At 42.4% G+C, this 144179-nt stretch overlaps 4 protein-coding genes and 2 pseudogenes across 6 annotated transcripts in view; 2 read left to right on the forward strand and 4 right to left on the reverse strand.

Annotated features, from left to right (window-relative positions):
• Positions 1-7572: 7572 nt before the first annotated feature.
• OBP2B (odorant binding protein 2B) lies at positions 7573-52931 on the forward strand (the record flags this gene model as incomplete). The annotated part of the gene is made up of 6 exons (XM_080927371.1): positions 7573-7665; positions 8119-8249; positions 8484-8554; positions 9878-9988; positions 10647-10748; positions 52915-52931. The coding sequence occupies 6 exons, from the start codon at positions 7573-7575 to the stop codon at positions 52929-52931; spliced, it is 525 nt and encodes a 174-aa protein (XP_080783497.1).
• Positions 52932-53496: 565 nt separating this feature from the next.
• LOC308428797 (uncharacterized protein) lies at positions 53497-57049 on the reverse strand (the record flags this gene model as incomplete). Its single annotated transcript, XM_080927372.1, has 6 exons — positions 53497-53525; positions 53640-53744; positions 55533-55640; positions 55726-55799; positions 56113-56246; positions 56888-57049. The coding sequence occupies 6 exons, from the start codon at positions 57047-57049 to the stop codon at positions 53497-53499; spliced, it is 612 nt and encodes a 203-aa protein (XP_080783498.1).
• A 21780-nt stretch (positions 57050-78829) lies between these two features.
• Positions 78830-91198, reverse strand: LOC308428798 (uncharacterized protein; the record flags this gene model as incomplete). Its single annotated transcript, XM_080927373.1, has 7 exons — positions 78830-78936; positions 82288-82389; positions 84570-84680; positions 84765-84838; positions 85333-85466; positions 86561-86686; positions 90893-91198. The coding sequence occupies 7 exons, from the start codon at positions 91196-91198 to the stop codon at positions 78830-78832; spliced, it is 960 nt and encodes a 319-aa protein (XP_080783499.1).
• A 7-nt stretch (positions 91199-91205) lies between these two features.
• Positions 91206-92604, reverse strand: LOC308428620 (adenylyl cyclase-associated protein 1-like; annotated as a pseudogene). The gene has a single exon. The product of its transcript is annotated as an adenylyl cyclase-associated protein 1-like (transcript).
• A 39532-nt stretch (positions 92605-132136) lies between these two features.
• Positions 132137-137260, reverse strand: LOC308428799 (histo-blood group ABO system transferase-like; the record flags this gene model as incomplete). Its single annotated transcript, XM_080927374.1, has 5 exons — positions 132137-132824; positions 134883-135017; positions 135505-135540; positions 137000-137053; positions 137118-137260. The coding sequence occupies 5 exons, from the start codon at positions 137258-137260 to the stop codon at positions 132137-132139; spliced, it is 1056 nt and encodes a 351-aa protein (XP_080783500.1).
• A 6172-nt stretch (positions 137261-143432) lies between these two features.
• LOC308428800 (torsin-1A-interacting protein 2-like) overlaps positions 143433-144179 on the forward strand; it is a 5782-nt pseudogene continuing 5035 nt past the window's right edge. The window contains exon 1 of the transcript in view: positions 143433-143454. The product of the transcript in view is annotated as a torsin-1A-interacting protein 2-like (transcript). The remainder of the gene's footprint in view (positions 143455-144179) is intronic.

Raw genomic sequence — 144179 nt, forward strand, 5'->3', positions numbered from 1 at the left:
CATTTTATGGTAGACATAGGGCACAAGACAATTTCTAAGAACTGTGCATTTCACCTCTTTCACACAGAGTTTCTTGGGCATGTTGCGTTCAGGTGTTCCTGTCCACTTAATGGTTCTTATGTTAGGTGTTCTTAGGAGACATGAGCACACATGATTTGTTCTATGTGGTCTATCATTGATATTCTTATGTGCAGTTAAATTAAAGTCCAGCTGGAACAGCGAATGCCTCTATCTAGCTTAAATGAATGACATTGGGTTTCTGTAAAGATATGACTGAGAGGTCTCATTCATAATAGAGAAAAATTCTCATTAGCTTTATGGCTGAAGTGCCTGTTCAGATGATACTCTTAATTATTATGTTATAGATTTAGGGGACCATAGGCAGCCTTGGCAAAATGGAATGAAATGCAAGCTTACACTTGCAGTATAAGCTTGAAGTTTAATTAAATCTCCACCTTCTTCTGGCTTTGAAAATGGAATATTATTGTTAGAAGACTACAAAATAGAGCCAAACTATCCACACATATAAATAAACATACCACATATTGTGGGGCAATTGGCAGGTGATGAAGAGAACCCTGGTTCTCGGTTGAGATAAGTGAAGCCCCAGGAATGTTAAGTGAGAAGGTAGGCACTTCCTAGTTTCCCGAGGAACCAGGCTCTTTCAGTAAACCCATATCACAAAGTGGCATCAGTCACACAAAGTGGCATCAGCCATGCCCCAAGTCCCTCCTCTGCAGGTGAGGTAGACTCAGTCACACCCTCCTCTGTAGATGAAGACAAGACCACACTCAGGACAGAAGCAGGACCTTTCCCAAATATGTAGACAAGGTTTTCCCAAGCCCTCAGGCCAAGCCAATAGGAAGCACCTGTTGTCAAACTCTGAACCATTCCAAAAACTGTATGTATGTGGGGCGTGGCCGGGGGTGCTCAAGAGTAAAGGTGTACAAGAATCATTCCACTGTCTGAGAGCTTCTGTCATAAGATCTGTTAGCATGCTGTTTGGGAAATGATTTCCTCTCCCTAAGCTTCTTGCACCCCGAGCTGGAGCCCCCTGCTGGCTTGGTTCAGCCTGACTCAGTGCCTCATGGCAGCAGTGAAAATGGCGACATGCTGGACCCAGCAGTGGAAGAGGCAGAATCAGTTCCCCCTTTCCTGTCTGGGGCTTCCCCTCTCCACCTAAACCCTCATGTCCAGCTGGACCCAGCAGTGGAGATGGCAGAAACCACTCCCATTTCTGACCAGGGATCTGTGTGTGGCTTCTGGCACCCAACCCAGGCCAAAGATTCATAACATATGCTCTGTGTGCTAACTTTTAAATTTTGGGAAATAAGTATAAAATAAATATCATATCATCACTGTGTCAACACACTCCCCGTCTCCCCATTTCTCTCACAGTGAGCATAAAGTCCTTAGAGTGGCCTAAAGTTTATTTCTGTTTCCTCTACCCTTTCTCTACCTAGCCTATGGAATCTTTGTCTTGCTCCCCTCCCCTCCAGTGTGTTCCTGGCCCAGCCAGTCTACCTTTGGCTCTTCCAATCTCTACTAATGTTCCTCCCACTTTATTCCTCTTCTACTTATTATTTTATGGCTCATTTCCTTTACTTCCTTCAATTATATTTCAATGTTCACATTGTATAGCTGACTTGGGCGAGTCTATTAAATTTCCCAACCTTTTGTCTTCATAGTTGCTCTCCACCTTGTACCATTTGAGGTTTCCTCAGGACATGTGCCAGGTTTGTAATAATATATAATTAAGTATTCAGGAATGGAAGACACAGTAGACTGAGGAGAGAGAGTTAATACAATGAACAAGAACACAAGGGTAAGGAGAGCTAGAGCCACTAACAGATGGTTACAGGTCAGTGAAGGAACACATTTTGTGGTGATTTTTCTCACACTTTGCTACTTCCAACATGGTAAATGAGTGTTAGGTCTTAGACAAGTTACATGTTGATTTTGGTTTTGTTTTTAAATTGATTGAATTCTTCCACTGTGACAATTACACCATCTCTGCATAGGGTCTTTTTTCTTCCTATACATATTTGCCCTTGATTCTCTTTTCCACCCTCATTGATCTAGGTGAAAATTACAACACAGTTCTTCGCTCATCATGAGAAACAGGCATTGACTTCTGCCGGAATGACAAAAATCTGACCCAATCAATGCTGGGAAAAAAGGGGGTTTATTTTGTCTTACAGCTTCCAGGTCACAATCAATGGCAGAAGAAAACCAAAGCTGGAACTCAAGGTATAACCCTGAAGTTGAGAATTGGAGCAGAAGCCATGTAATTAGAAATGCTGTTCACTGGCTTGTTCTCTGCACAGCTTTCTTTAGAATACTACCCAGGACCAACGATTGAGGGGTGGTACTTCCAAAAGTGATTTGTGCTCTTCCACATCATCTGTTAATCAGCAACATGCCTGCCTCACAGATTTTGTTACAGGCCAGTCTGATGGAGGAAATTCCTCAATTGATATTTCTTTATCTCCAAGAAATCTAAGTTTGTGTCAAGCTTACTTAAAAACAAACCAACACAACGGACAACTCATCAACTTAGTTCACAATCATATCACATTCATTTCTCATTTGTTTCTAATCTGTGAGGTTGACATTAATTCTAAATTATAGCACCAAAATAAGTTTAAATCCCAGAGTATCCAAAATTCTAACATTAAAATAATTAAATAATTAAATGAATTTTAAAACTCTAATGTCTCCTTCAAAGTTCAAATATTCTCAACTGTTAGTTCTAATAAAAACAAACAATCAAGCAAACAAACAAAAAGACCCCCAAAGGAGGAAGAATGGGCACCCTTTGTGCCCTTGGCTCTAAAGGGCTTAGATATATAGGGGTATTTCTCTGTCTCTGCCCTCTACAGAACAAATACCTCATTTTATAGGCTCAGGCTACTCTCCTTCTCATACCTACTTCTATTTCTCAGGAGTGATTATATATTGTACTGGTGTCTTCAAGGTCTTGGTGTCTTCATTATAACTGAAACTACACTGCCACCAGTGGCTTCTGGCCTCTATTCAGGTGTTCCAGACTTGTTACATAATGGCAAGGCTCAGATTCTCTCCATGACTTCTTCACCTCTTCATAACCAGACATATGTTGGGAGAAATGGCTCAGTGGTTAAGGACAGTTAATGTTCTTGTGGAGGACTGGCAATTGATTCCCAATTAAACAATGGCTTTCCCAGACCAAAGTTTCAGTGCCACCACATTCCACCCCAAGACACAGTGTTAGCTCTGTTACAGAAATTCCCTTCTCCTGGAAACAAACAAAGTCTTGGTTCCTTTTCTGTTTCTCTGATAAAATATGAAGACCATGGAAAATGTAAAAATGGAGGGTACATTTGGGATTTATAGTCTCAGGGGGATAAGTATCCTGATGGACTCTCATCATCATGGCAAGGAGGTTGACAGCAGTTCACCATGGTGGCAGAAAGGGCTTAAAAGGCACATCACAAACCATGGCAGAAGGCATAGCTAGCAAAATCTAAATGCATTGTGACTTTTGAAATTAAAAGGGAAAGGAGAGAAGTATTGAATAGAAATATGTAGCAGTGGGAAATGGGGACTGGAGATAACCACTAGAAAGTCCCAGAACCTGGAGAAGTGAGAGGCTTCACTGACCCAATGGGGATGACATTAGCTAAAATACCCAACAGCAAAGAGATAAAACCTGAAGAAATCACCTCCAGCAGATAGACATGGCCCCCAGGTGAGGAATGGGACCATCCACTCATCACAGAATCTTCAACCCAGAATTGCTCCTTTCTAAAGGAAATGCAGAGAGAAAAAATGGAGCAGAGACTGAAGGGAAGGCCATCCAGAGACTTCCTGACCTAGGATCCATTCCATCTGCAGACACTAAACACCAACATTATTGTTAATGCCAGGAAGCGTTTGCTGATGGGAACCTAGTATGGCTGTTCACTGAGAGGTCCTACTAGCACCTAACTAATATTGAAAATACAGCCAATCATCAGACTGAGTACAGAGACCACAATGAAAGAGTTAGGGGACGGACTAAAGGTGATGTAGGACATTGCAATCCAATAGGAAGAACAATTTGAACTAACCAGATCACCCAGAGATCCCAGGAAATAAACTACCAAGCAAAGAGTATGCATGGAGGGTTCCATTGTTCCAGATACATAGGTAGCAGAAAATGGCCTTATCTGGCACCAGTGGGGGGAGACCCTTGGTCCTATGGAGGCTTGATGCTACAGCATAGGGGGATACTAAAGCTGTGAGGAAGGATTGGGTGAGTGGGTGGTGGAACACTCTCATAAAGGCAAAATGAAGGGGGGGGGAGGAGAATGAGATGAGGAATCTGTAGAGGAGAACCAAGAAGGAGGCTATCATTTGAAATGTAAATGAATAAAAGTATTAATAAAAAAACTTTAAAAAACCAAATTCTGTTCTGCTGTGACATTTTTCCATCTGCAAGACCATACTACTTATACATAAATAAATACAGCCACAAATTTGTGGCCAAGTGCCCAAGCATCTGAGCCCATGAGGGTCATTGTTGCTCAAACTTCCATATACAATTAAAAATAAATCCCAGTAAAATAAAGAGATGATGATGCAAAGATCATGAAAACCATGTCATCCAGAACATGAACACCGTGGGAGAGTGACCCAGTCTGCCTCAGAGAGAAATCAAGGAGAGGCAGAACATGAAAGATACATGTGCATACATGTCATTCCCTCGCAGATAGACAGACAGACAGACAGACAGACAGAGAGTTACAGGAGGAATTCAGAAACAGAATTGAGTTTTTTTGTCATTATTAGTTAAAAAAAAATAGTGACTGAGACTATTGCAGTTGAATGTTGACTAAAACTCAGTTTACATCTGGTTTCTCATTGAACTCTTGATCGTCCTGCCTCTAGATAATGGGATTAAGGACTACAGCAAGATGCCAGGTTTCTCTTATCCTATTAGTGACTTCCTTTATTACCTGGGTGTTCTAACACAGGACACATATGGGCCTGAACACATGGTGCTATTAAAACATAGAGGAGAAGCAAACATTAATTGGCACAGAAACGCACAAATCAGTGTGTCTGGCCCTGACTTCCAAAACCACAAAGAACCAATAAGGTTGCTCATTAGCATCTTCAAAGATCCTCCATTTCTTTTACTGACTACCATTCTTCAGATTGACTTTTTCTGAAACTGAACATCCAGTGTTGTCTATATAGAGCCTAAAAACAGCGTGGCCTACAGGTAAACAGTCTCTGGTTCCCATGATGCAGTCCATTTTTCCAAGAATTACTGATATTCATCTAAGGACTGCTCCTCATTTATTTGCAATGTACCTCAGTTCCAGATAACACCTCTTCTGGCCTGGTGCTATTGACCTATCTATCAATACCTTCTTATTTATAAATGCCACATAACATGTTCCTTACACTCAGGAACCTAGGACTTAGAAGCACCTGAGAGGTTGCCATGATGAGATTTACATTCAAGGGCAGTGAAGGATGTTACCAGAGTGGTGAGACAGGGAGCTGTAGAGCTGAGGGACTCTAAGAACCACCATTAGAATGAAATTGAGTTACTCTGAGAAATGCCTTAGGCCATGGAACACTGTGGACAGGACATTCTTCCACCTTACCATCTCTTTATATTAGCTACTCTTTCCTGACCCCCGCCAGTATTGTATTTTTTTTTTTATTTCTGAGAACGTCTACTATTTGAGGTCTCCACATCATGCCCTGCCTCAGTCACATGGAACTGACTACAAGCTCTTCCTCACCATGGATGCTTTTATCACTTTTCCTTTTGGGTCTCTGAATATGCTTGGCAGAAATCAGCTCACTGAGACACAGAGAAAGACAGATGGGTGATAGGAATAGAGTCTTGTCATCAGACTGTACATGAGATTCATGATTTGTCAATAACTTATGGCTATTCTTTACCATTGTTTGCTTGTTTGTTTGTTTTTGGTTAGGATGGAATTACATATATGTTGTAAATGCTTTTATCATTGATCCACACATTGGCAAAAATGTTGATTTCAATCAACTAAGCAACAAACAGAAAAATCTTTATCATTCCAAACATGGAAACTCCACCTTCTCCTTATTCTTTGCTTCTAAAGAGCACAGGCTCTGCCTTTTCGCCTTTTGAGATGATAGACTTCCTGCTCAGGAGCACCTTGCATGCTGATGTCAAAACCTAGGTCATATGAGCTTCTCAACAAGAGCCATGGCTTGTCAAATAGTGATCATTAATTTTGTTTATAGATATGAGATATTCATACCTGGTCCACAAAGGCACAAAGACACCATTGTAGGTTTAGCATCTGTCTCTAGAGCCTGGGATAGTTATGTCTCAGATCAGAAAATTGAGGCCAAGAAATGCAAATTGAGCAGGAAGGAGGCAGAATTCCTGTTGGGGAGGAAGCTGGCCTGAGTCAGAAATTCAGCTCATTCATGAAGTCTATATGCAAAATGGACTTGGCCTCCTTGTGTCCATCTTGCTTTTTTTATCCAAAAAGTATAAGACTTTTGATCACCTGTTGGGCTGTCAGTTTTCAGACATATGTAGGGGTAAACTTAGGTCATACAGTACAGAAAAGAGCTCAATTATGCATGATATCCTGGGGCTCTACCAGTTCCTAAAGGTGAAAGTTCCTCAGATGCCCAACACAGCAAAGGCTTCAATGTACTTTGACAAATTGATATCCCTGAGCTCACAGAGATGTAACAGTCTTAGATATCTTTTAGTGAACACATATTTATGACCCCCTGAGTGGTAACTATAGCTTTTCCAATATCAGGAAAAAAACTGTAACAGTTGGGAATTAAGGTCCTTCTCCTAGAGAATTCAGAATGTAACAGAGAAGGTATATTTTGGGTAGAGCCAAAAGAGTGAGCTACCTGAGAGTAACAAGTGTCCTAAGAGAGCACTGACAGCCCTGAGTGCATAGTGCAGCAGTGCGTGTGACTTTGGGCTTGAGTGTGGCTTGTAGCCTCTTAGAGGTGCTACTTCAGTTGACCCCAAACCATTTCTCAGTGACCCTACACATGTCTATTTTGGGCCTTCCAAGCAGGACCAACAGTGAGTTAGGTTTCCAAAACAGAATCTGGGCTCTGGAAATCAGAAGGACCATGCATGGTGGAGAATCCAATCCCTTCCTGAGCAGCAGTGAAGGCATCAATGGAAGCTATGACTGTGTTAAGCATGAGAGAAGAGCTGGTGATGGCAAGTAAGTAAAGTCAGCTCTCCCTTTCTAGCCCAGAATGCAGACTGTGTTCCCATCCCAAACCTAAGTCATCCAATCTCTTTGGGCTCCTTCATGAGTTGCACACTTAGATGGTGACAATATTGCAGATCTTTTGTCTCCAGGTGGCAGTGAATGAACAAGATGTCCTAAAAGCAACAATATTCACCCCTATTACAAATGTGGATTTGGCTATGACAAATGGCCAAGAGGGGTGTGGCCAGTATCATTTTTGGCCATAAAGGGCATCCTCTGAGGAGCCAACACAGTGTCATTGTCTCATGCTGGCTGCCTTCTTTGTCTGAGAGCACACAGCCTGAACATGAAGAGCCTACCCCTGACTGTCACACTGTTCAGCCTAGTGGCAATTCTACAGACCCAAGATAACCTTCTTTCCATCTCAGAAGAAGAGAAAGTAAGGCATGGAGGTGTGGGGAACAGGTGTATATGGAAGGTTTGAGGGATAGACTGAGTCTGAGTACCAGAGGTAGTACTCATGAGGGTTTCGGCCCTCTGAGTCTGAGCAGATAATGCTGTTCTCTAGCACACAGGGCATCCTGGCCCACAGACTTGGACAAAGGAAGAGTCACAACCAGAACCATAAAAGCGTCACTTGACAGGACCTCTGTGTGTTCCCGAAATCCTAAATGTTTTCAGCCTTTGGAGGCAGTCAAATCCCATTTAAACTGTTTTTACCATATGTAATTCTAACCTAATAACAAGGGGCTATTAGTGTGGCACAGTGGAACCTCAACAGCTCAGGGAAGCATCTTATGCCCAGGGATATGTGTACAAGCTGTACATTTGTAGGCAATCTAAGTAATACCTGGGGCTGGAAAGTGTAGGCTCAGGACTCTGTCGGCTCCAGCTTTCAGGTGTCTGGTTCATAAAGGCCACAGTGAGTCAACGGAGAGAGGCAAAGGTGAAAACTCTGGTTGCATTCCCTATCAGATTGACATGCCCAGAAGAAGGAACCTTGGAGCTCAGCCACACTATCATGTGAGTATCCCATATGCATCTTTTCATTTTTCTCGCCTCTTCTGTGTGTTTTGGATATTGATGACAGAAAAAAAACCTATTCCTTTGAAGGGCAATAGTCTTAGAATGCCGAAACTTAAGAGGGGTTACCATAGGGTTTCAGAAGTCATTGTGCTAAGGCTGAGAAACCAGATAGCCAGAGTGAAACACAGATTTGTTTAGAAAGAGACTACAAATTGGTTTTCTTTTTTCCAGATCTGAGGGAGAGTGCCTTAAGATAGGAATTCATATGCAGAGAACAGAGGAGCCTGGTCAATACAGTTCCTGTGAGTCTGTGTCTCATTGTATCCTCATTTTCTGTCATAAACTACTTTTTTTAACAACTTTATTTTACAAAACAAAGATAAATGTACAGATTTTAAGCATTTTTTGCATAAAATTATACAATACATTTTTGTCAGTACTTTTTTTCAGGTTTTAAAATAACTTTTACATAAAACTATACGAATATATTTTTTAGTCAGTACTTGATTTTTTTTTAAAGGTTTGATAGTATGCATTGAAAACTTAATAGTTACAATGAGCATAAAGTACATGTAAAACAAAATGTAACATGGAAATAGTCAAAGGTTTCTTGTTGTGTAAAGATTTTTTTTGTTGTTTTGTTTTCTTTATTTCTTGGACTTCATACAGTCTGTGAGTTGTTTCTGGGGGAGTGCGAGCCTCTGGGGTTAGCATCCCACTATCAATGACTGCATATTATGTCTGTTCTTTTGTGACTGGGTTATCTCATTCAGGATGATATTCTCTAGATGCAGCCATTTTCTTAAGAATTTTGTTAAGTCATTGTTTTAATCAACACTGCTTAAGGGAAAATGGGTTTTATTTAGGTCCCAGTTCAAGGCACAGTCCATAGTGGTGGAGCATTCCAAGAAGCTGGAGTAGGAAACATCTTATATATTACACAATTAGTCAAAAGAGATTAATAAATATATTCATGCTATTCTCAGATGGTTTTTACAATTTTACAAAGTCTAAGATCTGCTGCCCAAACAATGTTCCCACCCCCCCAATTAAGTTGACTCTTCCACAATAAATTAACATAATTAATATCATACCCATTGTCATAGCCAGCTGAATATTTCCTATGTGATTCGAGATTATGTGGAATTCTTAGCCAACATGGAACCCCTAGATGCATGTGACTATAAGCTGCAAAGCAAGATTCTTGGTTGTAGTGCCCCTAGCTTGCTTACTTTTAGGAAAGCCTACTACCAGTTAATTCCCAGGTGTTTTCAGGAATCACAGTCAAGTTCACAGAAGAGACCATACTTCCCTCTAGATATTACTGCCCACTGTCCAATAGGAATTCTGAAGCTTAAAATTTAGAAAGCAAGCAGGAGTAACTGCTAGGGGGCTTGTCAGCCACAGCCTTTATCTTCCCTGACACCTATGGTCATGTCTACAAAGCTGGGGATGACAGCTTTCCATGAGGAACCTCTGTTTTGTGATGATGCTATGGGAACTCTTGGAGCTAGCTATATGGTTGCTCATGGGTTATTGTTGAAATCTTGTAGATAGTTCCTTAGTGTGGTATGAATGTTATTTTTTATAAAGACAGTACAGATCTATTTCTATTTAACCTTCAGTTTTGGGCCGTTATCTCTTCTACATCTATGAACTTCCAGTGAAGGACCATCACATCATATACACTGAAAGCTATCCGTTTCAGAAAAAATCCCAGCTGGCACACCTCATAGGTAAGGAACATCAGAGAGCCAACCTCCTGCCCACAGGCTTTATGACTATTAGCTATTTGAATGCCCAGCAACCACATCCAGGCACTGGGAAGTCTAAAGCCTCTGCTGTGTCCTTTAGCAGTTGTGAATCAAGCATCATGTATTCAGTATAAATCCTTTGAAATTATAAGCCATGTTATGTGCAGAATTTCCAGTGACATGATCAGATGTTGCCTTAAGCACTGAGCAATAGGACAGAATTTTTTTATTGACTTATTCCACATCACGTCTTAAAAGTCTCAGGTTTCATAGTGGACGTTCATATTGAAAGGCTGTGTCCTAAACAGAAACCTTTTATGGGAAATTTCCCCCTCCTTCCAGGAATAGGAGACAGACTAATTATCTTGAAACACGGTTTCCCGTTGGTTAGACTGTGACATTTCTTGGGTACTTAGGATATCACTTATATGTTTGGTCATAGTGTGTGGCCCTATATGTCAGCTAAATCCACTTCCTGTTGACAAGCTCCCCCACCATACATTTTGCACCTCCACATTCACTCTAAAGTCTCCTTCCTTCTTGTTTCCATATGCCTCTGGTTGAAAACTCTACTTCTGTGACAGTGGATTTTAACAGGGATGTGTAGTCATACTCTTTCTGCCTATCTTTCTGCTCACAGGAAAAACTCCAAAAGAAAACTTGGAGGCCCATGAAGTATTTAAAAAATTCATAGAGCACAATGGATTTCCCCAAGAAAACATCATTGTGCCTGTGCAGAGGGGTAAGAGGAAACTCCGTCTGGCTCATCTTCATGACCCTTAATTTCCCCCCATGATACAGGGATTCTTGTGTAACCATGTGTCTTCTTTTAGAAACAGTCCCCCTTTAGTGATCTTAATCATTGGGCCATCCAAGCTTCAGGTGTGATCTGTAGCTTCCTCCAAGACACTCTCTTATATTTGATATTTTTTCTTGCTTTTACAGAACGGTGTATTCCCTTACATGACAGTGGTAAGTAACCCTCTGAAGAAACACTGAAAGGACTCAGATTCCTCTGTTCCATGGTGAAAGTTTCTATCTGTTTTTTTAATAAATGGAACAACTTTATTTTAAAAAAAACATAGATAAATGTACAGATTTTAAGCATTTTTGCATAAAAGTATATGAATACATTTTTGTCAGTACTTGATTTTTTTTAAAGGTTTGATAGTATGAATTAAAATGTTACTAGTTACAATGGGCATAAAGTACATGTAAAACAAGATGTAACCTGGAAATAGTCAACATTTTCTTGGTGGGTAAAGATTAATCATAATGGTTTTTCATTATCTTTTTTTTTTTTTTTTTTTTGGCCTTTGATTTTCTTGAACTTCACACAGTCTGTGAGTTGTTTCTGGGGTGATCAGAGCTTTCTGGGGTTAGTATCCCATTATCAGTGACAGCATATTATGTCTGTTCTTTTGTGACTGGGTTATCTCACTCAGGATGATATTCTCTAGATGCATCCATTTTCTTAAGAATTTCATAAAGTCGTTGTTTCTGATGGCTGAGTAGTAGTCCATTGTGTAAAGATACCACAATTTTTAAAAAAAATTTAACTTCCACTTTATTTGCCCAAATGACCAATCCCATAAATGATGAAACAGACAAAATCAAAATGTAAAACTGAGAAGGAAAGGTACATGGAGCCAACTGGCCGTCTCTATTCTTAGCAGAAAATAATAATAAACTTATTTTCAGAAAAAGATAAAAATAGAAGATCTCTAGACTTAATTTTATCCAATATCCACCCTTCCCCACACACTCCCCCAAATACAGGATTTCTCTAGCCCTGGCTGTCTTGGACCTTGCTCTGTGGACCAGACTGACTTCATATTCACAGAGATCCACTTCCTTCTGCTTCCCAGGTATTGGGGTTAAAGGCACACACTACCACCACCTGGCAAGTTTGCCAATATTTTTAATGTGTGGGCCACATTTTTAAATTAAATAATTTTTTACTTATTCATTTTACAACCCGCTCACTGTCCCCTTCCTGGTCACCCTCTCCCACAATACTTCCCCCATATCCCCTTTTCTTCTCCTCTGAACAGGTTGGGCCCCCTCTTGGTTATACCCCTAACCCTGGCACTTCAAGTCTCTGAGGCTAGGCACTTCCTCTCCCCCTGAGGCCAGACAAGGCAGCCCATCTAGAAAAACATATCCTACATTGGTAACGGCTTTTGAAATTAACCCCCCCCACTCCAGTTGTTCAGGACCTTTTGTTTTTTTCCCTTCAAATATGTATGTGTAGTGCAAGTGGATGGATGTACTGGTATATGCATTCTTTTTTTAACCAGGATATAATAACCTTTAATGAATGAATATTGCAAAGAAGAAACAAATAAATGGAAATGAAATTATAACTAATGAATCAAAAATACACATTTCTACATGTGACCAAAATTATTATAGGTTTACTAATTCAACTTTTGTTTTGTTTTGTTTTGTTTTCTTTTTTTCTTGGACTTCACACAGTCTGTGAGTTGTTTCTGGGGCAGTGCGAACCTCTGGGGTTAGCATCCCACTATCAGTGACTGCATATTATGTCTGTTCTTTTGGGACTGGGTTATCTCACTCAGGATGATATTCTCTAGATGCAACCATTTTCTTAAGAATTTGGTTAAGTCATTGTTTCTGGTGACTGAGTAGTATTCCATTGTGTAAATGTACCACAATTTTTGTATCCATTCATCTACTGAAGGACATCTGGGTTCTTTCCAGCTTCTGGCTATTATAAATAGGGCTGCTATGAACATTCTGGTACATGTGTCTTTGTTGTATGTTGGAGCTTCTCTGGGGTATATGCCCAGAAGTGGAATAACTTGGTCTTCAGGTAGTACTATGTCCAATTTTCTGAGGAATTGCCACACTGATTTCCAGAGTGGATGTACCAGTTTTTAATCCCACCAACAGTGGAAAAGTGTTCCTCTTTCTCCCCATCCTCGCCAGCATCTGCTGTCATCTGAATTTTTGATCTTAACCATTCTGGTTGGTGTGAGATGGAATCTCAGGGTTGTTTTGATTTGCATTTCCCTGATGACTAATGATGTCTAGCACTTCCTTAGATGCTTCTCAGCCATTCGATATTCCTCAATTGAGAAATTTTTGTTTAGCTCTGTATCCCATTTTTTAATAGGGTTTTTTGATTCTCTGGTGTCTGACTTCTTGAGTTCTTTGTATACGTTGGATATTAGGCCTCTATCAGATGTGGGGTTGGTAAAGATCTTTTCCCAATCTGTTGGTTGCCGTTTTGTTTTCTTGACTGTGTCCTTAGCCTTACAGAAACTTTGCAATCTCATTAAGTCCCATTTGTTAATATTGGACCTTAGAGCACAAGCCATTAGTGTTCTGTTCAGGAAATTTTCTCCTGTGCCTATGTGTTCAAAGGTTTTCCCTACTTTCTCTTCTAATAATTTCAGTGTACCTGGTTTAATGCGGAAATCTTTGATCCACTTGCACTTGAGCTTTGTACAAGGAGATAAGAAAGGGTCTATTTTCATTCTTCTGCATGCTGAGTGCAAGTTGGACCAACACCATTTGTTGAATAGGCTGTCCTTTTTCCATTGAATGTTTACAGTTCCTTTGTCAAAAATCAAGTGACCATATATATGAGGGCTCATTTCTGGATCTTCCATTCTATTCCGTTGATCCACGTGCCTATCTCTGTACCAGTACCATGCAGTTTTTAGCACAGTTGCCTTGTAATATAGCTTGAGGTCAGGGATGGTGATTCCTCCAGATGTTTTTTTTTTGTTGTTAGGATGGATTTTGCTATTCTAAGTCTTTTGTTATTCCAGATGAAATTGCACATTGATCTTTCCAACTCAATGAAGAACTGGGTTGGAATTTTGATGGGGATTGCATTGAATCTGTAGATTGCTTTTGGTAAGATGGCCATTTTTAAAATGTTGATCCTTCCAATTCATGAGCATGGGAGGTCTTTCCATCTTCTGAGATCTTCCTCGATTTCCTTTTTTAGAGATTTGAAGTTCTTATCATACAGGTCCTTCACTTGTTTAGTTAGATTTACACCAAGGTATTTCATATTGTTAGTGACTATTGTGAAGGGTATCTTTTCCCTAATTTCTTTCTCTGCATGTTTTTCCTTTGAGTAGAGAAAGGCTACTGATTTGTTTGAGTTAATTTTATATCCAGCCACTTTGCTGAAGTTGTTTATTATCTGTAGAAGTTCTCTGGTGGAATTTTTGGGGTCACTGAAGTATACTATTATGTCATCTGCAAACAGTGATGTTTTTATTTCTTCCTTTCCAATTTGTATCCCTTTTATTTCCTTTTGCTGTCTAATTGCTCCAGCCAGGACTTCCAGTACTATGTTGAAAGGTAGGCGGAGAGTGGGCAGCCTTGTCTAGTCCCTGATTTTAGTGGGATTGCTTCAAGTTTCTCACCATTAAGTTTGATGTTGGCTATTGGTTTGCTGTATATTGCTTTTATTATGTTTAGGTATGGGCCTTGGATTCCTGTTCTTTCCAAGACTTTTAACATGAAGGGGTGTTGATTTTTGTCAATGCTTTCTCAGCATCTAGTGAAATGACCATGTGGTTTTTTCTTTGAGTTTGTTTATATGGTGAATTACATTGATGGATTTCCATATATTAAACCATCCCTGCATCCCAGGGATGAAGCCTACTTGATCATGATGAATGATCGTTTTGATGTGTTCTTGGATTTGATTTGCAAGAATTTTGCTGAGTATTTTTGCATCAATGTTCATATTGATTGATTGGGAGATTGGTCTGAAGTTCTCTTTCCTTGTAGGGTCTTTGTGTGGTTTATGAATGAGGGTTATTATGGCCTGGAAAAATGAGTTAGGTAGTGTTCTATCTGACTATATTTTGTGGACTATTTTGGAGAGTATAGCTATTAGGTCGTCAATAAATGTCTGATAAAATTCTGCACTGAACCAATCTGGATTTGGTCTTTTTTTGGTTGGGAGCCTTTTGATGACTCCTTCTATTTCTTTAGATGTTATGGGATTATTTAGATGGTTTACCTGTTCCTGGTTTAACTTTGGTATCTGGTATCTGTCTAAGAATTCATCCATTTCCCCCAGATTTTCCAGCTTTGTTGAGTATAGGCTTTTGTAGTAGGATCTGACGATTTCTTTAATTTCCTCAATTTCAGTTATTATGTCTCCTGTTTCCTTTCTGATTTTGTTAATTTGGATACTCTCTCTTTGCCCTGTAGTTAGTCTGGCTAAGGGTTTATCAATATTGTTAATTTTCTCAAAGAATCACCTCTTGGTTTATCTGTTTTTAGCCCATCTCCCAACACCCTGCTCATGAGTAAATGTGCTTAGCCAGGCAGCAGTGACCACTCCAGGAGGTGTCCTCAAACATAATTGCCTGAATACTTAGGAATTCTGTCATTCATTTTCATTGAGTTCTTTTTATACAGTGATCTAATTTCATGCCTTCGTCACCCACAAAACTGATTAGGGATCTAGAAGTTCAAGGAAGTTAGGTTAGTTCTGTGGCCCATGTATTCTCAGAATGGAATACCCAACCGCTCAGTGAAAGGAAGATCCTTAATAGATGTGTATCTTCTAAGTCGCTACTCTCTGAAAGCTATTGCCATAGTACAGGAAGGGGTCTCTCAATTGTACGTTTTTCTCGTTCACAGACCACCAGGACCACAACTGATGAAACAGCTTTGACAATAGGGCAGGGTCATGACCTCAGTAGACTACTATTCTCCCGAAACAACACTTCATTGAGCTGCATTTTCCAACCTGAGTAACAGACTTTCCTTAAATTGTACTATCCCCTAGACTGCCTAACCTTCTAATTTACCTTTCAGCCTTTTCTCTGATGCCCATCTGAATTCAATAAAAAAATTTAACAGATTTTTCTGGTTTCAGCTTGTATGTAGCAGGACTTTTTAGTTCAAGGTTAAGGAGATATTGGAATTGGCAGATATGAGACACCTAGGAACTTGGCCACAGTAGTTCTTTAGAGCTATGTGATATATTGGAAGTTCAAGTGATGTTCAGCCAATGCCAAATAGTTCCATAAAATGTCTGGCTCTGAATGAGGAGAGTTTGTGTAGCCATTCAGTTGAGTAAAGACTGGACAATGGCATCAGGCTGCAAATGCATTCAGGTTCCAACAACTATATTGCTGCTTTCCGGAACTTCATGGAAACCTAGCTTTGAATCACCTAGGAGCAGTGGCAGGCGCAGAGTGGGGGAAACTGCCAGATCTTCCTTATCATGCTCCATAAAGGCAGACCTAAATACAGTACCCAGAGTATTTTTACACACCCTGGTTTCTCTGTAATTGGTCAGTATCTGAGGTTTACATTGAAACTGTCCAGGTACATGCTGGGAGCTCAGTGATGGAGGGCTGGCTCAGTACTTTGAATAGTCAAGATAGACCTATAAAGGGTCTATCTCAGTAGAACATGGATTCCTCAGTAGAACATCAAATTTTCCTGAGAAGCTTCAATGGTTCTCATGAAACTGTTAGCAATATCCCCTTCAGCCCCACTCCCACCCTTACCTTTTGCCCTTTCCTTGCCTCTGACCACTGGACCTGGTCACCTGGAAATGAAATCAACCCCTCAGGTATCCACTGGAGCCTGAGGCAGCAGAGGAAGTTGCAGAGGAACGATAGCCAGAAAATTTAGAGAACTGATGGGCACTGTGTGTGTCTCTAGTACAAAAGACCCAAGTGTTTTGCAGAATGGTCAAAGACCTCCATGTAAGAATGTAGGAAACAAGTGAAAATAGTTTACTGACCTTAGGATAAAAAGTTAATTTCATAGTATCAAAGTACAGAGTGAAAACTTTCACATGCTACATAGATATGACTCCACTGCAGTAGATATTACATTTTTAAAGTTAGTGTTTATGTTTGTTAGAACAATGCACACATTTAATCTAAGCATTTAGGAAAAGAGTCAGGAAGACCTCTGTTAGTTTGAGACTAGTCTGGCCTACAAGGGGAGTTCTAGGGAGACTGTGTCCCAAAACACACAACTCAAAATATGACATTTGTCCAATACAGGTGATTTTTCACTGGTTACTTGTTTCGATGAATTTCGATGCATATTTCCATTCCACACAGTTTAGTCTGTTTTACATGCATAGTTTTGTCACCCAAATCTTTCTCTGATTCATAATTCATAAGCATATCATCCCCTCATTCTGACCTACAGAAGTGCCTCCTGAGTATCCCCTGGAGCCTGTGATGTGCCGTGTGCCCTTCCTGGAGACAATATCACTGTCCTGCAATTCTATCCATGATGGAATATTTCAAACCAAAAGAGACAGATGCACAGCACTCAGCCAAGTGCTATAGCTGTTACATTATTCCCGCCGTCGTCTCTGAAACTCACTAAGCCCTGGTAGGAGGGGAAGAGAAGACACATTCTGTCTTGTATATAGGAACAGTTACATATTCTAAACAATTTGGTCCCCAATGGAGGAGTTGAAAGGGCTGAAGGAACTGAAGAGGGTTGCAACCCCATAGGCAGAACAACAATATCAACCAACCAGACACCCCAGAAACTAAACCACCAACTAAAGAGTACACATAAAGAGTACACATATGTGGCCCTAGCTGCATATATAGCAGACTTTGCCTGGCATTAATGAATGGGAGGAGAGGCCCTTGGTCCTGTGAAGACTTGATGCCCCAGTACATGGAAATTCCAAGGCAAGGAGGTGGGAGTGGGTGGATGGATGTGGGGCACCCTCATAGAAGCAGGGGAGGGGATGGGATGGGGGTTTCTAGAGAAAAGAGGATAACATTTGAAATGTAAATAAATAAAACATAAATAAAAAAGAAAAGAAACTAAATAGATAAGATGGAAAAATGTTGCCCAACCTATTAGTAATGAATGAAGCACAAGTTGTATATAATAAAGCAGGGCATCAGGTAATAATTCTCTGCGGTCTGCATTCACAACACATACGTAGCACATAAGGGGATCTCTCTGCAGTGTTCCTCCAGCCTGATTTCTCCAGGTTTTTAGTTACAGTGTTCATGTCTTAATTATCGACTGCTAACACGTGACCAGGACCACTGGCTAAAGCCTTTATGGTCTATGGGACATCCGTGGTCTTCTCCCCACAGACTTGTAGGAAGCAAAACTGTGATACTTGGATAACATTTTTAAACTTTTTATTGGTTACTTTATTTATTTACATTTCAAGTGTTATTTGTTTCCCTGTTTTCCCCTTTGTGAGCCCCCTATTCGATACCCCCTGTTTCTATGAGTGTGCTCACCCACAGCCTCACTGCCCTAGCATCCCCCTACACTGGGGCATCAAACCTTCACAGGACCAAGAGCTTCCACTACCACTTTTAGCTCCTAAGATTCTGTTTTCCCGACCAATTCAAGGTGTTATTTAAACATTTGTGTGGTGTGGGAGGCAAGTTTGTCAATTGTGTGTGTGTGTGTGTGTGTGTGTGTGTGTGTGTGTGTTTCTTGAGTCAGTTCCTCTCATTGAACCTGGAATATAGAGTTCACTAAACTAGCTGTGCAACAAACCCAAAGGATCTCTGAGTTGGACTTGGGGCCATTTTTGGGACCCAGCTGCTGAGTGGCTGGGTACCAACTATGAGATTGATGAGAATAAGAAAGGTCTTCAGTGTCCTTGTGGGTGTAATGCAGCGGGGAAGAGAGGGCACAGGTGCCAGGGTGTTAAAGGAATTAGGCACATGCAGTTCTTAGGGAGCTGGGGCTGCAAAACACTTCAGTGTATAAAACATTGCTTTGTGGAAAGAGAATGTTGGTTGTTTGGATCTGGGAGTTCAGGGAAAGAATGGGCTCTCTTTCTGTTATCCATGGGACCTGGCCATGGACAGGTAGAAACACAGGATCCCTGGTTATCATTCTGGCTCTAGATTCTCAGGCAGAACTTGCAACTCTGATAACATTGTTCCCATAATGGGTTTTCTCAGAATGAATGAAGGCACATCCAGTTCTGTCCTACAGAAATTATTACCTTATGTCAGAACTACTGCCCTTCCTCTTCCCAGGCTCTGAAAGAAGTTGTGAGTCAAGGTAGTGGCTGAAATTTCCAGCAGTCTGGACCTTTCATTTATCCCCATATTTATGCCATACAACAGGTCCAACGAAAACAGTGCAATCAGCCCACAGCATGGATGGAGCCTTTGTGTGGTTGAGATGGAAGGTTCTGGCAGCCAGTATAGGATAGGTGTTTTTCAGAGGCCAGGTACACAGAGGATCTACGATAATCACACGGCTGTTCTTGCTCACTGTAAGCTTGACACTGATCTTTCTGGGACAGGCAAGCTTCATTAATCATGTTGCGTGTGCCAGACAAGGTAAGATCCCTGGAGGACTGAAGGTGGGAACCAGATTTTCAGAATCATGATGCTGGACTGGGTGAGAGCCTGGGTTTGTTGATGAACTTTACTGAATTACCTCTTGTTATGTACTAGTGTTTTGACCTCTAACATGGGATTTCTTGCTCTCTGCTAGGTTGATGCTACCCAAACACAGAAAGATATCTTATGGAGACACTTGTCTGGCCATTCTGTGACACAGAGATACCTTGCCTCACTCTGTTAGCTATGGATTCCCAAAGACCTCCTTTTAACTTCACAGAAATCACACCTTATGATTTTTGTGGCTCAGGGATTTCACTACTAGAGTTAAGTCATTGTGAGAACAATGATGACTCCAATTCTTAGTGGGTAGTAGTCCCTGAAGTGTAAGGAAGTGGGGTCTGGACATCAGGATTAAGGGACACCCAGGTAGGGTAGATATGGTCATCAGTGACCCATAATCAGTGGGTAGGGTGATATTGGCCACACATAAATGGTCATTCCTGACCTCTGCTACATCTGTACCCAGCCTTAAACTATAGGTGACTATTTCTTTCAAGTCATTTGTGAAGGTTCATGGCTTTATCTATTCCTAGGTAAGATTCTCCCATAAGATTCTTGCCTTAACTTGTCTAAGACATCAGTCCAATAATTCAAAGGGTTCTGGCCATGACAAAGGCCACCAGTGACCTTCTGAGAGGAATCTCAAACTTTTTCTGCCTCTGTTACAACTCTGGATATAGCCTGAAACCCCTTTGCCTGACTCTCTTTCCCTCATGCCTTCATCAGCAGTGGCTTACCCAATGTAGCATTTGGAAAACTGCTACATAATCTCTTATACAAAAAACATTCTCCTCTTGAAAGCAAGTCTGAAAAGTTCCCTTCTTCCCTTTACCTTGGCCAACACCAGAATTAGCTACTTGAAGTTTAGGATGAACAACTTGTCTGCTTACCTGCCTTCACTCTGTCTGCTTGACTCTTGAATTGATGGTCTTCTCACCCTTACCTCACGCATTTTCTCAACTTCAGCTACATGGTGGATGTAATTATAAAGTCTTCTTTTCTTGCCTGGGTAATAAGTCCAGTAACTTTTGTAGCTACAGGAACTCTGAGATTAGCATAGGAGATACAGATTCCTATGCAATGCCTTCTGTACTGTACACCTTGGGGGATGACAGGAACTTAAAAGCACACAGCTGGTTGTCCTTTGAGAAACCAATGTGGACACTGATAATTTCCGTTTAGGGGAATCACTGGTTCTTTAGGATTTCAGTGGGTTCTGAGGTCAGTGAGTTGCCTGGGGGGAACTCATGAGAATATTCATCTTGTAGAGGTCCTTGAAGAAACCTTGGAACCAAGGGCATAACCTGGCCTCCTCATGGAGAATAGTCTGGAGTGTGCTTGTTGAAAGACTGTCCTGAACTCAGAACAGGAGTTGGGCGCCAGATTTGCAGCTGTCTTTATCTGTAACTTCCATGATAGTGTGACATGGAGAACAAAGGACAAGAACAAAGTGTGGCAATCCTGTGGCTGACATATGTATTGGGGGAAGAGCTGAGCTCGCTTCAATTTTTTAATACTAGAAATGGAAGCAGGTAAGGACCAGGCATATGTGAAGGTGGGAACCATGCTTTTGCCCTGTGTCCATGAAACCCATTTGTTGTATTGTGCTCAAGATGGCCTTCAATGAACCAACGTTAAGTAGCTGTCATACCCTGCTACTTACCTCCCTGGAAGTACTTATATTTACATTGTTCTATTTCTTTTGTTCCGGAGTCTGTTGGAGAAAACATGACATGCTCCTTTAAAAACATGGATGTGGCGCTATAGGTATAGTCTTCTTGGAGGGTTTCACTTACTTCAATGAAAAGCCAGTGGGAGACGGCAATGCTCACAGGGTCCTGCCTCACCTGAGTTTGCTGGTGTTGGCACAGCATTTGGGACACTGTGCACAGACTCGATTCTTACTTCCTGCTCCCCCACTTTTAGACTTGAATGGGAATTTTTACTGTGATTTGTGGTTATTTGTGTGAGGGATTTGATATTCCTTTTATCTTTGTCCTTCATATAACCACTTGTAATATCTAAGATTCACATCTAAGCCTAATTCTTCCATCTTCACGCCCTTCCTTCTCTCTCTCTCTTGGTGAAGTCCTGATCTGTGCATGTATGTAGTTGGGATCTTTTGACACTGTGTGACTACTGGGGATCTGTGGTATTATCACTGTAGCAGAACCAGGGTCCCCCCATCCAGTTGTATGAGGCCAGGGCCCTGTTCAACACCCTGTTGTTCACAGGATACTTTCATTTGCATACATAATTGTAATGTCTTGAAGTCCACATCTCATCGCCAATGTAGAAGGAGAAGGGGTGACAGATAAATGAAGGGAGACTCAGTTTTTAGCTCTGGCCAGTGCTGGTTAGGACAAAACTTGGAATTTCTCTAGGTCTTTCATTCAAACGGGTTATAGCCTATATAAGATTAGACAAACAGGTGTCGGCTTTGTGGCCAAAATGTCCAACCCCAGCATTAATATGCAAATCAAGCCAATCTGAGCATGCCTGTTACACAGCACGTCTCTAGAGCCCTTGCTTGTCATGAAGCAAAAGGAGTGTCAGATTCAGAGACTCTTAATACAGTAATATAGACAGAATTACCACTTGTCTCTGAACACTGTATGAACATACACAGTTACACATACACATGTACACACACACATGCAAAAAGGTAGGCTGCCATACATGCATGAATACACACACACACACACACACACACACACACACACACACACATTTTTATGTACTCAGGAACACTGAAGAAGATTCTTCATTAAACATGTATAGATTTAGCTGAGAAATAGAACAGTACCATCCTGGGGAAGATATTCTCCTCACCTACCTTAACAAACTGTTTTTATTCTCAAATAGAGTGATAAAGACTCTGACACTCCTGCTCCCTTACCTTTAGATTTTAGCTGGGATTTGTTGCTGTGATTCACGACTGTTTGTGTGAGATTCGATATTCTGCTCAGCCTCAACTTTCAGATAACACTTGTGATTTCTAAGGCCCAATTCTAACCCCAATCCTGAACCAATATACTGAGTGTATGTGACACCAAATTATTCTCTGCTACCTGAACACCTGGTCTTCACCTGTTACCAACACTAACACCTGAGACATTTTTATTACTGACCCCTACAGCTTTCACTACACGTCAAAACAATTCCAGCATTACAAAAATGAACTTTCAATTCTGGACTTCAATGCTCCAAATGCAAGGTCACCCACATTCATAAAGGAAGCTTTACTAAACCACAAAGCACATGTTACACCTCACACAATAATAGTGAAAGACTTCACTACCCCACTCTCAGTAATTGACAGATCATGGAAACAGAAACTAAATAGAGACACAGTGAAACTAACAGAAGTTTTTAACCAAATGGATTTAACAGACATCTATAGAACATTTCATCCTAAAACAAAAGAATATGCCTTCTTCTCAGCACCTCATGGTATTTTCTGAAAACTGACCATAAAATTGGTAACAAAACAGGCCTCAACAGATACAAGAATATTAAAATAATACCATGCATCCTATCAGGCCACCACACACTAAGGCTGGTCTCCAATAACAACAAAACATCAGAAAGCTTACATACACATGGAAGCTGAACACACTCTACTCAATGATAATTTCATCTAAGAATAAAAACTGAAAGTTCTACAACAAAAAGATGAAAATATTAAGAGTAGATGGCAGCAAATAATCAAAATCTGGGCTGAAATCAACCAAGTAGAAACAAAAAGAACTATACAAAAAGCTTTCTTTGAGAAAATCAACAAATAGATAAACACTTAGCCAGACTAACCAGAGAGCACAGACAGAGTATATAAATTAACAAAATCAGAAATGAAAAGGGAAACATAACAACAGAGAGTAAATTAAAAAATCATCAGATCCTACTACAAAACCCTATAGTCAACAAAACTGGAAAATCTAGATGGAATGGACAATTTTCTAGACAGATATCAGGTAACAAAGTTAAATCAGGATCAGATAAAGCATCAAAACAGTCCCATAAACCCTAAAGAAATTGAAGCAGTCGTTAAAAGTCTCCAAATCAAAAAAAGCAAGGAACAGACAGTTTTAGTGCAGAATTCTGTCAGACCTTCATAGAAGACTTAATACGAATACTTCTTATACTATTCCATAAAATAGAAACAGAAGAAACAATACCTAATTCATTGTTTGAAGCAACAATTATGCTCATACCTAAACCAAACAAAGACCTTACAAAGAAAGAGAACTTCAACTAATTTTTCTCATTAATATTAATGCAAAAATACTCAAAAAATTCTGGCAAACTGAATGCAAGAACACATCAAGATCATCATTCACCATGATCAATTTGGCTTCATCCCAGGGATGCAGGTATAGTTCAATATATGAAAATCCATTAACATAATTTACCACGTAAACAAACTAAAAAAAAAAAACATAATCATCTCATTAAATGCTGAGAAAGCATTTGACAAAATTCAAATAAAATTGAATAATAAAAGTCATGACACAAGCCTTGAAAAGATCATAAATACAAGGCCCATACATAAACATAGTAAAATCTATATACATCAAACTAGTAGCCAACATCGAACTAAATGGTGAGAAGCTTGAACCAATCCCACTATAGTCAGGGACTAGAAAAGGCTGCCCACTCTCTCCCTACCTATTCAATACAGTACTTGATGCTTTAGCCAGGGCAATCAGAGAACAAAACTAGGTCAAAGGGATACAAAATGGAGAGGAAGGAGTCAAAATATCGCTATTTGCAGATGATATGATAGTATACTTAAGTGGTCCCAAAATTTTCACCAGAGAACTCCTAAACCTGATAAACAACTCTAGCAATGTGGCTGCATGTAAAATTAACTCAATCAAATCAGTAGCTCTCCTTTATTCAAAAGATAATCAGACTGAGAAATAAATTAAGGAATTCAAAATAAAATACCTTGGTGTGACTCTATCCAAGAAAGTGAAAGATCTATATGACAAAAATTTCAAGTATCATTCACATCTACGAAATCAGGAATATGGATGTCAGGAAAGATAAAAGTTATTCCAGACTGATCTTAGCAGCTGAAAACTGTGCCAAGTAAGATTTCACCAAGGGAATGTCAACATGTAGTTTGGGGCACTGCTCCAATACATTCATAAAAGCCTGCATAAAGTTGTCACTTGTGGCTATCCCTTCCTGTTTGAGTAAACTGATCAAAGAGCTTTCTTTTTCTTTATCTTCATCATTTCTATCAAGTGACAGGATGATCAATTTGCTTAACATTTCAGGAAAAAAGTGTTTTGGAGCTCTCATTTCTCTCACACCACTGACAGCGTAGTTGGCATTTTTACTGTTCCGATATTCAGTCACAACGGCTCCGGTCAGTTTAAGTAGTTCTTCCTTTGATAGTGGTAGCTTTTTGCTAGTTTTGGTGGGCTTTTTCTGGATAAGTGGTGGATTAATTTTGAGACCAAGTTGAGGTGTCTGTCCCAGAGGTGGCATTTGAGTGTGTTGTGACTGTGCACTGGTGCTCTGGCAACCCTACAGTGTCCTGCAGAAGGAAACAAATCCTGGCTGGTAATTTCTTACTTAACATTAAGAAACACATCCTGGCAAAGTACTGCCCCATTAAGGTCTTGGCTTGTTCATGGTCTAATCGAGGTCTCACTGTCCTCATTATCTGACAGAGGCACTCCAAATCCTCTCCCATATCTTTGAGTTGGACTCTCATCTTCTTTTTCAAAAGTGTTTTGATGCACTTATGAAGGATAGATTCATGAATAAGATCAAGCTTGCCAAGTTCTCCAATGAATTTGATGTTCCCCATCTTGATCTTAGCAATGTCTCTTTGTTCCTCAGGGAGGAGGGGATTTTTACACTTATCATAGACATCAACATTTCTGGTTCAGTTTTCAAATTCATCTTCCAATTTGGAAATCAAGAGGCATCTGAATGCTGTGCTTTGCTTCTGTCCTGTTTGACCCTCTGCTGCTGGGCCATCAAAGTTTGGTGCATCTTCTGTTGGTCGCAGACATAGCTGAGCATATGGTGAGCTATACTTTGGCTCTTCTAGGGCTTTGTCCACAATCAGCAGTATGACTCCTCTAAGGATTAGTTTGGACTCTACACCTACATTGAGGAGTTCAAGTCATAGCTTGTCAAACTTTTCAGGAGTAAGTTTACTTTGTATGCCTTTTACTTTCCTGAAGATTGCATCATGTCAGATGAGCCCACACTTGTCTAACTAGCCCCAAGTCTCCATTAGATATCCCATGGATGGTGAGGCCTGAACATGTGTGTATATCTGGGCCCAAAATGCAGTTCCAGAGCTGGCAAGATTCTACTTTTCAACCATATTCATGTTACAGATGGGCTACAACTACATTGTCTGGTCCAGTAGAAGCACAATGTGAATGTCTCCAATGGTAAACTACACATAGGATTCTTGGAACACACACACAAAGTCCTGTCAACTGGGATTTTCTGGTTTTCTGAAAAAATTGCCTGGTCCAACTGTGAACTAGCAGGCTCCAATGTGCCAGGAAACAGCAATCTTTGCTCAGAATCAGACTGAAACCCTCATGAGTGCAAGCTCTGGTCCTTGGGCATTGACCGTCAGTCAAGACTTCCAAGTACACATAATCACCACCCCTTCCTACCACACTTTCTTTTCTTCTAAGAGGAGTTGGCTCTTCATATTAAGGCTATGTGCTCTCAGAAAAGTCGAGTCACTGACATGGCACAAAGAGGCTGTACCTTAAGAGGATGACCTTGATGACCACAAATGTCATTGGCAACACCCCTCCTGGGAATCTGTTATGGTGAAATTCACATTCTTTATAAGAGTAAATGTTGCTTTTGGAACGTATTGGTCATTTACTGTTACCTCCAGACAGAAGATCTGCCATGTGTGTACCAATCAATGGTAGTACTCATGGAAGATCCCAGAGAGGATGTTTGTGTGTATAAGAACACATTCTTAAATCTGGGCCAGTAACGTAGGGTTTATTTCACTCCTTTACCATAACTATTCCTGACCTAATGTTTTAGACAGCCATGGCTGCCCAAGCCACATTTTCTGAATGGTCATTTATTGGCTCCTCTCAAACAGGAAAGAACTTGGCTTCTCCACCATTCCACTCACAGTCCTGCTGTTTTCCAGAGCCCATATATTGTGCTGGCATTCTACTTCACTGATGTTCTTGCCTGGCAGGACCACAGCAGCTGTGGGTACAATCATTGTGTGATCATTTCAGATCATCTGAAATCACACCTCTAAGCCCACATTACCTGAACTGCATTCTCTTAGAGCACTTTCTACTCTCAAGTGTCTCTCTTCTTCACCTTTATGCAAAACTTACCTTCTCTGTTACATTATAATCTCCTGAGAGTTAGAGTTTTGGCATCTGTGTGTCACTTTTTTCCCCTGAAGCCAGAAAAGCTGTAGCTACAAGTTAGAGAGTCATGATTATGGATTCTCTAAAAAATATGTCAGAGTGTTCCACCTGTGTGAGCTCAGGGACATCAACTTTGACCAAAGATTTTGGAGCCTCTGCTGTTTTGAGCATCTGAGAACCAGCTGAAAGGACTAGTGGAGCCCCTCACCCTCTGCATAATTGAGTTTCCTTACACACCTTATTGTGGAGAGCATTTTGGTGCCACTGGACAGTTGACAGAGGGGATTTTTAACATTCACCAAGACAATTAAAAGCTGGTCAAGGCAGGAATCTGATTCTGGCTTTTTACTCAGGAAACTGGCCCAGATTAAGAATATTTACTATTGAAGCTCAAGGCAATACACTTACTTTAAAGCTCAGGGCAGAATATTTACATTTGTAGCTCAGAGCAGGCTCAGCGGATATAGGTGTGGCAGTCTCTTTGTCTCTTGGGACCCCCTTGCTCCTGATCATCCCACTTAACCTCCAGAAGGATGTTAACAAGATCTTTGATCATTAACTTACTTGTTCCCTGACTCAAAAGTGATGTTATCTTTCTGCATGTAATTGAAGTGGTTTAAAAAGAGGACTGAAGGCTTTACTTCAGCCCCAAAATGGGTCGAAGTCATGTTACAATATTAACTAACCATCTCTTTTTTCTTTTAATCCTCACTCCTGCCCTGGGGAACCTGTTGCTTGACCCAACTGGTTTCAGATGCCTTATAGTCTAAGTTACCCTCTCTTATGTCTGAAAACCAACAGACCACCAAAGTGACCCCAAATCTAATTGCCTTTAAATAAAAATGGCAAGAGCAGAACAAGGAGGCCTTGGCCCCCTGCGTTCAGACTTTACAGATAAGCTTCCCTGGCTGATTCAGGACAGCTCCCTCACCAAGAAAATCTCTGCCTTCTTCCTCCCTATTCTGTACTGCTTGACCCTCAGTGTCCTGAAGTGGGAGCCAGCTGGCAGAGAATCTGGAAACAGGTGCCAGTCCTGCAATGGCATCTTTATCCCTACAGGAACCCAGGTTTAAGAACTCTACATATCTACAAGCAATATTGGTGAAAACTCTTAAAGTTTCTTAAAGATTCCCATATGTTCACAGCTCCTGGTCTCACCACTTCTGGTGGCATCCTTTACTACCGTTGAATGTGAACCTCAGCATGGTCGCCTTTTAAATTCTACTTAATCCTAGGTGCCTCACTGCAACTACAATTTTGCATGTCATTTATATAGAGAGAGATCACAATAGCTTAAACAAGAATATCAGGCTGAAAACTATGCAGGCTGGAGTGAGTTGAAAATCAATAACTCTGGAATATCAACTAAATATTGGTGAGTAGATATTGTTTCTCAATAGACTACCTTGATTTTGAGGCAAGAAGTGAATTATTCTGGACCCTCCATTCCAGAATAAAGAGGATCTGAATCACAAGTGGTCAGTACAAAAAGCGGAGGACCCTTAAAGATGCTGATGACCAACACTTTTGGTTCCCTTGTGCTTTTCAATTGGAGGTTCAGGCTCATTGGTTCGTGTATTTACGCCTCCAGTGCTGACCGCTGCTTCTTTTGTATACAACATACTATAGTGAGGCCAAGATGTGCCCTGTGCTAGAATGCTCAGTTAATATAGCAATTATTAATAGGAAAACTGAAGCCTGGTGCAGTGGCCTCACCTTAATTTCATCATTTGTGAAATATTGATAGGAAGATCAAGAATTCAATGAGATCCTACTATGCAAACTGAGTTTAGCTAAATTATACTGTCTCCATTTATTTTGAAGAATAATGAAAACAGTTGTGAAACTGTTCTTTCTTCACAGCTCCTTTTTCTCTTTCACTGTGTCTCTCTCTGTTTCTTTCTCTGTCTCACTCTGTCTCTTTGTCTCTCTCTCTCTCTCTCTCTCTGTTTCTCCTTCTCCACCCCGTCTCTGTCTCTGTCTATCTGACTCCCTGTCTCTATCTCTCTGTCTCTGTCTACCTCTGTCTCACTGTCTCTCCTTACCTCCTCTCTCTGTGTGTATGTGTGTCCCCTCATTTCTCTCTCCCCCTTTTTTAATTTCAGGGATACTGAGTCAGGTGACGAATGGAAAGTTTTTCATGTTCACTGCATTTTAATTTCCTTGGTTTCTTGGATTGTTTTCATTGTATATGGAGATTTGAGTGACAATGGCCCTCATAGGCTCAGGTGTTTTGGATACTTAGCTCCCAGATTGTAGACCTTTTGTGTAGGTGTAAGAGTTATGGACTTTTTCATGGAAGTATGTCACTGAGGAGCAGACTTTTTATTTTAAGACACATGGAATTTTAAATTTTCTAGAAGTTTTCTGTTGTGGTTCGAGACATGAGCTTTCAGCCATTTTTTTTTTAAATTTTGGTGGGCTACTTTAAAAACTTGCCACGATTGTGGGAGACCATCAGGGCCCTTATTCCTCTGAAACTGTAAGTCCAAAGGAGCCCCTTTCTTCTTTGGGTCTTGGTGTTTTATCACAGAAGTAGAATAGCAATTAATGTAGAACCTAGTGCCATGCAATGAAAATTTCTGTGACACACTTGATCATGTGTTTTGATTGGCATTGGAAGTTTGGTCTAGAAAATCCATTGGCTAATCAGAGCTACAGGCTTCTGTGATAGATGGGAAGGAAAGAATTCTGAGAACATAGCAGATAATAAAGGACTGTCTTGCAAAGATTCAGAGGGAAGAAAACACCTATGCCGTTTTGTGAACATGCAAACCTCAGCATGGTTACCTTTTAGATGCTGCTGAATCTTAGGTGCCTCACTGCAGACTACAGTTTACATGGCATTTATAGATAGGGTGGTCATAATAGCTTAATCAAGAACATCAGGCCAAAGATCCAAAACTCAGAAGACAGCAGGTGCTGGCGAGGTTGTTGGAACCAGCTAGGTTTAATGATCCCATTCCAAAATGGTTTTCTCCACTGATTTCCTGTAAACCTCTATCTCTAGTTCTCCTTACAGGTTGTGTTGTTAATTGTATAAACTCTGGTTTCTCAGTCTACTGGGTGTTGAATTCCTCTAATTATACTATTACAAGAGTGGCACATGGATGGGGAAGCTTCACATGGAACAAGGTCAAGAGCAAGTAGCCAGAGAACATGTTTATAGATTCAATGGAATTGCTCAAATTAGCTGCACAAAGGGGGCATTCAAACATAATTGAAGGAAGTGAAGAAAATGAGCCATAAAAATAAAGTAGAAAAGAACTACAGGTCATAGAAACATTCAGTAGGTTCTAGAAGGACCAGAGGAAGCCTGACTGAGCCAAGAACATACAGGGGGAAAGGGACAAAGTCTTTATATTTGCTTTGAGTAAAATGTGAAGTTGAAGAATGCATTGACACCATAAAGATATGACATTAAAAGTTTTATTTTACACTTATTTTCCAAAATTTAAAATTTAGTACACAGAGAAATGTGTGTCTTTGTGATATATTTATTTATGTATGTGGGTTGTTTTGTTCTAGTTTGTAGTCTTCTGATAATATTCCTCCATATTTCCATTCCCCAAACACAAAATGAGGTTAAGAGGTTATTCAACCTGATGTTTAGACCAGGTCAGGGGCCTCCAAGCCTGGAGAGGGTTGAAATGGGAATCTGGGATGGCTTTTTAAGACTGATGTTCTCTGGATATTCTAGCTTTCTAACTATACTGAAATACTGGTGAAACTTTCTAAAAGGTCCTAAAAGCTTTTTTACTTTTTCTGGGGTAAAAAGCTGCTGTCTTAGTCTACTAACAACCTATAGCCTAACAGCAGAAGATGAAGTGATGTGGCATTTGTTCTATCTCATCAGAAACTGCTCCTCTGACTTTCAGCCTTCTTGTAGAAGTCACAGAAATAAAAAGAAACACTGTGAAAACTGATTATAGCACCTAAAAAGTTGTAAAAAGTTTGTTATGAAAAGAAAACAACAAAGAAAAGAAAGGAAACAAAATGAATGAAAAGGGGAAATAAGGGAAATTCTTTCTTTTCTTCATCTAAGAAGTGTTCTGTCCAAAAAACATCATCCCCTGAGCTCAGTTCTGACTCTTCTCTTTGTCCTCAGCCCCTGAGCTCAGTTCTGACTCTTCACTTATACACATTTCATAACACATGTTTATCACAAGTTTACATAAATTAAAATCATAAATCAAGTATGAAGTTTATAACAGTGAATGTTCACATGCATATTCATTAGGAGTAATTATCTGGCTAAACATTCACCACCTGTCAGAGATCTACATGTTCACTGATAGTTATAAATAACATGACTAAGTTATTAGTGAAGTTTTGTATACACAAACACAGCCAATATTTTATATTCTGTCCTAGAATCTATAATAATTTTTTTCCTTTTTGATGACCTTTGGATAATAGTTTTACAAATTCTTGGAATGTGCTCTGAGCAGTACAAAGTCTGGTTACTATATAGAAGCAACATACTTCTGACTCATGGGAGACTGATAGAATTCTCATTGCAGTTTTGACTATCAGAAAAAGATCTAATATCAGTTCCACTATAGAAAAGATTAATAAATACTGATATAATTTTAGAAATTCCTATAGGATCATCATAAAGAATTGAGAAGTCATCTATTTTTCTATATAGTATCACTAAAAGACAATACATTTACATAGATGTGTAGAGATCTGTCCAAAAGGGTGAACAAACACTTAGTGATTGTCATATATGTTTAATAATAAAAGTAAAGGAATATTAATAGCAGTAATTTTTCCTAAGATGATTTTCTACTGGACCTACTGTAGTTCCATCATAGATTTCAATCTATGGTGATCATCTCAGAAAGATCACTTGCTAGTTATTAGCTTAACCTATGATGGTTCCTGAAAGTCCTTCCATTCCTCTCTGAATATTATATATGACCTTCTACTCAAGCTGCCTATGTTTTCTGGCTCCATGGCACACTATAGAATATTGAGTGTCAACTGTAATAGGGATTCCAGGCATCCAGAAAAGAGTAATTCTTCTCTTTTCCTGGGTGAGACTTCTCAATGATGAGTCAACTTTGGGGCTACTTATTTTATTCAGAAACTGGTTCCCATGTCAGGAATATAAGATGAGGTATATGAACTCACTTTTCACACTACACCTCTTAGGGAAAGGTGGCCTGGCCTTCAGTAACCTTCTCCAAAGTCTGACCTCAAGGTACCCTAAGTTTTGTCTTCAAATGTTCCTGCTTGCTAGAAATTTGGTAAGGTGATCCAGGCAGGAGATGTTTGCATTTTGTATGTGAATAATGTGCCCAGTAAATGAATACTGATGCAAAAAAAAAGAAGAGATATTTTCTCTGCAACTTTATGGGAATAAGGTCTTCCCCTCCTTATGTCTGAGTTTTATGATGCTGAAATTTTTTCTCCCCATTCTTGTATTTTAGTTGTGGGCTCAGATCCTCTCTGCCCTTAGAAGACTTAGAAACCAGTAGAAATACTTCTTAGAGACACTGAAAAATTCTTTATCTTTCTCATTGTTTTATTCTTCATATATTCTGCCCTCCACATGATAAGAGCAGAGGAAAAACAAACAAATAAAACAAGGCCAGAACACTAGATAGACTTGGTAGTAGAAATCAACATAAACAAATTATGCCTACTTTACTGTGACCTATAAACTCAATGTTTTCTCCCTCTGTAGTAAGTAGAGAGGCAGGAGTGCTGTCCATTGTACACACACCCAGTTTGACTGATACTTTGCTTCATGACATTGTTTCCTGGGATGCCCCTCTATGAAGACCCATGAATGCAAAAAATACCTTTTCCCTCCTCTAAGATCATTCTCAATTCTTATCATCTGCCTTCACCTAATCACAACAAAACTGGGACACACTATACTATCACACATGTGCCAAGAAAAAGGGACTAGATTTATTGAATGGGTGCATGAGGGGATAGGAATGGGCACTGGGGTCTTGGAAAAAGGAAGAAGTTCTGCATTCAAGTTCAGAAGGTGGCAGTTGGCAGCCTCTGTTTGATGAGTTCTCTCCATGCACCAAGATTCTCATGTCACTCACAAGACTCTATTTGCAGAAACAAAAGAAGACAGACTGAACTAAAGAGTGTGTCTGTGGACATGTCTTACAGAAAAAAAGGAAATGAGAAACAATTCAATATCTACCATCACAAGCAGGATTGAGGATATCTGTTTTGTTCAGGCCTGTGTTTATCACAAATTGTTCATACAGCTTCAGAGATTGTGGATTTACAACCAGAGAACGACCTGTAGGATACATAGAGTGACAGTGTGTAGGACTTCAAGATCCCAGTCCAAGTAGCAGAGTAAAATGAAGTCTTAGGAAGTGAGAGATTTTGCTACAGGCCACCGAGGTACCTCTTAGATTTCCTAGGAACTAAGAAAAATAAGTCCAGGGATAATGTGGCCCCAACTCAAAGTTTGTATAAGAGTCCAGCCAGGTGAGAAGAGTCAGGAAGTAATTATGTTTTATTTGATTTGGGACAAGTGTCTCCTCAGCAGATGGGTCTGGAGTAGGGGTGGAAGTCTCAGGGGGGTTGCTCACTGAGTCTTCTGAGAAGAAGGATCTCACCTATAAAGACATGAGAAGTGGGGGGCACATGCAGAATTCAATGTACAGGTAGAATCAGGATACAACCTACACTCTTTCCTAAAGGAAAATGCTGAGTTTTGCAGCTTGCTTATCATAAGGAGGGAGAGTTCCACAAGTGACTGGCCCTATCCGTGTGCATATTTTAGTCTAGAACACTTCAACCATGCCCACACCTGTGAACATAGTCCTGAGTTGCTCACTCCTACCCCAAATATTTATATTGACAGATAATCCCACTTGTCTTTACATACTACGGGGCCAACAGTAATATTTTATGCAGAAGATGAAAGTCAGAAAGAAAAAGCAAGACATAAAACCTTACAGTACCAAGAACTTGGAGTGTTGGTCTTGAAGATAGGAACAGAGACGTTTTTCTCCATATGTCCAAGCTCTGTTCTGTAACACCTGAGTGACCCTGTTTACATGACATGGCTGCAGAGTCTTCATTGAGGAGAAATGAGAAACGTAGTGGGTAGGACAGTTTGCATGGAGTGTATAAGGGAAGTAGAACTGTTGAGAGCAGAGTGGCTGCAGAACATCTAAAGAGGTGTGAAGTACAGTTAGAGCTGTGGGGCTAAATGTAGAACACAGGTTTCCAGTGCTAGAGGACTGGGAAAGGTGGGGGTCATGACTCCTCCTGGAACTAGTGACACACCATCTCTACCTTCTTGTCTAAAGCAAGCCTGTGGTCATGAGGACAGATTGGGACAATGACCCATGGCAACTGCTTTTCCTAGGATGTGATGAACAATCTGTCCTCCAGAAGTACACACATGCCTATTTTTATTTTAGTTGTTTGGTTTTCTCAATAAACTTCAAATTTTCTGAAGGAAGAAGAAAGGATAATTGTTGAGTTTGTTTTTCTCAGTCCTCCAGCAGTGTGAGAACCTATAAATTGACTTTCTGTGCAACTGTTTTACTTTCCCATCTCTTTTAAATTGGAACAAGGCTGTGAGTTCATAACCTCAGACCTGAGTGTTAAGAGAGGATCCTGTGATGTGCAATAGAATGTTCAGTAGGACTCTGGGCTCCACATGTCAGCACTCAACACCTGCTATCCAGAAAACTTCACAATCTTGGATGAAATCAGTGATACCTAAAGCAAGGGAGTCCCACTAGATTTTTTTTTTTTGGAGAAACAATGGCAGGAAAAAGTTTCAAGGCTATGTGTGTAAAAACTAAACACAGACCTGGGCATCAGTAAACTTGGACATCAGGAGTGCTCATGTGATGACTGAGGAGAAGAACAGATAAGAGCTTGGAAATCATTCTCTGTCAAATCCCCAGAGTTCCAGGATTTGTCACCAGGTGGAAAGTACACTATGAATGATAGAAAGAAGGAACATACTCTGGACCCATTGATTCACAACATCATGAGAAATTCTCATAAACTCACACACCCATGAGCATCGTCATTATATACTTTGGATGTTTAAAGTTATCTTTGTAGTATGCCAGGGCAAAATCTTCTGTGATCAGAAAATAGATGACAATGTAGTGCTTTGACCCTGTGGAAACAGGATACATATATGTTCACTGGGTTCCTTAGAAGTCTCTAAGGAAAAGCAGAGTTATAGATGTGGGAACTTACATGCTTTAAACAAGCCAGGGTATTTTGAGAAGTCATCTACATGTTGTTTGAACAAAATACATCCAATGGGTTTCCTACAATAGAGTTGAAAAGTGATTCACATTAGTGTAGCTTCCTGTTTTTTCCCAGCATACATCATGTTCCAGACCACTGCATCAAAAGAGACATTTTTTTCCAACATATGTAGGTCTGGAACCAGCCTTAGGACTTAGCTGGCCATAACCATGTATGATCCGTGTGTGCCCCAAGTCAGACCCAGAGAAGCATAAAACACAATGGTGCAGAAACAATGAGTAGTCCACTCCTTTTTCCAGGACATTGTCATACATGGAACACACTAGACCACTTGAACAATACTTTGCACACACATATACCCTCAATCACCAAATATGTCTTCAATGACACCTCTTAAATGACAGAATCTTGGACTTCCATAAGCCCCTTCTTGATTTTTTACTATCAAGAAGCCAGCATAAATGCACTTATGTTCAGCTAACTGTACCCGGGAGCATCATTTCTATGGTTAGGAAAGACACATGATGGATTTCATGTTGCAATGGAGATTCTATCTGAGATCAAAAAGCACGTGTGAGAAGAATAGGGTGAAGACAATTCTGCCAAAAGCAGATATGTCTGCCAAAATATGCACACTTACATGATCTTCATCCTGATCTCCAACTTCCCAATAGCATTAATAACAAATTTGAAAGGTGGCAGTGGGCTGGACTTCTTCTTTGAAGGAATAGGCATGTTTCCAGCCCAATGAGTTATATACCACTTTCCTAGAAGCTAGAAAAGAAATCATACTTAAGCCAAGATTCAGGGTCAAGAAATTATTTCTAGGCTAGAGACAAAGTGGTATCAGAGGCTGGGTAGGGCTTGTGTAGTATTTCAATGCAGGCAGAAGGCTGCTGAGGTACTGGAAGGAGAGCAGGAGGCTGAATCATAATTGGATCCTCTCTACCATTCCTAGACAAAGCCAGGCAAGCTAGAATAGGAATTTGTAGAGAAATGAAGTTCCTAAAAGAATCTCTACCTTTTGCCCTTTTAGAGGTCCTAAACAAGGAACTGAGAGTCGCCCAGAAAATGAGCTATGATGTGGTGAGGACAGAGCTCAGAGTGGCACACTCATGACTAGAAGATTGCACCAAGCACCCACAGACTGTGGGATCATTAATAGTCACAATCACCTTACTCACCCATCAATGGACACTGCATTCCAGTCCCTGGTTCACACAACAGTCAGAAATATTCATGCAAGAACCTAACTCGTTAATGTTTAAAAAAACAAACTATGAGTACTCAATTAAGTCTCTGTCACTACCTTGACAAAATGACCTCACAGATATTAGCACACAGGCTTTACATCACCTCAGCACCTACCTCTTCTTGGTCCTGATTTCTGGGATCCACAAAATCTTGACTGCCTCCTATGTATTAGGACCCAGGACCAAGATGAGAGTTGTGGTGACTGGCTTTTCTGATTTTGAGAAAGGCAAGTAGGATGAAGAAATGGCATTTTATATGTAAAGGACAAGGTAGAATTAGGTCACAGGTCCTGGTTAGCCAAGATCATGAGAAGCAGCTACCCAGCTTGTTGATTGCAGAAAGGATGTGAGGTCTCTGAGTAGTGTGCAATTTTGAAAGACACCCCAATGAGCTAGAGTTGTAACTTCATTGGTGGACACATGTTGCCAAACACCAGCCCTGTATCTCACTTGATACAGAAGCTCTTTGGTTTCCAGGGAAAACACATAAACAGATGGAAAAGACACGGTCAAGCACCTCTATTCATCAGTGCTAGTATGGAAGCATGGCTGGACCTCTCATACCCCTTGCATCTTCTCAATAAGACATGCCATAAGTTGCTAACTTTTGGGAAGAAAACCCTTCCTGACCTTTCCTCCCAGTAATGATCAGCCCTTTCAAAGCATCAATGTTGTATGTGGGCACATTCCCTTACATGGTACTTTCATTGGAAACAACTTCTAGAAATACTCAAATTTCTGGGTTAAAAAGGAGGGTCTCAAAGTTACAGAACGACAGCAGAAGCACTTGTTACTATGGCAGAGTGTGTGACAGATAAATCTGTAAGACAGGGATGGTGGCCTCTCTGTTGTGGGGAGATGAAAGATGATGGTAGAAGCCATAGGCCGGCAGGTAACATGAGGAATGCCACATAATTAAACATGTACATACCATCAGTGACCTCAGACACTCACTAAGTCCAAGGTCATGACCCAAAGGCCCCAGATTTCGCTCTTGGCATTTACCGGTCTCTCACCTTCTCAGTAGTAGCAGGAAACGTGCCATCCTTGTGGATATCAGCATAGACCATTAAATCTATTTTATCTGATGATGCTACAGGGAGGAGAGTCAGGGCCGCAGTCAGCACGAGCAGATTCATGATCACCGTAGCCTGTGCCCTCCTTCCCTCCCTGCAGTATTGTATATTCTGCACAGGCCAATACCCAGAGTCGTCATCACAATGATCACAATGTCCATGTGTGGAATGACTGTACTGTTTTGTTTGGACCTCATAGACATGTGGTGCAGATTTCCGTAATTTGTCAGCTGGCTGAATTAAACTCATTCGGAGGCAGCCTTGTCAGGAAATAGAATGTTATCAAAGTTGGAAGCACTACTTCAGACTCCAGAGCGTGTGGATAATAAGGGCTCATGAGTTCCAACCTTTTTCAGGTCCAGGTTTCCACCCAAACAAATCACAATACTTTCTCTCTCCTCCTAGAACTTCTAGCTCCAAGAAACCCCACTAGTTCATCTCCATGCAGCAGTTTTGGATGCAAGACCCTGCCCCAACTGTGCACTCCCCAGAGATCTCAGCTTTTGTTTGTCTTTACCACACTCTGTCTCTAGGGTACTGTTTTCCCTGCATGCTCAGAAGAACTCTAATATGTTCCTAACTCTGACTTTCCTCCCTGGAGCTCCCATTCCACACAGCAGCCGGGCTTATGGAAAGTCACCAAATTACGCTTCACCTTTTCTCAGAGATGGTCATTGCTCTTAATTCTGACTCAAGACAGAGTGAAATATCCCAGGGTCCTGAGTCTATACTACAGCACATTGTGAACTCACTACCTAGTTTCTGTATATATGTGGAGATGTGTGTCTGTGTGCTCATTACAAGTATGATGTGTGTCAGGAGCTGTTTGTGGTTCTCTGATGCAGAGTGGAAAAAAGAGAGAGAAGGTCTGCCTGCCAGTCTTAGGCAAGGTGTGTCAGAGCAGATTGTCTGGCCTGCTGTTAAGGGGCTCATGAGGCTCAAGAATAAGGACTGGAGATTCTATCAGCCTTGGTGAAAGAAACAGATGTTTGGGGGATGGAGACATGTATCTTGTATAAATTTTAGCAAAATTGTTTCTTGCTTCCCATGGTAATGTAATATAAAAAGGCTATGAGAAATACACCTGTTGCTGAAGTGATATAGACCTCTAGCCCCCTATACCTGTCTCTTGCATCTTTTTCTACCTTTCCTATAATCATCCTCACTCAAAAGACTTTTCAAATATGTACTGGCCAGACAGGCATGAATGTGTGCATGTGTTCCTGTGTAGTTGAGAGGGCGCATTTAAGAGGCTGGAAATCCATTTGTGTCTATATTGGAATTTTGTTTTCTCTGCCTCTTTGCATGTGAGTGCAGGTTATGTGCCTGGGTATGTGTCTCTATCTTTCTGTGTGCACATATACATGTATCAGTGTTCACATGTGACTGTGTCTGTGCCTAACATATGTCTATGTGTGAACTCATGGCACTGGGGGAGTATATTTCATAGATGTGTCTGTTTATTCAACTATTTTTCTACTTGTGCATCTGTATCTCTTGTGCATGTGTATTCATGTGGCAGGGACTGTGATAATCAAAGTTTGTGTCTTTATATATCTCTCCTTGAGAATGTGTGTATGGGTGTAGAAACTTCCCGGATGTTGTAAGGAAATCTGAAATAATTCTCACAGACTAGCTACTTGAACAATTGACCACTAGCTGGAAACACTGTGCTTTGAAAACTAGAACCCGTGGCACTGTGCAGCTCCACTAACGTGAAAACATTGTTTCACTCATAAAATCCATGCTGTTTAACAGAGCCGATAAGTTAGTAGTGCTTGAGATGAGACCAGAATCATAAGCAGAGTCTCCTGGAAGTATGACCTCAGGATCAGCACACAGAAGCCACAGTCAAGGGGACAAAGTCTGCACCTCATGCTTTCATTTGAATATGGTAATGTGCAAGAGTTTCCCACATGATACAGACTTTACATGATTTTACCACATTTATTCTTTACATTTTAATAAGAGGGTTTACCTGTACTATGTTTGTGCACCATGCAAGCACTTGCTGCTAAAAGAGATCAGGAGAGAAATTGAGGTTTCCTGGAAATGAAAATAGACATTGTTTTAAACAACCATGTGGATTTTGGGAATGAATCTTACCCTTTTCAAATGCATCTTAAACACAAATAAGTGTTCTTAAACACGAAGCCCGTTTTTCCATTGCCAAGGTGGTCCTGGTTTTGAAGGTATGAAGAAAACGTGGAGAGAATCTGAGGTTTGGGATCATATGGCTGGACTGGAGCCCCTCAAGAGAAACCAAAGGTTACTGGTAGGGGTGTGGTCTCAGTTGGTATGGAGACACTAGGAATTTAAAAACATAAGTACCATATGTAATCACTGTCAAAAGAGCAGCAGATATAAGACAGATGCTACCCTGAGCCTAGAAAGTGAGATCCTTGTTCTGTAGACGTCAGAGGCAGAAGTAGCATTATCTGTCCAGGCCTTTAAGAACCCATAGAATTATAAGTGCATCCCAGACAAAAAGCACTTTTGGACTGTTGAGGTTTGAGTGGTTCAATTTAGTTGTAACTGTGCCTCATTTTCCCATTTTGGAACCATTTTGCTAATTGATTATTTCTTCATGAAGGCTTTTTGCCCATTTAATGGGACCATGTGTGTGTTCTTGTGGAAAAGATTTTAAATCCAAAAATAGAGTGATTGGTGATCCTGCCCAGATTAGAATTTTGGGCCTATCTCTCCAGGCTAGACCTTGTTGTAGCTCAGAATATTGACAGAGAGCTAAAACTATGGGAAACACTTTTCCCCTGGTAGCATAAACTAAAACTTCAAGCTCTAAGAAAGCTGACTACTGGGTTTGAGGCTTCTAGATTACTATCACCTTGAATTTTCTACGCCCTACATCTAAAATATGTAGTGTCTTCACAATGATAATCTCGCCGTTAAGATCTGGAAATACACAAGTGCAATGATAGGGCCCACTGACCCTCAACTCAAAAGGAAGGAACCAATACGTGGTGCTCGTTCTTTATTTGATAGCATAAGGTGTCTGGAGCAAGTAGTTTGTCACTGTTGTAGGGTAAGGATCTGTGTATGTTTTCTTCCTGGCTAGGACTTTGTGGAAGTCTTGGGCTCTTTCTTTCTTTTCTCCCCACCCCCTCTGTCTCTCTGTCTCTCTCTCTCTGTCCCTCTTTCTTTCTCAGTCTCTCTTCCCAGTCCCCCTCATCCCCCTCTCCCCTCCCCTCCCTCCCCCTGTCCCCTTCCCTCTCCCTCTCTCTCTCCCTCCCCTTCTCTCTCCCTCCCCTTCTCTCTCCCTCCCCCTCCCTCCCCCCTCTCTCTCTCCTTCTCCTTCCTTCCTGCTTCCTTTCTTGTATCTCCTATCTTAAGCTGTCTGTGTAAGATACTTCAACAAGGAAGCATTATGACTGCACTTTCTCCCTTCACTTTGCCATCTCTATGCTCTGGCTAGAGTTGTTGTCACTCTGTCCCGGATCCAGTTTCAAACAAGTGTTATGCTATGATACTTTTAATTAAAGCTTATTGGGATATAGAAACCTTGTTGAATGATCAGGAGTGATGGGCCGTGAAATGTTTTATTAGATTTACATTCTAGGTGACCCAGCATATGCTTAGGGGTGACTAACATTAGCCATTGACTGGTGAAGTTCTGAGACCACTAGGCCCGTGGTGTTTAAAATCATTCTCTTTGAGGGCTGGGTGCTCATGCCAAGTTCCTTATGACCACCCATTGGGCATTTAGAATTTTAATATGAACAGCTGTCTGGGTTTCTTTCTGTCTCATTGCTGATCAGGTAGTATTGTCCATACTTTTGCTCACCAGAGGTCGCAAACTTTTTACACGGATGTGTTTTCAGTACATACAATGAGATTTTCCTTTTTCCAGGATGAATCTGAGGTTAAGTAACCTTCATAGGATGCAAGTAAGTCACTAAGGTAGACTTCACTGTCTCCAATGGCCTCCTCTATTGTACCAGTTGTTTCCCAGATAGATAACAGCACAGTCTTGGTCAGACAGGTTTAATTCTTCTCCACTAGAGGACGTGCTCCTCACTCAGACTCCTGTGCCAGCCTGAGACAATCCGAAAGCTAACTCCTTACAGTTGCTGACCTATGATTTTCTGCATATTCATATGCAGAAGAATAACCCCATTTGGATTCTGTGAATTGTGTGAATTTAACAGTTCTTGGAGGCCAGAGAGCAGTTGGGTTCCCTAGATTTGAGAGCATATGTGGTTGTAAGCCATTATGTGGGTGCTGTGAGTTAAATCCAGGTCCTCTGCAAGAACAGCAGTATCCTCAAGTTTGAGACATGATGGATTACTTCTTCAGCTCTAGCCTGTGATTCTGTCCTATTGTTGATATTGTTTACATATGTGTAAACATGTGTACACACGTGCTCACACAGCCCTTCTTGCTTTCCTTTTATGTCTGGTCCATCCTTGCTCTGCATATGTGCAGAGACTTGTGAACAGCTTGCTGCAGAGGGAACATTTCCTCTTGAAGCACATGTTTTGATAGTCATGGAATAGGCTCCAACTTTGGTTTCTTTTCACAATGTTATTAGCCTGCTCTGGTGTTTTTATGCATGCCTGCAACTGAAACACAAGGCTATCTGTCTCCAGTGGTCCCCTCCCTCCCTCCCTCCCTCCTCCCTCCCTCCCTGCTGAGCACGTCAGCCAGCTGAACCACGCCACGCTTGTAGTCGGACTCTGTTCCTACTGCACTCAGCCTCTCACATGTACTCGACACTTCTGACGTGAAACTCTGCACATCTCAGTAAAGCTCACTTCCTTCAGAGGGGAAATCTTCAAAACATACCCTGTCCTATCATTTTCTGTGCAATAAATATTCTTTATCAAATTCCAAAAGTGATGAAGCTTTTTTAAGTTCCACTGCAGAACTGGCCACAGTGAATGACCAGGAAGTGACTGGTCAGTCCTTGCCAAAATCCCTGAGTATCCTGCGTATTCACGTGATTCACAAAAATTCACATAGGCTTATTCTTCTGAGTATGAATAAGAAAACCACAGGTCAGCAATTGTAAGGAGTTAGCTTTCAGATTGTTTCATGCTGGCACACAATTTTGAGTGAAGAGTACGGCCTCCATTGGAGAAGAATGTGTATAATGGCAGCTGCCTGAGCCATAGCTCCGCTGAGTGACCCTTAGGCACCTGTGAAAGCAGAACCAATGCTTCTGTAGCTCGGAGGATAATTTAGTCAGTGTTATTTTTCTGTGAAGAGACAACATGACCACATGAACTCCTGTAAAAGAAACACATAGTTGGGGCCATCTTACAATTTCACAGGTTTGATACATAGTCTTAATGATGGTGAGAATGGAAGCATGCAGACAGACATGGTTCAGGGAAGTGCCTGTGAGTTCTATGTTTATATGTGCAGGCAGCCAGGAGACAGGGATACACTGGACATGGACTAGGCTTTTGAGACTTCGAAGTCCATCCACAGTGCCACACTTCCTCTAAACAAGGCCAACCCTCTTTCAAACAGTGCCAATATTTTGTAACAAAATACTCAAATATATGAGCCTAGGGGAGTCATTCTCTTTCAAACCACAATGGAGGATAAATGCTAAGGCTAAGAAGAACTTAAGATGCACATGCCCATACGGAGATAGAGAGCTGAGTTTGGTTTGAGGTGTCAGTTCTCTTCTCTTCCTCTTACTCATCCTCATCCTCATCTTCCTATTTAGGAGACCCGAAGTAATAGTCAGACCTTGAAGACTTCATCACTGGGAGATTATCAGACACAACACAAGGTGCCTGCTCAGGTGTTCTGTGTAGAGAGAGGATGAAGGATCTGGGAGTCCAGAACACTTCATTATTCCCTTGGAGTTCAATGTCCTAGGGTCAAACTGCCTTTCAGGGAACAGGGAGCTCACATACCATGACGGCCTACAGGTCTTGGGGTAATTTTGACATGAAGTGAATATTCAGGTAACCAGACCTAAAGGCCAAAGTATTACCTGAAACCATAGGATACAGGACAAGGTGTCTCTCAGGATCCACTTCAACCATAACAGAGAGGAGCATTTTCCAAGTGTCAAAATTATAGCATTTGGTGGCCGCAGACGTGGTGGTTTTTGGACAAAGCTTGACTCTATAAGTCTCATGACCATGAAGATACTTGAAATGTGGAGTTGGCAGCCTGTAAGTCTGTTCTCGTTGTTCCATGTGCGGCAGCTGAGATGCCAGCATCCTCCAAAGGAAAATGGAGTCTCTGTGGAGTAAATAGACTACTGAGTGGACCCTAGAGTTTTGGGGACAACAGTGCCACTAGGAAAACTTGTTTATTTGAGATGCCATAGAGAAGTGTCTGTGCTGTGTTGATAGAAACCAGGCTTATGTAGTCATTTCCCATGATGACAATACTCTGATATTTCCCGAACACCCTAACTGAGACTTACTGAAAGAGCCAGGTATGTGTGCATATGAGACTCACTTCTCTACATCTCTAGGATGACACCTGTGAGAAACTGAACAGGACAAGTGTCAGAAGACCAGAAAGTGGCTTCAGGCAACATTAGAATAACAAGCCAGCTGGGATTTCTGCAGTTCTGAGTTTAGGATCACAGCTAGCAGAACCAGCCACCTGAGATATCAGGGGGAGGGGGGAATGTCAAGAGAACTACCAGCAGAACCTCATAGAAAGTAAAGGTAAGGATGCTAGAAAATTCTACTCTTTAACAACACAGAAAGACAGGCTACAAAGCTGAGTTAAGTGTAGTTTCAGAGATCACTGTGTGGCTGGCTCTCTTCTGCCTCTGCACTTTATACCAAGGCCACAAGTATGTTGCTTTTACCTGACCTTTAATACTCCCCAGGACTCTGTCCATTCAAAAGAGCCTCTCTCTACCTCATGAGTTACACTATCCTTATACAGGCACCTTTGTTCCAGAAGCTTCCATGTGCCCTTCTCCAATTCCCACAGTATCCCATGAGATATCTCAGCATTACTTTGTGTGCAGTGATGCTCTTTCTGTGGTATCAGTGAGTACTACCTTTCTCCCACTGCTTTCCATCAACCTTTCCTCTCTGCAATCCACAAATAATGGTTCAGGTAAGGGCTGTGAACCTGTGATGGGCTTCTTTTCAGTACATACATTCCATGGTTGACGTATCCTGGCCCTCATGAACCTCATTCAGTGGCCAACCATAGGCTTACCTGAGTCATTATACTAAATTCTCCTACTTCCACAGATTTGGGGAGAGAGCAAAAGGAGGGTAGGTCTGCAATTTCTAAGAAGATAACTGTCCCCACGAAAAGGCTGGTAGTATATAAAGAATATCACGGTTTGATGGAAGTTCCGTGGACATGTTTGGTACATTTTTCCCTTTATTCTTATCTGGACATGGGTGCAACACGCTTACATTTATTCCCTTCATTTCTGGAGTTCTTGTGCCTGACACTCCTGGTTCTGTTGCTCCCGGGCCCTGGTTGCCAAATTAATAGACAGTAAAGACCTTGTCTGACATGGTGCCCTTTCAAAATCACAGAGCACACCCTCCACCCTCCTTCATTGCCTTCATTCCAGGGCATCCATCCAACAGTCGGCAGCAGAACATGAAGGACACACTGAGACCCTTGTTTCTTGCACTGAATTATGTTTGTGTACCAACATCTGCTCGCCTTTGATTATACTCACACTTCTCTATACTCACTAGTCATCATGCATGCTACTAAACTGTCCCTCTCTCCAGCTGCCCTGGCTGCAAAAACTAAGCTCTGTCACCCTTTGTACCATGATACATCCTCTGCAAGGACCCACAATTCCTAATTATCAAGGCCAGGACTCTATGCCTGAGCACATTTGAATATTTCAAAACCAGGAGCCATTTGATCAAACATTAAACATAGAGGAAATAGGTACCACCTTTACTGAAATCTAATGATTTGGGGCATGTGGAAGTAAGGCATTCATTTCTTCTCTTGCCACCTGGGATTCTATTGACAGGAGAGAATGAATGTAAGGGTCTCAGAGCACATTTCCTATGCAGACTCTGCGGCACTTCCTCCGTGCACTAGGATTCCCTAGACAATGCACAGGAATCTATTTACAAACAGCGATCAAGACCGTGTCAGGGAAAGGTATGTGTAGTGTCACCTTCTTATAGAAAACTCATTAACTGAAAGATGTAAAATCTGAAACCCAGGGCTGGTGATGTCTGTTCTTTTCAGTTGCATGTATTCTACAAAATCTTCAAAATTCAATATTACTGTTGGCCATGGGAATATGTTTTGACCTGCAGGTCACATAGGGTATGGAACAATGGAGAAGAAAAGAATCTTACTATAGATAGTTCACTTACAAATCATTCTGGGACTTTTCTGAGACATGAGATTTCACAGGAAGAACATCTCCAGCTGAATATTCCTTAGCATGAGACAAATCGTGTAAAAGCAGTGAAGATGAAATTATGTTTACCTCATGTTTGTGACAAAGGTTTGTTGAGCACATGGGTCTTTCAGGAGGCTGGTAGGGCCCAATGCACTCAACAAATGCTAGTCAGTAAAAGGTTCTCAATATTCATCACTGGAGGACAAAAGTCATATGCAGAAAATCATCCACCACTCCAAAAGAAGCCCTTGCAAAGCACATGCTTTGCCAATAGGTACCCTAAACTACCCATCTGCTTTACGTCTTAGGTAGAAATTTTGAATTTGACAGTATCTTGAGGGGAGGAGTCAGATCTAACAGAGACTGGCCATCTCGGTCATAATGCTGCAAACACCTGACAGCAAAGTCCGGTGTTCCAACATTTTCCTCAGAATATCAAAAGCATCTCAAAAACACATCATGACTCAGCACTATCTGTTCCACAGATTTCTATACAGCATGAAAATATTTTAATTAGGAAAGTAACCTAGAAATGTCAAGAGCTTCTGGGTAGCACCATTATCTCTAGAACCCTTGACTAAGACCAGAGGATAAGCCAGTACACAGCAGGAGATGTTTGTTGAGAGTCTAGATGTCTATCCTGAAAGATATCCTAAGCCATTTTTGGAATTTTATGAGCACATAGAATACTGTATATTGATGTGTTGTTGGGTTGACCTAGAAACATGGAGGCAGCACAGCAAACTCCAGAGGTATTGAGAACACACAGTGCAGACTGCCTTGTGGCTCTTAGTGTTTGGTGATGGGGTTAGAACCACCTAACAATGGTAACTTTGGGTTCAAGTAATGTCCTTATTACCTCAGGATTCGGAACTCCCCTGTGAAAACAGAGACAGAAAAGGGCAATTGATCAAGACACTTTTTCTTTCCCAGGATGTGAATCAAAAAGGTCTGTCAGTAAATAAAAATGTACCGAAATTGTGTGTTGTGTGTGTGTGCACATGCACGTGCATTTGATGGGGATGTCTGTTTATAACCATGGTGGCCAAAGCAGGATGCCAATCATCTTTCTTTAGAGGTTTCCGCATTATTGCCTTAAGATACAACCTCTCGATCCCTGGTCTTAGAGCACAAGCCATTGATGTTCTGTTCAGGAAACTTTCTCTTTTGCCTATGTGTCCAAAGGTTTTCCCTACTTTCTCTTCTAATAGTTTCAGTGTACCTAGTTTAATGTGGAGATATTTGATCCACTTGCACTTGAACTTTGTACAAAAAGATAAGAAACGGTCTATTTTCATTCTTCTGCAGGCTGAGTGCCAGTTGAGCCAACACCATTTGTTGAAGAGGCTGTCCTTTTTCCATCGAATGGTTTCAGCTCCATGGTAAAAATTCAAGTGACCATATGTATAAGGGTTCATTTCTGGATCGTCTATTCTGTTCCACTGATCAACCTGCCTGTCTCTGTACCAGTACCATGTGGTTTTTAACACACTTGCCTTGTAATTTAGCTTGACGTCAGGGATGGTGATGCCCGCAGATATTTTCTTGTTGTTGAGGATGGATTTCGATATTCTAGGTTTTTGTTATTCTAGATGAATTTGCAAATTGCAAATCAAAACAACCCTTAGATTCCACCTCACACCTGTCAGAATGGATAAGATCAAAAACGCAGATGACAGCAGATGCTGGCAAGGATGCGGAGAAAGAGGAACACCCGTCCACTGTTGGTGGGGTTGTAAACTGGTACAACCACTTTGGAAATCAGTCTGGTGATTCCTCAGAAAATTGGACGTAGTCCTACCTGAAGACCCAGTTGTTTCTCTTCTGGGCATTTACCCCAGAGATGCTCCAGCATACAATAAGGACACATGCACCACAGTGTTCATAGCAGCCCTATTTATAATAGCCAGAAGCTGGAAAGAACCTAGATGTCCTTCAGTAGATGAATGGATACAAAAATTGTGGTATATTTACACAATGGAGTACTACTCAGATGTCAGAAAATATGACTTTATGAAATTCCTAGGAAAATGGATGCATCTAGAGGATATCATCCTGAGTGACATAACCCAGTCATAGAAGAACAGACATAATATGGAGCCACTGATAATTGGATACTAGCCCCACAAAGCTCTGAATAACCAAGAAACAACTCACAGGCCATATGAAGCTCAAGAAAAACAAAGGCCAAAAAGTGAAAGCCTCAGTCCTTCTGAGGAAAAAAAATAGGTGTATAGCAGTCTCTCAGAGTGTGGTACTCCTGGACCTTAAATCATTAATAATCCAAGAGATAAGAATATAGCCTTGTGGCAATTTTTGTTATTCAAAAATCATTATGTTTAATCTATACACACCAAGAAAACTCTGACTGTTTCCATGTTATGTTCTGTTCTACATGTACTTTATGCTTATGGTAAGTAGTAGATTTCAATGCATACTATCAAACTTCTAAAGGAATTAAGTACTGACAAAAATATATTCATATAGTGTTATGCCAAAATGCCTTTAAAAATCTGTACATGTATCTCTCTTCCTTTAAAATAAATTTGAAAGAGAAAAAGAAAATGAAAAAGACAAGTCCAACCACTGTTTTTGTTCTTTCATGATTCCTGCCTTTTGTACTCTATTCCCCACCCCTCCCTCTGTAGCATTAGCTACTTCATACAGTGTGCGAATGCTAAAGTCAGTCTGTCTTTCTGTCTTTTTCTTTCATTCCCCCATCTCTTTATCCCCCCATCCTCCCCAAAAGAGAATTCAGCCTCATTCACATACATGAGCATAGCTACAGTATATATCTGTCAAAGAAAGAAAGAAAGAAAGAAAGAAAGAAAGAAAGAAAGAAAGAAAGAAAGAAAGAAAGAAAGACTCCAAGAAAGACTGACACCACATTTGTTTACAAAAGCTAAAAACCTGTTCTGCCAGCACAGCTGGAGGCACAAACTGATAGCAGATTTTGTGTGACTATCGTGACTATCGACAATGACACTGACTAAAGCCAGACTGCATCAGAAACACCAGACGTCACCCGGATGGAACCTCTCATTACAGATTCAAAGAAAGAGCACTTAACACTGAGATATGCAACATGCTGTCACCTGACACTTTTCAAATGATTTGTCCAGTGACATTGGCACAGCACGGATTCCTATTTCTGTCCCAAGGTTAGGTTAGCTGTCTTTTCTCCTTTAGCAGAGTGAGGTGATTCATCCTTCCAAACACATTTGGTCCTAAGTCACTGGTCAGGCCAATTCTGACACCTGTCCAGAGGCACCACTAAGAAAGCCAGGTGAAATTCTGTTCTGTCTTCATACGCTTCCTGTCTGCTTCCCCGTCCCTCTTCCTCTCAGCAAATCCTGAAGAGATTCAGAAATATCTGACCCCACATGCCATAAAGAAAAGAGGAAGAACTGAGGATTTTCATACAAGTGTGAGAAAGATGATTAGGATTCAAGAAAGGAACTCATTTCCTGTCCTGTAGAAATGATGATCCAGTGGTAGTGCTCTGGGCTTCATAGAGCAATGATCATTTGTGACCGAAAGACCAGAGAGGTGGGTAGTACAGGGTGAAGTAGTACAGGTGGGTCTGGGATTTCCATACAGTAGGGCAAGCAGTGGAAGAAAAGCCAGTTTCCAAGATGCTGACAGTGACCCATTCCATGAGTGAGAGAAAAGAAATGACATCAGGACAGAAGTATGGCAAGGTTAGACAAGAGTGCTCTCTGCCTTTGGTTTTGCCCACACTTTGGCAGCTGACCATAGTAAGACATGGAATCCAACTTTCTAAAATATCCCACAGCTGAGGGACACTGGAATTATGGCATCTCTGGGCATGGTTAAAATATTCTACAAAGAAACTCATGAGAAAATGGAGTCATTTTCACCATTGAGGTGTGATGGAAGTGCTAAGGAGGAGCAGACCACTTCCTGACCAGCACACTGGGGTATACAGGCAAAGGAGTATTATCTCCAGAAATGGCCTACAAACAACAGATCTTGGGATAGGAGTTTCCTAATGTCCCCAAAATGGTATCTGTAAACAAAATGGGGGCATGGTACTGTAGGTAGAGAAAGTTCCAGAAGTATAGTACACACCTGTGTAGAAAGTAGATTCTCTCCTACCAAGGACATGTACCAAAAGACCTCCTGAATTCCATCCAACTCCTATATCAGGGTGTCCTCAAGAGTTTTCTGAACAGGGTTACATGAGTTAATTGCCTCCTGGAGAGCAGGCTTCTATTAAAGAAAGAAAACCAGGATTCAGAAGACCCAGTGAATACAATCAGGATCCCAAGGCTCTTCCAACAACCATCATATCCCGAAAAAATGAGAGGCACCCAACTGCCCTGGAACGAATTGCTGTCTGCCATGCATAGAATAGCAGGGACTGGCACAGAAGCTCTCTTCTTACACCTCTACTTAGGGATGAAGGTTGAAACCTCTGATTCTTTCAAAATTCTTAAAACTCTAAAGAGCTTCCTGGTTATCAGACTATGGTTTTGGTTTCTCTGCCTGCAGCTGAGACCATAGATAAACAGGAGGGTAAGGGGCAGAGATGGGAAACTGTTATAACTTACTTCCTAGCCTAAAGGTCTGAAAAGCTTCTTGGCTGGTTAATGGGAAGGACAACTTTCATGTGTGTGTGTGTGTGTGTGTGTGTGTGTGTGTGTGTGTGTGTGTGTGTGCATGAGCCTGTGACATATGTGTGTGATTTGTAGGAAAGACCAGCTAAGCAAAAGGAACTAGTGAATACCAACTCCAGGTATTAGAAGTAGATGAGCTGGGCTACACAGGGACACTCTCTTCAGCATAACTGAACCTCCCTCAAGGCATGATTGGCATGTCAGCAATGACCCCAACCTGTAGGAGCCAATCTCCCTGGGCTCCAGGCTCTAATCCACTCCTACCCACTCCCACCTCAATGCCGAGCATTCCCATACACTGCAGGAACAATCCTTCACAGGACCAAGGGCTTCTCCTCCTATTGATGCCAGACAATGTCATCCTCTGCTACATATGCAGCTGGAGCCATGGGTTCCTCCATGTGTACTCTTTGGTTGGTGGTTTAGTCACTGGCACTTTTCTTGTGAGTAAAATGAAAGGGAGGATGTTGTCTTTTTTTAAGGCACACCTCAGTATCTTGGACTAAGAAAGAAAAAGTGATACAAAAATAAAGTCGTTGGGAAGATAATGAGTCAGAGAATTTTCAAAGGGCTGGAACATCTACCTTCCACTCCAGGTTTCAGTTTCTCCCTCCCTCTTTCACGAGTCCTCAGTATTTCTCCAGGTGAGATGGGTGTTCTATCTGGAGTGAACACATGTGAGTACAATTTTGTTCCATCCAGATATTCCATTGTTCTGTCATCTGGATGTTAACCCAGCTTTGGGGTACAGCTGGAACAAGGCAGTCATTCTTGTGTTCCTGAGCAGCAACTTAATCCAACCCCAACCATAGCCATAGTTTGCTCACACACTCTGGGGCCAGGCATAGAGGTCTGATTTACCCAGAACAAGAGACATGTTGCTCTGCAGCTCCCCAACATAGTCCACACACATGGAGCCCAATTAACCAGCTTCAAACCTAGTCTCACTCACTCCCATCTCACCCTCTGTCCCACAAACAAACCACCCTTTTGGCTCAGCCTCCAAAGAGGCATTGGGTTGTGGTCCAAAAGAAGCCCCACATTTCACCAAGTTCACTACAGGTCTGGTGACTAAAGAACATTCCTCCTCATAACACATCCTGATCCTGGAAACACATCCAGTGTGTTTCACAGCAAAGAATTCAACCTGTTAACCTTTCATCTTATTCCTAATAAAAATCTCTTCAATATATATGAATCTTCTTCATTTTCCAGGGTGGATTAAAGTTCTTTATTCCTCCTCTGCTTCTTGTGAATTGGATCCATTGTACCAGGGCCTCCATGCTATGATTTTTGTTATCTCAGTAGAGCAAAGCTAGCATGGATATCCAGGGTACCAGTTAAGGACTATACCCATTCTCTTAATTCCTAAAGAAACAAAAGAGTAGTAGTCTCATTCCACATATATGGCTCAAATGGCAGTTGGGCCTTTCAGGCACAGAGCCCATGTAGATGAGTCTCTTGGAGTCTCACAGTCTTTAGATAATTCTGTCATACCAAGTATCCAGAGGAATTGGCTAATAACCTGGTTCTTTTACAATAGAGGAGGTTGCAGAGCTCTTGGACAGGTCTGTTGTGGAGCACTATTTCTTTAGCATAACACACACAACAATTGCGGCACCTGTGGCTACTCAAGAAACTATTGAAATCAGTTCTGTCCAGGGATACTCACAAAAGGAGAAAGCATCATCATCAGACCATCTCTTGAATTTTTACCCACTCCTTCATGCAGAGCTACTAACCTCCTTCACTGGTCTTAGTTCAGGAGGTATCTTAGAATATATGAATTACTGTGGATTAAGTAAAGAAGAAACTCTATACCTCTGTGGCAAAGTTTGCATCAACCTATGATGAGATGTTTTAGTGATGTGCTGGTATGGGGTTACCCATATGCTGCAAGCAAGCATGGTAATCATTGGTTCAATAAATTGGGTTTTGATGACATTATATGCTCACCTGTCACTGTGATCTATCATGTGCATATAAAAGTTTGTTTGTATCTCAATAGGAAATGTTCGCACAAGACACAATAAAGTCCCAGAGACACTTACTCGCATTTGACTCAAGGCACCCTGTGAGAGATATCTGGAGAGGAAACAGAGTTATAAGAGATTTCTCATTTCTGTGACTCCTATCTTAAAGTCTGGATCCTGAACATGTTCATCTTTGAAGGGGTTGAGTCCTCTGGGTTTTTATCTTCTGTTTTCTCATCCAGAAAACATTTATTCTGTGGTTGATAATTTGGCCTTGGACTGCATAGGGAGACAGAGATAAGCAGTACTTTCTCTGTACAAAAACCATGTGATGCTAGTGTAGCTGTAAGTAATTTAATCCATGGATAGAATTCTCATTCACTTGAGATATTCCCTAAAAGTCTCTTGATGCCATGAGTTTAAAGATGGTCCAAAGAGGGTTGGATTACAATTGTTTGTGAATGACATCAGCACAATAGATTGTTGCACTCAAAAAAAGTGAAACATTGGGTAATTAGAACTTTAGTGGAGATGAGGAGAAGAAATTTCCCCTCTGTTTAGGCTTGGACACAGGTTTACATTTTTGGTTTTATGTCTTCTGGTCTTTTTTCCCCTGCAGGATATGACTTTAGGTAAGCTAATTCTCAGATAGTAAAGGCATCAGTAGCAAGGCCAACCTTCCACATGAATAGAGGCAACAGTCACTATTTACAGCCCTATCCATCAGCAGAGTCCCCATCCATCAGCAGAGGCAGAACCTAAGAGTGGTACTAAGAACTCAGGTTTTTGCCCTGACACACATGCATTCCTGTAATCCTGATCAGCCTTTTATCCCCTCACTGGTTACCATGCACATTTCTATCCCTGTCCCTCTCTCTACCTGCCCGCTACTTAGCCCAGTGACTTCATGTACCTTGGCATACTATCTGGAGACCTGTGAAGGTGAAATCCTTTCTTCCTGACAATAAAGGTCAGGTCTGGGCATGTGCTTAGCAGAGAACTGGAGTCAAATGAATCATTCTTGACACATAGAGCCTGGATCTATTTGCCACCTTTATTGAAAACAAAAGAGTAAGGAGGGGTAGGTGTGGGTAGGAGACCCTGTCCTCTCATGGCACCAGGAAATCTGACTGCTGCTGCAGATGGAGAAAGTTCTCAGTGCCAGGTTCATGCATAGTCACTGCAGGAATTCATCTCTGCACTAGGACTTTTTGTCGAGTTCACAGGAATCTATATGTAGACCCAGAGAAAAGCAATTAGATTGTAGGGTATTGACATGGCCACTGGCTTGTAGAAAATCATGAATAGAAGGGGAGGTAAATTAGGAAAAAGCTTTTTAAATACCGTCATAAGGAGGGTTGATGATGCTTGTTTTGTTCAGGGCTATTTCGTTCACAAGTTCTTCAAAATCCATGAGTAATGTTGAGTCTGCAGTATAGTTACGACGACCTGCAGGCCAGGTGAGGATGGCAAAAATTAAGTGGAAATTACTCTCTCAGTGTTCACTCACATGCTCCTTGGAGAACTTCTGTGACATAGGCAGATTCAAGCAACAGATGGGGTGCTTTCACAAAAAGCTCCCTGAGAAGGATGCAGGCCACTTCTTCCTGTTAGATGGACACCATCCTACAAGAAGGCCCTCTGTAATAAAACTTATGCCTCCAAAATACACATTAAAGAAGATTGCTTGTATCATCCTTTACCCAGAATATTTTATATAACCACAGTAGGTAAGCAGCTAGAGATACTAAGTTTTGGAGAGCCCATGGCCCCTGGAGTCCTTGAACACAATGCGAAGTTAAGGCCAATAGTGTTTCTGCTTATGTTTCCATGTCTAGGTTGAGACACCTTCCGAACCCTTGTTAAAATCTTATGCATGTACAGCCTAAATAGGATAATGAGGTTGAGGGCAGGAGAAGGAAATGAACATACACAGGAATGTTAATCAGAGCAGGAGGAGAGCCCAGAAGACCTTGATAGGAAAGATCCTGGGGGAAAGTAATGTGAAATTTTTTTGGCAGTGTTTTGGAGTTTATGAAAACCTTCAGGGATCAAGAAGAGGATAAGGTCTCAGAGGGTGTTAGTGGCAGATGAAGAACCGATATTCATCTCATTTGATACTTTAGAGTTGTCTACATTCCATAGGTATGGCAGTGTCCAGAATGTGGAGAGAGAGACCTTGGGAATTTGAACCAGAAGAGCTATTTTTCCAGTAATGTGACTGATGACTGGTCTGTCTGTCAGTTCAGTCTCTACATGCTTAGGTTTTGGTCTTAGGGGTCTCTCTCTCTCTCTCTCTCTCTCTCTCTCTCTCTCTCTCTCTCTCTCTCTCTCTCTCTCTCTGTGTGTGTGTGTGTGTGTGTGTGTGTGTGTGTGAGAGAGAGAGAGAGAGAGAGAGAGAGAGAGAGAGAGAAACTATAAATGTCCATACACTGTTTAGAAGATGATAGTAGGATTCTACACATTACCTTTTTGGGAAAGAGTTTCAAATTTAATCTGAAGCATGTTTTTGGCTGTGCTAGCTGGTGAGGAAGAGTTCTGGGGATGTGTTTGGGTAGCAGGCATGCTCAGCAGGGCCAAGCGTTGCATGTTGCTGTTGTGTAATATGTCAGGTATATGAGTTTTAATGTAAATAGCAGAGAAAGTACTGCTAGCCTCATAGCCAACACTGCTATTTCTAGTCCATCCAAGTAAAAGAGAAGGAAATTTCAAGTTTTAACTCCCAAGCACTCACCAAAACTAAAACCCAAGTCTTCCTTAACTTATTGGTCTCTGCCTTTTTTTAAAAAACTGGTGACGAGCTGTGGACTTCAGGATCTCAGAACATATGGCCATAGAGAAGAATCTTGTAAACAACAGGGTACTGAATGAGGCTCTGGTGTCATGGCATTAATCACTGGAATCCAGTCCTCCTATCATGATGAATGCACTGGTCTCCAGTGGACAAGCAATATACCCAATGACAAAGGACCCTGCCTACATTTTTACTCAGTGCACAGGCATACCAAAGTCTGACTGAGAGTGAAGAACGGGCATTCAGAATGGGTGGATGTGCTTGGATGAAGGTTTTAGACAACAGTAGTGGTCATATAAATTTTAAGGCTAACAAGTATCGCCAAGAGCCGGAAACCATAGCAATAACTCACAGGCAAGGAGAAGGAAGTAGCAAGCAGCTCTGTACCAGTGCCCCAGGAAGTCATACCAACATCAACATAGATGAGCTATGGAAGGACGTACCCATGAGCATTGCCATCTTCTGGGGAACACCATTGGTTATACTGTTTAAGTAGGCTACGCCAAAGTTTTCCCCTCCAAGGAACTTTATGCCCACATAGTGCCACATCCCTGCAGACAAAGAACAAGACTTGTAGCTGTAATGTATTCCTCAGAAGAGTCTGTAAAATGAAGTGATATAAATGTAAGCACTTACATGCAGTGAAGAAGCAAGGAAAGTCCTTTGCTTCATTCAAGGCCATCTTGAACTCAACACACCCAATGGGTTTCCTGGACATAGAGCAGAAGTGTGATGCTTTTCTTCATACCTGCCCCATCTCAATCCACTGCTCAGTGCGCAACAGTCAGGTGAGCTCAGCCCTTCACCACACGATGTGTATGTGTATATGTATTATAAAAGCTAGCCACAGTCCCAGGCTTCCCACAAACCATGTGTTCCCCTATTGTTGTTCTCCATGCCACACTAGTATGGAAACATAAGTACAGATAGGTGCAGAGCTGATGAAGCAAAAAAAAAAAAAAAAAAAAAAAAAAAAAAAAAAAAAAAGGAGGAGGGGCAAAAAGACTGAGGGCAGGTACTCACGAGATATTCATCCTGAACTCCAAGTAGCCAATTTTGTTTTTGGCAAAGACAAAGGGTGGCAGTGGGCTTCTCAGTTTTGCTTCTGGAAGAGGAAGATTTCCCGCCCAACGAATTATGTACCAATGCCCTAAAAGCTAGATGGGAGAAATCAACACTGATGAGGACATGAAGGGGCGGGTGTCAGGCAAAAGGTTTTGAAGGTGAAGTGGAGGCAGATGAGAAGTTTGGGAAATATCCCAGTGTGTGCTAAACGGTCCTGTCCAGACTCTCTGGATGGATCACTGGCAGGTTGTTTTAGAGAGGTAAGGCAGAGATCTCCTGAGAGATGCTATTCCTGAGAGCGCATATGGCCATATGCCCAAACAAACCACTCAAAAGAAACAGAAAATGTCACCTATTATATAAGGCTGAGGGGAAGAATAGAAAAAGGTCTACTTGGCCATAGCCACCCTAGCTGTGCATTCCCTGCTCCTAGCATCCTCTCACTGCATCTTTCCACTGTCAAGGACTACTCATTAAGGAGGGAGTCATTAATGCTCTCCCCACATTAGTGGCAGTTGGTCTCTATGTGGCAGAATGACCAGACAGACGCTTCATTGCTCATTATCTGCCTTGCAGAAAAAAAATGAAAGAAAATATCATATTGGATGGCAGATCTTGGAAAATAATAAGAGGTAGCCTACCAGTGTCCATCAACAAACCGAGAGTATCATCAAGTTCAGAATCATGATTCTAAAATCCTGGTTCACACATTTAGTCCATGCAAAGATCTCACCTTGTCTGTTTGGGCACACTTGTCCTGATTAATAAAGCATCCTGCAGAGTGCACAGTGAGGCCTATGGTCAGCAGGAACAGCATCATGGTCGCCAAGGTGCCTCTGTCTACCTGCCCTCTGTGAAGCACATTTATTTTATAACAGATGCCAGACACTCCCATCACACCTGCACAAGGCTCCACACATACTGTGCACTGGCTGCACTGTTTTATTTGGACCTCTTTGTGACTTAGACACAATAATAAATGAGAAGCCAAGAATGTGGGGTTCAAACAGTGCCCTGCCTCCTAACCTCACTTGAAGCTTGGGCAGAGGTGAATTAACAGTGCTGATATGGGCTGAGACTGTCTGCAGGACACACCCTGATCTGCCATCACTCACCCAAAGGAAGCCTGTTAGGGAGGTGGATGTGTTATCAGAACCAGAAATTCTGCTGGAGAACCCAGAGCCAGAAGGTAAACCAGGGCTCTTGTCTGCCCACCTTCCCAAGGTCAGGCAACATTCCCACCGTGGAAGAGCACTCACATGCCTCTGCATTTTCTCAGAACTCCCATATTCAAATATAGTCACAATACCCTTTCCTCTCCACATTGTAATACTGGACAAACCGTGTTCTCCAGCCAAAGCAACCTGAGATCTGAGCTGCACCCTGTTTCTCCAGCCCCTTTACTCCTATGCCCTCTCTTCTGTGCTGCATTAGACTATGAAGGACTCTGAAGACTGCCTTCCATCCACAACCTTATTGTTGTCTCCTAGCCTCCCAGCATCTGGGCTTCAACAATGTTCCAAATCCAATTCACCTTTTCTTAAGTAGACTGCCTTTCCTTTCTCCACACTCCAAGAGAAATTCGGAGTCAGACCATGGACTGAAGACTCTTGGGGGTCCCCACTTTTTCCTTCTCCCTTCTTTTTCACTCCACAGAAAATCATGTCTGGCTTTTTGGAGATGTGTTCCAGTAAGTATGTATATGTTCACATCTGCATGTGATGTTGAGCAGCTATATGTAAGAGTGCGCAAGTCTATTTCTCTCTCTATGGTCAAGTGTATGCCTATTTTTTAGTGTCAGTGTCTGTGCCTGTGCCTGTGTTGGTGGAGTATACACATTGTTTTTATGTATGTCTATTTCTCTGTGTGAACATATTAGTGTGTGTGCATGCATATCTTTAACTGTATCATGTGTGTGTGTATGTACATCTCTGTTTCTGTGTGTGTGTGTGTGTGTGTGTGTTCATGTGAGAGGGAATTTGAGTGAAAACCATGTGTATCTGTGTGTATATTTCTGTGTTTATGTTCATTTTACCTTGGGTTTCTCTCAGGCTCTTGTATCTGAACACTTCTGCAATTGATAGAAAAACTGTGCCTCCAAGTCTCAGGAGAAGGCAAAAGATGCTGGTAGAATGTACTGCTGAGTCAACAACACAAAAAAAGAGATAAAAGAATATAAATAAAGAAGTCAAAGCATCAGTATTTGATGTTGTCATTAAAGACTCCTGTGGGAAACTCTAAGAATGAATAAACATTTTCACAAAAGTATTAGATTTCAACATAGAGGTAAAAAAGAATAACTTGAATACAAGAGATAAAAGAGAGAATCTCGGGTGCAGAAGATACCATAGAAAACATTGACATAACACTCAAAGAAAATGCAAAATGCAAAAAGCTCCTAACCCAAAACATCTAGGAAATCTAGGACACAATGAGAAGATCAAATCTGAGGATAAAAGGTATAGATGAGAGTAAAGATTCCCAAATTAAAGAACCAGTAAATATCTTCAACAAAATTGTACAAGAAGACATTCCTAACTGAAAGATGCCCATAAACATACAAGAAGCCTACAGAAATGTACATCAATCCATTCTTATCTCCTTGTACAATTCTCAGGTACAAGTGGATCAAGGACCTTCACATAAAACCAGATACACTGAAACTAGTAGAAGAAAAAGTAGGCCAGAGCCTGAGAAATACAGGGTCGGATGCTCTCAGTGAACTACTGGAAAGAGAATTGAGTCTCCAGTGGAGGAATTAGAAAAAGGACTGAAGGAGCTGAAGGGGTTTACAACCCCATAGGAAGAACAACAATATCAACCAGAACACCCCCCAGAACTCTTACAGACTAAACCACCTACCAAAGAATACACACGGAGGGACCCATGGTTCCAGAAACATATGTAGCAGAAGATGATATTTTCTATTTCCATCCATTTGCCTAATAATTTCATGATGTCATGTTTTTAATAGCTAATTAGTCCTCCATTGTGTAAATATACATTTTCTGTATCCATTCTTCTGTTGAAGGACATCTGTGTTCTTTCCAGTGGTTACTATAAACAAGGCCACTATGAATATAGTAGAACATGTGTCTCTGTTATATGTTGAAGCATCTTTTGTGTATATGCCCAGGACTAGTATAGCTGGGTCCTATGTCCAATTTTCTGAGGAACCATCAGACTGATTTCCAGAGTGGTTGTACCAGCTTACAATCCCACGAAGAGTACAGGAGTGTTCCTCTTTCACCACATCCTCTCCAGAATCTGTTGTCACCTGAGTTTTTGATCTTAGCCATTCTGAGATGTGTGATGTGAAATCTCGGGGTTCTTTTGATTTGCACATCCCTGATGACTAAGGATGTTTCTTTAGGTGCTTTTCGGCCACTCGATGTTCCTTAGTTGAGAATTTGTTGTTTAGCTCTGTACCCCATTTTTAACAGGGTTATTTGATTCTCTGAAGTCTAATTTCTTGAGTTCTTTGTATATATTGGATATTAGCCTTTATAGAATGTAAAATGGTCTTTTCCCAATCTGTTGGTTACCATTTTATCCTATTGACAATGTCCTTTGCCTTGTAGAAGCTTTACAATTTGATGAGGTCCCATTTGTCTATTGTTGATCTTGAGCATAAACCATTGGTATTCTGTTCAGGAAATTTTCTCCTGTTCCCAAGGGTTAGAGGCTGTTCCCCCACTTTTTCTTCTATTAATTTCAGGGTATCTGGTTCGATATGGAGGTCATTGGTCTACTTGGACTTAAGCTTTGTATCTAAACCACACAAAGACCCAACAAATAAAGAGAACTTCAGACCAATTTTCTTTTATAAACACTGATGCAAAAATACTCAATAAAATTCTTGCAAGTCACATTTAAGAACATAGTACAACAATCATCCATCGTGATCAAATAGCCTTCATCCAAGGGATATGAGGATGGTCCAATATATGGAAATTCATCAACATAATTTACTATATAAACAAAATAAACACAAAAACCCACATGATCATCTCACTAGATGCTGAGAAAGCATTTGACAAAATTCAACACCCCTTATGGCAAAAGTATTGGAAAGAACAGAAATTCAAGGCCCATACCTAAACATAGTAAAAATTAATATACAGCAAACCAGTACTCAACATAAAACTAAATGAAGAAAAACTTTAAGCAATCCCACTAAAATCACTGACTAGACAAAGATTCCTACTTTCTCCTTACCTTTTCAATATAGTACTTGAAGACCTATCTAGTGCAATTCAACAACAAACAGAGGTCAAAGGGTTACCAATTTGAAAGGAAGCAATCAAAATATCACTATTTGCCTTCCTCTAGTCAAAGGATAAATGGGCTGAGAAAGAAGTTAGGGAAATGGGAAATAACACCCTTCAAAATAGTCACAAATAATATAAAATATCTTGAGGCGACTCTTACCAAACAAGTAAAAGATTTACACAACAAGAACTTCAAGTCTCTGAAAAAAATTGAAGACCTCAGAAGATTGAAAGATCTCACAAGCTTATCTTGCCAAAAGCAATCTACAGATTCAATGCAATCCTAATCAAAATTCCAACCCAATTCTTCATAGAGTTAGAAAAGGCAATTCTCAAATTCATTTTGGAATAACAACGACAACAACAAAAACCAGAAAAGGAAAACCTATACTCAACAATAAAAGAACATCTGGGGGAATCACCAATCCTGACCTCAAGCTGTACTACAGAGCGATAGTCATAAAAACTGCATTATATTGGTACAGAGATAGACAGAACAATGGAATAGAAGTGAAGACCCAGAAATGAACCTACAGACCTGTGGTCACTTGATCATTGACAAAGAAGCTAAAACCATGCAGTGGAAAAAACCAGCATTTTTAACAATTGGTGCTGGTCCAACTGGCAGTCAACATGTACAATACAAATTGATTCGTTCTTATCTCCCTGTACAAAGCTCAAGTTCAAGTGGATCAAGGACTGACACATAAACCCAGATACACTGAAGCTAATAGAAAAGAAAGTGAGGGAAAGCTTCAAACCCATGGCTTTTCTGAACAGAAGACCAATGGCTTACACTCGAGATCAACAATAAACAAATGGGACTTCAATTTGTTTATTGAAAAGCTTCTGTAAAGCAAAGGAAATAGTTAATAGGATAAAATGGCTAGCAACTGATTGGGGAAAGATATTTACCAATCCTACATCCAATAGAGGGCTCACATCCAATATATACAAAGAATTCAAGAAGTTAGATCCCAGAGAAAAAAAATAACCCGATTTTAAAATTGACAAATGGAACTTAATGAGATTGCAAAGTTTCTGTAAGGCTAAGGACACTGCCAAGAAAACAAAATAGCAGCCAACATATTGGGGAAAGATCTTTACCAACCCCACATCTGACAGAGGCCTAATATCCAAGGTGTACAAAGAATTCAAGAACTTAGACACCAGAGAACCAAACAACTCTATTAAAAATGGGGTACAGAGCTAAACAAAAAGTTCTCAATTGAGAAATACCGAATGGCTGAGAAGCATCTAAGGAAGTGCTGGACATCTTTAGCCATCAGGGAAATGCAAATCAAAACAACCCTGAGATTCCACCTCACACCAACCAGAATGGCTAAGATCAAAAATGGCAGATGCTGGCAAGGATGCAGAGAAAGAGGAATACTTCTACACTGTTGATGGGGTTGTAAACTGGTACAGCCACTCTGGAAATCAGTCTAGCGATTCCTCAGAAAATTGGACATAGTACTACCTGAAGACCCAGTTATTCCACTTATGGGCATATACTCCAGAGAAACTCCAACATACAACAAAGACACATGCACCATAATGTTCACAGAAGCCCTATTTATAATAGCCAGAAGCTGAAAAAAACCCAGATGTCCTTCAGTAGATGAATGAATACAAAAATTGTGGTATATTTACACAATGGAGTACTACTCAGCTATCAGAAACAATGACTTTATGAAATTCTTAAGAAAATGGATGCATCTAGAGAATATCATCCTGAGTGAGGTAACCCAGTCACAAAAGGACAGACATAATATGCAGTCACTGATATTTGGATACTAACCCCAGCAAGCTTTGAACACCCCAGAAACAACTCATAGACTATGTGAAGTTCAAGAAAATCAAAGGCCAAAAAAAAAAAAAAAAGAAAAAAGAAAGAAAGAAAGAAAGAAAGAAAGAAAGAAAGAAAATGAACATCCATTATGCTTAATCTTTACACGCCAAGAAAATTTTGACTATTTCCAGGTTACATCTTGTTTTACATGTACTTTATGCTCATTGTAACTAGTAAAATTTTAATGCATATTATCAAAGCTTTAAAAAAAAACAAGTACTGACAAAAACTTATCCATATACTTTTATGCAAAAATGATTAAAATTTGTACGTTTATCTTTGTTTTTTAAAATAAAGTTGTTCAATTATAAATAAATAAAGAAAGAACTTAAAAAAGAGCTACAGGTCCAGTGAAGGGGAGAGGAGAGGTGGCAAGTGGTTGGAGGTTCCCCTTGGGCTAGCAGTCGGCTCAGGACAACTTGTATAGTTCAGGACTCTCTGGTCTGACAAAAGTGGGAGGAAAGGTGGCAGGAGAACAGAGACTCCACTGGAATAGCAGGCTGATCAGGACAGCATGGCTTGGTGGAGAGCTCCTATTGACATCTTAATGCACATTATTTTTTATATTTTTTTAATTACAAAAGACTTACAGCTTTGCTTTTAGCTCTCTGAGCAACAGGACTTTGCCTGCTTCTTTGAATAGCAGAGGATTTCAGCATCCATGCAATTATGCAGCATCTTCAAAGCAGCATGGAGCAGCATGTGGGAAGATTCCAGGCTGGTGTTTGAGCCCACCACGTGGTGTGTTGTTTGACTCAGTTTTGGAGGCATAGTTCATAGCTTATGCTATGAACATGGAATCATATGCACCAAATAAGCATGTACTTTAACCCTCGTCCCAAACCCTGTGCATATTATTGTGATAAACCTTTTACCAAGTGATCATGTATTTAGAAAGATGTATTCTGAAGACAAAGAGAAGGGTCAGAATTGAGCTGAGGAGAACCTTTTAGACAAATCTGAACAGAACTTTTTGGAACAGAACTGAGCATAATTTTTTAGTCAGAATGCAAGAGAACTTTTTAGACAGAAGTGAACCAAGAACTTAAAAGTAAAGGCAGAGCATTGGGCATTGAGGGTAAGAGAATTATTGTACCATCAGAGGAGGGGAGAACAAGATTAGAAGGAGAATGCAGAGGGAAAGAGAAAAAAAAGAAGCTACAGAGAGAGGAGAGGGGGCAGGCAGGCTTCTCCTTCCATGAGACAAAACGGGTCTTTTTAAATAACAAGACAGGGTTAGTCTTATTAAAAGGAATAAAGCTTTCTTTCTTATAAACTTGAATTTAATTCATTCAGCATTAAAAGGGTAGAAGAAGCATTTTCTTTCTCTATGCAATAAAGATTGAAACTCATTTCCCCCCCAGAATGAGTGAGTTCTTTTGCTCCAAATGCATGTGTAAGTGTGGATGTTTGTAAAGGGTATGTAATTGTGAAAATGTTTGCTAGCTGGATCCAACTGGCTTGAACAGAAGTGTTTAAATATGCATGTGAATACGTATATGAATTTATGTGAGTTTATGCATATTTGCTTATGTCAAAGTTTTCCTTCTGTGAGTGTTATTTTCTTCTCCTGGTTCAATAGAAGTTTATTGCCCTGAACTTCCCCCTACCCTGACAAGCAAGAGGCAAAGGTGCTCTCCCCATCATGCACCCAACTGCCCCTCTGTCCCAGTTGACTGAATTCTATCAAGTTCTGCAATTATGCTCATAGACACCTTTTAAGTTAAAATGATGAATTCTACCATAAGGAGATGAAGAAAAGGGAGATTGCAGGCATCCCTGGGAGGAAAAGTAGTAAAACAGGAAGTTGAGGTCTTCTGCTCATAGATGCTCTCAGAAATCACAAGGACAATTGAATGTGATTGGCTCTGGGTAAATCTTAGAAAGGTGTTTGGACATAAGAGAAAATTTTTCCTGGCCCATGTTACTTCCATGTTCTAAAGCATATTTCTTTATGCCTCCCCTTTCTTTCTGGTTGCAGTTCCTGCAGGGATCCCAAGCTCTGTAACTCTTCATTGCTTTGGGTCATGTCCCTCACTTCTCTTGACTTATAACCTCAGCTTGGTGACATCTTTTCTATTCTTCTAATTCTTAGGTACCTCACTACAAAAGGCAAAGCCTGAACTTTACCCATCATTACAGCATAAGACTTAAAAAAAAACTTTTTATTGATTCTTCGTGAATTTCACATCATGCATCCCAGTCCTGCTCATCTCCTTGTCCCTTCAGATCTGCTTTTTGCCCTTTTAACCTCATCAAAATAAATAAACACACAAGTGAACAAGAAAAAAAGAAAAAGGCCTTTAAAATTCTCATCTTGGAAGCTGCACTAGGTCACAGTGTGTCTCATTATATAACTTTCTATCCACACATCTTTAGCAGACAGACATTTGATAGCACCAAAAACGATACCAGGCAGGAGGCATGTGAGGTGCATCTTAGTTAAGTTTGTATATCTGTGATAAAACACCATGTCCAACATGGAGAGGAAAGTGTTTCGAGTTCATAATCCATCATCCAGGGCAGGAGATGATGCTTAAGCCATGTAGGAATGCTGCCTACTGGCTTCCTCCTATGGCTTGCTCTGTCAGTTTTCTTACTACACCCATGATGGCCAGCCCAGCATGGCAATACCTATAGTGAGCTAGACACTCCCACATCAATAAGCAGTTAAGAAAAATATACCACAGGCTTCTCTACAGGTCAAACTTGTGATTCTTTTTTTTTCTGTTGAAATTTTATCTTCCCAAATACTTCTGACCGGTGTCAAGTTGACGTCAAGATAACTCAGAAAAAAAGATGTATCTAAAACTCCTGGGGACTTGTCTGATATGAGTATCGGTAGCACCTGGAAGATCAGCAGCAATGTGTGTGCTAGAGATTGTCTCCCTAAACAGTATTTCTTTATTTATTTTATATGTGTAAGTCTTTTTCCTACGTGTATGTATGTGCCCCATGTGGTTACCAGCTAGAAGAAGGGTTTAGAAGAAAGCATCAGATTCCCCTGGAAGTCAGCTACACTTGTAAGTTGCCATGTGCATACTGTGAATGGAACCCAGGTCTTCTATAGGAGCAATAAATGCTCTTAATGGATATGCAATCTCTCCAGTATCTCTTTAAATACTGTACTTAGTCATAGAATAAACTTAGTTTGAGGCATAGGTGGGTCAGTATAAGAGATAGCTCCTGGATTTAGTGGTGGATGGCCAGGCCCCTTGGTACTCTTGCAGTTTTTGAAGAGTATATCTATCACAGACCGTAGCTCCCACTTCTGATACCCGAATTCCTTTTCTGTTTCTGGCAACACATTCTTGTGGAGAACAGATTGCTATGAATTACTACAGCTGATTAAGAAAGTTCCTGATTGCATGAACATGGAGTTTGGTAGTACACAATCCCAACACTTGGAAGGTAGAGGCGGGAGGATCAGGAATTCAGTTCCAGCCTCAGATTCATACTGAGTTTTAGGCTAGCCTCAGTTACATTAAATTCTGTCTTTTAAAAAATAAGCCATCATTTTAACAATTGAAGTAGAAAAATTCAGCGTCATTTCAACCAACCATGGCTGAAAAGTCATTTCATGAGATTCAGGGTAAGAACTGTCAGAAAATTCTTTCTTATGCACATGAAGTGCCTCTACAAATAATCTGCAACCCTTGTTATTTCTACCATGGAATACTAAACTCTCTAAAGAACTAAACAAGTGAAGAGATCCCCTGTATACAATACAATTCAGGAAGTTCCAACTTTAGATTTAGGATTACAAGGTGAATTTTCTATGTGGGGAATCATATGATTGTGGAAGGATCCAATGAGTCTAAAAACAAAATGAGAACTGACATGTGTCTTGCCCAAGGTAACATTTTCCTGACACCAATGTTCAACCAGCCATCTGGAAGGTGAGTTAGAGACACTACTTGAGGGTTTAGTTGTATTGTTAAGCGTCTGTTGTGTTAACTAACCCTGTTAAGTCTACTGTGGGCTCCTGTCTCCTGATTCTTTAATTGTGTATTATTACAAGTGTAGCATGTGCCAAGAGGAAGCTCTAAATGGAACAAGCAACAATAGGCACAACTTGGTTGAGGATTAAATGAAATTGTCAGAATCACTTGCACAAGGGGGACATTTAAACACATAATTGAAGGTGGCGACAGGAAAGATTCATGAGTAACTGATGTGGAAGAGTAATCCAAATGGATGGAACATTAAGTGGGACCTGGAAGGAACAGAGGGAGCTTAGCTGTGCCAGGAACAGACTGGAGGACAGAGAGGGTGGAGCTGATGGCAGAGGAGGGAGAGGAAGATTGCCAAAGACCAGGATATAGTAAGAGGAGAGCAACAAGTAGAGCAGCTGTGACACTTCCACTTTTACCATGAGTGACATGGAGAGAAGAGGAGGACGTTGCCATCGGTAAGACACACCTCAGTGTCTTCTACAGAAATTAAAACAAAAACACAGTAGATTAAAAGATAACAAGACTCAGAGAAGATTCCAAGGGCAGCAACCTTCTGAGTATTCTTATCTAGATTCCACTGCAATATTCTTTCTCTCCCTTCCTCAAGATTTCAGGATTTTCTCAAGAGAGATGGGTGCTTTCTCTGGACTAAACCCCTGTCAGTGCTGCTTTCTCCCTTTCAGATGTCACATGGCTCTGTCACCTCTACAAACACACAAGCAGCTGCCAGTGGTCCTTGGCACTATTCTCCATGTCCTGCAGGCTTCAATTCGAATTTCAAAGAGCTCTTGGAATCTCCTCAGCCAGGTGTCCGAGACCAGCTTGGACTCTCAAGAGTTCCACCCGGAACCGGAGTGAGGATTGAAAGAAAAAGACAAGTTAGTTAAAGCTGCAATATGACTTCGGCCGGACTAGAGGGCGAAGCCCCATGGCCGAAGCAAAGTATGGCTTTATTTGTCCATTTTTAAACCGTTTTAATTACATGCAAAAATGGTAACAACAGTTCTGAGACACGGATCAAACGAGTTAACAATTAAAGATCTTACTGGGGCTCAGGGGAAATGCTCAGAGATAAAAATGGATACTGCTGTGCCTGCACTCCGAAATCTACCCTGCCCTGAGCTGCATTTTTAAGGATGCTGCCTGGAGCTACAAATACAAATGTACTTCCTTACGCCACATTCTAAAAGGTCCTACCCCAAACTTCAGAGGTAGATGTACTTCCTTATAGCCTTATTCTTAGAGCCTTCCTAGAGCTACAGATGTAGATGTGCTTCCTTATAGCCCTTACAAGGCGTAGCACAGAAGCCAGATTCCTGCCTTGGTTAGCCCCAAAATGTCCTGGGATAATATTAATATTACTCCGCCATCAACTGTTCAGAGGTGCCAAAACCGCTCTCCACAGCCAGGCTGCCTGCCTGGGTGCTTAGACGTAAATGTCTGCACTTAGAAGGGGCAAAGAGAACTGAGGACCTGTTCAACTTGTGTGGTCATACTTTAACCCCTGCATGGATCTTGGTGCCCTGTGGACAGGCTGTTAGAGCAGATGTTTGGAGTCTACCACTAGAAATGCACCTCATAACAACAATCATCCTTGTTTACTGTTTTTGTTTTTTTACAATTCCCACAGAAATCTTTATTGATCACATTACATGTGTGTAAATCACACTGCATTAGTCAATAGTGTCTGCTACTAGAGAAGTTCTGTTGTTCAGGTATGAATGGTGAAGTTGATGGAATATAATTATGTAAACATAAAATGTTGACCCAGTTTTGGGGGCATGACTGAAGGAGGCCAGTCATTCCTCTGTGTTTATGAGCAGTTATTGAGGCCAACTCAACCACAGATATGATGCTACTCTTACACTCTGAGGCCAGACACACAGCTCTGATCATACAAGAATAAGAGACACTGTGATCTGGAGCACCACCATTTAGTCAACACACACAGAGCCTGATGAACAAGCTATATATCCATTAGCCCTTAGATCCAGCTCACTTCTACTCTGTCCCAGACATCTTGTGATCCAGCCGCCCAAACTGCAATGGGACTGCAATACATGAGGAGTCTCACATTTCCCTGAGGTCCCTGTGGGGCTGAACCCCAAAGAGCTTTCATTCTTATAATAAAGCCTGATTCAGGAAAGACCTCTAGTGAGTGTCCAAAGCAGAGAACTCGGCCTCTTGATTTATCGGCTAATTCTCATGGAAATCTCACTATACATGAATGTTGTTCCTGCATCCAGGCTCAGATAGAACTTTTCTAAGTACAAAGCCTGCTCCCCTCTGTTAGGGGATGTTTTGAGTGTGATCCACCATGTCAGTGTTTATGTTTTCTCAGTAGAGAAGGGCAAGGGTGCCCTCAAAATGTAGTCTAATGCGTAGAGACATGGGAACAGGACCAAGGATGGGGCAGGGAGTGAGACATAATGGTTTCATGTGACAAATCCTGGGAAATCTAACTCAGGAGACCATTCTCAGGGTGAAGAACTTAGTTTATTGCCCAGCCTGTAGGCTTATATACAGTGTATGAACCAATCCCAGGCCCCTAAATCCTTGGACAGTTCTATCTTGCCACACTGTCACTGTGTTTTAATACAAAGTCCATCCTGATAAGGTGACTCAAGAGGAATTGGGGAAGCATTGTCACCTGTGAAGACTTCCACGAAGATGAGGAAAGAAGACACTACCCTGGCCTCAGTTGGTTTTGCTGTCTCACTGTTATGCCAGGAGCCATCTTAGAGCTAACGCCATATATGGCAGATCAGGACTGTTCTAGGAGTTATAGATGCCTGGGGTGCTTTCTTTCTCTCTACCCCACGTTTTGTTTTGTTTTTTTTTTTTTTTTTTTTTTTTCACAAGGTTGACTTTTACACCACCACATAGGGATATTCAGTAAACCAATCAAGGTTTTCAGTCATCGTTCAAATACCTAAAAGAAACCAAACATCAGTAGTCTCACCCCAGATATAGGGTGCAAGGGTGTTTGAATATGGAGGTACAACGTCCAAGCAGATCAGCCTCCAAGAGGCTGGCAGCACCGGGGTAGTTCTGTTCATGTCAATGTCATAGATCTGGATTTCCATAGAAATGGGCTTATCAACAGCTTCCTGAACAGCAGAAGACTGTTCGGAGATCCTGGAGTGTCCTTTTGTAGAACACTGTCCCTAGAGTATAATACCAACTGCCATTGCCAGTGGCTATTGAAGAAATACTCAAGATCAGATCTGTCTGGGATCTTTACAGAGGAAAGTGACATCTTCAGACCTTCACCTGAATTTCCATCCACTTCCAGATGCTGTAATTCTTCCCCAGGCTACACCTGGTCTCCTCATCTCAGGACATGCCTTAGAATAAATAGAGCATAAACGGTTATCTTAAGGAGAAATTCTATCATGCCCATCAACTGTGGTGAGATGTTTCAGGAATACAGTTAGTTTAGGGTCAAGCATTCCCCCATAAGCAAAGAAAACAAACACAATACTCACTGCTTTACCAATTTTGACTTTGATGAAATTCTACACTGGTCTCTCACTATGGCCTACCTTGAGTGTGTAAAAGTGTGTTTGCATCTCTATTGGAAGCATTCACACAAGACACAATAGAGACTCAAGGACAGCTTGTCTCCTTTGATCCCAGACACTTATAGACAGATTTATCATGTCTTTGACTTCTAATCTCTCCAAGGGCAGGTTTCATATGATAGCTAGGATTGATTCTGTGGATTAGCTTCCTGAAGGCTAGGCCATTGTGATGTGGTATAAATGCTGAACATAGTCAATGGATTCACCCCTGCTCTTTGTGCATTGCCAGGTAATGGTTGTCAACCACAGACGATGTGTTCCCTCAGTCCAATGGTTGGCTGTAAGTGTCTGCATCTGTCTCTGTCAGCTACTGGTAGAGCCTCTTAGAGGACAGTCATGATAGGCTCCTGCCTACAAGCACAAAATAGCATTAGTAATATGATCAAGGTTTGGTGCCCTCTAATGAGATGGCCAACATAATAAAATCCAATAATAAAATCCCAATTTGGGCCGGTCACTGGATGGCCTTTCCTTCAAACTCTGCTCCAGTTTTGGCCTTGAATGGCATTAGGTCCCTAGTTTCTTTCTCGGCACATCTATCATTTGAATAAAGGAAGGCTACTGATTTATTTGAGTTGATTTTGTATCTGGCCACTTTGCTGAAATGGCTCATCATCTGTAGAAGTTCTCTGGTAGAATTGTTGGGGAAACTTCTGCATATTATATCATCTACAAATAGTGGTACCTTGACTTCTTCCATTCCAGTCTGTATCCCCTTGATCTCCTTTTGTTGTCTAACTGCTCTAGTTAGAACTTCAAGTACTATATTCAATAGATAGTGAGAGAGTAGGCAGCCTTGTCTTGTATCTGATTTTAGTGGAAAGTATCAAGTTTCTCTCCATTTAATTGGATGTTGGATGTTAGTTTTCTGCATATTCCTTTTATTATTTTTAGATATATGGCATGAATTCCTGATCTCTCTAAGACTTTAAACATGAAGGGGTGCTGTTTGTGCTGAAGGCTTTTTCAGCATCTAATGAGATGATCATGAGACATTTTTCCTTGAGGTTTTTTCATACAGTGTATTACATTAATGGATTTTTATACATTGAATCATCCCTACAACCCTGGGATGAAGCCTACTTGATCATGGTGAATGATGGTTTTGATGTGTTCTTTTATTTGGTGTGCTAGAATTTTATTGAGTATTTTTGCATCAATATTCATAAGCAAAATTGGTCTGAAGCTCTCTTTTTTTGTTGGGTCTTTGTGTGGTTTAGGTATCAGAGTGGCTGTGACTTCATAGAATGAATTACATACATTCTGTTTCTATTTTGTGAAATAGTTTAATGAGTATTGGTATTAGCTTTTCTTTGTAGGTCTGGTAGAATTCTGCACTAAAACCATCTGGGCTTTTTTTTTTTTTTTTTTTTTTTTTTTTTTTTTTTTTTTTTTTTTTTTGGTTGGGGGAAAATTTTAGTGGCTGAGTCTATTTCCTTGGGGGTTATGGAACTGTTTAGATAGTGTGACTGATATGCAGGTGAGGGCAGGCACAAGAGAAGGCAAGGCCTATGTGAAAAAGTAAGGTGGAGAGAGAGTTTTGGAAAGATCTGAGAGATAGGGAAGGAAGACAAGATGGAGGAGGAAGAGGATGATCCACCCTTGTGTGGCTTTAAGTAGCCACTGGTGGCTATAAATAGCTTATAAGGGTGGATTATTACAGGACAATTTGTCTTGTCTAGGTGAGCAGTTTATATCATTATCAATTGACTCTGAGTTTATTGTGTGGACATTTTGTGGGGTGAGAATCTACTGATATAAATCCGATAGATGAATTAAAAGCCTCTAGATTTCTGATTTTACTGGATTGCTGGGAATATAAGCAAAGTCCACAGCAGGGAGCCACAAGAGGGCTGCCACTGCTGAGACCAGAGTGTAGCTGGCAGCAGACTAGGATGGAAATGGGGAACTTAGCGAGTTGGGTAGAGATGTTTTGCTGCTTGAGATAAAAACACCCGATAGATGCTATGTAGACCTACAATGCCAGCAATAGTGGGGGTTGTTTCATTTTTCTACTATTTATCACAAGATAGTTTACTTGATATTGATTTAACTCTGGTATGTGGTATCTGCCTAGAAATTTGTGCTATGAATTTTTCTCTTAACACTACTTTCATTGTGTTTGATAAGTTTGGGTATACTGTGCCTTCATTTTCATTGAATTATAAAAAGTCTTCCATTTCTTTATTTCTTCCCTGACCAAGTTATCATTGAGTAGAGAGTTGTTCAGTTTCCATGAGTATGTAGACTTTCTCTTGTTTTTGTTGTTATTGAAGTGCAACCTTAGTCCATGGTGATCTGAAAGAATACATGGGATTATTTAAATCTTCTTGCAACTATTGAAGCTTGTTTGTGTCCAATTATAAGACCAATTTTGGAGAAGGTTTTAGCACTTAGAGGTTCTGAGAAGAAGGCATATTCTTATGTTTTGGGGTAAATGCTCTGTATATATCTCTTAAGTCCATTCGATTCAGAACTTCTAGTAGTTTTACTGTGTCTCTGTTTAGTGTCTGTTTCAGTGACCTATCCAGTGGTGAGAGTGGAGTGTTGAAGTTCCACAATATTATTCAGGTGTGCGCTTTAATGTACATTTTCGGCTTTAGTAAAGTTTTGGGGTTTTGTGTTTGGTTGGGTGATTGGGTTTTTTTGTTTGTTTGTTTGTTTTGTATTGTTCATGAATATGGGTTCTCTTACATGTGGGGTATAAATGTTTAGAATTGAGACTTTATCTTGTTGGATTTTTCCTTTATTGAGTATGAAGTATCCATCTGTCCCAATTTCTTTGGATTACTTTTTGTTGAAAATTTATTTTATTGGATGTTAGAATGGTGACAACAGCTTGTTTCTTGGGACAGTTTGCTTGTGTGTGTGTGTGGGGGGGGGTAATTCTATCCCTGTATTCTGAGGTAGTATTTGTCTTTGTTTCTAAAGTGTGTTTCTTGTATGCAACAAAATGATGAATCCTGTTTGTGTATTCAGTCTGTTAGCCTGTGTCTTTTATTGGGGATTTAAGTCTGTTGATGTTGAAAGATATTAAACACCAGTGATTTTTAGTTCATGTTATACTTGTTGTTGAAGGTGGTATATGCATGTGTGATTCTCTTCTTTTGTGGTTGTTGTATAATGATGAATTTTTTGTGTTCTCTTGGGTGCAGTTAGCTCCTTGTGTTGGATTTTTCCTTCTAGTATTCTCTGTAAGGCTGGATTAGTAGAAAGATATTGCTTAAATATGGTTTTGTCATAGAATATCTTGATTTCTCCATCTATGATGATTGATTGAGAAGTTTGTTGGGTATAGGTACCAGTAGTCTCTTACAGTCTGCATGACATCTGACCAAGATCTACTAGCTTTTAGTGTCTCTCTTGAGAAGTCTGAGATAATTCTGACAGGTCTGCCTTTATGTGTTACTTGGCCTTTTTCCCTTATAGCTTTTAATATTATTTTATTTTTCTATACATCATTTAGTCTTTTGATTACTATATGGCAAGAGGATTTTCTTTTTAGGTCCAATCTATTTGTATTTTGTGGGCTTCTTGTACGTTTATGGCCATCTGTTTTTAGTTAGGCTTTTACTGCTGTGAACAGACAACATGACCAAGGCAAGTATTATAAAAGATAGCATTTAATTGGGCTGTCATACAGGTTGAGAAGTTCAGTCTATCATCAAGGTGAGGACACAGCATTGTCCAGGCAGATGTAAAGCATCTTTACCTGAGGGCTGCTAGTGAAAGAGTGACTCCCAGGTAGCTATGATAAAGACCTTAAGCCCACTCCCACAGTGACATACCTACTCGAACAAGGCCACACCTCTTAATAGTGCCACTCCCTGCACCAAGCATATACAAACCATCACATTCCACTCCCTTGCCCCCATAAGCTTGTTTAAAAACAGGAGTTTATGGGAGCCATACAGCATAATGCAAAATGTATGTAGTCCAACTTCAAAAGTCCCCATATTCTACAGCAGTCTCAACAATGTTATAAGTTCAAAGTCTCTTCTGAGATTCAGCCAATCATTTAACTGTAGTCCCCAATGCAAGACAGGAAGCCGGCTGGGCAAACTTCAAACTCTGCATCTCCATGGCTGATGTCTAAGCAGTTTTCAGATCATCTTTGTTGACTGCAACAAACTTCATCCTCCTGGGCGGGTTCTACTCCCTGTTAGTAGGTATCCTCAGCAGATAGCCCACAGCTCTGGCATTTCAAAAATCTTGGGGTCCCCAAGCCAACTTCACTGTTACAGCTTCCAATTTCAATATCTGGGATCCACACATGATCTTCTGGGCTCCTGCAAAGGACTGGTGTCACTTCTTCAGCTCTGCCCTCTGGAGCACTCAAAGCTCAGGTTGATCCATTCCATTGCCGCTGCTGTTCTTGGTAATCATCCCATGGTACTGGCATCTTCAATACCCTGGGGTCTTCTGCTGCACCTAGGCTTCATAAATAGCCTTTCATAGGCTCTCTTCCTAGTGCCAAACCTCAAATACTTTGCATGATCCCTTCTATCCTGAGCCATCAACTGCAACTGCAGCTGCACCTTTACCAATGTCTTTCCATGGCCTCTCACAGTACCAAGCCTCAGTTGCTCTTTGTAACGCCTTCATGCTTTCAAAACCAGTACCACCTGGGTGACTTTTACACATTGCCAAGTACAGCTGCAGCATGAGGTACAACCTTGGCGATCTCTCTGGACCACAGCTTCTTTGTCCTCTGAGAGAACACTTCCCAGAAGATTTTACCTCAGCGATTCTAGTCTCTTCTTAATCACAGCTAAATTCTTGGCCCCAGCTGACCATCATCAATTGTCTTACCAGCCTCTGCTATTTTTCCCTCTAGAGTCACATGGCCAAAGTTGCCAAGTTCTGCTGCTTACAGGAACTGGAACATGGCTGCCTTATTTTATTATATTATCACTAGTTTTCTGTTTTCCAACTCATTCACTGCCTAAGTTTGGCTGTCCTGTGTTTGGTAGTTTTACCTTGAGCTCAGAGATCTGCATGCTTGTCTCCTGGAATTAAAGGTGTGTACTATTATGCCTGTACCTAAACCTAGCTGGGTAGGATTTCACCCCAAAACCTCTTAATTTGTTATCTCATAGCATATAGAATTCGGTTTCATTTTACTTTCTGGTGTCCCTTTAATATTTGAACCATATATTTTATTTTATTTTTACTTTTCAAGTTTGCTATACTTACTCAAAATGCTTTTCATGAGACTTAACCAGAGAACAAAGCTTCTGCTGGGCTTCTGTGAGTTTTCCTTTGTCAATGCAATTAATCTGAGTCGCTTCACCTTAGGCTCAAGCAGACTCTTTAGACAAGGGAAAAATGTAGTCACATTCTTTACCAAAATGTCACAAAACTGTCAGTAGGTCACATACTGTAATTCTCCACTGAAACCTCTTGGGCCAGGTCCTCACAATTCAAATCACTTTTGGTAAAAAAGTCTTCCATGTTTCTACTAGGCTAGTCCATTAAGCACCATTTAAAGCCTTCCAAGACTTTCCAAATCCAAAGTCCCCAAATCAACATTCTTCTAAACAAAAGCATGGCCAGGCCTATCACAGCAATACCCCAGTACCTGGTATCAACTTCTGTCTTAGTTAGGGTTTTACAGCTGTGAATAGATACCATGACCAAGTCAAGTCTTATAAAAGATAATATTTATTTGGGCTGTCTTTCAGGTTGAGTGGTTCAGTCTGTCAGTAAGGTGGGGAATGGCATGTCCAGGCAGGCATGATGCAGGCAGAGCTGAGAGTTCTTGTGAAAGCTGCTAGTGAAAGACTGACTTCCAGGATGAGGGTTTTGGCCCATTCCCACAGTCAGACACCTACTCCATCCAACAAGGCCACACTTAACAACAGTACTACTCCCTGAGCCAAGCATATACAAGCCATTTCACTATCTTTTTCTTTAGTTTAAAAAAGTTTTCTTTTATAACTTTGTTAAAGATGTTTTCTGGGTGTTTGAACTGGAATTCTTCACCCTCTGCTATTCCTATTATTTGTAGGTTTTGTCTTTTCATTGCGTCCTAAATTTCCTGGGTGTTTTCAGTTATCGACATTTTATACTTTCTTTTTCTTTGACAGACATGTTAATGTCATTTTTAGTATCTTCTTTGCTTGAGAGTTTTCTCTTTCATCTCTTGTATTCTGTAGGTAATGCTTGCATCTGTAGCTCCTGATTTCTTTCCTAGGTTTTTCCATCTCCATGGTTGCCTCCATTTGTGATTTCTTTGTTGTTTCTATTTTTATTTTTTACATCTTGAATCATTTTGTTCAATTCCTTCACCTGTTTAACTGTATTTTCTGTATTTCTTTAAGAGATTTATTTGTTTCCTCTTTAAGGGCTTCTACCTATTTGCCTATGTTTTTCTGTGTTTCTTTAAGGGAGTTATTATATCCTCCTTAAAGACCTCTATCATCTTTATGAGATGGGATTTTAGGTCAGAATTTTGCTCTTCATGTATGTAGGCTTACTCTTCAGCAAGCCAGGGCTTGCTGTGTTAAGAGAATTTGGTTCTGATGGTGTCTAGTTACATTGACTTTGGTTGCTTATGTTCTTAAACTTGCCTCCAGTTGTTATCTGGCCTGGGTGTCTCAGACAAGAGCAGATCTCCTTGGAGGCAGGTAGAGCTGGGTTACAGCAGGCCTCCTGGGAGGCAAGCATTACTGTTTCTGGTTAGAGCAAATCTTCTGTGTCCCTGTGTCCCTTATGAGAGCAGACAGCCTGGAGACAGGCTAGCTTTGGGGAAGGGGACAGGTACATTGATCTGCCATGGGTTTGGGTGGAGGCACAGTCAAGAAGGAAAATGGGGCTTACACAGAGAGGAATGAATCCCACATTTACTGAAATCTTTGGGGGGAGGTCCCAGATAGTGGGAATATTGGGGTAGGAGTCTCACCTGTGCTCCTAGTTATAGCAGGCTTCTTGTGAGAAAGGTAGGTTGTAGGGGAGGCAGGCATACTGATCTGCCATGGATTCAGGTGAAGGTGCATACCAGAAGGACAATGGGGCTCAGGCAGAGCAGCATAAATGGGTGGGAGAAAGGAAGCTAACTTGTATAGTTCAGGAGTCTCAGGTCTGATGGAGAGGGGGAAGGAAGCAGGAAGATGGAGGTCCCCCTGGATTGCAGTCTGTTCAGGGCAGCTTGAATTGACCCAGAGGAATCAGAGACCAAGGAAGATGAGTGGGGTAAAGGAAACTTAGCTGTGTGGTTTAGGAGTCTGATAGAGGTGCAGGAAAGACAGCTGGAGAATGGAGGTCTTCCTGGCACCTGTTCCAAAGACAACTCTTATTAAAAAATGTATTTTATCAACAAAGGAGACCTCAAAGCCTGCCCCACTGTGGCATACTTCCTCCAACAAAAAGGCCACACGTACTCCAACAAAGCCACATGAATAGTGCCACTCCCTTTGGCCTAGTATACAATCAAATGACTTTATGGAGCCATATCTATGTAAGATTATATACAAATGGCAGTGGAAGGAAGTCCTGCCCAATGGCTACAGAAGTTTAAGGTAGGCATGAAGTAGGACAACCAAGCTTTAAACAGATAGGGCTGAGAGCTGCTGAGAAAACCTGGTGTTCAGATCACATAGTGTCCTGGATTGGTGCTTGCCCATGAGTTGGGTTTCAAGTTGGGCCTGTTATTGGTTGGCCATTCCCTCAGCCTCTGCTCCATCTCCTGTGCCTGCATTACTTGTAGACAGGATAAATTTGGGGTTGAAAGTTTTGTGGGTGAGTTGGTGTCTGTTTTGTTCCACTGGGATTTGTGTCTGGGTACAGGAAGTTAACTCTTCAGGGTCCATATCCCCAAGGTTGAGAGTCACAGCTAAGGTCACCCCCATTCATTCTTGAGCACCCCTCTTAGTGGAGTCTCTGTTTCATCCTGGAGATGTCCACCGTCACCTCACCCCCATTCATTACCATGGCCATGTAGCCATCTTTCCTGTCCTTCTCCACACCGGATCCTGGACCACCTCCTATTCCCCTGCCCATTCTCCCTCCCTCCCAGTTCCTTCCTCCACCTGCTTCTTGTGACTAATTTATTTCCCCTTCTAAGTGAGATTCAAGCATTCTTATTTAGCTTCTTTGGGTCTGTGCCTATAACATGGTGCCTGTATTTTATGGGTAATATCCACTTACAAGTGAGTACATATCATGAATGTCCTTTGGAGACTTGATTGCCTCACTCAGGATTAAATTCTCAAATTCTATCCATTTGCCTGCAACATTCATGATATCTTTGTTTTTAATAGAGGGATAGCATTCCATTGTGTAGATGTACCACTTTTTTTATCCTTCAGTTGAGGGACATCTAGGTTGTTTCCAGTTTCTGACTATTACAAATAAAGTTGCTATGAACGTAGTTGAACAAGTCTTTGTGAAATGTTGGAGCATCTTTTGAGTATAGGCCCAGGAGTGGTACATCTGGGTCTTAAGGTAGAACACTTCCCAGTTTTCTGAGAAACTGCCAAAACATTTAAGCACATGTTTTGACAGGCACACAGAAAGTGCCCACTTTCCTTTGTTTCCAAGATAAATATAATGTTCATTGATTGAATTTGATCTGAATCCATGGTAGCATCTGGCTTTGGCAAGAACTCCTGCCAGTTGCTACAGCCCCTGAACTTAATGCCTTGCCTGTGAAATCGTGTCTGTTTGTATGAACCCCTCCTTTTATCTCAGCGAGGGCAAATACCATGAAGTGACTAATTATCTACCTGAGTCTCCTCCATCAGGAGGTAATCTGAGTGGAGCCCACCCTGCCCACTGTCTAAACCCCATGATGCTCTGCTGATGGAACAATGCCAGCCAGGCGTCACACAGAGTTAAATGTGTAAAGAAATTGTAGACATCAGTAATTCTTCACACCCATGTTCCAACTAAGTAGTGACAGCAATGAGGGAAAGGCTGTGGCAAGAACGTGAACTTCCTGGAGATGGCCCACAATTTTGCATAGCTGTGATGCATGTGCTCTGAATAGGCACAGACCCCAGGGACTGTGTCTCAGGATTGCTTCTTGCTGCTGATGTGCCTGCCATTGCTGTATACCTCAGGTATGTGGCATGACCTACTGTTTCCTGTGTTTTGTCCCACTCCGTTGAGCAGACTTCCTGCAGAATCAATATAAAGATGTACTTTCATGTAATAATTGTGTTTCAATTAATTAATGATCTTATAGAATTTATGACTTGGTTCAAATAATTTAGGAAAACAGAATCATTTTGTGGGGGAGAAGGAAAAGCAGCTGAAAATGTGGGAAAGCTGAAGATGGTTTCAGTTGTTTTCCTGGAGAGATATGATAAAGGTAGAGTCAAGAATAGCATGTGCCCCTCTTCACAGAATAGTGAGTAAAGGCCGCAGGAAAAGGAGTACAACCAGTTTTCTTGCACCACAAGCATGTAAATTACACTAGAAAAAGAAATAGACTTCAAACAGATTTATGGTCAAGGAAAAACATTTATTCTAGGTCAGATTCAAAGATGAGGCTACAAGTGTGCACCATGATAAAGCAAGGCCTTGAGTTATATTTGAATATAAAAATACCATTGCTTTGAACTTATAATGAGCTTATAGAATGAGACACAGGTAGAAACAACTGCTTTTCACTTATTATCAACATCCTGCTGTAACTCCCTCGTGTGTAGCATTTTATCTGGGAGGTAATTTTTCCTTACATAGAGAACTTTTGTCTGAAAGCTATAAAAATTTAAAAACAAAAATAAAGCTTTTTTTGAGCCTTTTTATGCTTCATCCAGTGTAAGTAACGCATGGTTTTCTCTCTTTTCTTTCTCACCAGTCCCCAAAGAGTTAAAAGAATTTAGCATTTCTTGCTAGTCACAGAGAAGGACCAGCCCAAGTTACTAAGTTTCTTTTGCCAGTCCCCTGATACTACCAGAAGGAGTCAATTGCTGGAAGCCACCAGCACTTGCCCCAGTATAATAAAAGAGCTAATTGTCACAAGCCAACAGCTCTGGCTCCAGAAGAGTAAAGGAGAGCCAAAGTTTTCCACTTTAGTTCAACCCTAGTGTCAAAGCTGGTCTTTGACAGTCAACCATCACGAGTCTCACCCCAGAGGAAAGGTACAGAGGAGTTTGAGATTCTTGTGGGTGGAGTCACCAGGTGGACCAGAGGATTACAGTTATGGATGGTTCCCTTACATCCGGGGTCCACAGCAATGATTCCGAACAATCTATGCAATGTAGAAGATTGTGCAAATTCCTAGCCTGGCCTGTTGTAGAACTCAGTCCCACAAACATTTACACCCACAACCATCTTCTTCAGTATCTGTAAAATCTAAATTGGGTTATAAACGCTCTCTCATATAACCCTGGGGTAGGTCCTTACACACTCAGGTGAGATTCCAGTCAGTCCCTGCTGGATTTCCCTGTGAGATGCAGGAAAGCATACCAAATACACATTGTCTCATTTTGGAATATGTTACAAGTTAACTGAGGAGCAGCTCTAACTACATCACTGTGAGGAAGTTGTCACCATGCTGGGGAGAGGCCTTTCAGTGGCATGACGGCTTACAGGTTGCCTATGTTTCTGTAATCAGCCACTCACCCTTGATCATTACATAATCACATTGCTCTTTGGTTCACTGAGTTGGTTTTCAATGCTTTACACTGTTCTGTTGTATTTGACATTCAGAGGTGAGAAGATGTTTGTCTATTCACACAGCAGGGCCTCTCAGAGGCTCAGGATTACCCAGCCTCCACCCTGTCCCAGAAGCTCTATACAGGAAAGCTTGATGGTATAACATGTACCCTATTGGTGTCACCCATGAAAAGGATTACTCTTACATCCTGCTCCTTAAATATGTTCAAACTAAGCTCTGGCTGTGTCCTCTGAGGTTCTTCCATCCATTCCTTCTTCAGGGTTCACATCCACTGTGCGTGGATGGCACACACTGCATCAATGACTGGCATACATAGATAAGACCCAGGGAACAGATAGAAAGATTTTAGCTGCATATGTTGCATGGTCGTGGTAGCCTGGTGTAGTGAGTTGGCCTAATGCTGCTTGTATTCTAGGGCTAATTTGGGCTCCCTAAGACTGGTTGCCCTGGAGATAAGAGACCACATAAAAGACTCTATCTAAGTGACCTTGCCCCCAAGTTATTTCTGACTAGTGAATAAAGATGTCGACAGCCAATATCTGAGCATAAGAGACATAGGTGAGGCTTAGATTTAATGGGCTTGGATCAGAGGAAGACAATGAGGGGAAGAGACCAAAGAAGGAAGAGAGAGAAGTGACCATGGGTTAGGTGAACCATAGGAAGGTGGACCTGAAGGTTTGCCAATGGAGTTAAGAGCATCCCAGATGAAACATAGTAAACAGTAAGTAATCACTCATGGTTATTGATAGGAAAGTAGATTCTATAAAGATTGCCTGTATTTTTTTTTTAATCTGGGAATTCAATAACCAAAGGTAGAAGACCCAGGCCAGGATTTAAATAATTACTACAATCGCCTGGCCTTCAGGAACCTTATGCAGAGGCCAACCTGAGGCTGACCTGAGTCATTACACTAAATCCTCCTGCTTCCACAGATTTGGGGAGACAGCAAAAAGACGACAGGTCTGCAATTTGTAAGAAGATAACTGTCCCCAAGAAAAGGCTGGTGGTGTCCAAAAGAACATGACTTGATGGAAGTTCAGTGGAGATACAGGGTACATTTTGCCTTTCTTTTATCTGGGCTTGGGTGAAGCATGCCTGTGTTTGCTTTCTACATTTTTGGAGTTCCTGTGTCTCTGCCTCTGTTGCCCAATTGATAGAGATAGTAAAGACCTTGCTTGTAAGCCCAGCCTTTCACATTCACAGAGCACACCGCACCCTCTTTCATGGCATTCACACCAGGGCATCCATTCAACAGTGGGTACCAGAACATGAAGGACATAGAGTGACTCCGGGTTCTTGCACTGAAACATGCTTGCAAACCCACATCTTCTTGCCTGACTTTGTTCACCCTCCTCTTCCTTCACTAGCCATCCTACATGTTCCTATCCTATCCCTCCCTCAAGATGCCCTGGCTGCCAAAGCTTAGCTCTGTGACCATTTGTGCCATGGTACGTTATCTATGTATGAGTGCTGATGATCAAGGTCAGGCCTGGGCACCTGATCACATCACACCCAAGTATCACAAAATCAGGCGCCATTTGGTTAGATGTTAAACACAAAACAGGGAATATTTACTGAAAGCTGAGACTTTGCAAGGCTTGTCTTCTCTTGGCAGCTAGCATCCTATCTACAGAATCAGCGAATGAGTGAAGTGGTCACAGAACTCTGGTGGTACTTCGTCCATGCACTAGGTTTGTCTGGACAACTCACAGGAATCTAATTATAAAAAAAAAAAAAAAAAAAAAATGAGACATGGTCTGGGACAGGTGTATGTAGTGTCATTGTCTTACAGAAGACTCATGAATAAAAAAAATTGAAAGAAGCAAGATTTCTATCTCATTACCATCACATCCAGGGTTGATGATGTCTGTTTTGTTCAGTAATATGCTTTCAACAAAATCTTCAAAATCTAATAGCACTGTTGGCCTTGGGGCCATGTTTCGACCTGCAGGCCACAAGGATATGAAACAAAGGGGGGGGTTAAAAAAATCATCTTACTATAGATGCTTTACTCCCAAATCATTTAGGGATTTGTCTGGGACATGATATTTCAAACCATAGGAAGAATATCTCTGGCTGAATATTCCTGACCAGGAGACAGGCCATGTAGAAAAAGTGAAAAAGGAAATTGTTTACCTCTTGTTTATGACAAGAATCACCTGAGCACATGTGTCTCCCATGAGGCTGGCAGTACCCAATACACTCAACAAAGGCTGCTCAGAAAAAATATTTTCACATATTCATCCCCAGATGGTAGAAATCATGTGCAGAAAATCATACACACCCCCAAACAAGTTCATACAAAGAACAACTTTGTCCATAGGCACCCTGAACCAATTTTCTATGTTACATCCTAAATGGAAGTGTTGAATCTGACAGTAGCTTGAAGTGAGACAAAGAGAAGTCCAAAAGTGACGGGCCCAGCTCTATCATAATTATGCTACAAGCACCTGCCACCTAGGCCTTGTCTTCCAACATTGCCCTCAGTGACTCATCCCCTTCTCAAAACTACGAAATGAAACAAGACTATCTATGAGGGTGTCTCTAGGACACAAGTATATTGAATTAGGAAAGTAATCTAGAAACGCCTAAAACTTCTGGCTAACACCATAACCCCTGGAGTCCTTGGTCAATATCTGAGAACTGGGCCAGTGGACAGCAGTAGATGTTTCTGTCTAGAGTCTTCATGTCTAGACTGAGAGACATCCTAGGTTATTGTTGTGATCTTATGAGTGGGGATACTACTAGATGGATGCTGATGTGTCTTCAGGTTGACCTAGAGAGAGAGAGGCAGCACAGTACAATATACAGTTCAAAGGAATCATGTGAGCAGAGGTACTAGAGAATAAGAAGAAGAATAAGGAGAAAAAGAAGGAGGAAGAGGAGGAAGAGGAAGAAGAAGAGGAAGAAGAAGAAGAATTCCAGAGGCTGAAATTATGCAGCTAGCATTGTGACTCTCAGTGCTTGATGATGGTGACAAGTGGAGGTCTCACCTCCACCGAGCACTGATAACTTTCGACCCAGGTACTTTCCTTGTGTACCTCAGTGTTCAAAACTTCCATGTGAGAACATGGAACATTTGATTAGACCCTATCTTTCCCAGGATGTAACTGAAAATTGCCTCTCGGGAAATGGAAGTTCTGTTTTTGCTTTCCACCCTGAATGTGTGTGTGTGTGTGTGTGTGTGTGTGTGTGTGCGCGCGCACGCGCTCACATGCACTTAAGTTCAGTGTGTCTGTTTATAACCATTATAACCAGAGCAGGATGCTAATCATCTTCTTCCAGAACTCTCCACATTGCTTTAAGACACAATCTCTCATTGAACTGGAAGTTTATCATTGTGGCTATGTTGTCTGGACAGTCAGCTCTGAGGAGCCACTGTTTCTTCCACAAGAGTTACAGGAACACTCAGCTATGCCCAGATATTTATGTAGAACTCTTGTGACAGTAATTCAGATTAATTCAGGTCTTCACTCATACAGAGCAAGAACTCTTAACCACAGAGTCATCCCAAGTCTTGTTCAGGCTTTGTAAGTTCTAAATGGTTGGAAGGAAGAAAAGAGAGCACTACTACATTTTTCTCTACTTAACACTGGCCAAAACTGTCCTTAGAACCTTCATATATCTACTTGTCTCTCACTCACTTTTTGTTATTATGATAGCTGTGAACTTCAGTAACCCAGACCTGTCTGGTAAAGGGATGGGGTCAGATTTCATACAACAGGTGTTGAGCAGGACTCTGTAACATCCAACATCTGGATATCAGAACAGACCCTGCTGACATGACAACATCTCATTGTCTCCAAATATTTTCCCATGTTCCCAGTGAGAAATTATTCCAACCAAATCCCTTCCTAGAACAAGACTGAGAGAAAAGCTGACTGAGGAGGGAAAGGAGACAAAAAGCTTAGTGGGTGTGAAGTGGATATGAGCCTTATGACTCAGGAGTGGACAGGGCTGTGGATAAATATGTACTAAGAGCTTATAAAACATTCTCTCAAAGACCCCAGGCATCTCAGAAAAGACCCCCAGGTGGGGACTAAAAATTAGACAGGAGATAATGGCCCACTTTATACACACTGCTTAAAGAATTCAAGCCCAGATTTTAGGTAGGGTGATACTCACCCATAAGCATTGTCACCGTTTCCATTTCTGTGTTGGATTTCTCCCCTACATGGAAAGCAATAGCAAAGTCTGCTCCACCAAGGAATCCAAAGACAACCTTGTACATTGGCCCTGAGGAAGAAAATGAGCCATGTGTTCTTCAAATCTCTTCTTGAAGGTCACAGAAAATAAAGAATCTGAAACCTGAATACTTACAGATATAGAAGGTACTAGAATCATACTTATCTTCATCCATATATATCTTGAACTGAACACAACCAATGGGTTTTCTGAAGCAAAGAACAAAATCATGGCTCTCTCCCTAACACCAGCTCTTGGGCTCAAGTGAGGATACATCAGTCCCACTTGGGAGGGAGAAGAAAACAATCACAGGGGAAGGACCTGGAAGCGAAAGGGGATGAGGCGGAGAGAAGAGAGAAACATAATCTGGTATTGGGTGGGGAAAAAGGACTGAAGCCCTGAGGACTGACAGAAAGAATGGAAACAGGCAACCTTGGGAGGTAGAAGGTTGGGGGGACCCTCTAGAATGTACCAGAGAGCTGAGAGGTAAGAGACTCAAAGGGTCTCTTTGCAGCCAGTGCCCCGAGAACATTTCTCCTGTGCTTACAGAACACAGCTGATGCATACAATATCATGCCCAGACAATACAAGAGGACTCCATGCTGACATGGAGGCCTAGCTGAGGTCAGGAGCATGTTTGTGGTGAGGGAAGGGTATCTGTAGAGCCAAAAGCAGAAAGGGTTGCCTGATGGTGGGTACTCACGAGATGTTCATTCTGAATTCCAACTTGCCAAGAACGTTTTTGACAAAAACGAAGGGAGGCAGTGGGGTAAACTTCTTTATGGAAGGAATAGGCAGGTTTCCTGCCCAGCGAGTTATATACCATTTTCCTAGAAGCTAAAGAAGAAAACCACTTTGAGAGAGAAAGCAAAGAAAGGGTAAGCCAAACAATGAAATTTCAGGTAGAATATGAAATGGGAGGAGATAAAGAAAGACACTAGGGTAGGGTCCCTGTCCCATCTAGAGGGATGTGATATGTTCATGATAATGGCTAGACCCTCTCTGTCATGATCAGACAGATCCAGACATGCTAAGACAGGGATCTTGGGTGGGAGACATCAACCCTTGGCCAGGATTATTCTGGCTAAAGAATATCTCCCCTATCCTGCAAAAGTCACACATAAACACCTGAGAAAAATCACCAAGAGGACAAGGCTAAGAGCATGATAAGGAGCTGCCAACGCTCTTTATTGTAAGACTGAGAGGGGAAAAAAATTAGTATCATGAGAGGCCGCTGGGCCAGAATGAATTGAAATTGTCATTAGAAGGAGGCAGGGTACCTGGATACCAGCTTTAACCATGGGGTATGTTTGCATCCAGATTGGCTGAGATTCTAGGAGGAGGCCATGAAAGATCAGACAGCCACAATAAGTATCTTCATTCATCACTGCCACGGTTTGGAAGAAAGACTGGCCTTCTCTAGAATCTCTTATTTTCTCAAGTCACATCACCAATTTAAACACTAAAACATCTTGGAAAGTCTGTCCCTCCAGGCACCCCTCCCCCACGTCCAACAATGCTCATCCATCTGAAAAGAGCAGTCCTGCTTTCTGCACCTCATCCTGCATGAGTCTTTCATTGCAAAATAGAACTTTTGAGCAGAGTCATTTTTGTGGAATTGGAATTCCTTTAGAAGACCACATGGTGAGAAAGGAGATTCTTTGAGGCAGACTGATGAGGCACATGCTCCCACAAACTATCCCTTGGCTTCCTGTTGCCTCCAATGTCAGATATCAAAAAAACAAAACAAAACAAAAAAAAAAAAAAAAAAAAAAACAAAAAACATGCTGGAGGACAGACAGTAATGCGTAATGGAGGACATCTCACTGATTCCACCTGGAGCTCTCAGCAACATCCCTGAGCCCCTCACACAACACCCCTCACACAACACCCATGAACACCCAGATCACACAGTCTGCCAGCATTCTCACCAGGTCAAGAGTGGCACTGTACCGAGGATTCCTAAAGGAAACATTCTCCACAGAGGGCAAGATCAAAACCACAGTCAGCAGCAGAATTTGTGTGGTCGCCATGGTGCCTCTGTGGTCCTGGATTCCCTGCAGCACGGATACACTACACTGAGTAACACCCCATCTGCATGGAGCCCAAACCCGTGCTATTGGCTGGCTGCACTGTTTTCTTTGGACCTCGTGAATAGGTGGTGGTAATTTCTGTATATAGTCACATGCCTGTGCTTTCATTCATTCACATGGAGCCCTGTCAGGAGAAATAATGTTATCAGTGTAGGTGGTAACCTCTGAGAACCCAGAGCCAGGAAGATAACAAGGACTTCTGTGTTCTTACTCTCTGTATGCCTGCCTGAATTCCCACCAAGAAATGTCTCAGCTTTTCCTCTTCCGTTTTAAGACCTCACCCACAAGATCATCTCCAACCAGCAGTTATGGACACAGAAGTGTATTCTTCAGCCATAACCCTGAGCTATGGTGTCCCCTTCAGTACCCTAGCCTGTGTCTCCATTTTTTCCTCCTGCTTCCCATGCTCCTGAGAATACGACCAACCTCCCTGACTCTCCACACACTCACAGCTGATCTCTACCAATCTCAGCCCTACATGCACCTAAATCCCAATATTCTTTTTCATAGTGCAGCTGCTTCTCCTCTTTCCAGCCCCAGGAGAGGATGGGAGTCAGGCCTCATGACCAGAGTACTTTGGGAGCCTACATTCTCATTTCTCTTTTATTCTATGCCACATCAATTCTCTTCGGTTCTGTGCCACACCACAAAATTTGTTCTGCTACTGTACACATGTGTAGTGGCGTGTCTATGTAGCTGAGAGTGATTTCTACAGGTACTATTTTTGGTCTGCTTTAACCCACCCTCCCAAACTTACTCCACCCTGATTCCTTCCAACCCCCAACACTAGGTAGGAGAGAAAGAAGGTTATAAAGGAAAGAAGGTGTAGATCTCTTTAGACTACTTCCTGCTGGCTAGGGGCACTGAGTTCCTTGGGGCAAGTCCAGTCTTCATTGTCAGGATATCCAATTTTATCTTTGTGTCTCTTTGTGACTATGCGACAAACTGCAGCACCAGGAAACAGCAGCAGCAGGGAGGAGAAGCAATGTCCTTCTTCAGAGGTCCCCTGGCCCCTCTTGGGGCATTGCCGTTAGTACATATTCCAGGGCCTCGGAATTCCAAACATAAGCTATCTGCAGCTGGCAAAAATCCTGCCCTTCACAAAGCAGGAGACAATCATAGTTAGTGGTTGTGGACAATCTAATGCAGCCCCATATCCCACATCTGGGATTAAAACAAAAATATTCACATAACATACTCTCAGGAACTGAGCCACCAACCAAAGAGCACACAGGCTGGGACAAGGCCCCAGCACATATGTAGCAGACAAGCAGCTCAGTCTCTATGGCATTGTCTGGCTTCAGTGGGAGAGGATGCACCTAATCTGGCAGATTTGATACACTGGCATAGGGAGAGATACCCAAGGGGGCCCCACCTTGTCAGAGGAAATGGGGGGAGAGGAGAGACTCTGTGAGGGGGTGAACTGGAAGGGGTGCAGTGATTGAAATGTAAATAAAATATTAAATCAGTTCCCCCTTCCCTTTCCTACCTCCCACCCTCCCGTGACCATTACTGTTCCATACATGTGAATGTGTAGATGAACACATAATACATCTACTGAGTCTCTTTGCTGTTGCTTTAGTGTCTATGATTATGGAGCTGTTCGCTCTGTAATGAATAACACAATTGGTAACACACCCCAAGGAGACTAATTCTCTCTCTCCCTCTCTCTCCTCCTCCTTCTCGTCTCCTCCTCCTCCTCCTCCTCTTTCTTCTTCTTCTTCTTCTTCTTCTTCTTCTTCTTCTTCTTCTTCTTCTTCTTCTTCTTCTTCTTCTTCTTCTTCTTCTTCTTCTTCTTCTCCCTCCCTCCCTCCCTCCCTCCCTCCTTCCCTCCCTCTCTCTCTCTCCCCTTCTCTCTTGTCCTTCCACTTTAGCATGTCTATTATGTCTATTGTTATTACCATTGTCAGGTACTGCTTTCTTACACGGTTCTATGAAGCCTTTGACCTTTCCGTATGTTCTGTGGTCCTGCATAGTAGGGTGTTGTGCTCACAGATTTGTGGGGTTCTTGCTAACCTTTCTCTGCAATGTGTACAGACTCGCTCAAGATACAGAATGGCTGTTCAGTGCTTTTCTTGGATTCAGGTAGAGCTGTGGAGAGATCAAAGTACTGTCTAGTGGGTAATAAGGGTCCAGAATGAGAGGGAGGGTGAGTCTCGGTGTAGTGTGGTCCAGGGAGAAGTGCAGGAAATGCAGTGCTGTGTACACATACAGTTCTGAGGGGCAGCTGTGACTGGAAGAGGAACAGAGGTGAGGGGTTCTACCTTCCAACATGAGAGTAGCACACAGAAGACAATACCAATCAGAGAACTTCCTTCCACAGTTACAGTGACATCACTGCTAGACAGTTATGGTTTCCAAATACAATCACGGCCTCTTTGATGAGCCAGATTACCAAGCATCTTTGGTGGGTGTATTGGGTTGGAGATGAGGCCAAGTAAAGACTGTGGTATGGGAAAGATTCTGGAGAATGAAAGGACATACATGTATGTATCACTTATAAGTGGATAGTAGCCCAAAAAGCTCAGAATACCCAAGAAACCATTCACAGAACTTATTAAGCTCAAAGAGAAGGAAGGCCAGGAAGGGGATGCCTCTCAGTCTTTCTTAGAAGGGAGATTTTAATAGCAGCTTCTATTTCATTGGGAATTATAGGTTTGTTTAAATGGTTTTCCTGGTCTCATTTTAACTTTGGTAAGTGGTATCTTTCAAAAATCATTTCATTTTCCAATTTTGTAGTGTACAGGTTTTGGGGGTTTTATTGGTAATTTTATTTATTTACATTTTAAATGTTCTCCCCTTCCCAATTTCCCACTCCTCAAAACACCTGTCCCATCCCCCAGCTTCTATGAGGGAGCTCATACCCCACCCACCCACTCCCACCTCACCTAGCATTCTCCTACCTTGGGGCATTGAGTCTCCATAGGACCAAGACCTCCCCTCCCACTGATGCCAGACAAGACCATCCTCTGCTACATAGGCAGCTGGAGCCATGGGTTCCTCCATGTGTACTCTTTGTTGGTGGTTTAGTCTGTGAGAGCTCTGGGGAAGTCTGGTTAGTTGATATGGTTATTCTTCCTATGGAGTTGCAAACTCCCTCAGCTCCTTCAGTCCTTCCCCTAACTCTTCAACTGGGGTCCCCTCCTCAGTTGATGGTTGACTGTGAGCATCCAACTCCATATTGGTCAGTCTCAGGCAGAACCTCTCAGGGGACAGCTGTACCAGGCTCCTGTCAGCAAGCACGTCTTGGTATCAGCAACAGTGTCTGGATTTGATGTCTGCAGATAGAATGGATCCTTAGGTGGGGCAGTCTCTGGATAGCCATTCCTTCGGTCTCTGTTCCACCCATTGTCCCTGCATTTCCTTGAGACAGGAACAATTCTGTTTTAATATTTTTGAGATGGGTGGGTGGACCCATCTCTCAAGCAGGAGCCATGCCTAAGCTCTGGATGTGGTCTCTGTAGGTGCTCTCTTCCCTTTTTTTCTCTTTTGGTTTTCACATTATTCTATTTTCTGTATAACTTTAAGTACATAAAGATTTATTTCCAGAGGCCTCAGGTAATGGTCAGAAGTCACAGGACAATCTCTCTTCCTCTTTTCCCACCCAAAAAAAAAAAAAAAAAAAAAAAGTTTGCATATTGTGGTCAGTGTGTCCTAGAGAGAGAACTGGGATTTTGCAGTACTAATGTTGTGCAAGATTCTGATGTAAATCAAGACCTAAACAGCCGCAGTGGAGGCCTTAGTCCTATCCAGGTTCCTGCACGGAAGCCCTAAGGTGCTACGTGTGACCAGCAGGAGGATGAGTGGAGGTGATGACTGTCATCTGGCAGGGAGGAGGAACACCAGACTGTTGGAATGCTGTGTTGTTTTTCTTTTTCCCTTTTTATTCTAAGTTGTTCCCCCATGGGAATCAAGGCAGTCATCCCAGGGGGAAAGGGTACTGTTACTGTTCTGCAGCTGCATGGGGAATGCCTGCTATGTTGTGGTGGATGCTGACCCAGGATGGAATGCAGAAGGAAGGATGCTTTCAGGAAACAAGTCTGCTTGGAATGCTGAATGGCAATCCTTAGCTTTTGGTCGGATGCAACCCTGGTCTCACTTGTCAACAATGGGAAACTAGGCTGGTCAGAGCCTAATGGCATCACTGGCTCCTGCTACCTCCGTGCTCACCGTTAGATTAGTGCGCATTCTGACGTTTGTTTCCAGGATGACTTGAACCCTCCAGGACCGTGTGTTAGTGGAATGACCCCCAAAGCTGGGCATAAGCTCAGACTGCGGTGCGGCTGCGCCACAAGGAAGCTGCACCTTCCGGTGAGTCCCGCCCGTCTCAGCCTGAGGTACGTTCAGTGAAGGCAGGTAGCTGGGCTTCTCAGAGCTGAGAGGCAGTGTGAGAGCAGAAAGGTAGAGGAAATCTAGAAAAGAACCGTCTCTATGCAGATGTATCCCATGCTGTGAAGGAGAGGGCACAGGACCCATGCATTCCTTAGCCAGTGATCTCCGTCACCATGGTGACCAACTTCTGTTCGTTCCACGGGGTCTTGCTGGGGACTGGGAACTGGCTAAAATCACCGCCCTCTGTAGGAATGAGAACGTTCATCTCAGAAAACTCGGCACTGACTATCTCACAGTCCAGGGAGTTCTTGCTCAGGTAAACGTGGCAGCCATCTGTTTTGTTAATGGAAATGGTTGGCGCTTTTCCCATCCCCTGAACTTTGACATCCCTACTATTGATTATCTCCAAAATGCCCATCACGTCATCAATCACCAGGCCAAGCTTCTTACAGTTATCTACTGTAATGGAGTTAATTTTGCCCTTGATTTGCAATGTCGTGTTGACACACTTGTAGATGTAAGCCACCTGCTTCAGCTCAGTGTCATCAATCACCAGGTTGGGAACATTCTCCTGGTTTTCCACTCTCCATTTCTTGCCTTCCAGCTCCAGCAGAACTGGTTCCTTCTTTGTGGCTGGTTCGGGGTGAGGGGTTAGTTTGGGGTTTAGGTGCAGAGAATAGTTTGGGGCCTAACTGGACCAAACTGGACCACTCTGAGCTTTCAGGGCAGGGTTCTTGTGAGTCTTCATGTCATCAGATACATGTTTCAGGGCATGTGTGATGCTTTCCCCCTGATTAATCTGTGCAAACAGTGCTGAGCGAGAAGCAGAGTCATCAGACCCAGAACTGGTAGGGACTGGGGGAGGAGGCGAGCCTGGTGGGGGAGGGGAGCCTGATCCCACAGAGGGTCCAGATGGCAATCCACTCAGTTCTTTTGCCACAGGCCCCGTCTTCCTCCAGGCCAGACCAGTGGTATGGAACGCCTTGATGTAAGCCTGTAGTTCTGTCCATGTAAGCTCGGACCCAGTCCACATGCTTTTTCTCCACATCTCTACTCCTTGAGGACTCGGTTTGTGTAAAACATGGCCACATCATTCATCTCTTTCACAGAGGGGCAGCTTTCACAGCCAGAGCCACCCAGCCCAGGGCCTGGATGCTTTCACTGACAGCTGATAAATGACTGAAAAACTTGCTGCCTCGGTTCTTCTCCCAGAAGGTTATAACTTCTTGGATCTGCTCCGAGATAGGTTGCCAACAAATCGGAAAGTTTATTATTGGCTGGCTGCTGGCACTGAGAAGTTGTGACCAGGAGAGCTCTCTCCAACTTCAGGCCTGTGTGGACCATCTCTGCGGGTTTGTGCACATCTCCCCTTCATCTTCAAGTACTCGGCCACAGGGTTGGCAAGCAGCAAGTCAAATGCTTGTACATATGAAGCTGCTCCTTTTGAAGGACTGTCTCTGTAGTCACAGTGCATGTCAGAAGTATGACACTGCCTCCAGGCTGCTCACTGCCCTCTCCAATCTTTCTACCAGATTTTTCGTGCCAGCCATAATGCTCCACCTTAAGAGTTCTGCCTCACCTCCGGACTGCCGCTCTCTTCGTTTGGCTGGGTGTTTTGGCTAATGGCATCCCCATTTGGTCCTGAAGGCCTCTTGCTTTTCTGGCATCTGAGACTTTCCAGTTACTACCCCAGTTTCCCACTGCTACACATCTCTGTTCAATTTCCTGACCCTCTGGACTTCTCCCTCATATCCTCCCACGCCTTATCCTGTCCCCCCTTTCCATCCCGTACCCTCTTCCTCTCCCTCTTAGGTCCCTCCCTCTACCTCCCATGATTGCTTTGTTCCCCTTTCTAAGTAGAACTGAAAAATCCATCCTCCCTTCTTCTTGAGATTCATATGGTTTGTGAGTTGTACCACTGGTATTCTGAGGTTTTTGCCTAATATCCACTTATCAATAAGGACATACCATGTGTTTTCTCTTGTGACTTAGTTACCTCATTCAGGATGGTGTTATCTAGTTCCATCTGTTTGCCTGTAAATTTCATGAAGCCATTGCTTTTAATAGCTGAGAAGTACTCCACTGTGTAAATGTACCACATTTTCTGTATCCATTCTTCTATTAAAGGACATCTGGGTTGTTTCCACCTTCTGGCTATTATAAATAAGGCTGCTATAAACATAGTGAAGCATGTGTCCTTGTTATAAGTTGGAGCATCTTTTGGGTATATGTCCAGTAGTGATATAGCTGGGTCTTCAGGTAGAACTATTTCCAATTTTCTGAGCAACTGCCAGACTGACTTCTAAAGTGGTTTTACCAGCTTTCAATTCCACTAGCAATGGAAGAGTGTTCCTTTCTCCACATCCTTGCCAGCACCTGCTGTCACCTGCATTTTTTATGTTAGCCATTCTGATTGGTGTGAGGTAGAATCTCAGGGTCATTTTGATTTGCATCTTCCTGATAACTAAGGATGCTAAATATTTCCTTAAGTGCTTCTCAGTCATTTGAGATTCCTCAGTTGAGAATTCTGTTTAGCAATGTACCTCATTTTTAATAGGGTTATTTGGTTCTCTGGAATCTACCTTCTTGAGTTCTTTGTATATTTTGGATATTAGCTTCTATCTGAGGTAAGGTTGGTAAAGATATTTTCCTAATTTATGGGTTACCATTTTGTACTGTTGACGGTGTCCTTTGCCTTACATAACCTTTTGAATTTATGATGTCCCATTTGTCAATTGTTGATCTTAGAGCATAAGCCATTGGTGTTCTGTTCAGAAGATTTTCTCCTGTGCCAGTGTGTTTGAGGCTCGTCCCTGTAGACACCACCTCCAGCAGATAGGTATGGCCCCCGTCCAGGGATGGGGACACCCACCCCCTCTCAAAGTTTTTAACCCAGAAATGTTCCTGTCTTAAGGAAAAACAAGGACAAAGAAATGACTGAAGGAAGGGCCATCTGGGGACCTCCCTACCTGGTCTGCAGTCACCAAAGCCCAACACTGTTGCTGTTGCCAAGAGATGCTTGCTGACAGGAACTTGATGTGGCTGCTCACTGAAAGGTTCTGCCAGCATTTAATCAATGCAGATGCAGATACTAGCAGCCACCTATCAGGCTTGAGGACCCAGGAGGGGGAGCTGGCAGAAGGACTGGAGAAGTAGAAAGGGATTATAACCCATAGGAAGAACAATGCTAGCTGTCCTGACCACCCAGTGCTCCCAGGGACCAAGGAGTGTACGGGGAGGGATCCAGGGCTCCAAAATCATAGGTAGCAGAGGATGGTCTTGTCTGACATCATTGGGAGGGGAGGCCCTTGGTGCTGTGGAGGTTTGATGCCCCATCAGAGGGGCAGGAGTGGGTGGGTGGGTGAGGGAGCACCTTCATGGAGGCAAAGGGGAGGAGAAAAAGGTGGATGTTGGATGGGGGGTTTGTGGAGCAGTAACTGGGAAGTGGGATATCATTTGAGATGTAAATGAATGAAAGATTAATTTAAACAAGTAATTTTTTAAGGAAAGTATTTTTCTGGACCTCTGAGCTGGAAACCATCTCCTTTTCTTATTCCTATTATTTTTAGGTTTCTTATTTTCATAGTGTCCCAAATTTCTGGGTGTTCTGTGTCAAAGCGTCTTATGGGAGGCTTCTGGCTGCAAGCATAGAAGAGTATCATTAATAATGTGAGGGACTGGTGCTTGCCTGACGGTTGGTTTGTCATTCCTTCAGTTTCTGCTCCATCTTTGTCCCTGAATTGCTTTAGACAGGACAAATTTGGTATCAAAAGTTTTATGGGTGAGTTGGTATCCTTATCCCTCCATGGGGGTGGGGGAGAGTTGTGCCTGACTATAGGAGATGGCCTCTTCTGGTTTCATGTCCTTGTTGTTGGGCCTCTTGGCTAAGGTCACCTGCATTGATTCCTGGTAGCATCCCCCATCCCAGGTCTCTAGGGCTTCCTAGAAATTCCCCCAAATTAATAAACATATAATTGGGTAAGTACCAATCCCTGATACTATTAATGATACGCTGCTATGCTTCCAGACAGGACCCTAGCATCACTGTCCTCTGAGAGGCTCTACCCAGCAGCTGAATGGAACAGATAAAGATACCCACAATCAAACATTGGATGGAGGTCAGACACTCAGATGGAGGAGTTGGGGGAAGGACTGAAGGCTCTGAAAGGGATAGGAACTCTTCAAGAAGACTAACAGATTCAACTAACCTGGACCCTTGTCAATTCTCAGAGATTGAGCCACCAACCAAAGAGCATACACAGGCTGGAACAAAGTCCCTAGCACATAGGGCTGCATTCTCTGCCTGCGGTTAGAAAGGATACGCCTAACCCTAAAGAGACTTGATTTGCCAGGGTGGGAGATACAGGGGGAGGAGTACCCTCACAGAGGAGAAGGAGATGGAAGGAGTGACTTCATAAGGAAGGACTAGGAGGTGAGGACAGTGTCTGGGGTATAAATAAATAAATAATAAATAGTAAATAAATAATTTTTTTTATTTTTACAACCCAGTTGAATAACAGTGAGGTCCCTAAAACTTACTTTTATTTTTTATTAGATACTCTGTATTTACATTTGAGATATTATCCCTTTGTCCCGCCCCGCTCTCATCCCCCACCCCCCTCCATTTGCCTAAACAAAGGTGCACTCCCTTCTGATCCCCCTCTCCACCCCATTGCCTTGTCATTCCCCTACATTGGAAAAATGTGCCCTCTCTGGAACAAAAGCCTCTTCTCACATTGATGCCAGACACTGCTATCTTCAGCTACATATGCAACTGGATCAATAGGTCTCTGAAAGTGCGCACAAAGGTTGGTGTTTTATTCCATGGGAGTTTTGGGGAGGTGCTGTTGGATAGTTGATAATGTTGTTAGGTGCTTACTTTGCTCTAGAGTCCCTATAACCAGCATGTCCTGGGATCCCTGGTGCTGTTGGTCCTTCAGGAAAGCAGGCATAGTTGTAGGCTGGAAAATAGGCCAGAGGGTTAGGTGAAGTCTACAGTTAATGGACGTGTTTTAGGGAAATATGGTGGACAAGGGCTTGGGACAGGATCTTACCTGGTTGTCCCAGAAGCTGACAGGCCTCCAGAAATGCAGGCAAAGTTGTGGGACACCAAATGGAATTCAGAATATGGGGCGCAATTGTTGCGTGTATTTTAAAAATCCACACTATCTCCAGCTAGGCTCTAGAATCAGTAGCCACCCCGTTTCTCCTTGTCCCATGTCAAAAATACCAGCAATGTCTCCCCAGAGCTCCAAGATCACTCTCCCACCAGCCCATGCTCCACTGTGGTTACCTGTCCCCTGTAGCTGGGTCCTTTGCCCAATCCTCCCATACAAAAGCCTGGATGAATTCTGCCACGGCTGTGTTCTTTCTCTCCTGCCCACCTGAGTTGCCATGGAAAACACCAGACAGTTCTAACACTTTACAACCAACCAGATACCACAACTACTGGGCTATCCTACCTCATCTTCCTTGGCCTCCGCTGACTGTGGAGGACACAAACTATTGGTTCCCCTGAGAAACCTACATGTCAGCAACTCCTTGTCCTCCCACCCCCTGGTCCAACTCCTAATCCTTTCTTCCCTTTGCTTCCTGTCCTACTCGGAAATTCTGCCTTCATATCTTCACTCAATGATTAGCTTCTAACATCTTTATTAACCAACCAACAATTAGGGAAACAGTCAGAGAAACAATCAGAGAAACTCCCCCTACCGCAGGGTATGAGATGCAATTACTGCTGTTGAGTGTGTTTTCAAGAGTGTTGACAGACTTGGAGAAGGGGCTAACCTGGTGTCCTTAAGCAGGCAGAACTGTAGAGAAAAACATGAGTTACAGTGTATGGTGTGAAGTCTACCACTGTTGGTACTTTCAGGAAAGTTGGGGAGCAGGGGCTTGAAAGGGTAGGGACTTACCTGATGTCCCTGGGTCTGTCAGGACTCTGGGAAAGCAAGCAAGGTTGTATGTAGTGGAGCTCAGGATATGGAGTGAAGTTTACCACCATTGGGTGTTGCAGGGCAAGAGCCTGGGAGGGCGTGCATTACATGAGACTCCAGGAAAGTCAGCAAATGTATAGGGCAAGAAATGGAGCACTGGGTATGAGGTGCAATTTTCCACTGTTGAGTGTGCTTTCCAAGGGCTTGGGACGGGGAGGAGCTTAATTGTTGTCCCTGGGGCCTGCAGGCCTCCTGGAAAGCAGAGGAGGGGAGCTCAGGGTACTGTGATTGGATGTGCTTTCAGGCGGCTTGGTAGACAGAGGCTTGGGGGTGGATCACTTACTTGGTGTCCCTGATGTCAGCTGGCCTTCAGAAAAGCAGGAAAAGTTTATAGAGTGATAAATAGAGCACAGGGTATGGGTACACTTTACCACAGTTGGGAGTGCTTTCAGGAGAGTTGGTGGAATGGGGCTTAGAATCACTATGAAAGCTATATGTGCTCCTAACCAATCTCTCCAGCTCCTCTGTAATTATCTCAGAACTGTTTCCGTCACTCTGATCGTTCACTTATAAAATAAACTCAGTTTAATTCAGTGGGTCAGTAAATAAATGGACTGTATTTAGAGGAGGTGATGACCGACCCTCTTTGTCCCTTGCAGCTTTTGAAGACAGTGCCTGTCACAGTGATCCCACTTCTGGTACATGCATTCCTCCTCTCTGTTTCCAGTGACACAGTTTGGTGAAATTCATATATGTTGCGAATTACTATAGATAATTAAAGCATTTCCTAACTGAATAAAAGCATCCTGCTGTGGAGGTGCTCACCTACAGTCTCAGCACTTGAGAGGCACGGGCGTGAGGATCAGGAGGACAATGCCAGCCTCAGATGCATATTGAGCTTTAGGATAGCCTCAACTCTATAGGTTCTGTCTTCAAAAACAAACTACTGTTTCAACAAGTGAAGTAGAAACATTCTGTGTTTTGTCAATCAATCAATGAAGGAAAATCATTCCATCAAATTCTCAGTAAGAACTATTGGAAATAGCGTTTCTCCTTTATGTTAATGAATAAGATCTGCAGCATGTGCCATTCCTCCTGTGCACTCTGTAGTGTCACTGGGATACTGCAGGTGAGTGTGTCACTCTCCCCACGTGCATGTAATACAACGCAGAAGAGCCCAAATATAAAATTAGGGTTAAAAGGAGAACAAATATTTATGGATATACAGGAAGCAGTGAGACCCTCTATAGAGATGTCATGGATGTCTCTGTGGGAGGATCTAATGAAGCTAAAAACAAAACCAGACCTGAATGTGACTTGGCCAAGATCCACGGCTGTAACACCTTCCCTGCTGTGGCAGAACCAGACAAGTAGAAGGGATCCCAGCACAAAATGGTTTTTCCACTGATCGGCAACCCTCAGATAGTGTCTCTACCTCTCCTTACATGTGTGCTAAGTGTTCATTATACTTGCCATCCCTGCTCGGTCGACTGTGTGTTCAATTCCTGATTACTCAATCATAAATTATTACAGGGGTGTCAGATACCGTGAGGCAGCCCCAGTTGGAACAAGTTGAGCATCAACTGTAGGGGCGAGGGTTATAGTTAGCTGCACAAAGGGAACATTTAAACACATCATTGAAGGTGGTGAAGGGAAAAGCCATGAATGAGTGAAGCGTATGAGTACTCCAGGTGGAATGACCATTCCATGGGGTGTGGAAGGTGCAACGGTAGCCTGACCGTGACAGGAGGTGACTGGAAGGCAGGTGAAGCAGACAGAGGAGAGGGAGGCGAAGATGGTCGGAGGCCAGGTTAGACAGAAAGGTAAGCATGCAGTGGTGAGCTGTTGGTCACCGCGGCACTTCAGCTGAATTCTGAACAAAAAGAAGACATGGTAAGAGTATTGGCATGTATGTAATATACTGCCAGGTCTTGGGGGGCACAGACGAGCACAGAGAATGGAAAGAAAATCAGAATCAGATAAAATTGATGAAATGGAGATTAAAACAGATCGAGAATCAATGAAACAACCCTTCTTCCTCTGAAAACATAGCAGGATTAGGACTTCCTTAGGGAAACTAACCTAGGAACAGACAAACACACACACACACACACACACACACACACGGTGGGGAGGACTCATGAAATCAGTGATGAGACTGGTGCATTACAGCAGAAAGGAATCTAATTCAGAGAACCACTACGAAGAAACGTCAACATCTTGGACTCAAAACCTTGGAAATGTACCTTCTGAATGACCTTTCCTAACAGCAGGTTTGTGGTCTCTGAACCTTCAAATATTTCAGCGTTTCCCCTGTGAGATGGATGCTGGCTCTGGGACACATCGTCTTCGGGTAACCCATTCCTCTGCTGTCTGAATAGTCACACTCACTTCTTCCTAAGTGTGGTCTCTGAAACTGTCTCCCATTCTTACCCTTGGACTTCATGCCATCCGAGTCAGGCTACATGCCTGGAGTCTCAGCTGTGAGTGTTGCCAGCTACAAGCCAGCAGTGAAAACTGAGGCCATGAAAAGCGTTGTTCAGCTTACATAGCCACTCTTCTGTCCCTTCAGGGATCTTGGTGCCCTGTCCACGGACTATTACACAAAATGCTGTTACAGTCTCCTATAGAATAAGCCTCAGATGCCCCATAAGAGTCAAGATTCATTCTTTCTGATTGTGTTTTTATGCTTCCCTCCCCCCAAAAAAAAAGCTTTTATTGATCCAGTTATATGCATGTAAAATACACTGCATCAGCCAAAAGGTTTCTGTTTCCAGAGAAGTTCTGTTCCTGACTTATAAAAGTTGGAGCCCCGTGGAATAAAATTGCGCAAACACGACATGTAGACTCAGCTTTGAGAGGATAGCTGGGGGGAGTCGGTCATTCCTCTGTGATCTGGAGCAGCTGGTGAATCCAACTCCACCACAGCCATGGTTTGTGGTTACACTCTGTGTGACAGCTCTGATTGCACCAGAAGAAGAGACAATAGCCCCACAGCACCACAACTTAGTCAACAATATACGGAAACTAATACATCAGCTCCCTACCCAGGGCCCTTGTTCCAACTCTCCTCTACGCTGCCCCACAGACAAGCCACCCTGTGGTCAGGCCTCCTGAGCCGCATTAGGGATGCAATCCACACACTTCACAGATTTCACTGTGGGGCTGCTCCTACAGAGAATTCAGCCTTATAATAACCTCTGATACAGGAAAGACATCTAGTAGGTTTCCACAGTAGAGCTCAGTCTATTAACCTATCTGCTGACTCCCAAGGGAAATCTCTTCCATGTACATGAGTCTTGACCCTTCATACAGGCTGAGGAGAAATCCTTCCTAGACCCAAACCTGCTAGCTGTTTCCCTCCAGCAGGGGATGCTATGCATGGTGTCTGCTCCCTTCTATGGTCTGTGTTATCCCAGTGCATCAAGGCTTTCCATTGTGGTCCAGTTTACAGAAATATGTAGGGTATCAGTCAAGGTACACATCCGTGGACTCAAAGCCTAAAGGATACTACACTGGTAGTATTGCTCCAAATATAAGATGCATGAGTATTTAACTCTATATAGCAACGCTTCTGAGTGGATGAGCCTCTGGGAAGCTCACAGACCCTGGGTAGTTCTGACATACTACCTGATCCAGAGAAATGGGTTCACTGCCTGCAGAGGAGGATACAGAGCTCCTGGACAGGCCTGTTGTATAGTGCTATCCCCAGAAAACAACACAACCATCATCAGTGGGAGCTGTGGCTACTCAAGAAACCATCAAATCAGGTTTGTCCAGTGATCATCACCGAGGGACACGTGGCATCATCAGTGTCCAGCAACTCCTCCCCTCACATCCTTCACAGATGAATGCAGTTCCATCCTCACTGTGGTCTCAATGGCTACTTTAGAATATACACAGTGAGGAGACTTGACAGAAGATGGAATCCCCTCTATGAAGCGATGAGGAAGTTGAGATACATGTTAGGGTGAGGCCTTTTGATGGAATATCTATTATGGGCTCCCATAAGTAAACCCTCACCCTAGCTGTGTAAGGCCAATACTCTTACCAGTACTTCATGTGTGATCCTGGGGCAATTATGCACTGGTCTCTCCTTGATGCAATATCTAGAGTGGGTAGAAGTATGTTTGTGATTCCTCAGGAAAACAAGGCCCCTGGGAGGATAGAGACACAATGTCCCACTCAAGGTTAAAACCTTTGGAAGGGATATCTGAAGGACACTGTACTGTTGAAAGACATGACTCAGGCATGGCTATGATTTCAAGATCCTTCATGAGCGTAATACATCCGGCATCCTGCCCCATGAGCATGCCCATTGTGGTCTTTCGAGATGCACTTTCCCTTTCACTCCTCCAGGGAAAATTCCACTGTGGCTAGCAAGGGGCAGATAGCACTGCACAAGGGGCTGGTGGTCAGATGCACCGACTCTGCACTATACATATTTCAGGTCATGGTAGCTGGACTTTCAGATATAACATTTTTCTTGATGATCAAAGTCATCACTTGATTAACACAAAGTGGGAGCCCACTGAGCCATTCCTCACACATAGAGACATGGGATTTATTGAAAGCAGAGGTGTGGTGGTGTGAGTAAAAAGCCCCATCTTCTCTTTGTACCAGACATTCAACCCTGCTAAAGAAGCTGATAGGATTCCATCTCCTAATTCCTGCATGATCTCTACTTCTTCTATGCACTAATATTCTCTGGACAGCTCACAGGAATCAATGTTCAGACCCACAAAGAGACAGAGGGTTGGGTATGGTGTTTGTGCAATCGCTGTCTTTACAGAGAAGACATAAATAGGAGGAAAAGAAATATAGAAACACACAATCTCATGACTGCTATAAGATGGTTCCATGATGTCCATTATGTTCAGTTTCATAAATGCTGTAAAGGTTACAAAATGTCCCAGAGATCTGGGGTCTTTGACTCCACTCAGACTGCAAGCCACATTGGGTGAGAGAGTATGATAAGATTGCTAAGCCCCAGTCAACATAGAAATGGAAGAAGTGGACTGGAAAGGACTCTCACTACATACAGGTGACTATCAGGTCTCTCAGGGGTCACTGACCCTAAAAGCATTCAAGCCTGGAACACGGAGTCATCAGTCAACATTCCTGAACAGGAGGCAAGCCAAGTGAGAGCAGTCAGGAGGGAAGGATGTCCTCAGGAATCTTGTTTGGAACAAGCACCGCCTGAGCATATGGGACTCTAATCAAGGCGTTTTTGAAAAGGACTCTCCCCTGGCAAGAACAGATACAGAATTTCGTGTACAGACAACCTGTGCTCAGAGAAACTCTGACATGGCTTCCTGAAGCCTCTTATAGAAGAGATTGTCATGTGAAGGTGGCCTAGGATAAGAAGTAGATGCCAACCACTGACTGAACACATTCCTACCCTCATTATGCTTCTTGCCCCTGCTGACAGAACCCCAGATCTGACCTGTACCTCTGTAGCACATCTCCTTATCCAAAATTACATATTGACTAAAGGCTACCTGTATTCTTGGGTGGTCCAGGACCCACGGTATTATCTGATAGAGGAGAAGGAAAAAGGATGTAAACTAGTGATACATTAGGACTTCTGGGCAGCACCATGACCCTAGGAGTCCTTTCTCTTGGTAGAGCCAGTGGACAGCAGTAAATGTTGCTATCTAGGTGTCCTCCCTGGGCACTGTTAGGATCTCAGTGTACAAAGTCTCCAGGGAAATGAGAGAAGGAAGAAATGATGGGTTTAAGGAAATGGTGAACTAAGGCAAGAGAAGCCACACAGTGTCACCCATGCTAAGAAACATCAGAGGAGTAGTTACTAGAGGAGACAGCATAGGTGATGAGTATGAAGACAGGGCACAGCTTGGACACGTGGCTCTCAGATGTTGGTGCTGGTGGCAGGTGTATATCAAGTCTTCACTGGCACTGACTTTGGAGCCCTGTATGCTCCTTAAGTACAAGTGTGTCCAAAGCTGCCCTGTGATAATGGATACAGAATGGAGCACTGGACTGAAAGCTTCCTTCCTCCAGGATGTAACTGACAACCTGTGTCTCAGTAAACACACACACACACACACACACACACATACACACACACACATACATACACACACACACACACACACACACACACACACACGTGTACTTCCTGAATTCTGATTAACCTTTTCTATGAGTTTAAACTGCCTATAGAAAAGCAGAGAGAGATCTGGAGTTTCTCCCTCTGGATTACTGGACAGAACACTATGTTGTATTTCCCTTCATTTGTTTGTCTCTGATTTACATTGATACTGTGATATGTTGTGGGTCTCAGGACCTCAGAACTTTCTGGTCTGAGTAGGACATCTTATGTGTAAATACGTAACAGACTAAGCAGGCTCAAGTCTCCACACTGCATGTCAAGACCTACCTTTACAAACATAATAACAGTACGTGTGACTGCCCAATGTAGTCAGCAGAAAAAGAGTCCAGCCTATCTTCTGGGTAGGACCACAACAAGAGCTGATTGAGAGAGAAGGGAAGTGTGGAGCTTGGGTAAGGAGTGGACATAGGCTTCGGACACCAGGAACAGTCTTGTGATGTGCCCCGGCCCACGAGGTCTTCAATGTAGACCTGAGGAGGGAACTGACAAATGGGGGACAAGAGACACAAAGAAGGAGAGCAAGTCGAAAGTGCTGATCAAGCTCTGGTTTATTATGCACCAAAACCGTTTCTTTTAAAGAAAAACAGGGAGAATTACATGGGAGGAGAACTACCCAGGTGCAACAGAATGCTCTGCCAAGCAGGATCTGTTGCCTTGTGACCGTTCTACTCAGCTAACTACCTGACCACAGTGAGAGCACCTGATTTCTGGAAAAAGACCTCTATCATAAGAAACAGAAACCTAGGCCTAGATCTATATAAAATGTCGTTGCTCGGGCTAAGGGAATTTCTTAATTCTGTCGGCTCCCGGCAGTGATGGCTGAGGAAACAAGAGACCAACAGCTTACAAGCCCCCTTACCAGAGAATCCAGAAATCTCAGAGGTGGCTTTAGGTAGGAACTAGAGTGAGTGGGGTAGAAAATATTAACCTATTCTGTATCCAGTTCATGCCCAGATCCCACAAACCCAGAGAGCAATGTGGAACACATACCCACAAGCATCATCATTGTGTGGCTGAATTCTCACAACTTTATCATGTACTAAGTGACATTGATCCACTAAATAAACCATGAAGAAGTAAATTGATTCTAAGAATTAAAAAGAACCATGTTCTCACCAGACCACTCCCTGAGCAGTTATGGGCATAGTAAGTACCAGGAAATCTATTGCTATAATCCAGGGACTGTCTGAATGTGGATTTCCAGGACAGACAAGGGTGATAGAGCACTGTGCATACCACAGACATCTCTCACAGAGCACACAGCAGGAGGGAGGCCACTCCCTAACCAAATCAGACTTTGGCCTACTTAACTCCAAAGAGACAAAGGTCTCATCATGAAAAACCCAGTTTGGCTTCTGTTTCCCTGCCAGAGAACTGGCTTCTCAAAACTTAGGTGATTGGCAGTCTGCTAATCTAGCTAATAAGCTTGGAAGCTTGGAAGGTTTTCTTCCTTATCCTTTTTCTCCTCTCCTTAGCCTGAGCTGTATGAACTGGCCCCACTATTTAAATAAAGGAGCTGTCCTTCTAAACAGTCCCCCAGGTCATTCACACCTACTGTACTCATTGCCACTCAAGACCCTGTTCCCCAGCTCCTCCACACCCTGAGAACTGTGGTGCATATTAGCCAATAGGGGCAACCACATTTGAACACAGTACATCCAGTGGGTTTCCTGGTACATAAGAGGAAAACATTGTTCTTTTACAGACATCTGTCCTATCCTTCCTTTCTCCATCCCATAAAATCCAGCAATGAGGTAAGCACAGCTTCTTCCTCCTGGCACTAAAACAGCAGCTACAGTCAGAACATACAACTTGACAAAGACATTGTGTCCCTGCTCTTCATGCTTGAGAAAAAAACAGCAGATACAGAGTGGGAAGAGTTAATAACCAGCACAGGATCTGCTATCAGTACACGCTGCACCCCACTCACCACAGGCTATTCCTCCTACAGAAGCCAGGCTCTATCCAGAGTCTCCATGTGATTCTACAAAGGATATGGCCTCAATCCCCACTGGTGTCCTCACTGATCATAAAATCCAGTGTAATTCTGAAGCAACCCAAAGATTTATTCCTGTACACGGATAAACACAAAGTCCACACTGACTTCTCCAGAAGCAATAAGCACTGTGCTGGGATGCTTCTGACACCCCAGATAACATGGGCTCCCTAATTGAACTCAGGAAACATGTGTGAGGTGAAGATGAGAAGATCATCCAGCCAAGAGGCAGAGAGGGCTGCCTGGGGGCAGATACTTATGAATATTTATCCTGCACACCAGCTGCCCGGTGACGTTTCTGTGAATGTAAAGGGTAGCAATGGATTGGCCTTCGTGTTTTTAGGGATAGGCATGGACAAAAGCCACCTCTTCACCTAGGGAAGACAAATCCACACAATCCTGGGCAGTGACCACACAAGAGTCCTTAAGTGAGAGAAAAGGGAGACCATGGGCACAGGATGGAAAGGCCAATGAGCTGTGATTATTATTCATAGGAGTCAAGGTGCCTAAATTACGAGACTCACATCGAGCTAAGCTTAGATTCCAGGATGAAGTCTTAAAATATATAGAAAGATAAAGCCAGCTACTTTTGTCCAGTGAAGTGACTTGGAAGCATAGCTGATCAACTACAGAGCCTTGTGTCTTTCACAAAATAAATCACAATTTTATTAATAAAATAATATGGACCTGGTGCCAGAGCACTCTATACCCAGACCCCGCTGGGAGAGAACTAGTCTCACAGAGGTGTTGACCCATCTGAGAGCACAAGGGAGACCATCACCCCTGCTCAAATTCCTGTCCTAAAAGGAACTTGCCCAGAGCATTCAGGACACTGGGACCAAGGAGCAGTCTGAAACAGGATCCTTCTGGTTTCCACCTGCACCTGGAGCTGATACTGTGCTACAACTCTCTATACCCAGACCCCACTGGGAGTAAGCTGGTCCCCCAGAAGTGCTGAAACACCTGAGAGCACAGGTAAGACCACCACTTCTACTCTGTAAGACCCACCTGGAGCCCTCAGGACACAGGAACAGAGGGCCATTCTAGCACAGGATCCTTCAGGTTTCTGTCTGTGCCCTTTGCTAATGCTGTGCCATAGCTATATGTACCTAGACCCTGCTGGGAAAGAACTGGTGCCCCAGTAGTGCTGACACACGGGCATACAGGAGACCCAAGCCACTGTCAGAATCAGTAAGACCAGCTAACACCAGAGATAAGCAGATGGTGAGAGGCAAGTCCAAGAATCTAAGCAACAGGAACCAAGACCACATGGCATCGTCAGAACCAAGTTCCTCCCCCACAGCAAGTCCTGGATACCCCAACACACTGGAAAAGCAAGATTCTGATTTAAAATCACAACTTATGATGATGTTAGAGGACTTTTAAAAGGTCATAAATAACTCCCTTAAAGAAATACAGGAGAACACAGGTAAACAGGTAGAAGTCATTAGAGAATTACAAGAAAACATGAGCAAACAGGTGAAGAAATTGAACAAAACCAACCAGGATCTAAAACAAAAATAAAAACAATAAGGAAATCACAAGGGGAGACAGCCCAGGTGATAGAAAACCTAAGAAAAAGATCAGGAGTCGTAGAAGCAAGCATCACCAACAGAATACAACAGATCAAAGAGAGAATCTCAGGGGCAGAAGATACCATAGAAAACATTGACACAACAATCACAGAAAATGCAAAAATCTCCTGACCCAAAACATCCAGAAAATCCAGGACAAAATGAGAACACCAAACCTGAAGATAATAGGTATAGAAGAGAGGGAAGATTCCCAAATTAAAGGGCCAGTAAATATCTTCAACAAAATTATAGAAGCAAACTTCCCTAACCTATCAAAAGAGATGCCCATAAACGTATAAGAAGCCTACAGAACTCCGAATAGATTGAACCAGAAAAGAAATTTCTCATGACACATAATATTCAAAACAGAAAATGTACAAAACAAAGAAAGAATATTAAAAGCAGTAAGGGAAAAGGGTCAAATAACATACAAAGGCAGACCTATCAGAATCACACCAGATTTCTCAAAAAAGACTATGAAAGCTAGAAGATACTGGGTAGATGTCATAGAGATCCTAAGAGACCACAAATGCCAACCCAGTCTACTATATCCAGTAAGACATCCAATTAACATAGATGAAGAAACCAAGATATTCCATGACAAAATCAAATTAACACAATATCTGTTCTACAAAGGATAATAGATTGAAAACTTCAACTCAAGATATGAAACCAACCCTAGAAAAAGCAAGAAAGTAATATTCTTTCAACTAACCCAAAAAAAGACAGCCACACAAACATAATTCTACCTCTAACAACAAAATAACAGGAAACAACAATCCCTGGTCCCTAATATCTCTCAACATCAATGGACTTAATTCCCCCAATAAAAAGACACAGACTAATAGACTGGATACATAAAGGAGACCCAACATTTTTCTGCATACAGGAAACACAACTCAGAGACAAATACAGACACTACCTCAGAGTAAAAGACTGGGAAACAATTTTCAAAGCAAATGGTTCCAAGAAAAAGGCTAGAGAAGCCAGGCTAATATTCAACAAAATAAACTTTCAACCAAACTTTATCAAAAAAAAAAAAGATAAAGAAAGACACTTCATTCTCCTCAAAGGAAAAAAAATCAAGATGAAATCTCAATTCTGAATATCTATGCTCCAAATGCAAGGGCACCTACATTCATAAGAAAAACCTTACTAAACCTCAAAGCACATATTGCACCTAACACAATAATAGTGGGAGACTTCAACACCACAATCTCATCAATGGACAGAGCATGGGAAAAAAACTAAACAGAGAAACAGTAAAACTAACAGAGGTTATGAACCAAATGTATTTAACAGGTATCTCTAGAACATTTCATCCTAAAGGAATATAGCTTCTTCTCAGCACCTTATGGTACCTTTTCAAAAACTGGCCATATAATTGGTCACCAAACAGACCTCAACAGAACAAGAAAATTGAAATGATTCCATGCATCATATCAGATCACCATGGTCTAAGACTGGTCTTCAATAACAACAAAAATTACAGAAAAAAACTCCACATACACATGGAAGGTGAACAATGCTCTACTCAATGATAATTTGGTCAAGAAAAAAAAAAAAGAAATTAAAGATTTTTTAGAATTTAATGATAAGGAAGGCACAGCATACCCAAACTTATGGGACACAATGAAAGCAGTATTAAAAGAAAAATTCATAGCATTGAGTGCCTACAAAAAGAGACTGGAGAGACCATATATTAGCAGCTTGAGAGCACATCTAAAAGCTCTAAAACAAAAAGAAGCAAATGCACCCAAGAGGAATAGATGACAGGAAATAATCAAACTCAGGGCTGAAATCAACCAAGTAGAAACAAAAAGAACTATACAAAGAATCAATAAAACCAGGAGCTGATACTTTGAGAAAGTCAAGAAGATACATAAGCTCTTAGCCAGACTAACTACAGGGCACAGAGAGAATATTCAAATTAACAAAATCAGAAATGAACGGGGAGACAAAAGAAGAAATTCAAAAGATTATCAGATACTATTAAAATAGCCTGTACTCAACAAAACTGGAAAATCTGGATGAAATGGACAATTTTTTAGACAGATACCAGTTACCAAAGTTAAATCAGGAATGGATAAATCATCTAAACAGTCCCAAAACCACTAAAGAAATAGAAGCAGTCATGAAAAGTCTCTCAATCAAAAAAAAGCCAATGACCAGATGGATTCAGTACAAAATTCTATCAGACCTTCACAGAGGACATAATACTAACACTCTCCAAACTATTCCACAAAATAGAAACAGAAGGAACACTACCCAATTCCCTCTATGAAGCCATAATTATGCTTATATCTAACCCACACAAACACCCAACAAAAAAACTTCAGAACAATTTCCCTTATGAATAACAATGCAAAAATAATCAATAAAAATTCTGCAAACTGAATCAAAGAACAGATCAAAACAATCATTCACCGTGGTCAACTATTCTCCATCCCAGGGACACAGGAATGGTTCAATATAAGAAAATTTATCAACCAAATTCACTCTACAAACAAACTCAAAGAATAAAACCACATGGTCATCTTATTACATGCCAAGAAAACATTTGAAAAAATTCAACACCCCTTCATGTTAAAAGTCTTGGAAAGATCAGAAATTCAAGGTTGTTACCTAAACATAGTAAAACAATATACAGCAAACCAGTAGCCAACATAAAACTAAATGATAAGAAATTTGAAGCAATCCCACTAAAGTCAGGGATTAGACAAGGCTGCATACTAACCCCCTACCTAGTTAATATAGTACTGGAGTCTTAGACAAAGTGATTAGGCAACAAAAAGGAAGTCAAAGGGATAAAAAATCAGAAAGGAAGAAGTCAAAATATTACTATTTGCAGATATTATGATAGTATACTTAAGTGACCCCAAAAATTCCACCAGAGAATTCTTACAGCTGACAAACAACTTCAGTGAAATGGCTAGATATAAAATTAACTCAAACAAATCAGTAGCCTTGCTCTACTTAAAAGATATGCAGGGTGAGAATTAAATTAGAGAATCAACACCCTTCACAATAGTCGCAAACAATTGGAAATACCTTGGTGTGAGGCTAACTAAGCAAGTGAAAGATCTATATGACAAGAACTTTAAGTCTCTGAAGAGGAAAATTGAAGAAGACCTCAAAAGATGGAAGGACTTCCTATGCTCAAGGATTAGAAGGATCAACATAGTAAAAATGGCCATCTTGCCAAAAGCAATCCATAGATTCAATGCAACCCCCCTCAAAATTCCAACTCAACACTTTATAGAGTTAGAAAGAGCAATTTGCAAATTTATTTGGAATAAAAAAAAAACCCAGGTTAGCTAAAACTATTTTCAACAATAAAAGAACTTCCAGGGAATCACCATCCCTGACCTCAAGCTTTACTGCAGATCAGTCATGATAAAAACTGCATGCTATTGGTACAAAGACTGACATGTAGATCAATGGAACAAAATTGAAGACCCAGAGATGAACCCACACACCTATGGTCACTTTGTCTTTGACAAAGGAGCTAAAAACATTCAATGAAAAAAGGACATCTTCAACAAATGGTGCTGGTTCAACTGGCAGTCAGCATGCAGAAGAATACAAATCAATCCATTTTTATCTCCTTGTACAAAGCTTGTACCAAGTGGATAAAAGACCTCCACAGAAAACCAGGTACACTGAAACTAATAGAACAAACAGAAAGTGAGAAACACATAGGCACAGGAGAAATTTTCCTGAACAAAACACCAATGGCCTCTGCTCTAAGATCAAGAATCGACAAATGGTACCCCATGAAACTGCAAAGTTTCTATAAGGCTAAGGACACTATCAAGAGGACAAAATGGCAGCCAACAGATTGGGAAAGGATCTTTACCAATCCTACATCTGATAGAGCGCTAATATCCAATATATACAAAGAACTCAAGAAGTTAAACTCCAGAGAACCAAATACAAATGGGGTACAGAGCTAAACAGAAAATTCTCAACTGAGGAATACCAAATGACTGTGAAGCACCTAAAGAAATGTTCAACCTCTCTAGTCATCAGGCAAATGCAAATCAAAACAACCCTGAGATTCCACCTCAAACCAGTCGGAATGGTTAAGATCAAATACTCAATTGACCGCAGATACTGGTGAGGATGTGAAGAAAGAGGACCACTCCTCCATTGTTGGTGGTGTTGTAAGATGGTACAACCACTCTGCAAATCAGTCTGGCAGTTCCACAGAAAATTGGACAGGGTACAACCTAAAGCTATTCCATTCCTGAGCATAAACCCAAAAGATGATCCAACATAAAACAAGAACAGATGTTCCACCATATTCATAGAACCCAGATGTCCTACAACAGAAAATGTATACAGAAATTGTGATACATTTAAACAATGGTGTACTACTCAGTTATTAGAAACAATGACTTTATGAAATTCCTAAGCAAATGAATGGAACTAGAAACTATAATCCTGAGTGATGTAACCCAGTCACAAAAGAAAACACATGGTATGCACTCACTGATAAATGGATACCAGCCCCAAAAACTCTGAATAACCAAGAAACGATTCCCAGAGCTTATGAGGCTCAAAAAGAAGGAAGGCCAGAATGTAGATGACTCAGTCTTTAGAAGGGAGAACAAAACACTCATGGGAGGAAATACAGGAACAAATAGAGGAGCAGGAATTAAAGAAAAGATCATTCCACCCCATGTGCAGCCACAAAACCAAAGCACTATTGCTGATGCCAAGAAGTGCTTACTGGCAGGAGCTAGACATGGATGTCTCCTCAGAGGCTCTTGCCAGAGTCATAGATACAGATGAGGAGGCTTGCAGCATCGGACTGAACACTGGGTCTCCAGTGAAGGAGCTAGGAAAGGACTGAAGGAGCTGAAAGGGTGTGCAACCGCATGGGAAGAACAGCATTGTCAACCAAACAAACCCTCCAGAGCTCCCAGGGACTAAAACCCAACCAATGAGTACACATGGAGAGACCCCATGGCTCCAGTTGAAAATGTAGCAGAGGATAGTATTTTCTGGCATCAATGGGATAAGAGGTCTTTGGTCCAGTGAAGGTGTGTTTTCCCATTGTAGGAGAATGCCAACAAACTGAGGTGGAGAGGATGGTTGGGAGAGGGAGCATCTTCATGGAAACAAGTGGAAGGGTAGGGGGAAAAGAGTAGGGAGGAAAGGGGATAACACTTGAAATGTAAATACAGAGAATATTCAATAAAATTTTTAAGCTTATAATCTTTAGTCATTGGAGAAATGCAAATCAAAACAACCTGAGATTCCACCTCACACCAGTCAGAATGGCTAAGATCAAAAACAGGTGAAGCAGATGCTGGCAAGGATGTGGAGAAAGAGAAACAAGCTCTCCATTGTTGGTAAAATTCCAAGCTGCTACAACCACTCTGGAAATCAGTCTAGTGGTTCCTTAGAAAACTGGACATAGTACTACCTGAGGACCCAGCTATACCTCTCCTGGGCATATACCCAAAATACGCTCTAACATACAACAAGGACACATGCTCTACTATGTTTATAGCAGCCTTATTCATAATAGCCAGAAACTGGAAAGAACCCAGATGTCTTTCAACAGAGGAATGAATACAGAAAATGTGGTACATTTAAACAATATAGTACTACTCAACTATGAAAATAATGAGTTCATGAAATTCTTAGGCAAATGGATAGATCTAGAAGATATCATCCTGAGTGAAGTAACCCAATCACTAAAATATATTCATGGTATGAACTTACTGATAAGTGAATATTATCCCAAAAGCTCAGAATACCCAAGATATAATTCATAGACCACATGAAGCTCAAGAAGAAGAATGACGAAAGTGTGGCTGCTTCAGTTCTTCTTAGAAGGGGGAACAAAAATATTCTCAGGAGAAAATATGGAGACAAATTTTTAAAGCAGAAACTGAAGGAAAGGCCATCCAGAGACTGCCCCACCTGGCGATCCAGCCCATATTTAGCCACCAAACCCAGACAATATTGCTGATGCCCAAAAGTGCATCCTGACAGGAGCCTGACATAACTGTCTCCTGATAGGCTCTCCCAGAACATAACAAATACAGAGGCGGATGCTCAAAGCCAACCATTGAACTGAGAACATAGTCCTTAATGAAGGAATTAGAGGAAGAATTGAAGGAGTTGAAGGGAGTTGCAACACCATAAGAACAACAACACTAACCAACCAGAGGTCTCAGTGATTAGGCCACTATCCAAAGAGTACACATGGATGGACCCATGGCTCCACCTGCACATGTAGCAGAGGATGGCCTTGTTGGGCATCAGTGGAAGGAGAAGCCCTTGGTCCTGCCAAGGCTTGATGCTCCAGTGTAGGAGAGTGTCAGTGTGGGAAAGCAGGAGGGGTTGGTGGGTCCGTGAACACCCTCATAGAAGCAGGGAGATGGGTAATGGCATAAGGGATATGGGGGAGGAGATCTTGGAAAAGGGATAACATTTGAAATGTAAACAATATATATCTAATAAAATCTAAAAAGAAAAAATAATATTATAAGTCAACACATTAATATAGGACAAAACAAATAGAAGGGGGAAAGTACAAGAAAAGACACAAAAAACGGAGTTCTACTCATTTGTACACTCAGAAATACCATAAAATCACTAAATTTGACCCCATCCACTGGCCCACAATAACCTGGAGTCTTTGCCAGCACCAGGGACCTAAGGTAAGAACCCCGCCCCTACCTATGAACTCTCCTTAGAGACCTAACATCCCCAGGCTGCATTCCTTTCCAGGTGCTCCATATCCTGGTATACAACTCCAAGAAAACATCAAAAATATCATCTACCATGTTTAAGTAGGCTTCATCCTAGAGATGTAGGAATGATTCGATATACAAAACTCTATCAAAGTAAACTGCCATATAAACAAAGTAAAAGAAAAAACACATAGCCATCTCAATAGATCCTGAAAAACCTTTTGACAAAATCTAACACCCCCTTCATGATAAAAGACTTAGAGAAATCAGTGATACAAGGCACATACTTAAACTTAACGAAGGTGCTATACAGCAAGCCAATGCCCAACATCAAATTAAATGGAGAGTGAATTAAAGCAATTCCACTGAATTCAGTGACAAGACTCTCCACTCTCTCCATATCTATTCAATATAGTACTTAAAGCTTAGATAGAGTAATAAGAAGAACTAGAGATCAAGGGGATACAAATTGAAAAGAAAGAAGTCAAACTATCGTTTTTTACAGACAATTTGAGAGTATACATAAGTGACCCCAAAAATTTTACCAGGGAACTCCTACATCTGATAAATATCTTCAGCAAAGTGGCGGATATAAAATTAACTTGAAAATTAATAGTCCAAATATATACAAAGATAGACTGAGAAAATAATTAGGGAAATAATATCCATGACAATAGCCACACATAATATAAGGTATCTTGGCATAACTCTAACCAAGCAAGTGAAAGGTCTGTAGGATAAGAACTTCAAGTCTCTGAAGAAAGACATTGAAGATGGGAAAATCTCCCTTGCTAATGGATAGGTAGAATTAACATAGTGAAAATGGCCATCTTACTACAAGCAATCTACAAACTCAATGCAATTTCCATCAAAATTCCAACACAATTTTTACAGACATTGGAAGAGAATTCTCCACTTCATATGGGGGACTGAGGAAAAGCAAAATAGCCAAAGCAATCCTGAACAATAGAAGAACTTCTAGAGGAATCACCACTCCTAACAGAGAATTCTCAACAGGGGACTCTTGGATGTCTGAGGAGCACCGAAAGAAGTGTTCAACATTGTTAGTCAGAAAAGTGCAAATAGAGACAACTCTGAGATTCCACCTGTCACCAATCAGTATGGCAAAGATAAAAAACTCAAGTGACAGCAGATGTTGGTGAGGATGTGGGGAAAAGAGCAGTAATCCTCTTTGGCTAATGGGAATGAAAACTGGTACAACCACTCTGGAAATCAATGTGGCAGTTTCTTAGAAAATTGGAAATAGTTCTACCTGAAGACATAGCTGTACCATTCTTGGGAATATACCTAAAAGATATTCCACCATACCACAAGGACACATACTCCACTATGTTCATAGCAGCTTTATTCATAATAGCCAGAAATTAGAAACAACACACATGTCCCTCAACCAAAGAATGGATACAGAAAACGTGGCTTCTTTACACAATGAAATACTATTCAACATTAAAAACAGAGACATCATGAATTTTGTAGGCAAATAGATGGAACTAGAGTGTCATCCTGAGTGTAGTAACTCAGACCCAAAAGGACATGCATGATATGTACTCACTGATAAGTGGATATTAGCCAAAAAGGGCAGAATACCTAGGATACAGCCCACAGATTATAAGAAGTTTAACAAGGAGGAAGGTTGAAATGAGAATACTTGAATCCCACTTAGAAGGGAGAACAAAATAGTCATGGAAGGCAGAGGAAGGGAGGAACCTGGGTGGTGGTAGAAGGCTGAGGGAAAATAATAGGGAGGCAGGATCAGGTATGAGGAGAGACAAGAGAGAGGCCCGGGGGACCAGAAAAATGAATGGACTTACACAGCTGCCAGAAGTGGGAGATGGAGGGAAGCTCTGGGAAGTCCTGAAGGTCTGAGATGGGGGGGCTCCCATGAGTCAATACAGATAAAGCTTCGCCAAAACACCCAACAGTGAGGATATAGAACCAGAAAAGGCCACCTCCAGTAGACAGACAGGACCCCCAGTGGAGGGATGAAGATACCAACACACCTACAAAGTGTTCGGGTAAAAATTAGTCCTGTGTAAAAATAAAAATACAGAGACAAAAGGGAGCAAAGACTAAAGGAATAGCCAACCATTTACCAGCCCAACTTTGCTATAATTTGCTTGCAGGCAGGAGCCTGAGAGGCTCTACCCAGCAGCTAACTGAGACAGACGTGGATACCCACAGACAAACATTGGACAGAGATTGGGACACCCCTATGGAAGAGTTAGGGGAAAGACTGAAGGTTCTCAGGGGGATGCTAGCTCCACAAGATGACCAACAGTGTCAACTGACCTGACCCCCTGGGAGCTTCCAGAGACTGATCCACCAACCAAAGAGCACACATGGGTTGGTCCAAAGTCCCCAGCACACATGTAGTAAATGGCTGCTTTTTTTGGACTCAGTGGGAGAAGATGTGCCTAATCCTGCAGAGACTTGATGTACCAGGGTGGGGTGATACCCAGGGGGGCCACCTTCCCAGAGACAAAGGGGAGGGAGCATGAAGGGAGGAACTCTATAAGGGGATACTAGAAGAGGCAGCATTTGGCATGTTAATTAATTAATTAATTTTTTTAAAAAAAGAAAAGAATGTGGTACATTTACACAATGGAAAATTACTCAGCTATTAAAAGCAATTATATCATGAAATGTTCATGCAAATATAGAACCTGAAAAGATTATCTGTGGGAGGTAACCCAGACCCAGAAACACAAACAAGGCATGTATTCACTTGTAAGTGGGTATTAGCAATCAAGTAAAAAATAAGCTTGATACAATCCACAGACACAAAGAAGCTAAGTAACAAGAAGGGCTCAAGGCAGATACTTGAATGTGAGAAGGAGAACATAGATTAGGTATTGTGAGTGTACAAGGGAGAAGACTGGGGTAGTGTGGAATCTCTGGGACAAGCCGAAAACAAAGGGCAATGAAAACCTCCAGGAATTCATGAGGGTGACCCTAGTTAAGACACATCAGAATGGGGGATATGAAGTCTGAACTGGCCATCCCCTATAAGCAGGCAAGAGTTCCAATGGAGAAATTGCGACACCAACCCAGCCACAAAACCTACAATTTTTCTTGACTACAAGAAAATGTGCAGGAGTAAAGGTAGAGAAGAAATTGAATTAATGGCCAACCAATATCTGGTCCAGCTTGAGACACGTGCCATGAGAGGGAGCCCACCACTTACACTGTTAATGATATTCTGATATACTTTAAGATAGGAGCCTAGTGTAACTGTCATCAGAGGGGTTTCACTCAGCAACTGATCAAGACAGATACAGAGATTCACCGTCACACATAAGGCAGAGTTTGCGTAATCCTGTAGGAGAGGGGAAGCAAGGATTGTAGGAGCCATAGGGGTCAAGAACAGCACAAGAAATCTTACAGAATCAACTACCCTAGGCCCATAGCAGCTCAAAGGGACTGAACTGCCAACCAAGGAGTTTGCATGGGTCTGGTATCTATCCTCCACACACACGTTACAATTGTGTACCCTCGGCCTTCTTGTAAGACTCCTAAGAGTAGGATCAAGGGCTGTCTCTGACTCTGTTGCCTGCTTCTGGGATGTTTTCCTCCCACTAGGTTGTCTTCTCTAGCCTCAACAGGAGAGGAGGTGCCCAGTCTTACTGCTAGTTGATATACCAGGGCTGAGTGATGTCTGTGAAGAAAAACTGAAATGGAGTAGGTGGGGAGGCAGAAGAGGTGGAGGGGAGGACTGGGAGGAAAAAAAGGAGGGGAAATGGTGATGGGGATGTAAACTAAATAATTAATCAACTTTTTAAAAATAATTAGCCAAATGCTAAACTGAAATCTATAATATATTCACAAAAGACCTGTAGGGTAAAAAGAAGGAAAAAATACATTAATGAAATAAGATAATAAATAATATTATTTTAATTTTACGAAGCAAAGGGAAGGTCTAGATACTACATTTTGAGACAAGGAACCTCCAGAGATGCCCTTGAGTTCAGTACTTCTGGGCAATGCAGCCTTAGCGCAAAAGTAGTTTGATTCCTCAGTGCAACTCCCTGGGACAATTATTAATGTGTAAGTGGGTCTCCATTGGAGACTGTTTCTGGCCTAGGAAGCATTTGTGTGTCCACTTCTCCTTCCTCATCTAGGACCGCACATAAATTTTAAACAGTAATTCTTGAAAGTCCATTCCTCCCACCCTCTTCCCAGCACTGCTCAGACCTCTGCAAACAGCAGGACAGCATGGGGTGCTTTGTCCTCCCGAATAAGACTTTCATGTTAAACTAGAAATTCTGAAATACTCATTTCTGTAGAACATACTGGGAGCCCACAAGCCAACAGTGGGAAGCAATGCTAACCTATGTGGCAGAACAGTTATACGGATATTTTCAACACATCCCTTAGCCTGAAGATGCACCCACTCTACAACAGCAGGAAAATGCCTTGCTGGAAGACAAATCTTAGGGATAACATTGAGCACAGCGCTGATCTCCACCTGTGAACACCATCAACAGGTCTGAGACTATCCAATCTAGGCTCATGAGCATGGACACCCATCTAAGTCCTTGCGCGGATCACACCTTATTAGAGGGGCTACGATCACGCAGGCCTTTCATCTGCTCGCACCACAAAGGACAGGGTCAGGCCCACAGTCAACAAGAGCAGCTGCATGGTCACCACAGGGCCTCTCTGCTCCTGGCCTCCCTTCAGCACATGTATCTTGCACTGTTGGATAACCAATCTGCACAAAGCCACCATTTGTGCTATAGGATGGCTGCACAGTTTGGTTTGGACCTCGTGAACACATGGTGCTAAGTTCTGTAGTTGGATTCTGCTCATTCTTTGACTCATTCTCAGGAAACCTTGTCAAGAGAAAGAATGCTATTGGAATGGGTGGTGACACCTAAGAACCCAGAGCCAGAAGGATAACAAGTGCTCCTGTGTTCCATTACTCCTATACCCAGGCCCCATTTCCACGAGAAACTGACCCCCACATCCACATGGCTCTCTTAGCTTCCATCTCAAAGCACAGAATCTGGACCCTCTCCAGACAATATCTCTATGGTGACACCCAGTTATTACCTACCACAATGGGAAGTGAGTTCTCTTCCTCCTGTACCATAGCTCCTGTGTTGTATTGCTTTCTGCATTCAATATTAGCTCTCAATATCTTGCCTGTTGCTCCAGAGCCACCTGGGAATTAAACCCCTAGGATGTGCCCCAAAACTAAATTCTCCTTTTCTCAGAATTTCTCCCTTCTTTCCATGAGCGAAGACTGAAGTCAGAACAGATTGAAGCTACATGGGGTCCCCTCTCCTTTGTCCTCTGTTCTATGCAACACCACAGGATAACTGCAATATTCAGTTTCTGTGCACATGTGTAGCTGTGCGTGTGTGTGTGTGTGTGTGTGTGTATGTGTAGCTGTGTGAGAGCACATTGAAATATGTGTCTGCATGGTCTTGTGTAAAACTGAATCTGTCATTTAAGTCTGTGCCTGGTGAAGTGTGTTCATTTGTGCCTGTGCATATTTAAAACTATGTGCACACATTTCTGAGAATACCAGATACAATATAGTGATTCACGTGCATGTGTATGCAAATGTTTGTGTCTCTATGTAACCTGTGTCATTGTGAGTGTATGGCCGTTTCTCTGTGTGTGTCTTTGTGGGCACTTCCATTTTTTTAATTGGATATTTTCTGTATTTACAATTCATGTGTTATTCCTCTTTCCACAGGTCCTGTCCCCACTCCCCTGCCAACGTTTCCATGATGGTGCTCCCTCTCCCAACCTCTTCCTCCTACTTCAGCGCCTTGGCATTTCCTATACTGAGAAAACAAGCCTTCACTGGATCAACATCCTCTCCTCTCTCTGCCAGAGAATGCTATCCTCTGCTACACATAATCCTGGAGCCATGGGTCTCTTCATGCAAACTCATTGGTTGGTGTTTTGTCGCTGGGAGCTTGTGGGTTTGGTTAGTTGATAAATTTGTTCCTCCCTTTCAGCTCCTTCAGTCCCTTCTCTAGCTCCTTTATTGGGGTCCCCCGTTCAGTCCAGTGGTTAGCTGCAAGCATCCTCCTCTGTATCAGTATGGATCTCGAAGAGCGTCTGAAGAGGCATCCATATCAGATTTCTGCCAGTAAGTAACTTGGTATCAGAAATAGCGCTTCGGTTTAGTGGCTGCATATGAAATGGATCCCCAGGTAGGGCAGTCTTTGAATAATCTTTTCTCCAGTCCCTGCTCCTCTATTTGTCCCTTAATTTCCTCCCATGAGTGTTTTGTTGTCCCTTCTAAGAAGGACTGAGGCATCCACTTTCTGGGATTCATTCTCTTTGAGATTCATAAGTTCTGTGAATTGTTTCTTGGGTAGTGCAAGTTTTGTGTGCTAGTATCCACTTATCAGTGAGTACATACCATGAGTGTTCTTTTCTGACTGGGTTACCTCTCTCAGGATGATAGCTTCAAGTTCTATCCATTTGCCTAGGAATTTCATGAACTCGTTGTTTTTAATAGCTGACTAGTACTCCATTGTGTAAATGTACCACAATATCTGTATCCATTCCTCTGTTGAAGGACATCTGGGTTCTTTCCAGCTTCTGGCTATTATAAATAAGGCTTCTATGAACATGGTGGAGCATGTGTCCTTGTTATATGTTGGAACTTCTTTGGGGTATATGCCCAAGAGTGATATAGCTGGTTCCTCAGGTAGTACTGTGACCAATTTTCTGAGGAACCGCCAAACTGATTTCCAGAGTGGTTGTACCAGCTTACAATCCCACCAACAGTGAATGAGTGTTCCTCTTTCTCCACATCCTCACCAGCATCTGCTGTCATCTGAGTTTTTGGTCTTAGCCATTTTGACTGGTGTGAGGTGGAATCTCAGGGTTGTTTTGATTTGCATTTTCCTGATGACTAGGGATGTTGAACATTTCTTTAGGTGCTTCAACAAAACTGGGGGGGAAAAGCCCAGGGTTTAGTGCTGAATTGTATCAGGCCTTCATAGAAGACCTAATACTAATACTAAACCCTGAGCTTTTTTGGGGAGGGAGGTTTGGAGACTTTTGATGACTGCTTCTATTTCTTTTTAGGTTATGGGCTGTTTAGATGGCTTATCTGATCCTGATTTAACTTTGGTACCTGATATCTGTCTAGAAATTTGTCTATTTCCTCTAGATTTTCCAGTTTTGTTGAGTATAGGCATTTGTAGTAGGATCTGATGATTTCTTGAATTTCTTTAGTTTCTGTTGTTACGTCTCCCCTTTCATTTCTGATTTTGTTAACTTGGATACTCTGTGCCCTCTCGCTAGTCTGGCTAAGAGTTAATCAATCTTGTTAGTTTTCTCAAAGAACCAGCTCCTGGCTTTGTTGATTCTTTGTACAGTTCTTTTTATTTCTATTAGGTTGATTTCAGTTCTGAGTTTAATTATTTCCTGCCGTCTACTCCTCTTGGGTGTATCTGCTTTTGTTGTTCTAGAGCTTTCAGGTGTGTTGTCAAGCTGTTAATTTATGGTCTTTCCAGTTTCTTTTTGGAGGCACTCAGAGTTATGAGTTTTCCTCTTAGCACTGCCTTCATTGTGTCTCATAAGTTTGGGTATGTTATGCCTTCATTTTCATTAAATTCTAAAAAGTCTTTGGTTTCTTTATTTCTTCCTTGACCACGCAATTGTTGAGTAGAGCATTGTTCAGCTTCCATGTGTATGTGGGATTTTTGTTGTTTTTATTGTTATTAAAGACCAGCCTTAGTCCATGATGATCTGATAGGATGCATGAGATTATTTCAATCTTCTTGTATTTGTTGAGGCCTGTTTTGTGATAACTATATGGTCAATTTTGGAGAAGGTGCCATGAGGTGCTGAGAAGAGGGTGTATTCTTTTGTTTTAGGATAAAATATTCCATAAATGTCTATTAAATTCATTTAGTTCATAACTTCTGTTAGTTTCACTGTATTGCTGTTCAGTTTCTGCTTCCATGATCTGTCCATTGATGAGAGTGGGGTGTTGAAGTCTCCCACTATTATTGTGTGTGGTGTAATATATGCTCCGAGCTTTAGTAGAGTTTCTTTTATGAATGTTGGTGCCCTTGTATTTGGAGCATAGATGTTCAGAATTGAGAGCTCATCTTGATAGATTTTTACCTTTGATGATTAATAAGTGTCCATCCTTATCTTTTTTGATGACTTTTGGTTGAAAATCTATTTTATTCAATACTAGGATGGCTACTCCAACTTGTTTCTTGGGACCATTTGTGTATAAAGGTTTTTTTTCCCAACTTTTTACTCTGAGGTACTGCCTGTCTTTTTAGCTGAGATGAGTTTCCTGTGTGCAGCAAAATGCTGAATTTTGTTTATGTATCCAGTCTGAAAGTCCATGTCTTTTTATTGGGGAATTGAATCCATTGATGTAAAGAGATATTAAAAAATAATGATTGTTGTAACCTGTTATTTTTGTTGTTAAAGGTAGAATTATGTTTATATGCCTTTCTTCTTTTAGTTTTGTTACCAGAAGATAATTTTCTTACTTTTTTTAGGGTGTAGTTTCTTTCCTTGTGCTGGAGTTTTCCATTTTTTATCCTTTGTAGGGCTGGATTTGTGAACAGATATTGTGTAAATTTGGTCTTGTCCTGGAATATCTTGGTTTCTCCATCTGTAGTAACTGAGAGTTTTGCTGGATGTAGTAACCTGGGCTGGCATTTGTGTTCTCTTGGGGGTCTGTATGACATCAGTCCAGGATCCTCTAGCTTCTATAGTCTCTGTTGAAACGTCTGGTGTGATTCTGATTGGGCTGCCTTTATATGTTACCTGTCCTTTTCCCCTTACTGCTTTTAGTATTCTCTCTTGGTTTTGTACATTTGGTGTTTTGACTGTTGTGTGTTGAGAAGAATTTTTTTTCTCATCCAATCTATTTGGAGTTCTGTAGGCTTCTTATATGATCATGGTTATCTCTTTCTTCTGGTTAAGGAAGTTTTCTTCTATAATTTTATTGAAGGTATTTACTGGGCTTTTCAGTTGGGAGTCTTCACTCTCTTCTATACTTATTATCCTTAGGTTTGGTCTTCTCCTTGTGTCCTGGGTTTCCTGGATGTTTTGGGTTAGAAGCTTTTTAATTTTTACATTTTCTCTGACTGTTGTATCAATGTTTTCTCTTTTTTTCTCAGTTAAGGTTTTATTGCTGTGAAGAGACATCATGATCAAGGCAACTCTTTTTTTCTTTTTTTTTTTTTTTTTTACTTTATTTTAAAAAAACAATGATAAATGTACAAATTTTCACCATTTTGTGATAAAGGTTTTGTGGGTGAGTTGGTCCTTACCTCTCCTCTGGGAATCCGATCTGGCTACAGGGAGTGGCCACGTCAGGCTCTGTATCCCCTACAGCTAAGAGACTCAGACAAAATCTCCCTATAGACTCCCTGGAGCTCTCCCCATCCCAGTTTCCTGGTGCTTCCTAAGTGCACCCTGTCCACCTGCTGCCGAATTCACTTCCCAGGCTCTCCCTCCCTGAATCTCCCCTACACCTGACACTCATAACCACTGTTCCCTCCCTAACCACTTAACTATACCACTCCTGGGCATATACCAAGAAGATGCCCCCATCATATCACTAGGACAGTTGATCAACTACATTCACAGCAGCTTTATTCATAACAGCCAGAAACTGGAAACAATCCAGATGTCCCTCAACCGAAGCATGGATAAAGAAAGTGTGGTTCATTTACACAATGGAATACTACTTGACTATTAAAGACAAAGGTGTCATGAAATTTTCAGGTAAATGGGTGAAACTTGAATATATATATATATATCATCCTGAGTGAGGTGACCCAGACCAAACAGACATGCATAGCATAGGCTCACTTATAAGAGGACATTAGCCATATAGTACAGGATACTACCCACAGACCCAAGGAACTAAACAAGAAAGGCCCAACCGCAGATGCTTGCATCTTACTCAGAGGGGGAAATAAATAGTCTTTCAACATTCTTAAAGCTCCTTGGTTGGGAAAGATATCCTTGGTTTGGGGCAGGGTGTCACTGCCTGCCGCTGAGAGAAACAGGATTATAGGGGGCAGAGATGAGGAGCTGAAGTAACTTTCTTCTAGCCTAAAGGACTGAGGAGCTGCTGGTGTGGAGAAGAGGAAGAATACCTTTTCCATACCTGTGTATGCCACATTCTTATGACTTCAAGAGGAGCCCAACTAACAAAGGAGTACCAGTGAATAATAACTCAAGGTATTCAAAGCAGCCGAACTGGGAAACCAAGGAAACTCCTTTCTTCAGCACTCATATGCCTCCCTATGCAATGGACTGGAGTGTCAGCAATGACCTCAAAGTGAACTAGGGGCTCCATTCCACGCACTATTCTATCTTCACATTTGCCTGGTCATTAGCAAATCTCCAATGGTAATGACACCAAGTTTCTGCTTGGGGCTTGGTTTTATGTGCTGACTCCCGTTTCTGTCCCTGTTCCTCTCCTCTGAAAATGCCCACAGTAATTCGGATCTTTTTGCAATGAGAACTTCAATACAGTGGTGCTGTTTGTGGCATCCATGGTACTGTTTGCATTTTCTAGCATTCCCTTAAAAAGAAAGCAAGAATGGGCAACCTTAGGTCCTCATGTGGGTCTCAGATGCCAGTGGATTCTCCCAGGAGAGGAAAGGATAGCCAAAGGCCAAGAGATAACTTGACTCTGCCACGGTTTTGCCCCTCAGATCTGATGCTCCTTCGGGTTCTCCCCACCATGAAGGTACAGTAGCCCTTCACCAGATACTTTATAATGAATACTACGTTTCCCCATCCACAGGGGGACACCTGAATAAGCCACCTGACTTTCAGAAAAGATCCCCAGTGGCCTGACACCCAGTCTGGATAATCCTGGGCTTCTACAACCTCCAGAGCCCCTTATCCAGGTTCTTCAACAAGTCAGAGTTGTCAATGAGTCTCTAGTACCAAGGAAGCCAGCACACATGAGAGATAGCCCTTCCCCAGTCATTATTCACTGGAAAACTATAGGAATCACACTTGCAGAGGTCCCAGCTAGGGCAGCTCAGTCTCGAACAGCCGAATCCAGCCCTCCTCCTAACCCTGTGAGAGGCTCAGTCACTAGCTGTGGAATGACCTAGACAGTGCAGGCCTCCTGGGCACAAGTATTTGCTATCAGCTGTTGACAGCCTTAACAAAAAGTGACCCATAAAGCAGATAATTAACAATAGGGTCAAAAGGGAGAGCAAGGTTCTCAAGTCCAAGGCCAGCCTATAGAGCCCCAGCCTCACTGTCCTGCAGATTCTTGGGATGCAGCCCTGACAGGCTCCACACTCACTCACTGCCAGGCTCACTGTGATCGTAGGTCAGAGCTCACCTCTCACCATTGGCCTGAGATCCTGGACAACGCATGCTCCGTGAGGGACAACGCATGCTCCGTGAGGGGACAACGCATGCTCCGTGAGGGGACAACGCATGCTCCGTGAGGGACAACGCATGCTCCGTGAGGGACAACGCATGCTCCGTGAGGGACAACGCATGCTCCGTGAGGGACACTGCCTGTACACCTCCCCCGCTGGGCGTTGGCACTATGTGTGCCTTACATGTGCTATGTCAAAAGACTTATAAGGCAAACCTGGCTTCTATGCATGTCATGGACAAGTACCAACTGAAACATCTAAGTCACACATGTTAGCCTGAGCTTTGGGCCACACCTGCACATCTGCGCCCCAGCACATGATGGCTGCCTTCTCAATCCTGCAGCCAGGAGACAGAACTCACCTGCCTCACTGGCACACAGTGTTTGAGGCTATAGTCCTGTCCTTCACCTTCATCCTGCACAAGTATCTCTCCAAAGGCTTTCTATCACTGTAGACATTCAAACCAACACCACATCCCCTGTCATCTGGCTTAAGAAGGAAAGTTCAGAAACTGTGGGAAACAAAGGAAACTACGGGGCCATGTTAGGGGACAGTGGCTGCCCAGGTACACACTTCCGTGCTCAGACACTGCCCTCTCACACCGGTGGGAAACATAGTTGTGAGTCTCAGGGACAAACTCACACAGGTGAAGCCCCACAGATACAGAGTATGGAGAACTCATGTGAACAGACAGAAGCCACAGACCTGAGGACACACAGGTGAAATGGCACATAGATCAGCCCAGTATTATGACAGCCACTCAGATATCAGCTTTACAGGGCCAGGCGTTCAAATGGAACCCAAATGATGAGAAGCTATAAGGGTGTGAGACGCACAGAAAAGTCACACAGTAAGCACACGGTGGGGTTTCACTGTGTCTATGCCCAGTCTGAATAACCTTCTCCTGATGTCTTGCGCCCCCTGTTGGTCATTCTGAAAATTCAGTCTCTGCAGATTTTCGAAGCAAAAATTTGCTGGGAGAATCCATTCCTCTGGGAATGAAACCTTTGATACCTACAGCATTTGTGTGGCAGGCAGCCATTCTTCTGTAAGAGGAGGAAGTGAAAACTGGGCAGTTCAGCCATCCACTGCCATCCTGTTTCCTCTACTTATGGTTCCCATTTCCCTCCCTTGCACCTCCAGGTATGATTGTATGTCTCCCAAATGAGTTTGCAAGTCTGTTAAATACTCCAGAATAGCATGGTATTGTCTACATTGTGAAAATATTCTACAGAGAATGATCATGGATAGAAAAACAAAGACTTGGGCCACCATCCATGACCATGACAAGCACTTGGGCTGTGAGAATAACTTCTGAACAGCACTCTGAAAGTCCACTGCAATCCATTCCAACCTAAGTGGACTTTAAAGTAACATGTTAACAAGGTCTAACAACGCACGGGAAGATCCCGTCTGCTGTCTCAGTTCCTTCCTCAGGAGACCAGCGTTGGTTCCAAGGGATCAATAGGAGCACCACAAAAAGCCAGGAGTCTCAGGAAGAGGACAGTGTAGTGAACAAGAGACCTTGGGCCTGTCCCCACTGATGTCATCCTTATGGGCCATTTTGGATCTTCTCAAAATGAAGATGGCAGCTTGCATTTGAGGTTTGGAGAGAGGAGGGGAAGAAGGGGACCTGGGAAGCTCCAAACATGAAGGAGTATCCAACTTTCTCCACCTTAATACGTGGATCTGTACCTTAATCTGCTAGTTCCTTTAAACACTCAGCTGTCAGCATCCATCCCCCAAAATCCCCACTTTGAGTGATAGTGAAGAAATAGAGCTGTTGAAGAGGACACAGAAAAGCAAGCCCATTGAAGCCTATGGGAGTGGTCCAAGACCCCAAAAGAGGAAAAACTCAAGAAATGACTCTGACTACCAGGGGAAGAATGACCTACAGTTGCCAGGGTAGACAGCACAGCCCAGACACAAAGCACACCAGTCAGACAGACTACCTGGTCAGCACTTTATAAAAGGGTAGACACGTTTAACAGGCAATCAGAGAACAACCAGTCAGCACAACTCTCAGGGATGAACTGAGAGAAGGTCATGACTGAGATTTCTGGCTGTGGACACTGAAACATTGGAGCCATTATTTGACCCAAAGCCTCCACAGCTTGTTCTATCAACAAGAAGCTTGTGTCATACAGACATCCCTGGTCTGGGCTGCTGTCTGAAACCATGTTGATGTCTGAGGACTGCTCAGCTTTAACCTTACCACTACTGGCTGCAGCACTCGAGAGAGCAGCCCTGCACCTCACCTGAACAGTGCAGGGTCTCTGGTTCTGGTGTCATGGGTGAGGAAGACCTGGCCCCAAGAGCATGAATGTAAGAGGCCATGATTTACTGGGGCAGTTCTGTAAAGCAGTGGGGCTGAACAGCTCACCCAAGCTTCAACCCAGGACTTTGACTTGTCCCCCACCCCCAACATCTACCCAAAATATTTGCTGCTGGAGTATGTGAAGGGGCTGGTCCCACAGAGTCAAAACTGCAGAAGCCAGAGACCTTGCGACAAATCAATGACTCATTGCAATAAACATTAACAAGTAAAGATGTATGGACAAAAAGAAATATATACTGTGTGATACACTGCGACACACTACAGTTTACACAATGAGATGTTTGGGGGGTTTGTTTTGTTCAATTTAATTTTCGTTCACATTTGGGGGAAGTTGCAAGGGCAGAGGGCAAATAGAAATGTTGTGTTTTATAAAGCAGCAGAGGTGATGTGGCAGGAGGGAGCACCTTGGCAGGCCCAGCCAATGTGTTACCCAAAGGAATCAGACATACAACAGGCTTAGTATGAAAGGAAGTTTAATGGCAGGAAGGGGACCTGGAGAAGAAGGTAGAGGCAGAGAAAGGAGAGGGAAAGAAATGGGAGAAGGACAGAGAGGAAGATGCCAGCCAAGGACATGTGGGGAAGAAGGTATAGATGGAGGGGGGGTAGAGCAAGTGGCCTTCTTATATACCTAGCTCCTGGCTCATACCTGGCAGGTAGAAATGCAAGCTTTTGCTAGATCACTGTTGGGCAGAGCCTGGCAGAAATGCTAATACCCCTCCAATTTGGTTTAATGAAAATGAAGAACTGGAAAGAGGTGATGGTGAGGCAGAAGTGGGATTGCTGTGTTCCTTAACTACTTCCTGCTGACTTTGGGGTGACAGTTGTATTCTGGAAGCCTAATCAGGATGGGGATCCTGGTCAAGTCTGGGGAGAGCTGGGTGTTTCAATGCTGTCCAGGGTCTGTGGAATCATCTGTGGAATCATCTGTGGCTAAGAAAGTGTAGGCCCAGTAGAAGCATCTGTGGGGGTAAACCGGAGCATCTGTGGTTTGCTTCTCTGGCACTGTCCTGAATTCAGACTGTGAGTAAACTTCTGGACTTGGCAGGATGCTAAAACATATTACATATTAAAGGCAGAATATAAAGTTAGGTTTGAGAGAAAAACTTTTTTTAGCTGAACATTTGAAATCTTTATGCCCATAGTCTTGGCGGTTGGGGGAGTCCTAACTATGTGTTTCTTGGAGCTTATAAGGTTTTTTTAAGTATATAGTAGATAAAAGAAATTGTTAACAGCATGAACAATCTTTAAGGTAAGCTCAGAAAGACAAAAATCTTTCATGGAGCAGAAGGAGCAAGAGGGGCTTTTTCCCTCTATCCAGAAAACTAATGTAATAAACTCAGCATAATAAAAAAATCTTTAAGCCTATGTTTTTTAAAAAAGCAAACTTAAAATCTTGAACTTGTGATTATTAAAAAATGAATCATATAATAGATTTATGCTAATAATTTATCAGAACACCATCAGTTAATCTTAAGATTCTGAACTTTTGAAGTCTTGATATAATAGTGGCACAGTGAGGGGAAAAAATCCGAAGCATTTTATATCTTAAATTCTTTTCATTCACCACCCAAGTTTTTTCTGTCCTCCCACCTTTGTATCTTGCAATTACCAACCTCAAAACACCTTCCTAGACTCTCAAATGTTTTTTTTAATATCCTTAGAAAGTTAAGCTTTCATATCCTCAGACCTTGCATAAAGTTTATATCTTTTTCCAAGTAATCATTTAACATGAGACATAGGTAACCACCTATGTCATTGTGGAGCAGTCACCAAAAACTGCATTTTTTAGATAAGGAAGTGGCAAATGATTGCATCTGAGACGTGTGCATCATGAAGCCTTGGAACAAGGCAACCCTCTTTGCCTTCCTGACAAGAGCTCTGGTAGTCTTAACTAGCTAATTAATTGATTAGTAGCTAACACTGTGTGGATCACCTTGGGGCAAGAAGCATAGCCTTCTCTCTAGTTGGCTTAGCTGTCGATGTAACCAGAGACCTGAGAAGGATAAATTATACCCTAGATGCTGTATATTAATTTAAATGACAGAAGTTGTTCTGCAGTCCACTACCTCACAGTTTTGCCAGGTCCCTGTGGTCTCCATCACAACTCAGGCAGAGGCAGTCTGGTCATCAGGACCAGAAGAGGAACACAAGATAGATGACCACACCTTGTGCTAGGCAATATGAGACATTCGGTTCTCTGAGTGTTCTGTTTGTCCACAATTCAGGCCAAGCCCTGGCAGTGGGCAAGGTATTGATTGGGATGGTGTTGTCTGGTGGTTGGTGTACCACAATCCAGGTAGAGTCCTTTGTCACTGTACCCATATCTTCTTGAAAACTTGGGGGTTCACAGTTAGGACTGGAAGTCTCTCTCATAATAAGCTTACACATTGAATGCCATATTCAGCAGATCTCTGACAGTATTGAGAACTAGTATCTATTGAGCCTATCTGAGCTAGACAATCTGTGTCTGTTTTATCTGCTCTAGCTGTAACTAGCAAATATAAAACAGGAGAGTAAAGTTTAATATTCTAATTAGCTGCATTGGTTTTAAGCATGGCTTTGCATACATTTTGAACACATTAGAGAATATGACCATTTATAAGGTTACTGACTCTGTTTGTATTTTTAATTATAGTAGCTTGTCTTACTCAGGGTTTTTATTCCTGCACAAACATCATGACCAAGAAGCAAGTTGGGAAGAAAATGGTTTATTCAGCTTACACTTCCACATTGCTGTTCATCACTAAAGGAAGTCAGGACTAGAATTCAAACAGATCAAGAAGCAGGAGCTGATGCAGAGGTCATGGAGGGATGTCACTTACTGGTTTGCTTCCCCTGGCTTGCTCAGTCTGCTTTCTTATATAACCCAAGTCTACTAGCCCAGGGACAGCACTACCCACAGTGGTCTGGGCCCTCCCCTCTTGATCACTAGTTGAGAAAATGCCTTACAGCTGTGTCTTAGTCAGGGTTTCTATTCCTGCACAAACATCATAACCAAGAAGCAAGCTGGGGATAAAAGGGTTTGTTCAGCTTACACTTCCATGTAGATGCTCATCATCAAAGGAAGTCAGAACTGGACTTCAAGATCAGATATCGGGAGCTGATGCAGAGGCCATGGAGGGATGTTACTTACTGGCTTGCTTCTCCTGGCTGCTCAGCCTGCTTTCTTATAGAACCCAGGTCTACCAGCCCAGGGATGGCTCCACCCACAGTGTGCTGGGCCCTCCCCTCTTGATCACTTACAGCTGAATCTCATGGAGGCATTTTCTCAACTGAGGCTTCTTTCTCTGTGATAACTCCAGCTTGTGTCAAGGTGACACAAAACCATCCAGTACATAGCTTTTCTGAAACTAGAACTGTTGTAGCTTTTGAGACTAAAGCCTGTTTGTTAGGTCTGAACTTTAAAAATTATGATTTTTGAGTTGAAGCTCATTTAGCATCAAGACAAAACTTTTAAATCTATAAAAGACTGAGAAACTTTGACCTTTATATGATGTATCTATAGCTTATAAAAACACAAAGCTACATTATAAAATAACATTAGCAAAAACAAGGCTAAAGATATCTTTAAGGCAGTGATCTTTATACCTTTTAATGTTGTAAACCTCTAAAGTGATATTAAAATAAACCATCTTTTAAAGAGTGAAAACATAGAGCAACACTATGACAATTCACCCAGACAAGATGGAGATCATATAAGAATCTTATCTCAATTCAAGTCTTTGCTAATTGCCTTCCTGTAGATTTATGTTAAGGCAATACGTGATTAGACAGGGAGAAGAGGTGGAAAAAAGAGGAAACGGAAGATGAGTCAAGGAGTAAAACGGAAGAGGAGTCAGAGGAGAAGGAGGAGAGGACAGAACTGGAACAGGAGGATGGCAACTGAGAGGGATTTCTTAGGAAGGGAATAGAGAGCTTAAGTTGTAAATCTTCCCAAAAACCGCAGCTTGCTTTCCTAATTACTGAGCTGTGTTTTCATTGAATGGGTTTGTTTGGGTTGAAGAGGAAAATGCAACAAGTTGGCGATTGGGTTGAAAAGGATATTGCAACACCTTCCTAGTCTGTTTAGTTGCTGCCCTCAAGCAAGAAGACAATGAATTGAGGACTTCCCACAAAAAAAAAAAAAAAAAAAGGCTGACAGTAATGCGACTGCCCTCAACCAAGATGGCAATGAGTCTATAGCTCTGCCTTTAGCAAAGACAGCAACTAGTCAGGTGATGATTACATCCCAGAATGGAATGTCATGTGATTTAAGATTGCCTGAACATGGAATTTTAATTATTATTTTGGCCCTGGCCTTTAAAAACATGTCTGAGTTTTAAAAGAGTGAGCAATAACATATTTTTAAATACCATAAAATAGCAGTAGAACAGTATTAAATATTTTTAAGTTTATATATGTTTAAATAACATCTGAAAGGAACAGCATTTGTTTACTCAAGCATGCAATGGCTTTGTGCTAACAAAGAGACAGATGGTTAGACACACACTTTAAGGTCTGGACTGACCTGATCTTGAAATGTTATCATTATATAAGAAACATTTTAAACCAAGCTGAATTGAATACATTGTACAAATATAACTTTAAGGGCTGGAGAGATGGCTCGGCTGTTAAGAGCACTAACGACTACAACTGACTAGTCTTCCAGTGGTCCTCAGTTCAATTCCCAGAAACCACATGGTGTCTTACAACCATCCTTAATGGATCCAATCAATGCCCTCTTCTGGAGTGTCTTGAAGACAGCTATAGGGTACTCATACATAAAATAAATAAATAAATCTTTAATATATATAATAAATTATATATAATATATATATAACTTTACATTTTTATCATCATACAAAAATCCATATTAATTTAAAATACAAGCCTTGTCCTTGTCTTAATCTGCTGGACTGTGAGGTGGGATAGAAGGTGACAGTCAGCAATATCACTCAATACTTCCAATTCCAGCACAGCTGGAGTGCCCCTTGCTATCGGCCTGGCCTCTCCAACAGGAATTCAGCTATCAGTTCCTGATTGCCTTATGGTTCTTGGGCACGGCCACATATCTCAGCTTCTTCATGATGGAAGGCCAGCCCAGCTTCTGTTGGTCCCACATGTACTCTGGGGACAGCACCTTTGTAGGTTTGTGGTAAAGCAGGTACTTGTTCAGATGGCTCTCATCATGCCACACGGCCTCGATGCCGTTGGCCTGGTCTTTCACCATAGCCTCGTGGCATGCCTTGGTGAGATGGTACACTTCCACCACTGACCCCCCAAAGAAGCCCCCCATATAGTAAAAGTCACCCTCATCCCAGGGGATGTAGGCCTGGGACTGTGGCCGGCGCTCATAGGTAAAGGCCTCTCGGCTGCTCCTGTAGAAGCCAGGATGCAGGGTGCCGAAGCGTGCAGAGAGGATCTCCACACCCACGTGGTCACTGAACTTCATGTCCACATCTGCACACACCAGGTAATCCACCTCATGGAGAAAGCGCCGCTCTGAGAAGTGGCTGATCATCTCCATGCGGTGCATGGACACGTCCTGCCAGCGGGTGTAGTTGCGCACAGTAAGCACCACCAGCCGCCGTCCTGCACCCAGAGCAACCTGTGGCACATCAGCTGGCCGGTCAGTGAAGACATAGTAGATGACCTTGTGTCCCACCATGAAGTGCTGCTCGGCTGTCTCCAGGAGGAGCTTCAGGAACACAACATACCTGTGAGGGAGGACAAAGGGGTATGGAGAGGTTTGACAAAGCTATAACAGACTTATCAGGGCATAGGCCCAGACTGCAGAAACCATAGCTGCCTAGAGGTAGGGAGGTTTGATCCCTCCCCTGTTCTGCTTAGACTGCTGTCTTAACCAGTCTGCAGGCTACACCTCACTTCACCCTCTTTTGCTGCAGAAGGTTGAAACATCAGCAACCCCATCTTAGCAAGGAACACTGAGCTAGAATCCTGGAAGTTTTAAGCCAGGCAGCAGGGCTGAATCCTCAACCGGAGCTCCAGGCATATCTGCCACAGGTATCTGTTGTCTTGGCAACTCTGTCCCAAGCACCCTCCAGTACTGACAGCTCCATCCCAGTACATTCCACACCTACCTCACACACTTGCATTGACCTGAGTAAAGCCTCTGCTTGTAGAGCCCCACCTTGAAACCCTAGTGGGACTGAAGAGATTCTCAAGGTCCTGGTACCTGTGCCCCTCCTTTGTGGCATGCTGCCAGACCCTGTCTCAGGACAGGTCTCCATATCTCAGACCTTCCTCCTCAGAAGGTTTATGGCATCTTTAGAAAAGGCATTCAGTAACTCACATGTGTTCCTCAGAGTGATTCCCCCATGAACTGCACCAGAACAAGAATTGGGTTCACAGGGTAAATAGGAAAAGGGTGAAAGGCACCCTAGAAACAAGGAAAAGCCTAAAGCAAAACCTCAGGTCCAAGAACAAAAGAACCCAGGTTCTAAGCCATCTTCCAGCCTGAGATTTCACCTGCTTCAGATGGCTGCCCCTCCCTAGATGACTCCTAGGGCCATGTGTCCCCACCAGGGGAACAGCTCCCCATCACCTGGCAAGTGAGCAAAGCCCCCTCTAGTGTCAGAAACAAGCAAATGGCAGTTTTCCCTGCATAACGGTGACCATGGGGTTCCCAGCTGGTCCCCTCAGGGGCCTTCTTTCCACAAACAAGACAGTTACCCACACCTAGCAGGGTTCTTGCTGATGTACCCAGCAGCACCCAAACAAGGTAGGGTTTATGTCTTTTTACTGCAAAGTCCTTTGTCCCTAGGAGCTCCAGACATTCTCAAGGTGCCTAAAGATCCTTCCAACTAAGCCCCCAAACATCTCTCAAGTCTACTTGGTTCAAAGCCCTCACCCAGCACTGCAGGGAAACACAATGTCCTCCTCATGTGCAGGTAGCACAGATGGCTTCTCTCAGCACCCACAGTCTTCCACACTGTAATGCTGTCCTGCCCTGCTTCCCACAGGCTCCCACAGGGCTCAGTTCTTGCCTGTGCTCTAAAGTCAGTCTGACCCAGAGTCTCCGGGCTTCACAGGTCTACTACTACCCATGGTCTCCAGGGCTGATGTTAAATATTTCATCCAACCCTTGATGTCCACCTTGTCTTGCATCTGAGGGCAAATTAGTGGCCATAGCTCCACTGGCATCCTGTTCCTTCCTGCCAGCCCTAGGGATGAAGAGACCAACCTAAAGTGTAAGGAATGCAAATGGCACCTGGCTGAGAGCACAGTGGGAAAGGCAGCTGGCCAGAGGCTCTGGGGGGAGTCAGAGATGGGTTCATTTGCCTGTGAACCCACCCTAGCTCAGGAAGGTGGCAGAGTGAACAAGCCCCTCCCCCCACTCTATCCTAAATACAAGCATGAAGCTTGGAATGCCTGCGCCTCCACTTGACCATGTGTGTTGCATATGTGAGGGTGTGTGCATATGTATTATATATGTTCACATTTACTTGCCTGTGTGCATATGGAAAGGCCAGAAGTTGACTTCGGTCTCTTCTGCCATCTCTGTCATTCATCTTATCTGTTCTTCAGACAGGGTCCCTTCATTGACTCTAAAGCTCACTGTTGGGCTAGCTTGTTCATCAAATGGGCTGGATCCACTTGGCGCTCCCCTCTACCCACAGTGCTGAGGTTACAGGTGCATGCCACCATTCTCAGCTTTCCCATGGGTGTTGGGGATAAACTCATGTCCTCATGTCCCTGAAACAAGTGTTTTACCCACTAGCCATCTCACCTTCTCTCCAACCCCAGCTGCTTACTTTTTGATGGCAAACACAGTCAATCCAATCGTGATATTCTGAAGCTTGAACTGCTCATTCAGTATGTCTATGTTGAAGGTCCCCTCCCAGATGATGGGAGCCAGCCAAGGAGTCAAGACAAGAACATCTTTCCTACTACATGGGGAGAGAGTCAAGAGCAACATGTGACCAAACATGCCTGCAGGAACCTTTCTCAGATTCCACACCCTCAGCTTCCCCAGGGCTGATCACCCACCCAGAATGGGGTTGTGTCAACCAGCAGCACTTCTTAATGACTATTCCCAACCTCAGCCATACAGAGCAACTGGGTTTACTACCACCACACTTGTCACATCTCTAAAAAATCCCTGGGGACAGAAACAGAAAATAAGGAGCAAAAGCCCAAATTCGAAAAAAGAGACAGAAGATGCTCTGGGCCCAAGACCTGAATCAGACAGTCCTAAGACTCTAAACTGGCGGATGAAGCAAGGTCAGGGAAAATTATCTTTGGTCTTGGTTTTTTCTGAGTTTAATTTATCCTGAGGCTAACTCAGGCCTTCAGGTGTGCTACTAAACTATTCCCCTGGGACAAGCAAATCATCCTTTAGTGCCTTTCAGCACGACACATGCAGTGACTACTCACGTGGGTTTTAGCACCCTTGGCTGAGGATAGACCTCCCTGAAAAACAAAAAAAAAACACCAGAACTCAAATTGACAGGAAGGTCAGACATGCACCAGGCAAACAGACCTTCATGAGCAGTGGCAAGCAAGCCACCTTGTCTGCTCATGATCCTGGGATCCAAGGACAAACCAAAGCAGGAAGATCACAGTCTTACTTGACATAAGATAGGGAGAGGAAATCATGAGACACCCACCCCTGGTTAAGACTGAGAGACCCAAGAACTACTTTAATTCACAAGCTGGATGAAACCAAGCATGCCTATTCCTAGTAGATGCTGACCATCCCACCTGGGCCTGCAGCCTGCCTTGGTCCTGTTCTCGTTGGTGGCAGAGTCCTGGCTCTGTCTTTGTCAGAAACCAGTCCCATCATCAGTGTAAAGTGAGTCTCACAAAAGGCCTGGGGCAATGTGTATCAGTGAACTGTCCCCACAAAAGATGCCAGTCCCCAAGGGACAAGAGCCACTTCTGCTAGCAAGCTGCACGCCCTATGATGGTGTCCAAACCAGAGAGCAAGGCGGGAACGGTGCTCAGGATCTGAACCCTAGCTACTCTTGCAGAAACACTAAGTTCAGTTCCCAGCACCCACATGGAGACCCACAGCCATCTGTGACTCCTGTTCCAGGGGACCTCTGGCCCTTTTCTGGCCTCTTGGGGCACTGGCATAAATGTAGTATGCAGACATAAAAGCAGGCAACACACTCATACCCTTAAAACCAGGGGCCTCTAGAGAGACAGCCATAAAAGACGTGCCTGCCTCCCAAGACAAATAAAGGGGGTGCTCTGCAGCAATGTAAAGCTGACACAGAGGGAACTGGTGGGAACAAGAACAAAGGGTGGTTAGGAGGCCATGTAGTCTAGTGGGAAGCACAGCATAAACAAAAAACAATGCCAGGGGCCCAAGTCAACAGCATGGACTGTGAGGAACGCAGAGGGCTGGAGTGTGCCAACAGGGAGAATCCAAACTCAGAAAGCTTCCCGCCTTCTGTTCTGAAGGATCCTTAGCTACTAGAAGGAAATTAGGATTAAGACAACCATGTAGCTGGTGCAAGGCCACAGAAGACTCAGGAAAACAAGCAAAGCCAGGGGATGCCTTCCCAAAAGACAGACTGGCAGGATCTAGAAATGGTGGGGATGGAGAAGGTCTCCAACTTGGGTTTGGAGCTGCCCAGGCAGGTACAAAGGGAGGATGAGGCCGAAGCTAGAGAAAAACACATATGCCCATTAAAGACAGCAGGGGGCAGCAGAAGCTGCTCTGAACAGCACAGATGAAGTCTAGAGCCATCCAATCAGAGAGGTGGTAGAGATAAGCAAAGGCCACAAGGCACATGCAGCAAAAAGTTCATCCAGCCAGCAGTAATCTATCCCCCTACACATATACATGTCACACATATAACACATACACACATGCACATATCTCTCTGTGTCTCTGTCTCTGTCTCTGTCTCTGCCCACTCACCTAGTCACAGCTCCTGGCTGCTCCAATTCCTTGCTTCTGAGGCTCAGGAACAAGCTGTAGGAAGGGTATGCACAGGGGTAGCTGTTCAGAACACAGACCTGACACTGACTGTCTGTACCTTCCTCCAAATGCACCACTGAATCCAGCACAGTGAGCAGGGATCTCAGTGGAGCTGCGGGGCCAGGTGACAGGACTAAGCATGCTCAAGCCATTGAAAGAAAAGATGGCAAAGAGGAAGTGGCCTGGGAACAAGGTCTGCATCTGGACAGCTGTTGCATTTCAGACAGCCCCTACTCCATGCCAGGTACCTACAACCTAAGAGTATTTCCTGGCGGTGTCTACAGAAGCCCCAGTAGACATGGCAGTGTCTTGTTCTCTGAGGATTCATGGACCATTTGCATTGAGAGAGGGCTGAAGTCCATCACCCCCAGGCCTGCCCTCCTCTCTTTCCCCAAGACCCACCCTCACAATTAGAGCCAAATGACAGGGTATCCATCCCCATTTCCCTTTGGGGAATCAGACTTCACTATGTGGGCAAGCAAAGCTGGAATTATCACTCTGGGTGCTGAGGCAGGAGCATCATTCCAGTGCTGGTAGGGATGCACACAGCTTAGGGTCCCCATCAGGGTCTCAGCCCTTCCTCGGCAGCCTGGGTTCTCTTACCCAAAGAAGACTAAGACAAGCACTGTAAGGGGAAGGATTCCAAGGTGAAGTGAGTAGCACTTTGGTCCTCCTGAAAAACAGCAGCACAGGATCCAGTTACTCACCCACTTCTCAGGCCTGACTGCCTTCCAAGCCTTTGCTGAGATCCAGATGTGCCCTGCAGCCACCACTGTATCTCAGGCAGCCCCAGTATGGCCTCCAGCCCCACTGTTCCCTTCCAACTCATGACTACGGCCACTCCCCTGAATCTTTGGGGTCCCCTCACATCTTCATGCCACAGAGCAGTCCCTCCATGGTAAGCTGCAGTGACCATACCAAAATGAACACCTTGGTGTCACTGCTGGTTCCTTTGCAGGAGACTGGGACCAGCTCCCCCGCTGGCCCATATGCTTACATCCACAGGGACTTGTCTTTTCTAGTGAAATTTTCTCACGTGACAGTTGACACCCAGAGATGATGTGCACTAGGTAAGTACCACCAACCTATGCCCCCAATACTTCAGATGATTTTGATGTCTCTCAGAGTTATGTGTTCCTATTATCAAGTCCAAATATTCCCCAAAGTCATGTGTGTAAATAAACTCATGTGCCAGCTCTGGAGAAAGCTCAGTGGGTGAAGTTTTTGCCACAGCCACACAAGCATGAGGACCTCGTTCCTATCTCCAGAGCCTATGTAAAACCAGACATCGGGTAATCCCAACATACCTGTGATGGGGTGGGGAGAGGAAAATGGGAAAATTCACGAAGGCTCACAGGCCAACTAGCTTGGCATGTACAGTGAGGGAGAACAGATGACACCCTGCTTCAAATTAAAAAAAAAAGGCAAGGCTGTCCTCTGACCATCATGGGCACACCCACACTCGAGTCATATGTTTTAAGGCTTCTGTCTAAAAGTGCTTACCTCTGCCTGTCCCAGCCAGTTACTTTCCCTCCTCACCTACCTGACATGGTCATTTGTATCTAACATGTTATGTATTGATTTAGTTGTATATGTGTGCACTCGTGAATGAAACAGAGCACATAGAGGTCAGAGTACAAGTTGTGGGGGTCACATTTCTCCTTTTATGATGTGGGTTCTAGGGATTGAATTCAGGTCATCACTGTTGGGATTCTGTAGACCCCACCCCTCAGTTACCTGGCAATAGCCAGGTATGCTCCACCCCAGTGACCTGACACTATAAAAGGGGCTGCTTGCCCCCTCCTCTCTCTTGTTCTCTCTCTCTTTCTCTCTCCCCACCCGTCCTTTTCCCCTTCCCTTCCCCCTCTCCCTCCATGTGCTCATGGCTGGCCTCTACTCCTCTATTTCTCTCTCTCTCCCTCCCTCCCTCCCCCCCCCCCCCCCCCCGCCTCTACCACCCTCTTAACTCTCCAATGACCTGAATAAACTCTATTCTGTACTATACCATTGTGTGGCTGGTTCCTCAGGGGGAAGGGATTCCCAACATGGACCCCCCAGAGGCATCTTCCTTGCCCTCAGGCCTAGCTTAACCTCCATGGGCCATATGCCCCCCACTCTCTTCATCCTTCCCCTAACATTGGTGCCGAAAGCCAGGACATCATCTTTTCACAACATTGGTGCCCCGTGACTTTTAACAACAATCACATTTGCAACAAAGACCTTTCCCTCCTGAGCCGTCTCATTTCTCGCTCATGTTTTCTCTCCATGCCAAATCTCCCCACAATGAAATGACTGATTTCTAAAAGATGCTAAAATCATAAATGAGAAGGCGGCATTCAGACTGTACTTTATTATGTTCTGCCCACACCCCTTGTACAGTTACTAGTTTAGCTATAGAGAAATCTAACTGACAGGAGTATTTGTCCAATTTTGAAATAGTTGCTCTTTTTTAATTTTTGGACTGAAGAGATGGCTCAACTGTTAAGAGCACAGACTGCTCTTTTCAGAGAACCAAGATTCAACATGCACCTGTCAGTTCACAACTCTTGTTAACTCCTATCCCACGGCATTCAATGCCCTCCTCTGGCCTCCACAGGCACTGAGCACACAAGGTACACAGATATATATGCAGACAAAACACACATACACATAAAATAAAAATAAAATATGACAAAAAAACTTTTTGCCTCTGTTTTTTGAGACAGGGCTTGTTTATGTAGCCCCAGCTGTCCCAGAATTTACAGACCAGTCTGGCCTCAAACTCAGAGATCCACCTGTGTAATCAGCATTTAACTATGTAGGGATTAGTGTGAATTGGATAAGTTTGTCCCTAAGCACTCATTTTCAGATGTTGCTAAAAATAATATTATTTTTATTTTGATGCTTAATAACTTCTTTAAAAAGTATTATACTAATAAAACCAGTTTAGGCATTGACTTTGGTCCATGAAACCTTGTTCAGCTGACTTAGCTGAGCCTGTCACATATAATGAGATGAGACATAAAAATAGAAGTACCAAGAATCAGGGGAAACTGGTGCCACACCATAGAGAGGGGAAGCCAGCAGTCAGGAGCCTAAAGAAACGAAACTCAAAAAAAAAAAAAAAAAAAAAAGAACAGCAGGTACACAGTTTAATTTAAGGCTAGAGGGATATTCTTGTTGATTTGAAAAGAAGAAATAACATAAATAAATGAATGTTCATGACAAGGACACCATAGGTAAACATTTATGGCAAAATTAACAAAGTCTGAGAAAATAGATAGAGACAAGAGGAAATGGAGGTGGGTGGCTATAGCCAAGCTAAAGGCCTGGAAAGAACAATGACTCAGGGTCAAGAAAACAGAAGAAAATTCTACTCCTCTATTCCTCTCCTACTGGCCAAAGCCACTTTCCACAGAAGTGTTCTTTTTTTTAAGCCAATTAACCACTTAATGTTACTTGTATGTGCTTAGATGTAGGGTCATCTATGAGAGCGTGAGTATCTTCTCAGGGACTGTCTTCCTGAAGAAAATGGAATCCTCCCTCCCCACAGCTGTGAGTTACAAGTTACTCCTCAAACAGGTGGGACTTCATGAGCCCTTCACCATCCATGCTGAGATTTTTAGTCAGTGGTTTTTAAAGTGTGTGTGTGTGTGTGTGTGTGTGTGTGTGTACGCGCGCGTGCGTGCGTGCGTGTGCACACACACACACAGAACAGCCAAGCTCGATTCTGATGTCACCACAAACAGAAAAGGGAAAAAATTATACCCAAAGTATAATTTTTTTAATTATACAAAGACAATAAAGATGAGAAGCAAAACTCAATACATCAAAAAGAAGCAAAGATAAAAATCAAAACCCCAACATTAATTCTTTGAAAAAAACTAATAAAAATCATAAAAACAGTAACTGATAAAATGCTGGGCAACAAGCCAGGTAATGGTGACTCACACCTTTATTTACAGGACTCAGGAGGCAGAGACAGGTGGGTCTCTGAGTGCGGGGCCAGCCTGGTCTATAAAGTGAGTTCCAGGACAGCCAAGGAAGGCTACACAGAGAAATCCTGATGGAAAAATAAAAACAAACAAACAAAAAGTTCATGAGAGACAAGTAACTAAAATCAAAATTAAAGATCAGCACCAGTGCCAATAGAAAATGCCCAGTAGAAAATGTGAGTCTGACTCTCTGTGACACTGGTTGAATCCAAGAAGCCCCAGATGTGACCCAGATGTATAACCAGAAAGGGGGAAGATAATTGCAATAAGGACTTGGACTGTCTAGCCTCTAGGAACAAAACATGCTGTGGGGGGGGGGGGATTTCTCGGTAATATATCTGCTTTCTAAACACTTAATGTACATTAAGAATATATAGCCCCTTGCAGTTCCCACATGTGCCAGGACCAGAGCCCTGGAACTGGATCCTATCACACACAGCCCACACCCCAGTGCATCTCAACTTCTCAGGTATTCTGACACATCCAAAATAACAGGATAACAGGACCAAAGGATCACAGGAAGAACAGGATTCAGTCACAGACAAGGAGGCCAGATAACACCAGAGATAACCAGATGACAAGAGGCAAGCTAAGAAAATAAGCAACAGAAACAAATTGACTAGGCAACATCAAAACCCACTTCTCCCACCACAGCAAGTCCTGTATACCTTAACACACCTATAAAGCAAGATTCAGATCCAAAGTCTCATTTCATGAAAATGAAAGAGGACTTTTTAAAGGATATAAATAACTCCCTTAAAAAAATACAGAAGAACACAAGTAAATAAGTAGAAGCCCTTAAAGAGGAAATACATAAATCCCTTAAAGAAATACAGGAAAACACAAACAGGTGAAGAAATTGAACAAAACTGTCCAGGACCTAAAAATGGAAATAGAATTATTTAAGAAAACTCAAAGGGAGACAACCCCGGTGATGGAAAACCTAGAAAAGAGAGCAGGAGTCACAGATGCAAGCATCACCAACAGAATACAAGAAATAGAAGAGAGAATCTCAGTGGCAGAAGACAGAATAAAGAACATCTACACAACAGTCAAGGAAAACACAAAAAGCAAAAGTTCCTATCTCAAAACATTCAAGAAATCCAGGACACAATGAAAAGACCGAACAAACCTGAGAATAATAGGTATAGAAGAGAGTGACGATTCCCAAATCAAAAGGCCAGCATACATCTTCAACAAAATTATAGAAGAAAATTTTCCTAACCTAAAGGAAAAAATGCCCGTAAAGATACAGGAAGCCTACAGAACACCAAACAAATGGGACCAGAAAAGAAATCCCTCATGTCACATAATAATTAAAACACCAAATGCACTTAACAAAGAAAGAATATTGAAAGCAGTAAGGGGAAAAGGTCAAGTAACATATAAAAGCAGACCTATCAGAATTGCACCATACTTCTCAACCAAGACTCTAAATGCCAGAAAGTCCTGAGCAGACCCTAAGAGAACAAAAATGCCAGCCCAGGATATACCCAACAAAACTTGCAAAAACCATATGTGGAGAAACCAAGGTATTTCAAGAGAAACCCAAACTTGAATGCTATATTTTCAAAAATCCAGCCCTACAGAGAATAACAGAAGGAAAAACCCAACACAAGAAAGGAAACTATACTCAAGAAAAAGCAATAAATTCATCTTTTCACAACAAACCCAAAAGAAGAGAAACACACAAACATAATTCCACTTCTAACAACAAAAATAACAGGAAGCAACAATCATTTGTTCCTAATATCTCTCAACATCAATGGACTCGCATACAGGCAATTGGGAGGGGAGAAGGAGGATGTGGGATGGGGGATTGATGGAGGGGTAACTGGGAAGTGGGATATCATTTGAGCTGTAAATGAATGGAATGACTAATAAAAATAAAAAACAAATAAAGTAAAATAAAGAATATATGAAGAGCTAGGCATGTTGGCACAGGCCTTTAATTCCAGAACTCAGAAGGCAGAAGCCTGAAGATCTCTGTGAGTTCGTGGTCAGCACACAGCACAGAACTTAAGTTCCAGGACAGCCAAGACTACACAGTCTTGTCTCAAAGGAAAAAAAAAAATGTGTGTGTGTGTGTGTGTGTGTGTGTGTGTGTGAAGAACTCTCAAAACTGAGGAAATACAAAAGGGGAAACCTTAACTCCTTTAAAAGAAAAAAAAAACAGTTAGTAAGCATTTTACTAAAGAAATGCAAACTGCTCATCCTGGCTTGCTCTTGGGAAAGCCCAAATCAAAACCACAGTCACAGCCGGGTTGTGGGTCTCTGGGAGTCGCAGTCTAGCTGTTGTTGTGTTGTTTTGTTTAATTACACCAGTCACTACTTGTACATGGAATGAAGGGTTGCTGAGTGTGCTCAGCCAGAGTCTGGACAAGCAGTCTCCTCACAACATGATCGCTCCCAAGATCTTCCGTAAGCCTTCTTGTCAAGCACCAAGGCAACCCAGAGCAAAGAGGGAGATCCAACAAGGGGTCACTTTCCAGAATTCCTGGTTGGTCAGTTCTCCGGGAGCTAGCAGTTTCTAAGAAACCACTCCACACAGCAGCCATGCCCAGCAACTCACCAGCCACCACTGTGTGTAAACTCCAGGCTTACCTTCTCTGGTGGGAGCCCTCTCTATGTCTCCACACACTGCACCAGCTTCTGGGGCTGGGCCTCCCCTGCAGTGGCTCTGCTCGTGGCACACTTACTTCCTAGGTTCCCCCACACCAGGCCTCTCACATACACAGAGACTCACATCTCCAGGCCTGTGTCCTATTCCTTGCTGATACAACCAGTGTTCGGCAAATTTCACCGGGAATAAATAGAGATTAAACATTGGGAGTGGCCTAAGAATAGGCACTAATTTGTCAAGTTCTTCAAAACCTCTGAACATCATCAAGGATGTCTTGATGTCAGATGTCAAGTCGTCTGTTCCAGGCTTGGATCATATCATGAACTGGAGCCTCGAGCGTACAGACAGCCACTGGTAAGACGTGTTGGGAAGAAAATGGTGGACAATGGACAGGGTAGAGGGATGAAGAAAGAGCACAGAAGAGCCTAGGAGAACATTCCCAATCATTGGAGCAGGGGTTGCAGTTACACCGCCACAACTCCATTCACCCTTCCCACTGTGTCTCTCCAAACCTTCCCACAGC

This window comes from Micromys minutus (assembly GCF_963924665.1).
Source record: "Micromys minutus genome assembly, chromosome: 13".
NCBI classification, from domain to species: Eukaryota; Metazoa; Chordata; class Mammalia; order Rodentia; family Muridae; genus Micromys; species Micromys minutus.